The sequence below is a fragment of the Lampris incognitus genome, chromosome 4 (assembly GCF_029633865.1).
Source record: "Lampris incognitus isolate fLamInc1 chromosome 4, fLamInc1.hap2, whole genome shotgun sequence".
NCBI lineage: Eukaryota > Metazoa > Chordata > Actinopteri > Lampriformes > Lampridae > Lampris > Lampris incognitus.
The window spans coordinates 63,889,509-64,033,687 of NC_079214.1; the positions used below are offsets into that span (position 1 = coordinate 63,889,509).

Below are 144,179 nucleotides of genomic sequence, written 5' to 3' on the forward strand. Positions count from 1 at the left end.
GAAGAACACATGCACCTTCCCTCCAACTACACACTGCTGCACTAGACGCATCACAACACCCTGTGTGTATGTACACACACACACACACACACACACACACACACACACACACACACACACACACACACACACACACACACACACAGCAGTTAAAAATATATGATTAAGGACATGCAAGAACTACGGCTTGTGAACATTTTAAAGATATTCTCGTGATTTCAGGTCAGCATGACATCAGCTGTTACCAAACAGCACAGTCACCCAGTTCCAAACTGCAGTTTCTCAAATGAGACCCATATTGTGACGGGGTGCCCCTAATGGGTGTTACCCGTAACAATTAGACCTGTACTGATACTGATTAGGATGGTGAGACCATCTGGCGTCTTTATTAAAAAAATTCCTGCAAATGAGGCTCCATTACATTGGAGCAGATCCCCTTTTTATGGCTGGGAACATGGCTAATTACACAGCGAGGTAAACACAGCTATTCAGGAGGATAAACCGTGGCCCGTTTCAAATGCCAGTGGTCCAAACTGCCCTCAGCCTTCATTCATCAAAACCCTCCTACGATATTCGACGCAGGGCCAAGAGAGAAGGGTCATTTAAGATTTCAGAAAGGGACGAGATCTTTCTCCAAACTATAAGGTCAAGTTTAAGATGAAGATACCTGTATACATTTAAAATATATATACATCTGAAAACTCCAGAGACCCAATTTCAAGTGAGGAGTCAGACTGAAGGCACAACTTAAAAAAAAAAAGTACCTAAAAAATAAGCCACTTATAAGAACAAGTCACACCTAATTGAAAGAGACGGGCATGTAGGGCTACACTGGTCAGTATGTTATTCCTGCGTCCAGAGTAATTACATTTCCATTTATCTGCTGAATAACACCCACTGCAAGAACCCAAATGAGTATTTATGACACGTATCTTATACATGTCTCTTATCTCTGATCGCACTCACGGGTCGGAAAAGACAACATTTTCACTGGAAAACGTCTCTCACATGACAGCTCGTAGAGGGAAACGGGGGAAAACTTTTTTCCAAAACGGAGTAGTTCTTGAATGAAATTGCCCCTAGGTAAGAAATTCAACGGTGTTTCCCTTCACATAAACACGCTGTGGAAACTAATGGCAGGAGCTCCTCTGTGTGTCTGCCAAGTTTCTTGAGAAAGGAGAGAGGCTTCACAGCTTTGGTAGAAGATGTTGATGGTGGACATTTACTGGACCGTCTTCTGAAACGGGTTCGCTTGCTTTATCTCACAGGGCATTAGCTGCAGGACTGGGTCACTCTGATCCAGAAATACAAGAATAGAGGAGTCTCTCTCTCTCTCTGTCTGTCTGTCTCTCTCTCTGTCTGTCTCTATCGCTCTGTCTCTGTCTGTCTCTCTCCCTCTGTCTGTCTGTCTCTCTCGCTCTGTCTGTCTGTCTTTCTCTCTCTCTCAAACCCTCTCAAATTCAAATTGGCATGTCTGTCTCTCTGTCTCTTTCTCTCTGTCTGTCTCACTCTCCGGCTCTCTGTCTGTCTCTCTCTCACTCTCTGTCTGTCTCACTCAAATTCAAATGGCTGTATTGGCATGACGTAACACTGTACATATTTCCAAAGCAAGGGTTTAACGATTGAAAAAGCTAAGCATTAATTGGGAAACATTATTAGAAATGTCGCTCTGTCTGTCCTCTTGAGCCTCCACCCTCCATCACTGCCGTTACAGTGAAACAGAGTGTGGCTGGGCTGGAGACACTTATGAGCACTCTGCTGGACAGACGGCCTCACCTTCCTCAGGCCTCTACGGCAGATCTGCAGCTCATTAGCAGTGCATATGGGCATATACAGGTTTTAACTTGTTGGTACAGTAATATTCATGGAAATTAATAAGAACTAAATTCCAGAAATGGGGAAAAAAATCCTATTCTAACAGATAATTTAAAAAGATTCTGTCTAAACACGTGCCTTTCAGTGTCACTGTAAATACTGTAAATATCGGTGGTTTATGGGTACGATGACCTTTTCTGCAACACTTACCATGACACAGAGTTTGGCGGGCTGTAACTGCAAGTGGATAAACGAGTGTTGTTTTTTAATGATTTAGGTTAAAAGCCGTGTCAGGGCTTGTGTTCTGATGGAGATGTTAAGTAGACCAAACGATCTTTTAAGTTCCTCCAACAGAGCGAGGGAGTAATACAACCCTACACGACTGTCCAAAATGCAGTTGCAACACAACTCTTCCATTGCTTCACATCTCCAGTGATTGATATGGGCAAATGGTCTCAACCTCGCTCACTGTACTCTGGAATGAATGCAAGCTGTCGAAGCCAAACCCATGAGTTGTGTAGACCTTCCCACCCCAAGCCCAGCACAAATGACTTTTTGTTTGATTTTTTTTTTACACTCCTGTTCACCCTCTTCATTCTGCCTCTGGAAGGTTTCTGTCTGTGTCCCCTTCAAAACGGCTGAGTTCTAGATCCAGACTTTTCTCTCACCTGAATCCAAAATGATGGAAGGAACCCTGTCTCCCATTAGAGATACAGACTCATTTCATTCAAGAAAGACCTAAAAACTTTCCTCTTCCAGGCTAACCTTAATCAAAAGATGCTCTCTAAGCATGACTAACATACCAGTTTGTTGCATTGTTCAGGTAATTTGTAATTATTCACATCATCTCATCGCATCTCATCATCAGCCACTTCTCCGGGGTCGGGTTGCAGCGGCAGCAAGCTAAGTAGGGCACTCCAGACGTCCCTCTCCCCAGCAACGCCCTCCAGCCAGGGCCAGATTGGACATGTAGTCCCTCCAGTGAGTTCTGGGTCTACCCCGGGGGCTCCCTCCAGTTGGATGTGCCCGGAGAACCTTCAAAGGAAGGCACCCAGGAGGCATCCTAATCAGATGCCCGAACCACCTCAACTGGCTCCTTTTGACGTGAAGGAGCAGCGGCTCTATTCTGAGCTCCCTCCAGATGGCCGAGCTCCTCTGATTCCCCAAGAAACCCAATAAAATGACAACAGCAGAGCTACAGCACCTCCCTTGGAAAAGGGAAACTGGGGCCCCCTCCTGGAGCCAGACCTGGGAAGGGAGCTTGCCGGTGAGCGTCTGGTGGCCGGGTCTTGGCCCATGAGGCCCGGTCGGGCCCAGCCCGAAAAAACAACATGGAGCCACCACCCCGTGAACCCACCACCTGTGGGGATGAGCATTGGGGTAGGGTGCAATGCAGGCCTGGCAGCAGGCAAAGGCAGGTACCGGGTGTGCCGACTTCCGGCATCGCAGACTGGTCCTCGGGACGTGGAATGTCACCTCTCTGGCAGGGAAGGAGTCTGAGCTGGTGTGGGAGGTGCAGTGGAACTAACTAGATATAGTTGGGCTCACCTCCACACATAGCATGGGCTCTGGTACTAAATTCCTGGAGAGGGGCTGGACTCTTTACTTTATTCACATCAGTGTTACTGATTTACTTTCTGCACACTTAAACACAATACGCTTGACATTACATGCACTCTTGTATTTACTAAAACATCTGTAGGCTGACACATTATCCTGTTTGCTAATTGCCGACTCTCATAAATCAGCTTGGATAAATCCATAATCAGAAAATGTGATTGATATATTTATGGATATTCTCTCTCTAAATCTGACAATGAAAATAACAAGCAAATTTTCATGGCATTTTTTTCTTCCATGTTTGGGTTCATGAAGTACTGAGAACTGTTATAAAAGAAGACCAAGGCGCAAAAAAAAAAACAAAAAACCGTTGTTGTTGTTTCAATGCCGTGTGATTGATGGACAGGTGAATGGTTGCTTAACACAATAATCTTGGCCTGACATTCAGATCAGACACAGAAAGGCCTGTGTGTGCAGTGAGGTCAGCCAAGCCAGCATGTCTTAGTCCATGAATATGCTACTTGTGTGGGAGTGCCTGCGATGAAGGTCAGTAACCCATATTTCCCTTGCAGGCACAAAGAATGTGTCATGCTTTACCCACATGACACAGACACAGACTCATTGGAAAACAAGAGAGGAGGGGCCAAACCACATTTTCCTTCATAAAAAGATGATTTTCATAAGGGGGAACAAATTGATTTTGATCAATCAAGGCGTCCTGACACTTCCAATGATTTATAATTCAATGAAGACACGGGGGGCAGGAACAGGACATCATGCCAATGATATTGGCTAGGTGATGGACTCAGCTTAACTATCAACCTAGATATGGAGACAAAAAGGTCTTCTCAACTGGACATGTCAATGTAACAACCTCAAGTTTATTCTCACTTCTTTTACTTCAACATTCATTCTAAACTAACTAAACACTCAAGAAGGCCCTGTGATGGCCTGGTGGCCTGTCCAGGGTGTCTCCCCAGCTTCTGCCCAATGACTGCTGGGATAGGTTCCAGCATCCCCGTGACCCTGAGAGCAGGATAAGTGCTTTGGATAATGGCTGGATGGATAAACACTTGATTTTAGCTTTTCTCCACCCAAAATGATATTGAAGAAGATTAATTAAAAGGTTGTAAATCAACAGAAAATATGGCCGTGTTGTAAAAGAATATCTCATCCCAGTTTCTCGCAAGTCTACACAGAGAGTTTAGCTGGCTATCGCCAGCGTGTCTCCTTTCTTCTTTCTACTCACCTCATATTTTATTGTCCAACGTGTTGGTTTCAGCCTCTGTCTCTGCAGCCAAGATACTTTTAACAGCCATTTTCAGCCCCTCATTGGACCTCTCTATTGTAGCTGCCTGCTTCAAAATTGCCACGCACCACTCTCATAAAACAAAGGATGACAGGCCTGAAGGACTCTAGATCTGTCGCCTTGACCTCTGTGCAAATGAAGACCATTTAGAGATGAGTGCTAGGTCACCTCAGATTCATCAAAGGCCTCCTGCTGCACCCCCTGCAATTAACTCACACTGCCAAAAGCTAAGCTCTGCACCATCTCCACCATCCTACAGTATCTGTACTACACAGAACCATTTACCAGGATAATAATTGTGGATTTCAGCTCTGCATGAGCTCAAGTGTAACTGCAGCTTTTTCAGGCCAAACTCTCCCAGTTGACTGTACCAGAGTGGTAGCGTGTCACCGTCTTCACGCCATCAAGCACACCATCAAGCTAGCAAGCTCAAATTCACTGATGAGTGGTGCTGCTCATAAACAACAGTGATGTGTCAGCATATCAACTGTGGGTCAGTTGGTTTACTTCCTTGTCTATCCAAAACAACCTAGAGCTTAAAAACACAAGACTTAGGAGCACTGCTCCCCACTTTCCCTCTGTGCTTGCTTGATAGTAATGGTTCAACAAAGTCTGTGAACTGGTCAAGATCAAGCAGGCAAAGTTCTCCCAGGTCTTCATGTGGGCATTTTAGTAAAAAAAGGCCCAGGAGGGGTGTCCGGGTAGCGCAGCAGTCTATTCCATTGTATACCAACACAGGGATAACCAGTTTGAATCCCTGTGTTACCTCCAGATTGGTCAGGCATCCCTACAGACACAATTGGCTGTGTCTGCAGGTGAGAAGCCAAATGTGGGTATGTGCCCTGGTCACTGCACTAGCGCCTCCTCTGGTCGATCAGGGCACCTGTTCGGGGGGGGGGGCTGAGGGGAATAGCGTGATCCTCCCACACGCTATATCCCCCTGTCGAAACTCCTCACTGTCAGGTGAAATGAAGCGGCTAGCGACTCCACATGTATTGCAGGAGGCATGTGGTAGTCTGCAGCCCTCCCTGGATCGGCAGAGGGGGTGAAGCAGCGACCGGCACAGGTTGGAAGAGTGGGATAATTGGCCGGATACAATTGGGGAGAAAAAGGGAGACAAAGTTAAAAAAAAAGGCCCAGGAGAGGATGTACTTCCTAGAGTGTTAATGGAACTTTTAATGTCAAAGACAGCTGTAGTCCACCTCTACATGGATATCAATGACTCCATCTTCACCTCCTCCATAACTGTATGGTTTAAGTCAGCTTCTTCCCAGGACAGAGCGAGACTACAGCACATCATCATCATCATCATCATCTGTTCAGCAGAGAATATCACCAGCTGTAACCTGCCCACCTTACACCTTCTCTATGACCTTACATCATCACCATCACCAACCTCTCCAAACCTGGCCAGACCAACATATATTGCAAGTACTGGAAATCATATCAGTCAATGTCAAATAAAACAAAGAGAAATAGCATAATAAGATTAAGATAAGATCTTTATTCCTGATTAGTGGCCGTCACAATTGATTGTTATAGTGATGTGAGGATCATCAAATACAAATTGTGTCAGTTGTGGCACAGTCATTTATCAAAGGATAGTTCAAATTTTTTTTTACAACCGGGGTCTTATTTTGGTAGTTTTTACCATCATGCAAATTGGCCCACCATTGGACACAGCAGTACAGTGGCATTTTACAGGGTCATGGAAGACAATCCATAAACCTGTCCTTTCCAAAAAAAATTAAAATAAAATAAAATAAAAAAACATAAAAAAATAAAATCCTAGTAAGATGTACCACGGCAAAAACTTTGAAAATAAGAACCAGATTGTAAAAAACGGAATCATCCCTAAGTCTCTCAAAGTGAAGAAATAACTATTTTGTTTACATATTTCTGTTTAATTTCAGTACAGTACAGTCACGCATGATTTAATAAGATTGATCTTGGGAAAAAAAATTTGGCAAACCACGCTTTCTTTCAAGTTAGTTCCCATCGTTTACAGCTGGACAAGATGTGCCGTCTTATTTGTGAAAAGTTTTTCCAAATTGAATCTGATTTTTATCCTATTGAAAGCATATTCTAAACAAACACATTATGTGAGAACACACATGACTATAGGGTCAGCTTCCAGTTTTCTAAAAGGAGGCATGGCTTTTGGAGGCTTAAACAATTGCTCCATTGGACTGTCGACTCCAGAAAGAGGAGCCAGTGAAGTGTTTCTCAACAAAGAAGCCATCAGTGAAGCTTTTTTGGTATGTACGATTCTTAATGTTACCCGGCAATAGTTTAAGGAGGTCTGAGTGGAAAAAATAGTGAACCGGTCCTTCACTACAATAAACAATCAAATCAATAATTGAATAATAAATAACTAACTTTGGTGGTATGAAGGGCTAAGATGGGCACACAGGTAGATACCGTCATTTATAACATCACTTAATGGATATTCTTATATAATGCTCTGTTATACCAACACTGATGAGAATATGATATTATCACTTACATTTATCCTGACCTGAGCGGTCATCTTCCATTTCCAGTCCTGTGTTTTAGGTTTTCTGTTCCTGAGCCGAGGTCCACACAGGACGTCTGCTGGGACACCAGAGTCAAATTCAATTATATTTTCCAGGCTGTGGTATAGCTAGACAACGTCATTAGAGTCCCTTGCTGCTTTTATTACAGGTTATAACAGTATGTCTGTGCACTTTGACCTTCATTCTTCAGTCATTGTTTGGGAGGAATGTGTGGTCATACAAACAAGGCCACAGAGTTTCAAGTGACAACAGAAAGGGGTTATCTTCGACTTTCTGGAAAAAAGCTGGACTGACTGCAAACCAATACTGAACCACACAGCTTGTTCAAAAGCAGAAGACCAAAACAGTGGTTTTGTTAGCGGTCTGTCTTTTAGTTCACAGAAGAAAGAAAGGAGCTTTAAAGAATCAAGATCTGGTGATTCTGATACTGGTGTGGGAAGATGCAGTGTTGGAATTACAGTGAGATGCCCGGTGCCCCCCACCCTCCAAAAAATAACAACAATTTTAAAAATTGGATGAACGGACATGTCACGAATTGAAGTGGCTGATCAGCATAAAAATAACATGTAGCACATATGCCATTATTGTGATGATGATAATAATAATAATAATAATAGAAAAAAGGTTGCAGCTTCTTACGAATATACGACTATAGCTTTATCAGCCATTTCACACAAGGTAATTAGAATTTTTTCTTTTCACATCTCTCCTAGATTCACACACACAAATATAGACCCCCCCCCCTACATGTGTACTTCATCAGAACATTTCATAAAACATAGGGCCTGGCCTCAGAATCAAAGATTTTAGTAAAGCAAGAGTTATTAAAGTCTCGGACACAGTGGCGCCCCCAAGGGGTGGCCACCCTGATACTATCCCTGCCCCCCCCCCCAGCCACGAGTCGCATATGCAGAATATGCTTCTGATTATGCATAATATGCTTCTATATGATATTTTACATTAGGTGCTGTTCATTTAAATCAATAATGTATATTTTTCTTAACTCTCATATTGACAGTTTTCCACTAGCCTATACAGTACACTACAACAGCATCATAGAATTCCCGAAATTCAGTCATGGCTTTTGGTTTTGGTGTGCCACCCCAAGATTTTCAGTGGCCCCATTTGCCCCCCCCCCCTATGAAACATTTCTGGGGGCGCCACTGCTCGGACAGACACAGAACTCGCTTTGCGTTCACTGCATTTCCTTTACAGCCACTAGGGGGCAGCCACACACTGATAATGCCCACCATGTCTAGTTGGTAGGTCCGCTATGGGCTACGCCATATTTCCACAGACAGACCGTTATGCGACAGTTTACGTTTTCGATGACAAATGAAGAACTCGGGTTTACCCTAGAATAAAACAGACCACAATGGCGGCGCTCTGCGGTTGTGGTCCCGTCTTCCACGAATTAGCCGAACGACGGCCAGCCTTGATCCAGGACTTCACGAATGGGACAGGCTCGAATTTGTCCTGCGGAGGCCCCGCTGACGTCCAGGAGTACGGATCTAAAACGTTGTGCTCTCAAGTCGATTGCGGGACTTTTCTGTCTGTGCCGTTAATGGCTGAAAAGCCCCTTTCCCATTCTGCCGCAGGGGGGAGGTAGGTTTTACTTGCAACCACCAGTCTTTTCAGGATGGTCCCTTCTAGGCCCCCCGCAAGTTCCAGTCGCCGGATTCGTCCACTGCCTCTTGTCGGTTCACGCAGCACTTTGGCCAAGTCGTGCAACGCTAACGTTAGACGTTAGCTGCTAACGCTAACGTTAGCTGCCTCGGTTGCTTTGTGGTGGATTACAGCAGGTAGGGTTAACGTTACGCTAGCTTCTGTACGAACGTGCTAGCGCTAGCTAGCTAGCAGCGCCGGTTGTCTCGGCTTCGGCTGGGGATTTTTTTTTGTTTTTTGGTTGTTTAGTAAAACCAAACGTCCCTAGGTCGACTTGCTTTCGCTTTGACACATCCGCTACACGATTTAATAGTGTTGCCGATTTGTGTGGGTAAAGTGAAAAGCAAGCAAAATTGTCAGTTCGCTGCCGTGACGTTATGAATCCATTCCCGCCTATTCGGCAGCGACTAACAAGTGTCTTTGAAAAGACAAAATAACAAGGCGCTTGTTCTGTGCGTTGTTCTGAGCACAGCGCCTCTCTGGCGTGGCTGATAATTACAGCCTGCAGACATGGAGACAAAACCATGCTCGCAAATGTTTTTAACTGGTGCAGATGCGTGAAAAACGTTGTTATCAATATCAACATTAATAGGCCCCCCCCCCCGGCATTTCATTTTTGCTTCCGGTGCGACGGACTTGTTCGGCCCTATTGTAATTCGAACCCTGGGACTTCCCATGGTGAGAATTATATTATATATTACACTATATATACATATATATATATGTATATATACATATATATATCTACTCATATATTTTCGTAATGTGTGTGTGTGTGTTAGTTAGTTAGTTAGTGTAGATAGCGGGAACGAAGACTAAAGCGTTTATGATCCTAATTCTTTTTGGAGGTGGTAGGTATTGTCTCAGAGAGTAAGGGAAAAAATCCCAGAAAATTAAAATTATGCATAATTATGCATAAATATGCAAAATATGCATTTTTCTAAAAATGGCTAAAAACCACTTTTCTCGGCATTTCAGATGATTCTGAGCATCTTCGATTTTTTCACCTATTTCAAATTTTTTTTCTGGGATTTAAATGTTTTGGCATTATGCAAAATATATGCATTTTGGCAAAAATGCACTTATGATCCTAATTTTTTGCGGAGGTGGTAGGTATCGTTCCAGAGAGGACCAGAAAAATAGCAGAACATTCAAATATAATTATAATAATTATGCATAATTATGCAAAATATGCATTTTCTAAAAATGGCTAAAAACCACTTTTCTCGGCATTTCAGATTATTCTGAGAATTTGGGGGGAGAGAGTTGGAGTGGGGGGGGTAAACCACTTTTCTCGGCATTTCAGATGATTCTGAGCATTTGGGGGGAGGGAGTTGGAGTGGGGGGGTTAGGGGCAGGGGGAAGGCGGTTAGCTGGCAGGATGAAGAGAAGGGAGATTTAGACGGGTGGATAGCCAAACCGCTACATTGTAGCGGGGTTCTTCTAGTATATATAATATTGTAACGTGCATGGATAAGTAGATACGCTGGCCGCTGGCTGGCGGGTCTGACCCTTTAGCCGAGCGGTTAGCGATGTCTCCTGCGGTGCAGGCGATACGGGTTCGCTTCCCGACCGCGGCAGTTCCTGTGGTTGCGTTGTCCCCCGAATTCGCTACAATATTATATAAAATATTAATAAAGTACTGGCGGCGTGAATTCACATTTGCAGCGGCCTCACCCAGTACCGGTGTGGGAAGATGGTGGCGTGAACTTATGTTTGCGGCGGCCTCACCCAGTACCGCCCATGCAGTGTTTTTGTCCACGTCTGAGTCTTAAGTTTGTCTTCATTTGGAGAGCTGGTGCTGGATCGGCCGGGAGAGGCTGGTCTGCTGTCCTGTGGGCCCAGGGACCACGGCCCTGCCTAGAACTGCACCCAAAGAGGAAACAACGAGGGCGGTGTGACAGGACGCGGGGCAGGCTAAGCTAACTGCTAGCCCATGCAGACCAGCAGTTCTGATAACACCGAGGGCGGTCTGGCAGCGGCCTCGTCTAATGCTGACTGTGTTTTTGGTGTCATCGTGTGGAGTGTGGGGAGGTGTGTCGGGGGTGTTTGGCTGGGAGAGCTGGTACTGGATTGACTGGGAGAGCCTGGTCTGCTGCATCTGGTGGGCCCAGGGGCCACGGGACTGCCTGCAGCTGCACCCGAGGAGGAGACACCGAGGGCGATGTGACAGGACGCAGAAGCGGGGCAGGCTAAGCTAACTGCTAGCGCATGCAGACCGGCAGTTCCGACAGGCATGCTGGCGTTTGCTCTCTTGGACAGTGTTTTTTTTAATATATATATATATATGTTGGATATATGTATTTTGTAGTTTTTGTAGTTTGGATATGTGTTGTTGTCTTTGTGTTGCACTGCTGTGGGCTGGGGGGACACGATAGTTTCTTTTCATTTCATGTGCGCAGGTGCGTGGAATGAAATGACAATCAATGTTCCCGATCCCGATTCCTGATCTGGTAAAGTGTGTCAAGTGTTCAGCAGCAGGGAACAGAAACCTGCTATTCATCTTCTGTGTGGAAGTTAGCTGAGGGTGCATGTAGTCTGCACATTATCTTAAATCCTTAAAACAACCCACCGTTCGATGCTGCACACAGGTCATGGTTATATTTCAGCACTGATTAACTTGGAGTTCGAGGTAGGACAACAGACATCTTCACAACTAGTTTAAATGTGACACTGTTGTTTTTCTGGGGGGGGGGGTTTGAGTATCTTTTGTTACTTTTAGGTCACATTTGTTAAGTTCTGTAAAACATCACAGCACAAGGATTATGACTAATACTTACAAGTATGATTAATATTACTAATCACTGGCCTGGCTGAACAGACCTGAGTTGATGTTCAAGTCGGACTGAAATTAAATCACTAATATTGATTACTTTAGTCATGACGGATTTTTTTTCTAATGAAAAAATATAAGAATAAAAGGTAGAATTCAGATTTTCTAATTGTCCCTTTTTAAAAGAGCTCCCTCTAGTTAAGCTTCCCTCAGCTAATCTTATCCCATCATCAGTTTAAAGACACTTTGGTCCAAATCAGCTGAAATTTGCATAACCAGTAAACATTAACACCTTATATATCAACTTTGTCCATAAATAATTAAACACATCTTTTATTCATTCATCTGTATTTTTATTTTATTATAAAATAACAGAGAACTGTTTACTCACCCCGGGGACAGGGCCACATCGTGAAACCTCACAGTATTTTGTAATGCAATGGCTGCCACCTCTGAACCCAGTGTGCTAGATGCTGGTAGGACTGGGACGGCACCAGTAAGTCTACTGGTTCTCTAACCTCCCATACGGACAGTTCTGATGGCTAAACAAAAGAAATGAGTGGGGAGGGGAGGAAAAGAGAGCAGACATGAGAGGACATCAGAACCAGAATCTGTTTTTCCACATTCTCATGTTCCAAATCGACTCATCTGCACTTGGACAAAAAGAAAAGCAAACAAATCCAAATGACCCTTTCAAGTGAATTCATTAAGCATGAGCACATGAGGAATCTCTTCTTACTTGACACACCACACTGCACTGGCTGCCCACAGCACCACCGTCGCCCTCTAGGGAAACATCCCGGTACTTCTGCGTCCTCTGTTTGGGACACAGGCAGAGTGTTCACTGCTGCAGCCTCTCAGGCCTTGCAGATATGCAAGCTATATAACATAATATATATAATGATAATTATAATAATGCTGCAACCTGTCAGGCCTTGGCCACATGCAGCTGATAGAACTGCTGCAACCTGTCAGGCCTTGCACACATGCAGCTGATAGAACCGCTGCAACCCGTCAGGCCCTGCACACATGCAGCTGATAGTGCTGCTGCAACCTGTCAGGCCTTGGCCACATGCAGCTGATAGAACTGCTGCAACCTGTCAGGCCCTGCACACATGCAGCTGATAGAACCGCTGCAACCCATCAGGCCATGCACACATGCAGCTGATAGTGCTGCTGCAACCTGTCAGGCCATGCACTCGTGCAGCTGATAGAGCCACTGCAACCCGTCAGGCCTTGCACACATGCAGCTGATAGAACCGCTGCAACCTGTCAGGCCATGCACTCGTGCAGCTGATAGCGCTGCTGCAACCTGTCAGGCCTTGAACACATGCGCTGCTGCAACCAGCAGGAGAATAAATTGCGGCGCAGAGTGTCCCTGTCTGTGTTTAGATGGATCACTGTTCACTGAGGACAGAGGACATGACTGATTCATGAGTCTCCCTTGTGTTGGAAGAGGCCATTTTACTCTAGAGCTAGGTGGCGCTGTGCTCAATGGCTCAACATGCTGGAAAATCACGCTGCACGAAACTACACATCTATTTATTCACCCTAAATTTAGTTTGAATGGGACTATTGTGGTTTAGGTTTCTAAATTAAATGATTGCAAGGAGACAAGAGATGTTGGTGGTTTTAAAAAGGACCAATCTGTGATTTATCGAAGCATATAAAATCGAGGTATATTTCAAAGAGTTTGATTTATAGATTGAAAATAACCACTTAGAGTCTTTCTCGATCGAATGTAATTGGCAAGAGCCTGTTTTAATCCATTGTTTACAACCATTACCGATGTAAACAGACCTTCTACAGAATCAAACCGCATTAAAAGCTCAGATTTAGGTTGTTGTCTAGTGTTAGCCCACATATTAAGAGATTCAGTTTGGGAATTATAGCAGGTTCAAGTCCTGTGTTTTGTATACTGGCAGCGGAGTAATCCTCTTGTTTACATAGAAATTAAGAACTGTGCCTTTAATAACGATAATATAACAACTATGAGTACAACATCTGTGATCTGTGTTGTAGTCAGGGTGTCTACATGATCCTGAGGTGGATCAGATAATGGGTGGCCACGGCAGGCCAGGAACTCCCCACCTCAGACTACTGACCCTGTTGCTTAATCAGCCGGCTCGGCTCAGGGTGTGTTTTAGCTCTTAAGCTGAAGGAGGGAACATCCATTACTGGTGTGTATGGGCATGCTAACACGAGAAGGGGATGTCCACTAAACTAGTTGGATGCGGGCAGGGCGGGAGCTGTGCGGCCAGCAGGTGAGCGGAAACACGTGAAGGAGGACCTCCGTGCCGTACCCGATGTCCCAAACACGCTCGCCACGTCAGGATAGATTAAGGGAAAGGGGTTAGCACATTTGTGCGAGTCTGGAAATCGCCGCTGGTCACGTTAGGCCGCTGGTCCTCAAAGCGTCTGGCCGGGAGGTTAACCTGATCCCACGCACCGCAGCACTCCCCGGAAACTACTGCAACACACACGCAAAGGCGTTTCTAGTCAGCAGACAGACAGCGAGAAAGAGCGAGAGACTTTTTGACTTTTAAAATAACTTATTTACATCACAGTGTAAAAATCCTCCACTCCCATCATGTCAACATCAAACTGGTCAGCTAAAAAGCAAGAGAGAGAGAGCAAGAGAGAGAGAGCAAGAGAGAGAGAGAGAGCAAGAGAGAGAGAGAGAGCAAGAGAGAGAGAGAGAGCAAGAGAGAGAGAGAGAGCAAGAGAGAGAGAGAGAAAGAGCAAGAGAGAGAGAGAGAGCAAGAGAGAGAGAGAGCAAGAGAGAGAGAGAGAGCAAGAGAGAGAGCGAGAGAGAGAGAAAGAGCAAGAGAGAGAGAGAGAGCAAGAGAGAGAAAGAGCAAGAGAGAGAGCAAGAGAGAGAAAGAGCAAGAGAGAGAGAGAGAGAGAGAGAGAGAGCAAGAGAGAGAGAGCAAGAGAGAGAGCGAGCAAGAGAGAGAGAGCAAGAGAGAGAGAGAGAGCAAGAGAGCGAGCAAGAGAGAGAGCAAGAGAGAGAGAGAGCGAGAGAGAGAGAGCGAGAGAGAGCAAGAGAGAGAGCGAGAGAGCGAGCCAGAGAGAGAGAGAGCAAGAGAGAGAGAGAGCGAGAGAGAGAGAGAGAGAGAGAGCGAGCAAGAGAGAGAGAGCAAGAGAGAGCGAGAGAGAGAGAGAGAGCAAGAGAGAGAGAGAGAGAGCGAGAGAGAGAGAGAGCAAGAGAGAGAGAGAGAGAGCGAGAGAGAGAGAGAGAGCAAGAGAGAGAGAGAGCGAGAGAGAGAGAGAGAGAGCAAGAGAGTCAAGTCAGAGAGAGAGGACAAGATTTAAAGTGCCGATACTTTCTCGACTTGCCACTACCTATAAGTTGGGCATTAACAATCTTGGTTTATTGACAAAAAAGAAAAAGTCCCTCTGTCGTCATCCGTCTCTCCTCTCTAGAACCTTCCGTCTTGTTGCACAGTACTGAAGTGCCGCCGTAAACAGGAAGGAAGGCCGCTGCTTAGTTCGACTACGTGAATCGGTGAACTGAAACATCTTATTTGTGTTTCAGATTCTACTTCTTACCCATGACCCCACAGCTCTTTGGCTTGCTGCCACTCCCTCTATCATAAAGTGTGTTTATTTTTCATATTCTATTATTTTTTTGCTTGTTTTATCTCCACAGATCAGAAGTCAGCCCGGTTTGTCTGCCTCTTTTATCTGATGATGACCAGCCCCGACTCGCCCATCTCTTTCGGTATCCCAGTAAAAAGTACCCGATCACTTCCTGACTGTTGTTATCCCCGTGTTCATGGCCACAACCACGGCCACGACCACGGCCACGACCATGACCACGGCCACGACCACGGCCACAACCACGGCCACGACCATGACCACTGCCACGACCAGGGCCACGGCCACGACCAGGGCCACGGCCACGACCAGGGCCATGACCACTGCCACAACCACGGCCACAACCACGGCCACGACCATGACCATGACCATGACCACTGCCACGACCACGACCATGACCATGACCACTGCCACAACCACGGCCACAACCACGGCCACAACCACGGCCACGACCATGACCACTGCCACGACCAGGGCCACGGCCACGACCATGACCACTGCCACGACCACGGCCACAACCACGGCCACGACCACGGCCACGACCACGGCCACGACCATGACCACTGCCACGACCAGGGCCACGGCCACGACCATGACCACTGCCACGACCACGGCCACAACCACGGCCACGACCACGGCCACGACCATGACCACTGCCACGACCAGGGCCACGGCCACGACCAGGGCCATGACCACTGCCACAACCACTGCCACAACCACGGCCACAACCACGGCCACGACCATGACCACTGCCACGACCACGGCCACAACCACGGCCACGACCACGACCACGGCCACGACCATGACCACTGCCACGACCAGGGCCACGGCCACGACCAGGGCCATGACCACTGCCACAACCACGGCCACAACCACGGCCACGACCATGACCATGGCCACGACCACGGCCACGACCACGACCACTGCCACGGCCACGACCATGACCACGACCACGGTCACGGCCACAACCACGGCCACGACCACGGCCACGACCACTGCCACGACCATGACCACGACCACGGTCACGGCCACAACCACGGCCACGACCACGGCCACTGCCACAACCACGGCCACGACTACGACCACGGCCACAACCACGGCCACGACTACGACCACGGCCACGACTACGACTATGACCACAGCCACGACCATGACCACGGCCACTGCCACAACCACGGCCACTGCCACGACTATTACCACAGCCACGACCACAACCATGACCACGGCCACAACCACAGCCACGACTACGACTATGACCACAGCCACAGCCACAACCACTGCCACAACCACTGCCACGAGTACGACCACGGCCACTGCCACGACCACGGCCACAACCACGGCCGGCACTACGACTATGACCATGACCACGGCCACAACCACGGCCACTGCCACGACTACGACCACGGCCACTGCCACAACCACGGCCACTGCCACGACTGCTACCACAGCCACGACCACAACCATGACCACGGCCACAACCACAGCCACGACTACGACTATGACCACAGCCACAGCCACAACCACTGCCACAACCACTGCCACGAGTACGACCACGGCCACTGCCACGACCACGGCCACAACCACGGCCGGCACTACGACTATGACCATGACCACGGCCACAACCACGGCCACTGCCACGACTACGACCACGGCCACTGCCACAACCACGGCCACTGCCACGACTGCTACCACAGCCACGACCACAACCATGACCACGGCCACAACCACAGCCACGACTACGACTATGACCACAGCCACGGCCACTGCCACAACCATGGCCACTGCCACGGCCACAACCACTGCCACAAGTACGACCACGGCCACTGCCACGACCACGGCCACAACCACGGCCGGCACTACGACTATGACCATGACCACGGCCACAACCACAACCACTGCCACAACTACGACCATGGCCACTGCCACGACCACGGCCACAACCATGGCCAGCACTACGACCATGGCCACGGCCACAGCCACGGCCACTGCCACGACTACGACCACGGCCACGACCACGACCACGGCCGGCACTACGATTATGACCATGCCCACGGCCACAACCACGGCCACTACCACGACTACGACCACGGCCACTGCCACGACCACGGCCACAACCATGGCCAGCACTACGACCATGACCACGGCCACAGCCACGGCCACTACCACGACTACGACCACGGCCACTACCACAACTACGACCACGGCCACTACCACGACTACGACCACGGCCACTACCACAACTACGACCACGGCCACTGCCACGACCACGGCCACAACCATGGCCAGCACTACGACCATGACCACGGCCACAGCCACGGCCACTGCCACGACCACGGCCACTGCCACGACCACGGCCACAACCATGGCCGGCACTATGACTATGACCACAGCCACGACCATGACAATGGCCACAACCACGGCCACTGCCACGACTACGACCACGGCCACGACCATGATCACAGCCACAACCACTGCCACGACTATGACAATGGCCACAACCACGGCCACGGCCACGACTATGACAATGGCCACAACCACTGCCACGACTATGACAATGGCCACAACCACGGCCACTGCCACGACTATGACCACAGCCACGACTATGACCATGGCCACGGCCACGACCACGACCACACACACACCCATGACCACACACACACACAAACCAGTGTGTGTGTGTGTGGTTGTGTGTGTGTGTGTGTGTGTGTGTGGTTGTGTGTGTGTGTGTGGTTGTGTGTGGTTGTGTGTGTGTGTGTGGGGGGGCAATGTAAATGAAATGAGCAACAGTATGAGAAGCAAGAGAGAGGAGGAGAGAAAAAGAGACTGACAAGGGTGAGACAGGGAAGGGTGTGTGTGTGTGTGTGTGTGTGTGTGTGTGTGTGTGTTGGGGGGGGGGTCTGGGTAGGTGCTAAACTGCTATAAACTTTGGCCATTGGCTGCAGATTAGATGAGGGCTGGTTTAGCCCCGCCCCTCCCCAGCAGCCTGCCTCTATATATATACACAAGGTTTTACTCCAGCTGTCAGTGTGTCCTGGTTGATCTGGAGTCTGATGTGTGTATGTCTGTGTGCAAGAGAGAAAGGAAAACAGAGCGATAGGGAAAGAGGGGGCAAGAGAGAGACCGGTGGGAAAGGGATAAAGAAGCAGAACAGAGACAAATTTTGCTCACATTTTAGTCGTCTGGGTCCTGGTCCTGCTTCCCCCCTCTTTTTTTTGCAAAGAAGCAAAGAGTGGGACAGACAGACAAGAGACATAAAGGAGAGAAGAGTTTGCCCAGGGACTACAAAACTACAGAGACACCACCGCCCCCCCCCCACCCACCACAGACCTCCAGCCACCCTCACCTCCAGCCCACAGCTCTGCTGCATATGATGGAAGACTATACCCTTCCCTTTTGGATCTACATGGGCGTGCTGACCATGTTGGTTGGGGGGGCCATGAAGAAGCTGCTGGCGTCCCACATTAGCGCTGCCCCGACCCTGGTCGCCTGGCTGGGGGCCACCGTCCTGGTGGAGAGGCTCTGGACGTTCTACGTGCCCTTCTTCCTGGGGCTGGCAGTCATCTTCCTCACTTGCCGCCTCTACTCGACCAGGAACAACCCCGAGCCCCTGCTGCCCGCCGAGGGCAAAGCCGTCCTCATCACAGGTAGGACCAGATGCTACATTTTTTTTCATGAACGTTTCCGAGTGTTACCTGGGAGGCAGGGTGACCGGGGGCCCGGTGGGGGGTGGGGGGGGGGAGAAATGGGGGAGACTGTGAGGGGAAAACCTGCCTTCTGACTGACAGCCGGTCTCATTAGAAGTGAGAGAGTCAGGAAGCGTTTCAAGTCCGCCGGCCGTCTCGTTAAAAGTGAGATAATTAGTTGCTGGGGTCCGTCTGTAAAGCTCATCTCCGGGTTATTCGTCCTCATCCGCTGCAGTTTGTCCCTCCCGGTGTGACGAGAACTGTTCAGCGACGGCGTCCCTACCGCCTTCGCCGCTGATCTGCGTTTGGATTACGGCGCTGCTCTTTTTTGTTAACCGTGCCGGACTCAAGACAATATCTAATTACATTTCGCATAATGCAATCAGCGTGTCCCTTCTGTCGATGGAGACTTAATCGTATTGTGTTGTCCCACAAGCAATTAAACGGCCAATTGGTTTAGGCTCTTTGCTTGATATTTAACAAGATAATCCAATTGGAAGATTAATGTGATTGTGTAATTGCAGCGCAATATACACATGAAACTAGGAGCAGCCGCTTTGTGGAAACCTTGCAATGGTTTTTATAGAAGTCACATTCTGCATGTGTGTGTGTGTGTGTGTGTGTGTGTTTGTTTGCACAGTCTTATCTCACGTATGTGGGTCAGAGAAAACAAAAGTATTTGTGTTTGTGTGTGTGTGTGTGTCTATAAGCTGCTTCGAGCATTGCACGTTTGCAGGTTGCATCACAGTTGCATCACCAAGAGTTGTGTTATAATCTGTGTCCGTGTCCTGTCCACGCATACGCACAAAAACAAAAACAAAAAAAGGGTCAACATCCTCTTTCGCTGTTACATCACCTGCAGTTGTTTTATAGAGTGGCAGTAATTCAGCAGTAATTCGGCAGTAACTCGGTATTAGAGAAGTCCGCCTGGTCACCTGCCAACCCGGCAGGGCAGACAGAGTCTTGCAGCACTCCGCTGGTCGTGGGTGGTAGGTTTCCCACCCGTTCGCAGGCCTGTAGCGGTTGATTTGTGAGCGTGATTCTCCTCCAGGAGACGTGGTCGTCCTTCGGCTCTGAACCCTTACAGTCAACCGAAACCACCGTTTCCGTGCAATTAAATCCCTCCTCGTCCTCTTCGTCCTTCAAACCGGGCTTCAAGGAAGTTGCTCATATTCAAACAAGTGCCGTCAGGCTGCCCGAATATTGGACGACGGTGATGTAGGACACACGTAAGGTTCGGCGTTGCTCCTCCGAGGCCACGGAAGAGTTAATGGCCCACTTGTGGTGTGAAGAAGGAGGCCAGGTGTAAACACAGCTTTGTTGCTCAGACTTTGAACAAAGGTGTGGTCAGCGTTTCCATCGATGACCCACTGTGCAGGAAGGGCTGTTACGCCAAGTCATTGTTTGGTCCCGACTGAGCTGAGGAGGAGGAAACCCGAGTCAAGATGGATAGAGTTTCAGCGTATTTAACGGCTGACATTCAGGTGGATTCGTTTGGCTTCAAAATATATAGAGAATAAAATATGTCTGTCATTCTCCCCAAAATGTCAGTGCCAGTTTGTACTGGCACTAGATTTCACATTAAGGACTGCTGAATTAATTCTCAATTACATTTAATGGCCAACTTCTTTGTTTAGTGTTATGGGAAAACCCAGTCTGGATTTGAGTTAACCTTTAAAATCCAGTAAAGGTCCTGATTCTCACAAATTTGCCCAGTTTGAGGTTAAAAAACATGCCATGGCATGGGGAACGGAAGTTTGATTCTTGACTCAAAAGGTGAATCACAGAATGAACACTGAGCTGGTTGCAAAACCCCGCTAATCCCCAATCAGATCAAGGTATACGGCAGACAAAGCTGTCCATTGGCCGAGTCGTTAGGCATCGGGAGGTCGTCTGGTGTCATGGCAACGACGAGCCCTGTTTTCCCCCATTTTTAGGCCATGGGCACGTTTTATCTCACCTCCCCTGGCATTTAAGCATTTCCTACCCGGGAGTCTTTGTAGAACTGGTGCTGATGTAGGAAAAATTATAACTGAAGAAAAAGAAAACATCCACACACCTTCAGTATGCTGCTGTTTTGGGTCTTTAATTCCATTTAAATTAGGTCGCTTCACTATCTATCTATCTATCTATCTATCTATCTATCTATCTATCTATCTATCTATCTATCTATCTATCTATCTATCTATCTATCTATCTATCTATCTATCTATCTATCTATCTATCTATCTATCTATCTATCTATCTATCTATCCATCCATCCATCTATCTATTGATCTGTTTTTGTTTGTTTGATTGATAATTTATTTATTTACTTATTTATTTGTAATCTCATTTATTTCAAGTTGTTTAGAAATGAGGCTTGGCTTCCATGTAACTGTGTGGGCTCACATCCCAGAGGAGATTTGAAACTGCATGGCCCGGCTCACAGACATCAATCAACAGCCTTGCTTAATTGGCTCCCCTCAAAGCTGTAAGAGGCCAGCGAGAGGTCACTCTGTAAATAAGAGCAGAGAGTGGAAATAAGGCCCCCGATAAACCTCTTAGAAAGCTAATTGAAGTGTCGTACAATGAGGCACATTCCTCGAGGGATGAGGGTTGAAGTCACAGGGCAAGCTGACCAGGCAAGTCTGCAGTTTGGCCTCCTGCCCTCCTTGCTCCAGAGAGGACAGGGGAGTCCTCCGTGTCCATTTGGACTGTGAAAACTCATTAGGAACCATGTACATCCAAAGCGAGGTTTGGAGCTGGGTTGAGGAATAAAGAGGACTAATATGTCATGGACCAGTGGTTCTGAAAGAGGTTCTCTGAGTAACGACAGGACAGACCAATCAGGACCAGGTTTCTACAAAGCAAATGATCAAGATTTTCATTTTTAATGTTCCCAGTGTCGTCAAATCAATCTCATCTGCTGTGGACATTTGTACCTCAAACATTCAGATTAATCGAAAAAATATTTTGAGAGCATTCTGGTTTATTGGAGAAAGAAATCTATGGTGTAGGGCGTCCGGGTGGCGTGGCAGTCTATTCCGCTGCCTACCAACACGGGGATCGCCGGATCGAATCCCCGTTTTACCTCCGGCTTGGTCGGGCATCCCTAAAGACACAGTTGGCCGTGTCTGCGGGTGGGAAGCCGGATGTGGGTATGTGTCCTGGTCGCTGCACTAGCGCCTCCTCTGGTCGGTCGGGGTGCCTGTTCGGGGGGAGGGGGAACTGGGGGGAATAGCGTGATCCTCCCACACGCTACGTCCCCCTGGTGAAACTCCTCACTGTCAGGTGAATAGAAGCGGCTGGCGACTCCACATGTATGGGAGGAGGCATGTGGTAGTCTGCAGCCCTCCCCAGATCGGCAGAGGGGGCGGAGCATTGACTGGGACGGCTCCTAAGAGTGGGGAAATTGGCCAAGTACAAAAGAAATCTATGGTGTTTCATTGATGTATCCAAATGCACTACCTATGTAACCTAAGCCACAAGAGAAACAAAAAATCTCAAGGCACAGAAGCGTTGAAAATGGATCATCAGTCAGTCATCAACAAACTTTCGACAACCACTTAACTAATAAGCATTTATGGGCCTATCAACAAATCAGCAAGCACTAACCTTGAACAACCATCTATGACAAGACTCAAACCAGAAAATGTACCATTATCCTCTGCAAATCACGGTATGTAGATTTTCTCTTGTTCTCTGCAGAGCTGATTCAGTCAACTCCTCTAGAGTTTGTTTGTTTTCTCTCTACAGCACTAGTTCTGTGTGGCATGAACCAATCTTCCTAAATCAATCTCATTACCTCAGAACAAGGGTTGGGTTTCGATAGCTAGTTCTGTATTGAGTCGATAATATATCCGGATTCAGCAAACGCCAACGAATTCCTTGTTTTGGTTTTTTTTCCCCCTCCAAAATCAAGACCTTTGTTCTACCACTGCCATTGGTTGCTGTGGCATAATAAAAGTACATACAGTATTATAGTAAAAAGGTAATCAAAATCCTTACTGTGGATTCAACAGATGAGATGTCACAAGGGTTACTCTATGCCCACACAGGCAGCACACTTCATTTTATTTACTTCGGGCATCACGGTTGAGCAGCAAAAATGGGCCCAAAGATCTTTGAATTAAAAACAATAATTAACTGAGTCCAGGAAGTTGAATCAGTTCATCCAGACACAACGTTTATTGGGAGAAACGTTTCACCGCTCATCTAAGTGCCACAAATTACAAATTTGCCTCAAAGGGCTTTACAGCAACACAACACCCTGCCCTTAGACTGTTTGTCAACACCGTCTTTACTTCTACAGTCACAAGGTCCGTTAAGGCAAATTTGTAATTTGTGATATTGGCTACTCAAACTAAATTGACTTGACTTGACTTGACAAGGCAATGGATGACTGCCTGGCCTCTGTGGATTTTCTAAAACTGAGGAAAAACTTTTAGCAAAGCTCACAACAAAGACTGCTGTGAGCTGACTGTACAGAATAAACAGGAAGCAGAATTTAAATGTGTGATTAGTAAAATGTTTCTTTGGTGTTCACCATCAGCATCCCGTAGGAACTGCAACAGTGACACCTAACGACGCCCTGCAAGTGACACAACTAATGCTTGATGCATGCTCAATAACCCAGGTATAGAAATCCTGGAAACATGTCATAAGTGATGAAACGTCTCTCCCACTAAAGTTTGTGTCCAGATGAACTGATTCAACTTCCTGGGCAAATAACATCTCACAGTTACACTAGCTAGCTAAGGCAGGGAAACAGCAGAGATGCCAAGTGAAGATGTAATCATATTATGTAATCATATCATAAAATGCTGTGTAATATTTATAAAGTATCGCATGTCTCTCTATATTATGAAAACGCTGCTCCCTTGTCCAACAGTAGCATGGCCATCTCCAAACCAGTTTTTATGCCTTTAGCGTAAGAAAGTTTTTGCCCCTTCTCAAAATCGATATCTAGTCAAGTCAGTTAAAATGTATTTATAGAGCACATTTAAAAACGACCCACGCTGACCAAAGTGCTGTACAGACCAGAGCAGGTAGCTACAACACAAATAAAAGAAACATAGACAACAAGGCACATAGTTCGTAGACATGAATAAACAACACATGAACATAGGCACAAGCCAGAATTCAGCCACATCAGGAGGATTCAAATGGTAGAGAACAAAAGTAAGTTTTGAGCCTGGACTTAAAAGGGTCAGTGGAGGGGGCAGATCTTATAGGGAGGGGGATGCTGTTCCACAGTCTAGGGGCTGCAACTGCAAAGGTGCGGATCATCCCTGACTTTAAGGTTAGATTGCAGGACTGCCAGGAGTCCCAAGTCAGCCGACCTGAGGGACCTGGATTAGGAATAGAAGGTTAAAAGGTCTTCGATATAGGGGGGGGGGGGCAGCCCATTTAAGCCTTTATAAACAAACCTTAAAATCAATTCTGAGGCCGCTCTGGTGGCCGAGCGGAATACACCGCCGTTCTTGCAATCCGCTCGTCACGTGGTTGAGAGGTTCGTATCCCAGACTCGCCGTAACCGGTCACGGCCAGAGCGTCCACGGGGTAGGGCATTCATTTGGCCACCCTTACCCGAGGGATAGTGGGTGTAGATCGGTGTAGTGTTCGGGGACTCGTCGTTCTCCAGCGACCCCTCTGGCCCACCCGGGCGCCTGCAGCCAAGCAACTGAAAGCATTCTCCCTACGCCTCCTTTGCGGCCCGAAGGTGATGTAATCCATGCGAGGAGGCTTCAGCGTGTAAAATAGCGAGAGCAGCCGACACGAGTTTGAAGGAAGCTGGTGTTACGCCTATCTCCTTCCTGTGGAAACGTGAGCCAGGGGAGTTATTCAACAAGAGTTCCGGCCATATGCCATTGGGTTAATCAGGTGGGATAAGGGGAAAAACTAGAAATAAATGTAAAAAAAAAAAAAAGTAAAAAAAAATATCAATTCTGAACCGCACAGGCAGCCATTGGAGAGGGGCCAGTATAAGGGTAATATGGTCTCTCTTCTGAGTACCTGTCAGGAGCCTGGGTGCGGTGTTCTGGACCAGTTGCAGGCAGGACAGGAACGACTGACTAATCCCAACACGGTGGTGCAGTAGTCCAAGTGGCAGGGTAGCAAAGTGTGGGTAACTTTCTTGAGCTCTTTAAAAGAGAGAAACAGGTTGATTTTGGCAATAGTATGAAGCTGGAAAAAACGGGTTTTCACTACTGTATTGACTTGCTTGTCAAACTAGAAGGCGGAATCAAATTTCACACCAAGGATCTTGACGTGATGTTTGACAAGGGTGGACAGGTTGCCAAGACTGTTGCTAAATACTGTAATAGAGTCGGGGGGGGGGGGGCAATAGGACAACTTCAGATTTGTCTTCATTCTGCTTTAGGAAGTTTTACATTTCTTCTACTTTTGGAACAGCACTTGTTTTTTTGGGGTTTTTTTTTTGCTGTATAAAAAGTTTTTTTTTCTATTCTTTCAACCATATTGAAAAGCTGGCTACTCCATTTTGAAAAGTTGGAACGGACAAACTTATGGACCTGTAGTTTTGTGGAAGGACATTGGTTTTTCTATTGGGCGGGACACAGTCTACTGCTTTGTTTACCAAAATAAAGCTTTCAGGCAGGAATGTAGGTTTTGAAAGCCAGAAATCTAAAGCACCTTGATCAAGCTATCATTTTGCAACTGGTATACATCGACAACTTTTTCAACCCCCCCCTCCCCCCATGCATGATGGTCAGTTTTTGCTACAGTTAAAATCAGAATTATGCTGATAGGACCTTAAAAGATACATAGGCCCCCATCCAGGAAGCAATCACCAAAGCCAGCATAACTGACGGCTCTTTGCTGAAGTCAAACAAAATACACAACGCTGCAAATGACCCTACATACAATACACGCCCATGTGTCTGACGTGTAACCGAGGACCGTTTTATAATTTACACAATACACTACAGTTTCCTACCAGCTTATGGTGTTATGGATATGAGGGGGAAACAAAGCATCCCTTTTTCCATGCTTTTTTCCTACAGTGCACTAATGTGACCGTAGCCTTTAGCAAGTCAGTCTTCTGACAGTTAAAGAAGGACGTTTGATGACGTCATCACTCTTAAGTCATCAGTTTATCACTCTCAAGTAACTCTTGTTTTGTGGCGATACAGAAAGGGAACTGGCTAAATAGAAAGGAGGACTCCATCTCTGCCTTGCATAACACCAAGAAACACATGTAGGCTCTACTCTCCCCTCCATCGCCGCCAGGAGCCTCATGTGTGACCACTGACCTGAGACCATCCAGGCTGACATGGTCACTACGAGCAGCTGGTCATTTTGAACAAGGTGGAGGTTTTGTGCGTTTTGGTTTTTTTTGGGGGGGGGTGCTCATATATACATATAATCTTTTTTCTTTCATATGTTGTACTTTAGTACAACTTTATTTTTCTTTCTTAATGATGATTAAAAATCATCTTAATCATTAAAAATTTATTATTTTTTAATAATTATTATTATTGAATATTTACTTGCAAATAAAGATTTATTTTAAATATCAATAAATAAATAAAGAACAATAAATAAATTGATTGGTATTTACAATCAACTATTATTGATTATTATAATAATCAATAATACTGATTTTTATAATTATTATTGTTATGATAATGACAATCGTTAAAATTTTTCTTAATGAATTTTCTATACTATAAGATCGTATAGGTCTGCATTGCTTAGTGAAAAACTTTTTTTTTTATCTCATCATTGATTCAATCGTTTTTCTTTAACTTTATACACATGCCAAGTTAAGTGCTTGAGGTCAGATGCCAATATCAAAACACTGTCATTTCTGTTTTGTTTTTGGGCTTTTTTTTGGTCCTTTTTTCATTGCAAGATTTCCCCACCACCTCCTCCCTCACTCTGATGATTACTGTCAATGATAAGCTACAGTGTATGCACATCTATACCTTTATCATGAACTAACTTCAAAATGCATCTTTCCTGCTGTTATATATATATATATATATATAATATGATGAAGGCAATCCATCGTAACTTATAAAAGTGTCCCCATTTGTAATGTGACACGTTTCCAGTAATGTTCTTCTCTCAAAATGATTAATGATAAAATGAAACATAAAAAAAGCTTCATATTACTGGTAAATGATAGTTAAACTCAACAATCTCAAGTATTTTTATGGCCGTTCTCCCCAAGTTTGTCACAGTGACAGCAGCCAAAACGAGCAGGACACTCTCTTCTATAATAAAGTAACAGCTTTCTGAAATAACACTATTACTAAACTAACAAGTGTTTCTCTCTAACGCCACCCTCTACTCTCAAAAGGATAACATGAAGCTAAAACACAGCTTCATATTACAGGTAAATGATAACAAAATTTAATGTCTGGAAGTATTTCTACTTATGTTCAAAAACTCTGAAGCTGGCCAGGGTGTGTGCAGGATGTTGGCACAGTGGAACGGCCGTCCGTAAGAGCAACCTCCGGACCGTTTTCAGCAAGAAATAAAGCGGCAAGCACTTAACAAAGGTAATGCCTAAACAGTTGTTTTTTTTTGTTTTGTTTTTTTTCCCCACGTTTTCCCTTGAAACTGTCAAAATTCTCACATAAAAGGGTGGCTGGATGAGAAAGCTGTTCCCACTGCAAATACAAAGTCACTAATAAAGCACGAGTCTTCTGCCTCTTTTGGCAAAAGTACCAACGAACTCCTTCTTCAAGCCAATGGTTATTGATTTCCCATGTGCCAGTCACCAAATTCCTTGTTCTCTCATGCAGCATTGTGCAACAGAAGGGGGGTGGGACATGTGTCAGAGTGCTCTCACATAATGATTAAGATATGGGGATCACTCATACAGTTACATACAATGCACTGCCGCTTAGGAAAGTTTGTATAAGTCGGCACACAGGTGACAGGTCCACATCGTTTGAGAATTTCATCATTTTCACTATTCAGGACAGGATGTTGTGTTGCTGTAACGCCCCTTGAGGCAAATTTGTAGTTTGTGATAATGGGCTATACAAATAAAACTGACTTGACTTGACTTTAGCACCAGACTATCAGTTGATTCATCAATATCGGCAAGTGGCTGCAACAGTTTCAAGAGGGCTGAATCTAAAGAATGAGGAAGAAGACTAAATGTACTGCTTTTATCAGGTCAGTATTGACAGCTAGGGCTGCAGTGGATAAAATGTCTTAGAAATACTTTTAAAAGCCCTCCTAAACTCTGACTTGGGTGATTAGAAACTCTTAACCAAAACGTAAGACCTAAGCACTTTGTATAATAGTTCTAACACCTATTTTAAGTAAAGCTTAAGTGGCATTCTTAGGTGCTGAGTGCTCAATGAAATTTACAGTACTCTCAGGTGGGGAAAAAAAAATCAGAATCAGAAGAACCAGAAACAGATTTAGTGCCAAGCACAAGAACATACAAGGAATTCGTCTTGGTATGCTGGTGCAAGAGGGTAAAATAACATTAAATAGTAAAGATAAAAGTTAAAAAAGAATAATAAATAAATTATAACAACACAAAATAAAATGGAAAGTGAAAGTAAGGTGCAATTTGGTCCAATTAACACCGGTTCAGAGTTGAACATGAGACCATGTGGCAGCCCCTGACGCACGGCACTGGGGTAGCAGGAGCTACATTTGCGAAAAGTTAAATGAGAATTTTAAGAAGTTATTTGCAGAATAAGAGTCATTTACAGGGTAGTGCAGGTTTTATGCGGGGTGCCCGTATACAGAGCGTACAGTTGGGAAGATAAAAGGGAGCAGCAATGGCAGGCTCTGTGGGTGTCTGGGGGCTTGTTAGAAAGGCCTACGGCTGTAGGGAAGAAGCTGTTCTTGTTGTGTGAGGTTCTGGTTTTTACAGACCATAGCCTCTTGCCAGAGGGGAGTGTTTTTAAGAGACCATAGCCAGGATGGGAAGGGTCAGCCATGATCTTTCCCGCTCGCTTCAGTGTCCTGGAGGCACACCGGTCATGGAGGGATGGCAGGTTGCAGCTAATCCCCCTCTCAGCACAGCGAATGATACGCTGCAGTCCGCCCTTATCCTCGGCAGCAGCGTAGCAGCTAGTGATGGAAGAGGTGAGGATGGACTCAGTGATGGCAGTATAAAAGTGCACCATCATTGGCTTTGGCAGGTTGAACTTTTTCGGCTGCCGCTGGAAACACATCCTCTGCTGTGCCTTCTTGGTGAGGGAGCTGATGTTCAGCTCCCACTTTAGGTCCTGGGTGATGATGGTGCCCAGGAAGCAGAAGGATCCCACAGTGTCAACTGGGGAGCCACACAGGGTGATGGGGGCGGGTGGAGCTGGATACTTTCTGAAGTCCAGCTCCACCTCCATCTGCACCAGGACACCAGACCAAAATAAAAACTTGATGTTACCCCAAAAAAAAAGACCCTTGCAGCCATGAAGTTAATCAGTAATAGGCCTCTATAGTCACTTGCAAATTACCTGTTCCATGTGCTACATAGCTAAGGGCCCATGCTATAGCTTATCTTGAAAATTGATTTCACGAGGTGCAAATCAAATTGGTTCCAAGAGGAGACAACTGCTTTTGCAGAATTGGTGCTTAAATGGAAGTATGTTATAAGGGAAAATTTTAGTCCCATTTTAACTAGTATCAACAAAAAATATGCCTAGAAAGAAATAGTGTAATATATATTGTTATTGAATGATGAGTGAATGATGAGTGTACATAAACTGAGACGGAGAACATTGCTTGTGTCAACTTCAACTAGACTTTTTACTAAGTGTCCCTTGTTCTGTCACATTACAAGTCATTCAACAGGAAAGTAAGTTAACAGCGCCCCCACTTGTTAAGCACTAGTTACTTCCCATCACATCTCCATTCTTTCAAGCAGAACATCAGCATACATATATATATATATATATAAACTTTATTTAAAGAAACACTCAACGGTAGGGAAAGTGCTCAACAAATAAGGAGCAAAATAATCCAGTGAGTCAAGTAAATTCTTTATGAGACAGTACAAGCCTGTTTCATGCCATAAGCAATCAATAAGGATGATTACTTATGGCATGAAACAGGCTTGTACTGTCTCATAAAGAATTTACTCGACTTACTGGATTTGTTTTATATATATACTAGAAGAACCCCGCTACAATGTAGTGGTTTGGTTATCCACCCGTCTAAATCTCCCTCTTCTTCATCCTTCCCCCTGCCCCTAAACCCCCCCCACTCCAACTCCCTCCCCCCAAATGCTCAGAATCATCTGAAATGCCGAGAAAAGTGGTGCCATTTTTAGAAAATGCATATTTTGCATAATTATGCATCATTATATTTTAATGTTCTGCTATTTTTCTGGTCCTCTGGAACAATACCTACCACCTCCAAAAAAAATTAGGATCATAAGTGCATTTTTGCAAAAATGCATATATTTTGCATAATGCCAGAACATTTCTAAGTCCCAGAAAATCTACTCATATATTTTCGGAATGTGTGTGTGTGTGGTGTTAGTGTGTGTGTGTGTGTGTGTGTGTGTGTGTGTGTGTGTGTGTGGTGTTAGTTAGTGTAGATAGTGGGACTGAAAACTAAAGCACTTATGATCCTAATTCTTTTTGGAGGTGGTAGGTATTGTCTCAGAGTACGGGAAAAATCCCAGAAAATTAAAAGTATGCATAATTATGCATAATTATGCAAAATGTGCATTTTTCTAAAAATGGCTAAAAACCACTTTTCTCGGCATTTCAGATGATTCTGAGCGTTTGGGGGGAGGGTGTTGGAGTGGGGGGGGGGGTAAACCACTTTTCTCGGCATTTCAGATGATTCTGAGCATTTGGGGGGAGGGGGGAGGAGTGTGGGGGGGGGGTTAGGGGCAGTGGGAAGGCGGTTAGCTGGCAGGATGAAGAGGAGGGAGATTTAGACGGGTGGAGAACCAAACCGCTACATTGTAGTGGGGTTCTTCTAGTATTATATATAATAGAAGAACCCCGCCACAATGTAGCGGTTTAGTTATCCACCCGTCTAAATCTCCCTCCTCTTCATTCTTCCCCCTGCCCCTAACCCCCCCCACACTCCAACTCCCTCCCCCCAAATGCTCAGAATCATCTGAAATGCCGAGAAAAGTATTTTTTAGCCATTTTTAGAAAATGAATATTTTGCATAATTATGCATAATTATATTTTAATTTTCTGCTATTTTTCTGGTCCTCTCTGGAACAATACCTACCACCTCCAAAAAAAATTAGGATCATAAGTGCGTTTTTGCAAAAATGCATATATTTTGCATAATGCCAAAACATTTCTAAGTCCCAGAATTTTTTTTTTATATAGGTGAAAAAAAATCAAAGATGCTCAGAATCATCTGAAATGCCGAGAAAAGTGGTTTTTAGCCATTTTTAGAAAAATGCATATTTTGCATATTTATGCATGGCTCTAACCAGAGTAGAAAAAGAAGTGGGAGGCCGCGTTGCACAACTGAGCAAGAAGATAAGTACATTAGAGTCTCTAGTTTGAGAAACAGACGCCTCACAGGTCCCCAACTGGCATCTTCATTAAATAGTACCTGTTAGAGCCTGTTTGTGCTGTCCTCTGAAGGGAGTAGTACACACCGGTGTAGGAAATCTTCAATTTCTTAGCAATTTCTCGCATGGAATAGCCTTCATTTCTAAGAACAAGAATAGACTGTCGAGTTTCAGATGAAAGTTCTCTTTTTCTGGCCATTTTGAGCGTTTAATTGACCCCACAAATGTGATGCTCCAGAAACTCAATCTGCTCAAAGAAGTGCCCATCCAACCAATCCAACTTGTGGGAGCTGCTTCTGGAAGCGTGGGGTGCAATTTCTCCAGATTACCTCAACAAATTAACAGCTAGAATGCCAAAGGTCTGCAATGCTGTAATTGCTGCAAATGGAGGATTCTTTGACGAAAGCAAAGTTTGATGTAAAAAAAATCTTATTTCAAATACAAATCATTATTTCTAACCTTGTCAATGTCTTGACTCTATTTTCTATTCATTTCACAACATATGGTGGTGAATAAGTGTGACTTTTCATGGAAAACACGAAATTGTTTGGGTGATCCCAAACTTTTGAACGGTAGTGTAAATATATATATATATATATAAACCATGAAAATAATATATCTTAACAAAAGATAAACTAAACATTGTTAAAGAATTTCCCTTCTTCCACTGAGAGATAGTTAACTCAAACCATTAGCTTTCCGGTCCTCGATTTTGTAACTGGCTTATTTTCTATTCAATATGAACATTTATGCAACACTGCTTTCAACTCAGAGCAAACATTCACAAAGTATGCAAACTAGAATGTAACAATATTAACTCAACGTCATGTTTCTCCACTTACTGTGGTTTGTGGTGAATAATGCTTTAGAGGTTTAATGAGTCTACCAAAGCGTGATGTCTTTACTGGAGCTGCTGTAGTCACTTTAGGTGTTACAGTTTCTTTCATAGGGGAAGGAGCAGGTGTTGGCATCACCAAGGTGGTGTCCGCTGGTTCACTGATAGGTGCCAGGAAGTCTTCCCGACCTGTACTTTTTGGTTCTGGGAAACTGTCCTCGCTGCTCTTCAGCAGGTGTTGCCTGTTTCCCCCCAAAGGTACTTCCTTCAAGTGTTTGGACCACAAAAGACAGTGGCTGAACATGGCTGTTTCACAACAGCTGGCTGCCATATATCGCCTGCTCTGAACCCAACTGTCTCGCCTTTCTGCAGTTTAGGCAGGTCTTGCGCTCCACGATCAAAGTGGTGCTTTTAATCCAGCTGTCTTGTCTTCCTTTGTTCATGCACCTTTCTGTATAACTGAGGCTTTAACAGCTAAACAGTTGCTGGCAGTTTTGCTTTCAGTCTCTGGCCCGACAACAGTTGGGCAGGAGAGAGTTTCAGTCCACCCAAAGGTGCATTTCTGTACTCAAGAAGAGCAAAATATGGGTCTTCTTGGCTCTCTTGTGCCTTCTTGAGCAGGTTGTTTTATTGTCTGGACAGCTCATTCGCTTTGACCATCGGATTGTGGGAATCCTGGGCCTGATGTTGTGTGTTTAAACTCCCACTTTTCTGCAAATTGTCTTAACTCCTCACTGGCAAACTGTGGTCCATCGTCTGTGATGACCTCATCTGGGATCCCATGTCTTGCAAACATGGATTTATGATGCTATGATGACATGGTCACTTATTGCCTGGGGCAGTTTGGCAATTTCCGGATACTTCAAGTAGTGATCTACACACAGTAGACATTCACTTTGATGAAAATGGAAAAGATCCACACCCAGTTTTTCCCATGATCTGTCTGGAATGTCATGGTGCAAACGTGGTTCTTTCACATTGCGCTTTTTGAAAGTGTTACAGGTGGCACACTTCAGCACTATGTCCACAATTTTTTTGGAAATGCCAGGCCAGAACATTTTGGAAATGCCAGGCCAGAACAGTACATCGCTTGCTCTCTCTTTGCATTTGACAATTTCAAGATGGGCTTTATGAATTTTCTGAAATATTTCTGCTCCCATTCTTTGAGGGACAACAAGTTTGGGATTCTTAAAAATGAGCCCTTCTGAGCAACTGAGTTCTTTTCTGGACGTACAGTATTTCTTTATTTCAGCCAGAAATTTGCCAATTTGCACTGGCCACCCTGAATTAAGCGCTTTCATCACCACTTGTAGTTCACTAACCTCTGATGTTGCAGTTTTGAACTGACAGTTTTTCTTTTGTGATTGGAAGATGTGCCGATAGAAGATTTACATCTATTTCCTCCTCCAATAGTTGGTCATTCTGTTCTTGCAGATAAGCTCTGCGGAGTGTATCCACGATGTGCAAGTCTTTTCCTGGTTTGTAGGCTACACACAAGTCAAAAGCCTGCAACCTCATCAGCATCCTCTGCAGTCTGGGAAGAGCTTTATGTAGTCCTTTTTTGAATTCTGACTCGAGTGGTTGATGGTCAGACTCCACCTGTACCTGTTTTCCATACGGATACTGTTTGAATTGTTCACACCCATACACAATAACTAGGAGTTCTTTTTCTAACCGTGTCATTAAGAGACTTTGAGCCATATGTCACAACTTCCTGCATTATTACAGCTCCCAATCCTTCAGAGCTTGCATCCACTGACAATGTGGCTTCCTTGTTTATGTCATAAAACTTGAGCACTGGGGTGTTGGCTACCAGTTTCTTCAACTATTCAAAGCTGTATTGCTGCTGTGCTTCCCAATGCCACATGACATCCCCTTCCAAAAGCTTTTTGAGTGGTGCACTCACATCTGACAGGTCTGGGATGCACTTTGACAGGCACTACCACCATGCCCAAGAACCTCATCAGTGTTGCTTTGTCCTGTGGTTGTAGCATGTCCATTATTGCTCTGACCTTTTCTTGGCTTCAGGCCCTCTGTACTCACTGTGTGTCTGATATATTGTCTATCTCTGTCATTCCAATCTTGTCATTGTTCAGTTTGAGAAAAATGCTTCTTATCTTGTCAAGAAGCTGTCTCAACCTTTTATCATGTTGTTCCTTGTCTGTGCCCCACACCAGAATGTCATCCATGACGTTCACAACTCCTTCCAGGTCCGCGAATCACTGAGCAATGCATTTCTGGAAGACCTCTGGAGCTGATGAGGCACCAAAGTGTAGGCATTTGAATCGGTAGCTATGATGTGTTAAATGTTTATAACTTAGAACTGTCCTCATCTATCTCATATCTGCCAGAACCCACAGTTTGTGTCTAATACCGAAAACAACTGCATTTGGCATCTGCCATAACTTCTACTGTCCGCAGGGGACAATATTCCCTCTTTATAGCCTTGTTGAGGTCTGGGGGGGGAGGGTGGGGGGGTCAATGCAGACTCTTATTTTTTCGTTTGGCTTTTGGACTGTGACCATGCTTTTAACCCAGTCAGTGGGTTCTGTCTGTTTTTCCACCACACCACGTTTCTCCAGCCTGTCCAGGTCACTTTTGATCTTGTCTTTTAGTGCTAAAGGCACCTTTCTGGGTGGGTGAATAACTGGGGCTACTGCCGGATCTATCAGAATGTGATGCTGCCCAGGTGCCCACCCCAACCCTGTGAACACATCTTTGTATTCCCTCAGGATGTGTTTCTTTTTCCCTGTCCACTTTGTGCGCAGGAATCTCCCCCTAAGATAGCTGGGAAGTTGGCTCCTATTATCTGGCACTTCAACTCATGCACTTCAGTTTCGTCCTCACACTTCAGCTTTGCCATGCCCTATGGCACCACCTTGTGGCGGGAATACATCATCAACTTGGGAGCCGGACTCAGTAATTGCGCATCCTTTCCAGCCACTTCTTGAAAGGTTGTAAAAGGTAACACGTTGCAATCTGCACCAGTATCTAGCTTGAATTTGAACATTTGGCTGTTCAATTTGAGTACTTCTTTTCATTCCGCTCTTCTTTGACTCGAGAGCTCCCATGAACATTTCCCTTCCTTCTTCTCATAAAATTTCATTGACACTTCTTCCCATTCATCAAAAGCTTTCCTTCGGTTTCTTTGTTCTGTACCTGCAACAATAGTGGGTTTTTTCGTGAACACACGTTTGGCCATAGACAGGACACTTGTGAGGCTTGTGTTTGTATCCACACTTACTGCATTCACTTTTCCCACTGAGACTGCCGTCTTTGGGCACCTTTTTTAGCTTAATTTTACTTGGCTTGTCCACCGTCACTTCACGTTGTTCATGTAAAGCTTTCAGGTTGTGTAGCTTCATTAGCTCTGCAGACATCAACAGCTTCACTCAGTGATAAGTCGGGTTCTCCGTGCAGTCTGGCTCAGACCTGTGACTCCACACACGACGCGGTCTCCTATCAGCGAGTCTGTGAGCTGCCCAAACTCACAGTCATTGGCTTTATTCTTTAGGTCAGTCACGTGTGCATCAACAGACTGTGCATAACTGTAGTCCACCGACTTCCATCCTCAGCCACATAATTGTGGACATAACTTGATGTGCACAACTTGAAACTTTTCACCCGTCTGCTGGTAGGTGCAGGTGAGCGTTTGTCGACAATTCTGTGCACGTCGTTGACCTTTATCCGTGGTAAACCTGGCAGGCATCGCGAAAAATATGGCGTCGCCAAACGCACAACAAACAGGAAACTGGTATGATCGCTGCGGCAGAAACCGGAAGTCAGTGGGCCCGTTATGCGCGGAAGCCAATTGACTCGCCCTTTCCTTGGACCCGTGTGAAAAAACATGCGTCTCGGGTACGTTATGTTCCTCCTCGGCTCACAATATCGCCGACACTTTTCTTTCAGTACATCCAAGTCATCCACATCATCGTCATCATCGGAATACACAGTATGAAATACCTGTACAGCGTCGTCTCCTGCCACGTGTGGAACAATTGCGCACTTCACCGTTCCGGTTTTTCGGAGACGCCATTCGCCACGCGGTATAGTTTGAACTTCCGGTCCATGAACGCCAGTTTTCAGCCAGATTTCCTTCCAGGCACGCACGCGCGCGCGCGCGCACACACACACGCACACACACACACACTAAGACGGACGCTCTTGTTCTGTCACATTGCAGGTCATTCAACAAGTAAGTACATTAATAGCGCCCCCACTCGGTAGGCACTAGTTACTTCACATCACGCTATGCCAGAAAAGTTGAATCAGTTCATCTGGACCAAAAAGTTTAGCGGGGAAATATTTCATCACTCCTCTAAATGACCTCTCCAGTCTCAGCTGACTGCTGGTATCCCCACCCTTATAAACAATACAGTTGCATAACGACCGAGGCTGGTGATCTAACACAGGGTTCATATCAACATTGCCGTGACCATGAATGAGGGTTACAGTGGCCCTCGGTTTGTGTGTGTGTGTGGGGGGGGGGGGGGGGCCTGGCGGCCTGTCCAGGGTGTCTCCCCGCCTGCCGCCCAGTGACTGCTGGGATAGGCTCCAGCATGCCCGCCACCCTGAGAGCAGGGTAAGGAGTTTGAATAATGGATGGATGGACAATGGCCACGAGTGCAACTCAGAGAAGACTGGGGCATAGCCACAATCACAGCGTTGTAAGATGGCAGCAGATGTGCTTGTAGGGGAATATGTCTACATTATTATTAATGGTCTTGTTATATTAGTCATGGCACCACCTACGACATCCCTAGGAAATTCAGATAAAGCAAATCAATCAGTTTCAGATCTGAACTTGTAAATTCTCGATTGCAGGGATTTCTCTTTGCCTTTCACACACGCACGCGCGCACGCGCACGCGCACACGACTTCCGATAATCGAGACATTTATCAATGGCTAAATGTCTACCAACAATAGAGTACATGAATGGATATACGAATAGATGGGAAGTCAGAATCGCGTTGATTAATCCATTTATCCCATCCAACTGGCAAGCTAGAGCTTATCACTTAATTTGGCGATGGCGTAAAAGGGTACGTGATTTCACAGAAGCTGCGGACGGATTAAACCCTTTCCCAGGCTTGAAACCCAGATCTTGTATTCCTATCTGACGCCAACTCTGATCGAAGACGGTAGACAGGACTCCAGCCTAGTTTAGACGAGGCACCGCTGTAGAGATGGTTTGAGCCGGTAGAGGCCGCTGTCGGCGGTGGTGCGGGCTTACTCCCGACGCGACGCTCATGCGGCAATTAACCCACAGGTGAGTCAAGGTTGCCTGGCAACGACGTCTCGCTTCGGCTGGCTCGTCGCTGATGTCCCGCTACAAGGTGTATGTAGCACACCCCGGGCCACTGCCCGGGTCCCTTAGCAACGACCAGACGCTGATAGGCGAGTCTGGTGGAGTCTCCATGGCAACAGCCCGGAGTGATGGGACCTCTGCTCCGCTTGTCCATTTGAGCAGTAAGCTACTGTACTGACCTGATCCGACTTGGTAGAAATAATCTGCGAGTAATTTCGTTGGCCAGATGGGTAACACTTCCCTTGCGACCACATTAAAAGAAATAAATTACAAAACCGCATCAAACTTGGCTTACCCATCGAGGGGAGATACAGAACTGAGGCTTGTTTCAAAAAGATGTATAAATGATAATAAAGCTGAGTCGAGCATAACTCTGAAATAAAGAAAAAACAAGAATGCCAAGTATAAAAAGAATTGGGGAAAAAACTTAGAAAAGAACTGAACAAAGAAACAGACTTGGCTAGTTAGACCTTGCTCCGGGCCTTCCTCAGGCGGGGCAGACGGTTTTCGCGCCATGCGTGGCGATCCGCCTTCTTCTTGGTATTCATTGCTTGATTTTAGGAGAGTGGGTTATTCAGTTCGGGCGGCACGGTGGCGCAGTGGTTAGTGCGGTCGCCTCACAGCAAGAAGGTCCTGGGTTCGAGCCCCGGGGTAGTCCAACCTTGGGCGGTCGTCCCGGGTCGTCCTCTGTGTGGAGTTTGCATGTTCTCCCCCTGTCTGCTTGGGTTTCCTCCCACAGTCCAAAGACATGTAGGCCAGGTGGATCGGCCGTACTAAATTGTCCCTCGGTGTGAATGTGTGTGAATGTGTGTGTGTGTGTGGGCCCTGTGATGGCCTGGCGGCCTGTCCAGGGTGTCTCCCCGCCTGCCGCCCAATGACTGCTGGGATAGGCTCCAGCATACCCGCCACCCTGAGAGCAGGATAAGCGGTTTGGATGATGGATGGATGGATGGATGCATCTGAATACACACTTACAACCTCGTCAGCGGGGCGGCGCAGGGGTTAGCGCGGTCGCCTCACAGCAAGAAGGTCCTGGGTCCGAACTCCGGGGTTGTCCAACCTTGGGGGTCGTCCCGGGTCGTCCTCCGTGCGGAGTTCGCATGTTCTCCCCGTGTCTGCGTGGGTTTCCTCCGGATGCTCCGGTTTCCTCTCACAGTCCAAAGACATGTAGGCCAGTAGGTCAGTATTAAATTGTCCCTAGGCGTGAATGTGTGTGTGTGGGCCCTGTGATGGCCTGGCGGCCTGTCCAGGGTGTCTCCCCGCCTGCCGCCCAGTGCCTGCCGGGATAGGCTGCAGCATCCCCGCCACCCTGAGAGCAGGAGAAGTGGTTTGGATGATGGGTGGATGGAAGTACATTACAGCATATTGTCCAACACACCAGAAAACACACGATTAACGTCTGCTCGTCTACTGACAGCAGCTATAGAAACTCATCTTGCTAGATCCTTTGGCTAGATATCACTTTGGATCGCTGATTAAGTAACGACTCATTGATTACCATATGATAAAAATACCATCTTATACGAGAAGATTAACTGAATAAAATCAATTAAAATAAAATGAAAGGAAATACTAAAATAAGCACGGATTAACAGCATATGGTTGGACCCGAGAGACCTAACCGCCAATGGTCACTAGATAACAGTATGGTTAGATGGTAGAAATGCAGTTAAAATCTTGAATCGGTATCTCAGCCAATCTAGGCATTATAATTACGGGGCCTAGATCATTGTTCATGAAATTGTTTGCGAATAGTACTGGTTGGGTTACTAGAGGGTTGAACAATTAATTTATATCCATTCAGACATGCACAGAAACAAAGAGAGTTACCCTACAGCTCTCTAAGGAAGGTTTGAATTTATGACCTCAGATAAGATCAACGGCATCTGGCAGATTTCAGAGAGGGGTTATTGAGGGTGTTTATGTGCTTGTGTGTGTGTGTGTGTTCTCCTGGATCGCCCCCTTGCTGTGGTGCAGAAGCTTGCATGTACCAATGATCCCAAGAGCTATGCCGCCCGGAGCTTGACCCCTGGTAGGGTCACCCAAGGCGGAGAGGTCAAGAGGGAGGTTCCACATCCAACAAAGACCTCAACGGTGGCACCGGAGGAAGATGTCTCCAGGTCATGCAATTGGACTCTGGCCACCCCCCTGCCAAGCACCGTGTGGTGGCTGCAGGCGCATCAGCCACTCCACGGAAAAAGCTGTCATGCGCAGGCGTCCTCACATTATGTGGCTCCAGGACTGGCCTCTATGTCCACCTGAGGACCTAGAGGGACCCAGCGGGAGGACGGTCATACTCGACCCCGAGTACCACCATTGATGATGTGTTAGGGAGAGGCAGGGATAGAGAGAGAGAGGGGGGGGGGTGAAACTTGTATTCATTAGTTCAAGTCATGCATAGTCCTGACTAAGAGAAATGTGTTTAGTCTTCAACGCACAACTCCCATCTTCACCAGTGATGATATGAGAAAGTTCTTCCCCGTCTGTGGAAGAGTTCTTGGTGGTGTGGCGATGGGATTAACTCTCCTTCCTGTGATCAAAGGTGAAGATAACCTGGAAAGATCGTTAAGTGCTCTCATGCCTTGCTATAAATTGGATGATTGCGTCAAACACACGACTCCTTTGGGAGGTCCTCTGGTCTGGCTGATGTCAGTTTGGCACCTTTATGTGGGTTGGGTCAAAGGCCACTTTTCAAACTCAGTTAGTATATGAAAGGGCTTTGCTTGCTTATATCTGGTTGAAATTCCAAAAATTCCAAAACGAGGGGAGGGGAGGGGGGACCGAGAAACAGGAAGACGGGGAGACGACAGGGGTACTCGCGACATATTCTTAGCCCTCCTCCTCATTTCAGGGATGCTAATTCCCTCTTCAAGTAGATGGCATCTTTGGTTCTCGCCATCTTTCAGTGCCAATCTCACGCATCTGGATTCAAATTCCAAACCTCTGGGATTGGACATTTTTAACTCACCACTTGTTCTTAGAAAGCCACAGAGAAAAGGTATCAATTTATCTTGAACTTTGAGCCAAGAAAGTTACATAGACATTGATGTTGTTAGCTCTATTTGTGCACTTAAGGGCAAGCTTTGCTAACCTATTCTGAGCTAGCCGTAGCTTTCCTAGGTCCTCCCTCTCTACATCTGATCAAATAACTACATAGTATTCAAGGTGAGATAGAATTAGCACTTGGGTGTGGTGTTATCAAAGGTCGACATCCCTTTTTCCATTTTAGCAGGAATTTTTTTCTGCATGGTTGGACCACAAGAACCTGGTCTCCTTTACCTGCTCAAGTCACCTTACTCACCTCAGCACCATGCTTGGTTGACTGACATCTTGAGGGGGATTAGACACTGAAGTGCCACAGACTCCAATTTTAAAACTCCGCTATAAGAATACCATTTCAAGAGTAGTACTGAATAAAACGACACAGAGATCAGGTTATCGTAATTTCAAAGCCCTTATTAAAAGACTCCAAATGTGGTTTTCACGATATAAAATGAACGAAGGTTTCTCTGCTGGTTGACTTTCATTCATAAGACAATGGGAAGAAAACGTAGCTCAGCCAAGGGAAATGCTTTATTGTAGCTACTGAGATGATTCACATTGGATGGCACTTCTGCGTCTGAGCCCCCTCATGATGTCAGTAGACCAGACGTGGTGCCGAGGTGAAGAAGGCGACTAGCCAGAGGCACAGAATTAACAATGGCTTAGCTTTTAGAAAGTGATTTGAGTCACTTAAGTTTTAATCATCTCATGCAGTACAGAATGTAATTCTTTAAGGCTTACTGAGCTCACCGGCTGTAGTTGACCGTAGATGACTTCGCACAGTGCAGCTATGTTTGCTCTCCGAAAGACGAGCGGTGAATCACCTGTAAAGATAGGGAATGATAATGGCCCGTGATAACTAGCCGAGGCACGCCAAACTATGCATTTCTGATGTTTGAGAAACCTTCATTAAAGAAAACTCCCAGTCCCTTTTGGTCTTTGTAGCTCTCTGTCCATGTGACGAGAGACGGTGTAAATCCATAACAAGTGAACTTTTCCGATGGTAATTTGCTGAAGGAAAACCAACATCACAGACTACAATCTTCTCATTGTTCAACTCCCGGAGGAAGTCATCAGTCAACTGATAAACTGCCGTACGTACTGAGTGTTCCTCTTTATCTGCATGCTGAAACTCTGTGATTAACTTGTTCATACATTTACACTGAGCAGATACGTTTATCCGAGGCAATTAACAAGAGAGTCAGCAATTAGCAGATACGTTTGATACCAACTGGCATCATCGGGCACTTGCACTGTAATCATATTATAGAAAAGAGTGCATGTTATGCCCCCCCCCCTTTTTTCTCCCCAATTGTATCTGGCCAATTACCCCACTCTTCCGAGCCATCCCGGTCTCTGCCGATCCGGAGAGGGCTGCAGACTACCCCATGCCTCCTCCCATACATGTGGAGTCACCAGCCGCTTCTTTTCACCTGACAGTGAGGAGTTTCACCAGGACGACGTAGCGCGTGGGAGGATCACGCTATCCCCCCCGATTAGGTGCTCCGACTGACCAGAGGAGGCGCTAGTGCAGCAACCAGGACACACACCCACATCCGGCTTCCCACCCGCAGACACGACCAATTGTGTTTGTAGAGATGCCCTACCAGGCCAGAGGTAACACGGGGATTCGAACCAGGATCCCCGGGTTGGTAGGTAACGGAATAGACCGCCACGCCACCCGGACGCCCAGAGTGCATGTTACGTTATGTGTAATTGGTGCAAGTGTGCCTTAGATCATCAAGATAGAAGAATCAAGGTACAAAGTATACAAAAATAGCGTTGGATCTGGTCAAAGACGGTCTTCATAAGTTTACTAAGAACCGGTTGTAAACTTTTTGGGCAGCTGGAAGAGGGCACATCATCGTTTTTAGGGCGGGATCACCTCGATCTCTTTTATTGCCTTGAGACGATTAGAACTGGAGACTTCGAAACGGGAACTCTCTCAAAGCAGTCGGAGTGAAGGGGACAGTCTTACTTTCTTCAGACAATTGGGTGTGGACTGTCGCCCCAGGGAGTCATATATGTACCGAACCCAACAGCACAAGGACACCACATGCACACAAAAAAAGCCTGCTTTCCTTCTTTAAAAATGTTTGTGGGCACCCCTTTCTTTTTCATCCTTTCTTTTTTTCCCCTCTCTGCAGAGCCAATTTGTATGCGGCAAAAAAAAACCGCCGTTTCAAACAGCAGTCATTGACTGATCATCTGAACAAAAAGTGAATATGACGTTAGATTAGTGAATGGTAAGCTCACTGACATTTTTCATTTTCAACTGACAATATTGGCACCAAATATGGTAGCCCTGTCGGTTACTAGAATAATACACTGCTTTTGCCAAAAAAGTTGCATAACTCAACGTGATGTTCTGCATTGATCGTGACGATGATGAATGTGACTATTCATCAAAAGCCACAAGCACAGATTCATGCACCAGAACTGTTCTGCATGGACGTATGACAGCGATACCTCCACCTCCAGGCAGATGTGAGTCCTGACCTTAGGCGTCCTTGACCTTCTAACCACGGCCTTCCGCAACCGGCGTAAGGCCCGGTGTTTGTTTCTTCATCTGGCGGCCCCTTGCAGCATGCAGCTGTTGCGTAACACTGTTCCCAGCATAACCACTCCACCTGGCCCTTCGCCTGCACCGTAATAAAAAAAATCAATCTCGCCATGGCTCCTGTGGTGAAAACCCGGCCATGTGTTGGAGGGGAGGTCAGCTTCAACCCAACTCTTTTTTTTCCCCCCTTCAAATTGAGGTTAAGATGCTCCCTCCCAACATCCGTTTGCACTTACAGCCATTCTTGTCTTCTTCGGTTACCCAGTGGACACTCGGGGACAACGTGTCTATCCATATAGGGACAGAGGCATGGACGTCGACAGCTGGCTGGGAGAGACTACATCTCTCTCTCTCTCTCGCTCTCTCTCTCTCTCTCTCTCTCTCGCTCTCTCTCTCTCTCTCTCTCTCTCTCTCGCTCTCTCTCTCTCTCTCTCTCTCTCGCTCTCTGTGCAGTACGTGTGTTTTGCAGGGTTTGGCTGCAGATCAGCCTCAAGGCGAGTGTAACATGAGGCTGTCTCTTGCGTCCCCTCTGGCTTGCTGCGAGGGCCGGTGGTGAACAGTAGAGGGTATGCTCCTAAGTGCTTTGAGTGGCTGTTGCAGCTAGAAAAGTGCTACATAAACTGCAGCTTGATTGACTGATTGACAGAGGGGAGTGGGTGGTCTGCTGTGTTGACAAAGCAAAGCTGGGAAGGAGGCCCAGTAATGACACGAATGAATTTGACTTTGTTCAGCTAAAAGCCTGTCAGCATAAGATCGTCCGCTCAGATTGTGCGTTTTGTGTTTTTTTTTTTTGGTTGGTCTTAATTCCTCATTCTTGCACACAGTGAATGTTGCAGAACGTGCGGTGCAAACGAGGCTACCATAAATTATCCTCCGAGCAACAAGGGACTCTCAATCTCTGATATGACATCATTCCTACCACGCATCCCTTTTCCAGTTACTGCAGACTGGGGGGGGGGTTTGTTTTGTTTTTGTGCTGCGTTTTAATTTAAAAGGATGTACCTACTTACTACCTCCAAAACACTAGTTTTAACGGGGCCGTGAGTGCGTCGACAGTCAGTTCTGCAACGTTCTGGTGGTGGAAGGTGCGAGTAACTGCTTCCAAGCCAAATCATTTGCAGAGGCAGAAGTTGGGATGCCATTTGTTATTTGGGGAGAGAGATTTTGGAGCTTGCGCCAAAGTCAACATTTTTCACTTCAGCAGCGGCAGAGGTACAAGCGGAGCACATTCTGGTACACAAAAAATACATTTTCCACAGATGGACCAGCACAGACCTCCTGGCGTATATAACCGTACTCCTCTAAGAACAAATGGCAGTAAGAAGAGGACCTGCAAGACGGGGTATTGTGCCGTGTTACTGTAGGGCCGCTATTGTGCCAGTGACCATATCTGTACTCCAAAAGGTACAGTTTTGCAGAGCCTTTTCTGAGAGGGGGGGGGGGCACTAGCTGAGGGCTGTTGCTGGCAAAATGACAAACGCTAATAATCAAACCTGCGATGAGAACAGCACTTTGGCTCTTTTGTTCGTTTCACCGTTAGAGGGAAGAGACGCGGAGGTAAAGGAGGAGTAACCGAGTTTGTGTGTCTTGGGATCCGAGGTAAAACTAAACGGGAACTGAGACGACACTGGAAAGAGCAGCACACACACACACATTTGGACACGAATGCTTGCCCAGGCAGGTGCAGAAAGCCCCGTAACCGGGCCGTTTGAGCAGATCTCTGCGGGGGGATTGTCACGTACGGCGGCACCCCAGTTTCCCAGAAGTCCTAGTACCTAAAACCTGATCCGCGTCTCTCCCATGGAATCTGGCACAGGACTCGGTGTCCTGTTTGCTTTGCACCGAGCAGCTTTTGTGCTGTGGAGTCTGAAAAGGCTCTCTGGCACACTGTCAGGGCGTTGGCACGTTGTTTTACTCTGTGTCCTTGGAGGAGCGCCAGACTCGCGTCCTGAGAAGAAAGATACAACAAAGCTACTTCCAGAAATACCCACCGCTACTCGGCGTTACATAAACTGTGACTGCACCTGACTGTACAGTCATATTCACACACCTTGCCGCCAGGCTCTGGGTGCCAGGAGAGGATAATGGGTCACACTGTGTTTCAAAAAGGGACAAGCGGTGGATTTTATAACTGTCCCAAAAAAAGCGTTTGATGCAATACACTGCTGTCTTTAGTCCAAGGATGTGAACTACAACGCTTACGCATCGGGTTAAACGATGCTCTGTCTTATCAGTTATGTTTTGTGACCGAGCCGCTGGTTCTTGTCCGTGCTGACGAGAGGAGAAAATCATGGCAGATTCCCTCATGTCCCATGATGCAGGGGAAGATAGCTAGCGATATACTTTAAACATGACATCTCCTACAGCTGTGAATACACAAAACCACAATGACGGCATTGTGAAATGAGCAGCTCGTCTCATTTTGTGGCCGCTGCCAGAAGTACCACAAATCTTGTATCTCTGCTGAACAGCAGCAGGAACATCTGCAGAGATCTTCCTCCCTTGACCTCAGCTCAAGTGTATCCAAACATCCATCTTCTCTGTCTTTCTGATATCCTGTGACTGGAAATGGATACCCCCCCCTCCCCTTTTCTCCCCAATAGTACCCGGCCGATTACCCCACTCTCCCAAGCCGGTCGCTGCTCCACCCCCTCTGCCGATCCGGGGAGGGCTGCAGACTACCACATGCCTCCTCCCATACATGTGGAGTCACCAGCCGCTTCTTTTCACCTGACAGTGAGGAGTTTCGCCAGGGGGACGGAGCACGTGGGAGGATCACGCTATCCCCCCCAGCCCCCCCCCCCCCCAAACAGGTGCCCCGACCGCTAGTGCAGCAACCGGGACACATAACCACATCCGGCTTCCCACCCGCAGACATGGCCAATTGTGTCTGTAGGGAGGCCCGACCAAGCCGGAGGGGACACGAGGATTCGAACCGGCGATCCCCGTGTTGGTAGGTAGTGGGTGCCGCTACACTACCCGGATGTAGGGACGCCCATTGGAAACGGAACTTTGAGCTGAATTTAGAAAAGGATTCCTCCAAATGAACTTCTCATACCCGCCCCATTGGCAAAATGGTGTCTTCAGTACTTAAAGTGGCGGGTAACTGAGCTCAGATCTGTGTGTTGGGATACCCACACCCCAGGAAAACATACCAGTACCCACCCGGCCAATTCTGTACGATTAAACATGTTGCGAAGGACATAAAACAAAGCTTCAAAAACGTGTAAAAATCTGCAGCGTCCACGGGTTTCAGACTCCGGCGGCGTGGCACCGAAGGGAAGACGGCGACGTCACCAAGGAGGCCGGCCAAAAAAGATCAAGAAAGGCAAACGGGAAAAACACCCCAAAGAACGGTCTAACTCCGCAAATCGGTTCAACACATGGTTCAACACATTTTAACACGTCAACAGCAATACATCTCCCACATTTATAAAGTATTTTGAAGCAAATCTGTCAATTTGGCTACCCTGTGTGTATGTGTGTATGTCGGTCCTGTGTGCTGGCCTCGTGGCCTGTCCAGGGTGTCTCCCCGCCTGCCGCCCAATGACTGCTGGGATAGGCTCCAGCATCTCCGCGACCCGAGAGCAGGATAAGTGGTTTGGATGATGGATGAATGACTAGACTCAATAGCCTGTTGGCTAACGGGTCGGACCCTTTCGCCGACTGGTTAATGTAGTCACCCGCGGTGCGAGCAACCCGGGTTCGGGTGCCGGCTGCCCCCTGAATTCGCTACATTGGTGTCAGAAGTGGGATGGTGAGACTGTGAGGCCACCGGAGGCGAGAGGGAGCTGGTATGCTGGAGTGCGGGGATGTGCTTCACGAAGTGGGGGGGGGGGGTAGTGTAACGATCACGGATGAACAGACTCGCTAGCCCGTCGGCTAATGGGTCGGACCCTTTAGTCGACTGGTTAATGTAGTCGCCTGGGGTGCGGGAGACCCGGGTCCGCATGCCGGCTGCAGCGGCTCCTGGCTGCCCCCCTCAGTTCGCTAACAAGATAAATGAGAAACCTTCTGAGGCCTCGCGGGTTTGGTCTGTTGGATGCTGACAGGACCGAGCCGGGCTGAGTCCAGTTGCACTTCACGAGCGGTTTTCTGCTTTGGGATGAGTTCTGCTGTTATTGGGAGCCTGTCTTGGTTTGGACAGAAATTTCCAGGGCATGATGTTGAGCCGGGCTCAGCTCTATCGAGGGGGTTTCTCATAACAGATGAACTGTAATGATCCTTGTGGGGGGAATCTGATAGGACGAACTGCAGCAACAGCCGGACACCAGCCCGGTGCCATGTTTTGTACTAACGGCGCTCTCCTCTCTGTGTTCTCTTGTTCCACGTGTAGGCTGTGACAGTGGCTTCGGAAAAGCCACGGCGCGCTCCCTGGACGCGTTGGGTTTTGAGGTGTTTGCTACCGTGCTGGACCTGTCCGGAGCGGGAGCCAGGGAGCTCCGGAGTAGCTGTTCCCCTCGCCTCACCCTCCTGCAGGTGGACATCACTCAGCCTCAGCAGATACAACAGGCCCTGCTCGACACCAGGGCCAAATTAGGACTCAGAGGTAAAACGCACGGCGACGACAACTCAAACTCAGGCGCACTTGCACAGATTCCCATACACAAAAGCAGATATATGAGGAGATCAGATGGTGTTTGGGGTCACCTAAGGATACGTTTCTCAGTGTGTGTGTGTGTGTGTGGGGGGGGGGGGCAGTGAACGAGGGCCTCGCTGCACTCGTGTGTTGCCGCCAACCCCAGCAGCAGCCCTATCAGGGGCTTGATAAGAGGAGTCTCGGTAGTACCGCGGGTTTTCGCCAGTTAAATTGAATATCCAGACGGGCTCCACTGCTCCCTAATGCTGTATAAACACACAAAGTAGTCGTACATCACTCAGCGCCGCACCGAAGAAATGCTGCGGGATGGTAAACATCGCCGAGTCCGTTTGAGCGCCAGCCAGCCGAGCTGTCCTGCCTCTCGCTCCATCTTTCGTCATGAGCCGAAAACCTTAAACATCCACGGTTCAAATAACAATGGCTTGTTTACACAGCGGGAGTGTGGGAGATTTACCTAAATGTGTTGGCACTCTGAAATGGTTACATGAGCCACCAAAAACACACGCGCGCACAACGTTGAGCAAGTTCTCTGCAGGTTGTGCATCCGACGCCAGGTCTGCTGCAGCGCCTCGGGCCAGTCGGGCCTCCGCTTGACAAAGCGGTCGGGCTCTGCAAAGTGTGCAGCGTGATTTACGGCACGCAAGCAGACTGTCACGAAGCAGCGCTCGGCAACGCCGCCACCGCCTCGGAGCCGTGTCGAGACGCTCGGCTTTGTGAGGAAACTTGGCCGGGGCCACAGCGGTAACCCCGAACAAGGTGGGGGCGTTGCCCTAATTTACAGCTCCGTCTGCCGTCCCGGCTCCCGGCCGGAGCCTGTTGAGGCGTCGGTCACGTCGGCCTCTGGACACAGCTGTGGACAGCTGTGTGCAGGTTAATGGACTCCTGGCATTTTCAGCTTGCTGTTCTCTTACCGGCCGCCCGGGCCGCACTCCCAACCCGTAGACGTTCGCAGGGGTTTGGTCGGAGCACCGGGGGTGCAGCAGGGTTGCCGAAAATCCGTCTAATAAAACCGGTCTCGTAAACTTATCGACCATTCGTTTTGTAAATAAACCACTAACGCTGATGGATTAACCGAGTCAAGCCTCATCGAGTCAGTCCCATAAAGTCAGTCTCATAAAATATAATAATCAATTAGCAAGTCTGATTAATACTTGCCACCGACATTACCATACCGATAGCTGGCAAAGGGTTAAGGTCTGTGCAGTCCTGAATAGCAGAGGCTGGCGGCGTTCACTCTTGCACAACCTTAAACAGACCGGCTCGTATAATCGGAGCTTTTGTCTAAATTATTGAAAGTAAAAAACAATTTGTAATCTCACTAGGTGTACACAACCCATGCACTAAATGTGTGTGTGTGGGTGGACACGCATGAGAGGCGTGTCACTCCAGTCCAGTTGGTGGTGGTAATGCACCATTAAGCTGGCTTCCCAACCACCAATAAACACTCAAGAAGAAGAAGTCACCCGTTTTATTTGCATAAAGCCCAATATGACAAATGGGCCTCAGGTGGCTTTACAGCAATACAAGGTCCTGCCCTCAGACCTCTGCATCGGATGCTCAGAGTCATGTTTAACGGCCACGTAGGCTCACGTGGAATGTGACTCCGGTTTCGTGGCTCTCAGCGTACCTAACACCGCACAACGACACAACAATCTTCACATATGTACACAAGGATTGACTATACGGGTGCAATAAGAGGTAATCAAGTGCAGTGGTGAAGAGAATATATCAGAGATGCTGAAACGGATGTTAGCAGCTTACTTACACACATGTCTGAGGTAGATGGACACAACAGAGTGTACCTGTATACATACAATCATTGTATGTATACAGGTACACTCTGTATGTATACAGGCATACTCATTATACTCTGTACTGTACAATGTACAGTATATAATGTGTGTACATATATACATATTGCATACCTTGTATATATATGTGTGTGTATATACATACATATACACACACACATATATACACACATATATATATACATACAAACACACACATATATATACATATATACACACACACACACACACACACACACACATATGTGTGTGTGCTAATGCAGCTGAGGAGTGTGCGACGCACAAAACAGGCCTGTACTGCAATGTATTAAAACCCTTTCCCCTGCATCTGTAGATAGTATACAGTATATATGAAAAATGCCGGCGCGAACTCACGTTTGCGGCGGCCTCCCCCAGTTCCGACTCTGCAGTGTCTTTATCCATGTCTACGTCTGCGTCCGAGTTTGTGTCATCGTGTGAAGATTTATGTTTGATGTGCTGGGAGAGGCGGCGTTGGACCGGCTGAGGGAGCTTGGTCTGCTGTGTCCTGTGGGCCGAGGGACCACGGCCCTGCGCCCGAAGAGGAAACACCGAGCAGGCTAAACTAGCTGCTAGCCCATGCAGACCAGCGGTTCCGATAACACCCGAGGGCGGTCTGACAGGACGCGGATGCAGGGCAGGCTAAGCTAGCTGCTAGCCCATGCAGACCGGCGGTTCCGATAACACCTGAGGGCGGTCTGACAGGACGCGGATGCAGGGCAGGCTAAGCTAGCTGCTAGCCCATGCAGACCGGCGGTTCCGATAACACCCGAAGGCGGTCTGACAGGACGCGGATGCAGGGCAGGCTAAGCTAGCTGCTAGCCCATGCAGACCGGCGGTTCCGATAACACCCGAGGGCGGTCTGGCGGCGGCTTCGCCTGGCATCAGCTGTGCAGTGTTTTTGTCTGCGTCTGCATTTGTGTCATCGTTTGGAGTACGGGGGGAAGCATATTAGAGGTGTCTGACTGGGAGAGGTGGTGCTGGATCGGCTGAGGGAGCCTGGTCTGCTGCGTCCGGTGGGCCCAGGGACCACGGCCCCCGCCTGGAGCTGCGCCCGAAGAGGAAACACAATGGGCGGTCTGACTGGACGTGGAAGTGGGGCAGGCTAGGCTAACTAATAGCCCAAGCAGACCGGCGGTTCCCACAGTCATCCTGGCTGGAGTTCGTTCTCTAGACAGCGACATTTTTTGACTGTGTTGCAAATTTACAGACTGGACTGTGTTGTTGAGTGTTTGTGTGTGTGGTTTTTTTTTTGTTTGTTTGTTTTTGGCTTTGTTCTCTCCGTTTGTGTATGTTTTTGGTGGTGTCGTTTTCTTTTGGATATGTGTTTTTTGTCTTTTGTGTAGCACTGCTGTGGGCTGGGAGGCCAGAAGGAGTGACTTTGTGCCTTTGTTGATTTAGAGAAAGTATATGACAGGGTGCCGGGAGAGGAGGTGTGATGGGAGCTGCAGAGAAGTATGTAGGAGTGGTGCAGGATATGTACGAGGGCAGTGTGACAGAGATTAGGTGTGCGGTTGCAATGACAGACGGGTTCAAGGTGGAGGTGGGATTACATCAAGGATCAGCTCTGAGCCCTTTCTTGTTTGCAATGGTGATGGACAGGTTGACGGACAAGATCAGGCAGGACTCTCCATGGACTATGATGTTTGCGGATGACATTGTGATCTGTAGCGAGAGTAGGGAGCAGGTTGAGGAGAGCCTGGAGAGGTGGAGGTATGCACTGGAGAGAAGAGGAATGAAAGTCAGTAGGAGTAAGACGGAATACCTATGCATGAATGAGAGGGAGGACAGTGGAATGGTGAGGATGCAAGGAGTGGAGGTGACAAAGGCGTATGAGTTTAAATACTTGGGGTCAACTGTCCAAAGTAACAGGGAGTGCAGGATAGAGGTGAAGAAGAGAGTGCAGGCAGGGTGGAGTGGGTGGAGAAGAGTGTCAGGAGTGATTTGTGACAGAAGGGTATCAGCAAGAGTTAAAGAGAAGGTTTACAAGATGGTTGTGAGACCAGCTATGTTATATGGTTTGGAGACAGTGGCACTGACGAAAAGACAGGAGGTGGAGCTGGAGGTGGCAGAGATGAAGATGCTAAGACTTGCATTGGGAGTGACGAAGAAGGACAGGATTAGGAACGAGTATATTAGAGGGACAGCTTAGGTTGGACGGTTTGGAGACAAAGCAAGAGAGACTTGATTGAGATGGTTTGGACATGTGTGGAGGAGAGATGCTGGGTATATTGGGAGAAGGATGCTGAATATGGAGCTGCCAGGGAAGAGGAGAAGAGGAAGGCCAAAAAGGAGGTTTATGGATGTGGTGAGGGAGGACATGGAGGTGGCTGGTGTTACAGAGGAAGATGCAGAGGACAGGATGAGACGGAAACGGATGATCAGCTGTGGCGCCCCCTAACGGGAGCAGCCGAAAGTATTATTATTATTAGTAGTAGTAGTAGTAGTAGTAGACTCTAGGTTAGCGATCGCTGACGAGGGACCTTAAGCGCGGGCTCTCGCGTCGCTGCCATAAGAGGACAGTTCGGAGCGGGTATCCGGACTGCGTGCATGGAGACAGTGCTCCAGGGAGCGGTAAGAGAAAAGGCCAGGCTTCAGACTGAAGCGGACTATAGACTAAGTAAGAGTTCGACTATTTGCCGCCATTTATAGATGAACTTTTGTCACCAAACGCAGCACAGCTGTCCAATACATTGTCGGTGCATCGCCGAGGTATTACCCTTGTAGCCGATCATGCTGCAGTAGGTGTGAGGATGGGCGGGAATGTGCCGTTCATCCAGTGCTTTCACAGCCAAGGAGTTGCGAAGGGGCGGAGTATCTTTCCCGCTCAGCAGAGGTGAGTGGGGAGTTATGGGTATTATAGTCTGTGGGCGGGGCAGCCCCTCTGCCTTGCTACCCGTGCTGACAATATCTAAATCATGCGCGTCGCAGCCGCGGGTGTTGCGACACCCGCACTTTCTACAGAAACATGAGTCATGAGTCTACCCCCCCCCCAACACACACACACCCACACTTTTTCCTGAGGTAGTCACTGATGAAACAAAACTGAGTTCACCATACATGAAAACCTATTGGTCAAGTTAGATTGATTGAACGGCGATCCAACCAATCACAGCCATTTGACCGTCACTGTGCTAGCTCAGTCGTTCCAAATGCAAGCGCGGTGGCAAACAAACTTAATAAAGGCTAATGGTAGCTGACATTATTTAGCTAGATAACATTTTCCCCACTAGATAGCAAGTTAAAGTCTGAACGCCCCTCTCTTTTGGGAAATCTCTTGCACCCTCGGTTTACAATGTCGCTTGTCTCAGCAAGCTGCTATTAGTAGGCTACTAGTCTGTAGCAGACCAATATTGGCTAGCTTGATAGTGTAACCGGTTATTTTCTTGCCCGGTGCGGGATTCGATACGGGGTGTACTGCACCACAAGGCGACATCACTAACCGCTCGGCTAAAGGGTCAGACCCGTTAGCTAGGGGCTAACGTGTCTTATTAGTAGTTTACAATAGTATGTGCTAGCGTTAGTGACATGTCTTGAAGCATACTCAATAATCCAGGTAAGAAAATCAAAGAAGGTTGAGTAAGTTCATCTGGATAAAACGTTTAAAGATACGTTGCATCACTCAACTAAAGCCCCTTTCCCACTACATGGTACCGGCTCAACTCGACGAGTGTCGTTTTCCATTACCGTAACAGTAAACCCTCAGTGTAGCTGGTCTGCACTGGTTTTGGTACCCACTCCAGTTTTTTTTTTGGAACCTCGACAAAGGTGGTACCAGAAAAGTGGTAACAGTCACCAAAATGCCGGTACTTTCCAGTAATGGAAAACGAAAAAGTTGAGTTGAGCCGGTACCATGTGGTGGAAAAGGGGCATAAGTGACCTCTTCAGTCTAAACTGACTGCAGGTATGCCCACCCCTATAAACAGCACAGTTGCATAACGACCGAAACCAACGATCAGTTTCATATGCAAATATTGTTGTGAGCATTAACTAGCGTTTCAATGGCCATTTGTACTATTCACAGAGGATTGGGGAATAGTTGCAATCACAGCATTGTAAGACTGCGACAGATGTACTCTTAACCCCCCCCCCACCCGCCTTGGTTCAGAATGTTGACCATCCCTGAACCGAGGAAGGTCCTGAGAGTGCATCTGTCACCATCTTACAATGCTGTGATTGCAACTATTCCCCAATCCTCTGTGAATAACCATTTAAAATAACTAAATAATAACCTTTTTATTATGTGTCTCATAAATTCAATTTCAGGTCCCCATTTGTATGAAGGGTTTTATTGTCCCATTTGCAGGGTGCAGATTTGGTTGTTTTGTGTTGCTGTCTCTCTCAATCTATTTCTTTCTGTGTGTCTCTGGGAGTTTCTGGCTGTCCCCCTTTCTCACTCTCCCTCCATCCTGCATTTTTCTCATGCTTTCCTAATAGTGACATGCAGGGGGTGAGGAATTCGGTTGGTTTTGGCCGTGAGAGAATCAGTTGGGGGCAAACCACACAAACCAAGATATTCAGTCAATAACGTTCTCATCTCACTCCAAGACATCTGTCCTTTGGAGAATAATGTGTGTAATATAAATTATACCCTAGTAGTTAAACTTCACCATTTCAACTACTTCATAACTGTGGAAAGGGACACGTGGCCTGGCGGAGATAAGCAACTCAGAGAACAGGGACGATTGATTCCCATCGATGTCTTCAGAGAAACTGCCTTCTTAACTTTGAACTGGCAGAAGGCCTGCTGTCCCCGCTGTCCTGACATCTAACTCCTCTAAAAACACGTGTCTACGTCTCTGAGGGGGAAATGAAGAAACTACACTGGTTCCATCTGGCGGGATATGGACACCGGGATATGGAGAACCTATGGGATTACATGTGAAACCCATCAAAAATCCTCAATTTCACAATGTGTTCACCAAAATATATTAAACCCATGTAAAACTGGGGGCGTCCGGGTAGCATAGCGGTCTATTCCGTTGCCTACCAACACGGGGATCGCCGGATCGAATCCCTGTGTTACCTCCGGCTTGGTCGGGCGTCCCTACAGACACAATTGGCCGTGTCTGCGGGTGGGAAGCCGGATGTGGGTATGTGTCCTGGTCGTTGCACTAGCGCCTCCCCTGGTCGGTCAGGGAGGGCACCTGTTCGAGGGGGAATAGTGTGATCCTCCCACGTGCTACGTCCCCCTGGCGAAACTCTTCACTGTCAGGTGAAAAGAAGCAGCTGGCAACTCCACATGTATGGGAGGAGGCACGTGGTAGTCTGCGGCCCTCCCCGGATCAGCAGAGGGGGTGGAGCAGCGACCGGGACGGCTCAGAAGAGTGGGGTAATGGGCCGGACACAATCGAGTCTGTGCATATCTGTAGTCCACTGACTTCCGGTTTCTACTGTAGCGGTCATGCCAGTTTCCTGTTTGTCCACAATTATGAGGATGAGCGGATGGACGGACGGAATTGTGGACGTAACTTGACATGTACAACTTGAAACTTTTCCCCCGTTTGCTGGTAGGTGCAGGTGAAAGTTTCTCGACTATTCTGTGCGCGTCGTTGACATTTATCCACGGCAAATCTTGCAGGCATCGCGAAAATTATGCCGTTGTCAACAGCACACGCCAACAAACAGGAAACTGGTATGACCGCTGCAGTAGAAACCGGAAGTCAGTGGACTACAGTTATACACAGAGTCGATTGGGGAGAAAAAGGGGAGGGGGGGGGACATGTAGAATCCATATGCACCCCATGTAAAGCTGTAACTTCACGTGAAATGGTCTTAGAACTGAGTTTCCGTAAAAAATTTAAAGCAATTTCGTCAGCATCACCCAGGACTCCAACTCAGAACCTTCGACACCGCGGGCCAGCCGTGAACTTGCTGAACCATCTGCTGGCGGTATGAAAAGAGGAGGCGGCGCCGCCATGCTGTGGCTGAGGCAGCCGGCAGGGTGCATGATATGAGCTGGCTAGCAGTACAAAGGCAGAATTCAATGCAGTGTCAAACTATTCTCTTCAATTTTGAGAATTTGCCTACTTTATCTCGACAACATCACACATGTGTGTCATTTATTTGTGTTAGTATGGAATGCTGTGTGAGCGAATGACTGACGCTCCGTCTCCCGTCCACTGCAATAAAGGCCGAATTCAAATCCAAATCAAATGTGGCGTGTTTCACCTACCAAGACAGGACAATATCGTTTTCGTGAAGAATGGCCGTCGAGCAAGCGGCAGTTCACCGTGGCGAAACACCGGCGTGTTCTTCTGTGAGGCCCGCGGCCATGTTTCCTGCAAAGTGATACAAATTGAGTTTTATTTGCAATCATTCGATGCAGATGTATTCGCAAAACTGTCCACGGAAACGAGAAAGATGTCCACTAAAAATGTCTACTGGGGGAAACAAAAAGTGGAATTCCCTGAGAATTTACAGCTTGCTGTTTACTTGAATGTGTGTTTGTGTCCGTCGTCTCAGTCCTCTGGGTCGCCTCCAGCAGGCTCCCTGTTTTGGGATTGAAGGAAAATCACAGATTAGGGGAGTGCAAACACCAGTCTGTCCTGTCAAAGTAAAGGTTAATTTCTTTTCTATCTTTCAGGCTTGGTTCTATTACTTTAAGTGATGACTGGTCTATGTTTTCACGGTAGTCAAATATATAAACGAGCACAGATCCTGTGCAGACCCACAGCAGGCCCTCTCGAAGCCATCCAAAACTGGATTCTGCGAATTACACAATCATCAGTGTCTTGGCATATACAGTATAAATAGGTTACCATGTTTCCCTCTCGGCTCGTCTCGTAAAAAACATATGTCTGCATGTCGGCAGCTGCTTGTATAATCTCAACTGAGCCAAATGTAAAAGCCCTGAAAAGGGGAGTAATTTATGGAAGATGCACGGACACAAACTGGAGTGTGTAATGACTGAGTCCTCAAGATAACCACATACATATGCTGTGCTGCTGCAAGTGACACAATATGCACACAGTGAGATATGCACACCGGTGAGAATAAGGCAGGACTGAGAGCTGTTTAGCAGGGGTTTGGGCGGCACAGTGGCACAGTGGTTAGCGCGGTCGCCTCACAGCAAGAAGGTTCTGGGTTCGAGCCCCGGGGTAGTCCAACCTTGAGGGGGTCGTCCCAGGTCGTCCTCTGTGTGGAGTTTGCACATTCTCCCCATGTCTGCGTGGGTTTCCTCCTCCGGGGGCTCCGGTTTCCTCCCACAGTCCAAAGACAACAACAATTGCCCCTAGGTACGAATGTGTGTGTGTGTGTGTCGGCCCTGTTGTGGTCTGGCAGCCTATCCAGGGTGTCTCCCTGCCTGCTGCCCAGTGACTGCTGGGATAGGCTCCAGCATCCCCACGACCCTGAGAGCAGGTTAAGCAGTTCAGATAATGGATGGATGGATGTTTTATCTGTGGCCTCGCCGATGAATCTACTGAGCACATTTTCATCAATACCCACCAAAGGTTCTGGTTGATGGACCAAAAGTTTTGCCCCAAAAACTCAACACACAGATATGGTCTACACCTCCCCTGCCCCTCCACCTTCACTTACAAACCCCCCCCCCCATTATCATACTGACTTCATCCATGATGTCACTTCTTTTTAGATTCTGTGATCCACTCGATTCATGTTTTTGTTTTTCTTTGTGGCTTGTTCCCTATCAGGGCTCTATCTATCAGGGTTCTATCTATCAGGGCTCTATCTATCAGGGCTCTATCGCTCAGGGCTGTATCGATCAGGGTTCTATCTATCAGGGCTCTATCTATCGGGGTTCTATCTATCAGGGATGTATCTATCAGGGCTCTATCTATCAGGGCTCTATCTATCAGGGTTCTATCTATCAGGGCTCTATCTATCAGGGCTCTATCTATCAGGGCTCTATCTATCAGGGTTCTATCTATCAGGGCTCTATCTATCAGGGCTCTATCTATCAGGGCTCTATCTATCAGGGCTCTATCTATCAGGGTTGTATCGATTAGGGTTCTATCTATCAGGGCTCTATCTATCAGGGTTCTATCTATCAGGGCTCTATCTATCAGGGCTGTATCTATCAGGGTTCTATCTATCAGGGCTCTATCTATCAGGGCTGTATCTATCAGGGCTGTATCTATCAGGGCTCTATCTATCAGGGCTCTATCTATCAGGGCTCTATCTATCAGGGTTATATCTATCAGGGTTGTATCGATCAGGGTTGTATCGATTAGGGTTCTATCTATCAGGGCTGTATCCATCAGGGCTCTATCTATCAGGGCTCTATCTATCAGGGTTATATCTATCAGGGTTGTATTGATTAGGGTTCTATCTATCAGGGCTCTATCTATCAGGGTTCTATCTATCAGGGCTCTATCTATCAGGGCTGTATCTATCAGGGCTCAATCTATCAGGGCTGTCTCTCTCAGGGTTCTATCAATCAGGGTTCTATCAATCAGGGTTCTATCTATCAGGGCTGTAACTATCAGGGCTCTATCTATCAGGGTTCTATCTATCAGAGCTGTAACTATCAGGGCTCTATCTATCAGGGTTCTATCTATCAGGGCTCTATCTATCAGGGCTGTATCTATCAGGGTTCTATCTATCAGGGCTCTATCTATCAGGGCTGTATCTATCAGGGCTGTATCTATCAGGGCTCTATCTATCAGGGCTCTATCTATCAGGGCTCTATCTATCAGGGTTATATCTATCAGGGTTGTATCGATCAGGGTTGTATCGATTAGGGTTCTATCTATCAGGGCTGTATCCATCAGGGCTCTATCTATCAGGGCTCTATCTATCAGGGTTATATCTATCAGGGTTGTATTGATTAGGGTTCTATCTATCAGGGCTCTATCTATCAGGGTTCTATCTATCAGGGCTCTATCTATCAGGGCTGTATCTATCAGGGCTCAATCTATCAGGGCTGTCTCTCTCAGGGTTCTATCAATCAGGGTTCTATCAATCAGGGTTCTATCTATCAGGGCTGTAACTATCAGGGCTCTATCTATCAGGGTTCTATCTATCAGAGCTGTAACTATCAGGGCTCTATCTATCAGGGTTATATCTATCAGGGTTCTATCTATCAGGGCTCTATCAATCAGGGTTCTATCTATCAGAGCTGTAACTATCAGGGCTCTATCTATCAGGGTTCTATCTATCAGAGCTGTAACTATCAGGGCTCTATCTATCAGGGTTATATCTATCAGGGCTCTATCTATCAGGGCTCTATCTATCAGGGTTATATCTATCAGGGTTGTATCGATCAGGGTTGTATCGATTAGGGTTCTATCTATCAGGGCTGTATCCATCAGGGCTCTATCTATCAGGGCTCTATCTATCAGGGTTATATCTATCAGGGTTGTATTGATTAGGGTTCTATCTATCAGGGCTCTATCTATCAGGGTTCTATCTATCAGGGCTCTATCTATCAGGGCTGTATCTATCAGGGTTCTATCTATCAGGGCTGTAACTATCAGGGCTGTATTGATCAGGGTTCTATCTATCAGGGCTGTATCGATCAGGGTTCTATTTATCAGGGCTGTATCTATCAGGGCTCAATCTATCAGGGCTGTCTCTCTCAGGGTTCTATCAATCAGGGTTCTATCAATCAGGGTTCTATCTATCAGGGCTGTAACTATCAGGGCTCTATCTATCAGGGTTCTATCTATCAGAGCTGTAACTATCAGGGCTCTATCTATCAGGGTTATATCTATCAGGGTTCTATCTATCAGGGCTCTATCAATCAGGGTTCTATCTATCAGAGCTGTAACTATCAGGGCTCTATCTATCAGGGTTCTATCTATCAGAGCTGTAACTATCAGGGCTCTATCTATCAGGGTTATATCTATCAGGGCTCTATCTATCAGGGTTCTATCTATCAGAGCTGTAACTATCACGGCTCTATCTATCAGGGTTATATCTATCAGGGTTCTATCAATCAGGGTCCTATCTATCAGGGCTCTATCTATCAGGGTTCTATCAAGGGTCCTATCTATCAGGGCTCTATCTATCAGGGTTCTATCTATCAGGGCTCTATCTATCAGGGCTGTATCTATCAGGGTTCTATCTATCAGGGCTGTAACTATCAGGGCTGTATTGATCAGGGTTCTATCTATCAGGGCTGTATCGATCAGGGTTCTATTTATCAGGGCTGTATCTATCAGGGCTCAATCTATCAGGGCTGTCTCTCTCAGGGTTCTATCAATCAGGGTTCTATCAATCAGGGTTCTATCTATCAGGGCTGTAACTATCAGGGCTCTATCTATCAGGGTTCTATCTATCAGAGCTGTAACTATCAGGGCTCTATCTATCAGGGTTATATCTATCAGGGTTCTATCTATCAGGGCTCTATCAATCAGGGTTCTATCTATCAGAGCTGTAACTATCAGGGCTCTATCTATCAGGGTTCTATCTATCAGAGCTGTAACTATCAGGGCTCTATCTATCAGGGTTATATCTATCAGGGCTCTATCTATCAGGGTTCTATCTATCAGAGCTGTAACTATCACGGCTCTATCTATCAGGGTTATATCTATCAGGGTTCTATCAATCAGGGTCCTATCTATCAGGGCTCTATCTATCAGGGTTCTATCAAGGGTCCTATCTATCAGGGCTCTATCTATCAGGGTTCTATCCTATCTCCTAAATGTTTACAGTACTGAAGTACAACAAACACTTAACGGACTGTACTGAAATATTACCACAGCAAATGTACATCAAAACAGCGACCTGAGTGTGTATTCTATCGCTTGGGACTAGCACTTGCATTAACATTTCCAACTTTGAATACCGGTAATAAAATGACGTGTCCGGATAACCGAATCCAGGAATTCAAAAAACAAACTCATGAACTCACCTCATTTCTATAGTACTTTTAACACTGACTTATAAATTTCCACTTCCGGTGTGGGGCGATGGCAGCGTGAATTCGAGCCGGCAGCGGCCTTGTCAGGCCAAGTTGTGTGCGGGCTGCCGGGATGCGTCCGGGTGACGTCATCGCAGTGCGATCGCGACGGCTGGCATTCCTGACGTTCCTCTCTCGCTGTAGTTCGCGGAGTCGTAATGTTGCGGGCAAAAGCAGGTTTCATAGTGTGCTCTTTTTAGCTACATCATGCAACGCATGCGCAGGGGCCACCTTTTGTATTCGACTTGCAATTGTTTATATTAGAATGTCTGACCCTTTAGCCGAGCGGTTAGTGACGTCGCCTTGTGGTGCAGTACACCCCGTATCGAATCCCGCACCGGGCAAGAAAATAACCGGTTACATTGGTGGCAGCGGTGGGATCCGGAAGTGCGCAGATCCTCAGAAGTCTCTTCGGAGCGCGGGAATAACAAAGCGGGAGGGCGCGCTTCCGGGAGAGGGTGACGACTGTGAACTACTAATAAGATACGTTAGCCCCTAGCTAACGGGTCTGACCCTTTAGCGGAGCGGTTAGTGATGTCGCCTTGTGGTGCAGCACACCCCGGATCGAATCCCGCACCGGGCAAGAAAATAACCGGTTACACTAGCTATGTAGCGTGGACGAGATTTTCAATAAAGATGTTCTATCAACCTATTTTCCATTAAAATGAAACGTCCAATATGTGCTACTATATGTTTTTTTGACGTCAATGAAAGGTTAGCTAGGTAGCAAAAAAGGGGTCACGGATGCGAGCTGTCACGCTTGCGTTGCGATTACGTCACCCGGACACATTTCGGCAGCCCGGACACAGTTTGGCCCTGACAGCCTCACCCAGTACCGTTTATGCAGCGTCTTTGTCCACACCGCGTCTAAGGTTTGTCTTCATTTGATGGCTGGGAGAAGCTTGGTCTGCTGCATCCTGTGGGCCCAGGGACCGCGGCCCTTTCCGGAGCTCCTCGGGCGGTCTGACAAGACGCGGAAGCGGGGCAGGCTAAGCTAGCTGCTGGCCTCGCCTGGCATTGACTGTGTTTTTGGTGTCGCCGTGTGGAGTGCGGGGAGGTGTGTCGAAGGTGTCTGGCTGGGAGAGCTGGCGTTGGATCGGCTGAGGGAGCCCGGTCTGCTGCATCCGGTGGGCCCAAGGACCACAGGCCCCTGCCTGGAGCTGCCACCAAAGAGGAAACACAGAGAGCATTCTGACAGGTACTAGGGTGACATTGTCAACATCTCATCTGTCACCATCATCAGCCGCTTCTCGGGGGTCGGGTTGCGGTGGCAGCAAGCTAAGTAGGGCACTCCAGACGTCCTCCCCAGCAATGCCCTCCAGCTCCTCCTGGGGATCCCAAGGCATTCCCAGGCCAGATTGGACACGCAGTCCTTCCAGCGAGTTCTGGATCTTCCCCGGGGTCTCCTCCCAATTGGATGTGGCCAGAAAACCTCCAAAGGAAGGCACCCAGGAGGCATCCTAATCAGACGCCCGAACCACCTCAACGGGCTCCTTTCGATGAGTGTGTACAGCCTTGGGAGTCAAAGAGGCCATCTATGTGAAGAGGGAACGATCATCCCTGAACCAGGGGAGGGCCTAAGAGTACACCTGTCCCCATCTTACAACGCTGTGATTGCAAACATTCCCAAATCCTCCATGAATAGTACACATGGCCATTGAAACTCAGGTTAATGGTCACACCTATTTGCATATGAAACCTTTAGTTGTTTTAGGTTGTTATGCAGTTGTGTTGTTTGTCGGGGTGGGGACACCTGCAGTCAGTTTAGACCGGGGAGGTCCCTTAGATGAGCGATGAAACGTTTCTGTCACTAAACGTTGTGTCCAGATGAACAGATTCAACTTTCTTTGATTTCCCTACCCGGATTAACGAGCATGCATAAAGACATTCTGTGTTAATGTGCACTCCTCAACCCACCGACACCTAGCGGCAAAGGTTGTATTGCAGATTGAGTATCAACCTATGGGAGACACATGGCTAGCTCCCAGAGGCTGTGCTGTGGTTAATAAACCTCTCAGCTAAGGTCAGGAAGCTGTCAGTTTGGTTGACTCTGCTGAGAGGGGCTGCTCTCCATGACTGCTGGCTGGAAACGCACCCCGAACACTGAGGCCAAATAACAGGGGACTGGTTATCTAATGATGACCACATGCACAATAATCCCTTCATGACACTTAAATCTGAATTATTATGAATGTGAAGGAGTTTGTCTTGACGACCAGGAGACACGTTGACGCATAAGCTGCATCACATGGTACCACAGAACACACAGAAGACCTTTTTCCACAGGGAACATTCTCTCTGTGAACTGTCCATACTGGAAACCTCCAGAATGAATGCAGCATGTTCTGTCTCTGTTTCCATCATACTTATAAACACTGTGTTGATGGGGAAAAAAATGGAAGATGACCGTTCAAAATGCAACAGTTAAGCATCAGACACAGTAAGACGCACAACCCCGCACCCTGGACGAGCATCCGTTCACGTCTTGGGGGAGCGAGCCCTCCTCTGCTGCTCTCCCTCCCTGAGGTTTCTTCCTGTTTTTACTCCCTGTTGAAGGGAGTTGTTCCTTATCCGATGTGAGGGTCTAAGGACGGGATGTTGTGTTGCTGTGAAGCCCCCTGAGGCAAGTTTGTAATTTGTGATATTGGGCTATACAAATACATTTGACTTGACTTGACTTCACCCTGTTATAATGAACACTACTGCACTGTAAACACTACTACACTGTACACTAGTATACCACTACTACACTGTACACTAGTATACCACTACTACACTGTACACTAGTATACCACTACTACACTGTACACTAGTATACCACTACTACACTGTACACTAGTATACCACTACTACACTGTACACTAGTATACTACTACTACACTGTACACTAGTATACCACTACTACACTGTACACTAGTATGCTACTACTACACTGTACACTAGTATACCACTACTACACTGTACACTAGTATACCACTACTACACTGTGCACTATAACACTACTACACTGTACACTATAACACTAGTACACTGTGCACTATAACACTGGTACACTGTGCACTATAACACTAGTACACTGTACACTGTAACACTAGTACACTGTGCACTATAACACTAGTACACTGTGCACTATAACACTAGTACACTGTACACTATAACACTAGTACACTGTGCACTATAACACTAGTACACTGTGCACTATAACACTAGTACACTGTACACTATAACACTAGTACACTGTACACTATAACACTAGTTCACTGTACACTATAACACTAGTACACTGTCATGCACGGTGCAACAAACAATGGGGAAAGAAAGAGTACTTATCTTCTGCAGTTTTGTGTGTATGTGTGTGTGTGTGTGTGTGTGTGTGTGTGTGTGTGTGTGTGTGTATGGGGGGGGTTGTGTTTTTTACCAGAATGCAACAGAGGTCTTTCCAGCTTTAAGATCCGATGCATTTCTTGACTACACTGAAGTTTTGGCATTTCGATCTATCTCCATCTACTTGCCATCAATACTTCCCACGACGCCGGTTTGCCTTGTTTGCTTTGTCAGTTTCTCTAACGTATGTCCAGGTGTACATTTCTGAATTTAAAAAAACACATATGCTATTAGAGAGGACACAGCAATCCACATAACCATACAATATTGAACTATTTATATGTATTATATATAAATAAATACATATATATATGTATGTGTGTGTATATACTATATATATATTATTATTATCTATATATCTTGTCCATATATATATATATATATATATATGTTGTCTTGACGCGCCCGCCTCTTCTCTGCAGGGTTGTGGGGACTGGTCAACAACGCCGGGGTGTGTGTGAACTTTGGGGATGCTGAGCTGTCGCTCATGTCCAACTACCGCGGCTGCATGGAGGTCAACTTCTTTGGTACGCTGGCTGTTACCAAGGCCTTCCTGCCTCTCCTCCGCCAGGCCAAAGGTCGCATCACTACCATATCCAGCCCTGCCGGTGGGTCTATCTATCCATCTATCTATCTATCTATCTATCTATCTATCTATCTATCTATCTATCTATCTATCTATCTATCTATCTATCTATCTATCTATCTATCTATCTATCTATCTATCTATCTATCTATCTGTCTGTCTGTCTGTCTGTCTGTCTATCTATCTATCTATCTATCTATCTATCTATCTATCTATCTATCTATCTATCATCCACCCACCCACTGTCCCAATCTATCTTTCTATATAGCTACCTATCATCCACCCACCCGTCATCTATCCATCCACCCACCCATCCATCATCCAGCCATCTCTCTATCTTTCTGCCGAGACATGTAGGTATATGCGTAGTAGCACAGATGTGGTGTGCTCTCCTGTGTTGTGGGTACAGCTCAGTAAACTTTACTCTCACGTTTCCGTTGACGCGTCCAATCACAGAGCGACCCCCAGAGGAGCTGCCGCCTACCTGATGCAGCCAGTGCAAACAAACGCTTTGATTTTACTCTCCCCCGTCGTATATCCGACAACACTTCTCAGCCCTCCTGCCCAAACATGTGGCTCCTTGCAGAACAGCCGCGGCTCACGGCCTCTGACGCGCCGTCCCAAGACTGAGACTTTTGTGTCCCGGCCGGTGCCAAGGTTCGCTGCACCTCGAGTCATATCTGATAGCCGTCTAAAAATAAGTGCGCCTGGATGATCCCCGATCCCAAAACTGTCATATTACGTGGACATCCTTGCATTCAGCCCACACGTTAATCAGCTGACGGTGTCAGGGTTTCAGAGACGCCTCGGCGGACCTCATGTCAATGGACCGGTCAGACCAGACCAGCGCTTCCTGCAGGATTGTGTACTCTTGGATCACTAACACGTCTGTGAATGTCCTCATTCATCCAGGTCACAGTTATCCAAAGGAGTTGAATCGAGTGCAACTGGACTTGGTATAAACCAGATATAGACCAAGTCCAGTTGCACTCGATTCAACTCCTTTGGGTTGGATCACTAAATGTCCCAGTCAGAACCCCCCCCCCCCCCTCAATACACACACACACACACACACATAGTCCACAGCCCTGAAATCTAACCTGCATAATATATAAAATGTAACTCCTTTCTCCACCCCCACCCTATCTTCCTCCTACCGTACCATCTTCAGAGTGATGCTTTGCTCTCTACAAAGCTTTTCTTTCATCAGTCTCGAGGAGTTACCACAGGTTTACTCTCTAATTGACCCCTGCCTGCACACCCGCCCCCAACAAACACACACACACACACACACACACACCTTCCACCCATCCATTAAAAACAGCCGGCTGACTTGGCAGTCTCCTGCCCTCTCATCTCCACATCCTCTGTGGATTAAATGGAGCTGATGCCCGGGGCCCAGAGGGAGGCCGGTGTCTTTCCAGCTGGCACCAGGTCTGGTCTATCAGGCTTCTCTATATCTGTGGTTGGAACACAGAAGCAAGCCCTAAGCCATCCCTGACGAGACAAGGCCATGTCTCATTACCACGCCGTGTTAACATATCGCTCTTCGCTTGGAGAAAGGACCCACTATTTTCTGTATAACCGTTACATTTACTTGTTGCCGCTCCACGGTGGGAAAACAAACATCAACCCAACCTTACTGTAACACAAGGAGCCCTATACCAGGGTGAAAAAAAGACTGAAGTTCAATTAAAACGAGTGGGATTTTCCTAAACAACGTATAGACTCACACAAAAACAGTCCCTCTCAGTCATCACTGACGACCCACTAGACATGTGTGGCGGTGTCTGTATCTGCAGAGACCCTGTCCTCTGCCTGCACTGTCTTGGTTTGCTGTGTACGGGACGTTTCTGGGCGTTACCCTCTGGGCAGTGGGACTCTATAAGAACACAGCGACCAGGTCCCAGATCGAGATGGTAAGCACGCATCCAAGAGGAAGCAACGGCGATGGCGGACACGGCGCCGAAAAGACGCAAATATCACGAGACGAAATGCCAAGCGGACGAAGCTCGTTCCAAAACGAGAGTGAACCTGGGGCTGGCCTTCACCAGCTGGCGAGCCCTGAAGGAGAGGATGTGGATGAAGAGCGACGCGGAGTTGGCCTGTACACTGGGATGCGTTCTGCCAACTGCGGTCAGGGGGCGTGTCCTTCTGGTGTCGTTAGCTGGGGAGGAGGGGCCAACTTTAAATGTTATATTTACAAACCGCAACCCACAAACCCGGCTCATTGTGCCTTCAACACTTGTGAGAGCAGCCTCGTCTTTGTGTCGATCTGGTCATTTACTCATCTGTCTGGACTGTGTATGCTATTACTACAATAATGACAATGATGGGACTAACCACGGTCTTTGTGTTTCCCTGTGATCAGGAGACCAGCCCTTTCCTTGCCTGGCGGCATATGGAGCTTCTAAAGCAGCGCTGAACCTCCTCATAAACACCCTGCGTCATGAGCTGGAGCCCTGGGGCGTCCGAGTCTCCATCATTCTACCCTCTTCCTACAAGACAGGTGAGAGAGGGTGGGAATGGTTCTCTAAAATGTACACTTTGAGGCTGCTGGAAGCCAGTTGGTTTGTTCTCCATCGTCTACAGTTATGTCTGAAAGGATCAGAATGATTAGGTTTGTTGTATCAGGAAAATTCAGATAGTGACTGAGTCATTTTATTTCCCAAATGACAACAATTTTGTGCTGATTTGTCCTGGTTACACTGGTGCAGAAGCATATTCATACCTAAACACATGATACAACAGAGACAACAGGACCCTAAACAGACCAACACAGTACCACAGTATATACTGCTACACATGGTACACAGATAATAGGCCCTGTAACAGACTAACATAGTCCCACAATAGTACATACTGACACACTCTGACCTCTAACAAACTATCATTTGGACTTTGTGATGGAGCGAATTCAGGGGGCAGCCAGGACTCTGCCGCAGCCAGGATGCGAACCTGGGTCTAGAGGGTCCAACCCATTAGCCAAGGGCTAGCAAGTCTACACATCCGTGATCGTTACACTACCTGCCTCCTTCGGGAAGCACGTCCCCGCGAGCAGCATACCAGCTCCCTCACGCCTCTGGGCACACGCTCTTCCGATGGCCTCACGGTCTCACCATCCCACTTCTGACACCAATGTAGTGAATTCAGGGGGCAGCCGGAAATCTGCTGCAGCCGGGACGTGAACCTGGATCGCCTGCACCACGGGCGACTACGTTAACCTGTCGACTAAAGGGTCCGGCCCGTTAGCCAAGGACTAGCGAGTCTAGTCATCTTCGATCGTTACATTATATTATTACAAGTGGTGCACAATGTACCAGCAACACGTATACTTATAGTTCAGACTGATGGGACCAGTAGTGCTAAGGGATGAGTGGGTGATTAACAGTAGCGAGGTGGGTTCTCAATTACACAAAGTATACTGAACTCACTGAATACTTTCATTTTTATGTCACAAACCTAATAAGTCTAAAACAAATAGTCAGGTATTTGCCAAACCTTGCTGCTTCAGATGTGGCTATATGTTGTCTAGGTGAATGCCTGGCCCCACTATCACCATGATAACGCAAAACAGACAGCATTTTGTCTGAGGGTCAGTAGTAAGGCACAAGGCAGTCACAGAAATATTCGATACACTTTGTCAGAGAATTTGTTTAGGAAAATGGTCTACATATTAAATTGAGCAAAAGTTGCTTGACGGTTCCAAGGCAACAGTGAAGCTCGGGCACACAAACATGAAACTCTCCATGTCTTAAAGTCTTTTGTAGTGAGACTCATTGTATTGTGGAAGGCAGTAGCAGGGCCTTCTCTGTTGGCCCTGTCAAAATCAAAATCACGATTTTTTCTTTGATAGCTGAATAGAATTGTGTGCGAAATGTGTCTGAAATCACTTGTTTTCTTGTGGGGCTGAGCAGGGATTTGCTACGTCATTTAAATGCATCACAGCCCCTTGGACTGGACCAGTACTATTGGTATTGCTAGACTTTCCTTAAAGCCCAAAACTGCAAACTGATTACAACTTTGACCGTATCATCAGCCAATCAAATTTGTACATGTAGTGTCGGAATGTTTTGTTCTCGCTATCGCCACTCCCTCTCTTCATTCACTCTCTAGCTCGCTCAACCCATGCTGCTTTCTGCTGCTCCATGCATGTGCAAGGTTGATTTCGATCGGGCTGCGACAGTGCCCATTATGTATTCGGGCATCAGTTCTGAAAGTAAACGAGACGTCGATCGTATTTTGCAAATCAGCAAATAGTTCACCGCTGATCTCAGCACGGAACTGGAGGAACCAAAAATAATTTGCTTTATTCAGCTCGCCACCATGTTTGTTTAACTGACATGAAGGGGATTAGACTTTGCGACAGGCATGGGCACAAGTCCATGAATACTGGGATGGCATCCAAGCGCTTTACCTGTGCCCCCATCCATAGGGTTATTGGTTGTGTCAGGAAGGGCATCCGACGTAAAATTTTGCCAAATCAGTATGCGGATTGACGAGACCATACCATATCGGTCGAGGCTCCATACTGGATTGGTCAAGGCCCGGGTTGACAATAGCCACCGTTGGTGCTGTGCCCTCATAGGGTACCGATGGAAACTGTAAAATCCGCCGTGGTGACCCCTGAGAAACAGGGAACAAGCCGAAAGAAGAAGAAGACAAGGGAGATTAGATGTGGAAGGGCCATAGATTCCAATGTTAAAACTCTGCAACAAAAATACAATTTCAAGAGTAGGATTAATCACATTTCCAGCTTTAAGTCACCTCAGTAGCTACAATAAAACATTTCTTACCGTTGCTTTATTGCTTCAGAATGAATAAAAGTCATTCATCGACATACATTTTATATCATGAAAACCGCGATGGTTAAACACATCTGAAGTCTTTTAATAAGGGCCCATTCTCCATGTCCGAGCACCGGAGAAAAGGAGACATGCCTGGCGGAAATCTGCACTCTTCTAGTTGTTTTTGTGCCATGTGGAGTGCATTTGCAGTCTGGTTGCTGAGTCACAGAAGATTTGATGGGGATGCTGCAATAGCCGCTATAGTGCCCAGTGGTGTGTGTTGTGGTGCTTGAAGATCAGCTGTCTTGTTAGTGTTCACCCAGTAGAGCATATAGTGTGTGGTAGTGTATTTTGTATTTGGCTGTGTTGGCTTTATTGGCACCCATATCAGAATCAGATTTTATTAGATCGTCAGCTAGTTGATGGTTCCCTGCACTGTTGGGGGATGTTCTCCTGTAGTTGGTAATGTCTTTCAAACCTCTCCAGACTGATGCTGGGTCGTTGGCAGAAAACCTGCTTTTCAGTGTAGCACCTTTTTGCCACTCTGATCTTTGTGAGTGTATTTCCGGCTTGGTTGTGCAGGATCTGTAGTAACTTGTATAAAAAACCAGATCCACTTACCTGTATGTCCATTAAGTGGCAGTGGCAGTAAATTGGTTTACCCATTACTACCTAGAACCTTCCACGGATGTATTTCTCATGTGTAATGAATGCCTGCCGAGATGACTGTGTTGTGTTGTGCTCCCGAAGTTTTCATCAATATACAAGTTAACAAGTGTGTTTGTTTCATGTAGTCAAGATACTACAGGATCCTATCTCCACTCCTGTAGGCTTCCTCTTTGCTTGACAAAGCTGCCTGAGTTTTGCTGTGAACCAGGGCTTATTGTTGTTGAAGGTAGAGAAATTACTGGTAGGCACCCACATGTCCCTATAAAAGCTGATGTAAGATGTCACAGTCAAGTCAAGTCAAGTCAAGTCAAGTCAAGTCAAGTCAATTTTATTTGTATAGCAGTGTCAGTAAGTTCGTCCAAGTCTTTAGATGCAGCCTGAAAAACATTCCAATCAGGGCAGTCATGGCAAGGCTGCAGCTCAAGTTTTGACTCATTGGTCCATTTCCTCACAGTTTTAACCACAGGCTTTGAATATTTTAGTTTATGCCTGCAGGTTGGAGGAAGATGAATCAGACAACGATCAAAGCGTTCCGGGGCTGGACGGGGGACAGAGCGATAGGCGCCCTTTAATATTGGGTAGCAATGATCCAGAGTGTTCTTGTCCCTGGTGGGACATTTAACATGCTGTCTGTATTTTGGCAGTTCGTGGCTGAGGTTTGCTCTGTTAAAATCCCCAAGGTTTGTGCGTCGGGAGTCCGGATATTTGCGTCCCATGTTTGTAATTTGGTCAGTTAGGTGTTTTAACGCCCCTTTAACACAAGCCTGTGGTGGGATATAGGCACCGACCAGGATGAATTATTAAAATTCCAGCGGTGAATAAAATGGTTTACAATAAAAAAGAAAAGTCTATAAAGGAGGGCTGCATGATTTCTTCAACACGGTGACATCCATACACCAACCTTCGCGGTCCGCTGGGAGAAGTTGGGACTGCGGCAGATGAAGTGTCCTCTTCAGTCTGTTTTCACAAAGCCAGGTTTCAGTGAGGCACAGAGCGGCAGAGCTGGGGGTGGGGGGGGGGGGTTCCATTTAGGAGTCGTAATTCATCCATCTTGTTGGCCAGAGAGCGGACATTCGCCAGGTGGATTGACGGGAGCGCGGTTCAAAATGCCCGCTGTCGCGGGTTAACGAGCATGCCGGCTCTCTTCCCCCATCAGCGTCTCCGCCGCAGCCCGCACCGAGCACCCCCCCCCCGCCCAAAACTCGGCAATGGTAGTGGTTATGGGGCTACATAACTCCCCTTATTGAGCTGGTAGGAACGTTAGTTTACAGCTGCTGTTTCCTCGGTTCGGGTTTACAGTGACGCACTTCCGCTGCGCGGGTTTTTTGGTTGTCGTTGTAATGGTGGAAGGAATAAATGGTGCACGTTGTGTAGCCGAAAGAGAAAGTTGTCACGACTCCTGCTTGAGCTCCTCTACAGCAAGACTTTTGTTAAAACGTTCAAGTTAAAGTCGGTAAAAAAAGAGGTCTATTCAAGTTTGTCCAGTGGACAGTTGGAGGCTAAAAAGTTCTTTGTGATCAGCCAGTGGGCGCTAGAAACTAAACAAATAAACAAAAACCGAACAAGTACAAGAGAGCACAGAACCGAGGCTACCATCCTTGGCGCCATCTTGTTGTAGAGAAATTGTGTGTGGGGTGGGGGGTGCAGTTCGTTGCTGAAGGCCCCCACGGTATGCTACTGGTGGAAGTATAGGTCTCGACAGGGGGGGAAACTCAATGTCATAGGAAGGAACGTGTCACAGGTTGATCTGCTGAGCCACCAGGTCCTCCAGCTTGTCTGACTGTACTAACTAGACGTGAGTTTTCTGTTATCTGGCGGTGGCTTGCAGAATGTAAGGTTTCTAGAGGCAAACGAGCAGAACAGGTAGGGGCTCTATAGATATAGGTATGCTGCGTTCATGTGGTTTTCGGGAATTTGCGAGGATCGATTCTAATCGAAAAGCTTATATTGCTGCGGCTGCTTTTTGCATTTAAAAGACATTTGCGGCGTCCGGGTAGCGTAGCGGTCTATTCCGTTGCCTACCAACACAGGGATCGCCGGTTCGAATCCCCGTGTTACCTCCGGCTTGGTCGGGCGTCCCTACAGACACAATTGGCCGTGTCTGCGGGTGGGAAGCCGGATGTGGGTATGTGTCCTGGTCGCTGCACTAGCGCCTCCTCTGGTAGGTCGGGGCGCCTGTTCGGAGGGGAGGGGGGAACTGGGGGGAATAGCGTGATCCTCCCACGCGCTACGTCCTCCTGGCGAAATTCCTCACTGTCAGGTGAAAAGAAGCGGCTGGCGACTCCACGTGTATGGGAGGAGGCATGTGGTAGTCTGCAGCCCTCCTCGGGTCGGCAGAGGGAGTGGAGCATGGACCGGGAAGGCTCAGAAGAGTGGGGTAATTGGCCAAGTATTGGGGAGAAAAATCCCCCCCAAAAAACAAAACCCGTTTTTAAAGCTGCTGGAGTTTTGCCGGGTAATGAAGAGAACATAAAACATTTATAGTTTTTTTTTCATGTAATAACTCTGTTTTCTTGCTGTCCACTGCTACAAAGTTATCTTCTGCCATGTTCTTCACTGGTAAAGGGTTTACAATTACATCACGACTCAACCACTCTGGTATCAAAAGTTGCTCAGACTTTACGACATCGTTTGTCCGATTCGTCCAATGTATCCGACATGACAGGGCTGCAGCATCAGATCAGATTAGCGATGACATCTTTTCAACATCAGTTCTTGAAAGAATCGCTTCCTTTACAATCCTGACACAAACCCTAAAATGAGGCCTACCTAATCCAGCCCTTTCCCAGGCTTAACTGATGAAGAGACAAAATACTACAAACATTTGTATTTATCACTTATACTCCCTGGGGGTTAACATGCATTGGATTTTGATTGTCTTTGAAGCCATGTGGGGTACAGAAGATGACTGGTTGAGACAGAAACTAAGTGGGTGTAGTGGAGGGATGCGGACTTTAATTCCAGTACCCATCAAAAGATGTGGTCATCAACGTTGGGCCACATAATGAAGGCCATAAACATGACCACCCCCAGCTGTATTTCAGATTTCCAACTCTTTGACTGGGATCAAGTTCCAGTAACAGTGAAAGCCTTGGACAATGGTTGAAGTGCTAGATCGTTAGTTTTAATGCCATTGAATGCACCCAGAAACATTTCTGTTGCTGCCATGCATCGTGTAATGTGGTTTGGCCTCATCATGTACAAGATGGCAAAAAAAACTCCCAGAAAGGAAATTCTCATAAAATGACTACCATATGTGGGACGACCAGTCTGTCTTTAGTAACAGATTGAGTACAAATTGCTAACTTGTGAATTCACAGCTCTCAGCAGTATGGATCACATTTCAAAGAGAGATTAATAAGAAGAGCACAGAATATCCACAGGTGGCGCTATTAAGAGGCCCAAAAAATCTGTCTATCTATCTATGATTAAAAGAATCATCTAACACATGCTGCATGGACCACTGATGTGCACACACGGTTAGTTATTTATCTTTTTATGTCTTTTACTTTTATTGCTTTTTAGCAATGATGACAGTAAGTTAACTTTCTTGATATTCCAGTTCAGTTTAGCTAACATTTTTCACTGAGCGACGTTAAGGATAAAGGAATGAAGCAAATAGGAATGAAGTATTTAGAAGTAATGCAATGATTAAAAACGAATCAAATAACTTAGGGTCAAAGGAGTAGGCTTAAAAGCCGACCGAGAACAGAAAGGAGAAGTCATCATTCAGAGAGAGAGAAAAGACACGTGAGAGAAGAGAACAGTTTGCAATAGTCAATACTATACTCTAGAGTCTTGTCAGCAGAACAGTGGTTGGTAAATTCATTGAGACAGAAACTGACCCGCCATGCAGTACAGGTTGTGAAGTACTCAATTTAAAGGCAACTAGTTGTAGGTTAAGGCAAAAAAATGACCTTTAAGTTTGGATTTAAAAGATTCAACAGACTCTGATTGTCTGATGGCAGCAGGCAGGTTATTCCACAAGAACGGGGCCGATAGGAAAAGGCCCTGCTGCCACCAGCTGACTTCTTTTTAACTTTGGGTCACACAGGAGCCCTGTATTTTGAGAATGAAGCGCTCGAGATGGAATGTACGGTTTAAGGAGATCAGTCAGGTATGATGGGGCAAGCCCATTTAGGATTTTATAAGTCAGCAGAAGCACCTTGTATTCTGACCTAACATGGATAGGAGGCCAAGAATTGGTGTAATATGGTCAAATTTCCTAGTTTTAGTTAGGATTCTAGCAGCAGCATTCCGAACCATCTGAAGACATTAAGTACTAGCATGTGGCAGACCTGCACAGAACACTACAGTAATCAAGTCTGGATGAGACAAATGCATGTATTAGAGTGTCTGCGTCAGATATGGACAGGAAAGGCCGAATTTGAACTATGTTACCTAAGTGAAAAAGGGTGGTCTTGGTGATTTCTGTAATGTGCTTATCAGAGGAAGGCTGGGATCAAACATAACACCCAGAATTTTGGCTGCCACACTTTGTGAAATCACAGAGTTGTCGATTGTTATCGTTACTTGATCAAACTGGTGTCACAGAATTTTCGCTGACAAAGATTATGAAAATAAAATGCATATTTCTCAGTAGAAATGTTATCAAAATGTACCCCTCCCACCCCCGCTTTTTTCTCCCCAATCTTATCCGGCCAATTACCCTACTCTTCCAAGCCTTATGTCCTGGTTTTGTTTTGCCGTTCAGTTGTAGGAGCTTATTTTGTGTGACAGCACCTTTTTGCTGTTAAGTTGTGAGACTTAATTTATGTGGCATTGTGTTTGGTGTTAGTTGATTATTTGCAATGTCAAATTTGTGGTAAGAGTGAGAGGGACTGACATGTGAACATTCTCCAGTTTTTGATGCGAACCAGTTTTTAATCTTTCAAAACTCCCTCGTCTTCGAACAGAGTTTTGCTGACTGACTGTACAGTTGCTACAAAACGCTCAAACCGGGTTCGCGTCTCGCCTGCGGCAGTTCCCAGGCTGCCCCCTGAATCCCCTACATTGGTGTGAGGAGAGGGATGGTGAGACACTACCCCCCTTCCCGAAGGAAGGGGGGGTAGTGTAACATGCACCGATAAATAGACTTGCTAGCCCTTGGCTAACGGCTCGAACCGTTTAGTTGGCTGGTTAATGTTGTCGCCCGTAGTGCGGGAGATCCGGGTTCGCGCCCTGGCTGCGTCTCTACCGCCGCAACAGGGTGGATCTGCGCATAGCAGAGCAGACATCAAACCAGGACAACACACCATGCACTCACCTGGATGAGCCAGACCACAGTCCAGACCTGAGGGCAAGGCGCACACAACTGAGGCATGAGCAAACTGGGGGTGAGGCTCCTTCCCCACCAAGCTCACCAGCTCCCAGCTCTAACCATACCCCTGCCAGAGCCCACACTTACTATAACCCTACCCCTGCCAGAGCCCACACTTACTATAACCCTACCCCTACCAGAGCCCACACTTACTCTAAGCCTACCCCTTCCAGAGCCCACACTTACTCTCGGTTGGGATGGCTGTGCAAGCCACCGGACAGGCTCAATTCGTAAGCAAGGACTATTCTAAGATGTTGAATTGTTCTCTATATTATGGGACTCTGACTTAGAAAAGAGAGAGAGAGAGAGAGAGAGAGAGAGAGAGAGAGAGAGAGAGAGAGAGAGAGAGAGAGAGAGAGAGAGAGAGAGAAGAAAGAATAGAAAAGTTAGATTGCATTTTAAGGAACAGTTGTTTGGTTATGTTGGTGTTCAGGTTAGAATTGTTATGTCAGAATTTATTTGTATTCCAAGAACTTAATGTGATGTTGTTGCGTTTGCACTTTCTGTTGAAAATGATGGTGTTACGGGTGTTCAGGTGATAAGTAAATATACAAATCCGTGCTTGAAAGATATAAATCAAGATATAAATCAATGCTTGAAAAATGTTGTCCTCTTGTCACTAAGCCAGCTTGAGCAGTGAGTCATTGTCCGCGGCTCACTGATGCTCTGTCTCAGCTTGTTGCCAATGTTTCTTCCCTCGATATTCTTGTTCTACTTTCGGCTGCCCCTGTTAGGGGTCGCCACAGCAGATCTTCCGTTTGCATCTCTTCCTGTCCTCTGCATCTTCCTCTGTCATGCCATTTTTTCTCTCGATATCATTCCCTCCAAAAACGTTCGACTCAGCCAACTCCATTCAAGCTAAAAGATGTGAGGATGCGTTCAGCTGATTATTTTCAGCCGACAGCCATACCAACATGTACCCTGGCTCTGCCAAATGACAGAAACTAAGCAGGTGTGGGCTTGGCTAGTACTTGGATGGGAGACCTCCGGGGAAACTGAGTTGCTGCTGGAAGTGGTTTGGTGGGCCAGTAGGGGGCAGTCTTCCCTCTGGTCCCAATAAAAACAACAAATATCAAATCCCAGTGCAGTGGCGGGGACACTGTGCTGTAGGACATGCCGTCTTTCAGATGAGACGTCAAACCGAGGTCCTGACTCTAAAGATCACGTGGCACTTGTCTCAAAGAATCGTGGGTGTCCTGGCAAATTTCCCAACCTGGCTCTCTCCATCTGGCCACCTAATCATCCCCCCCCATATAATTGGCTCAATGATTCCTCCCTCTCCACCTCAAGCTGATGTGTGGCGAGCGTGCTGGAGCAAAATGGCTGCCGTGCATCACCCAGGTGGTGCTACACATTGGTGGTGGTTGAAGTCTGTTACCCCCTTCAATGTGGAGTGCTTTGGGTGTCTAGAGAAGCGCCACATAAATGTAATGATTATTACGATTATATTTTTCTGTATTCATTTTAACACGTTTTAACACTTTTGTTTGCCTCACAGATATTATACAGGAAATGCGTTCTCTTCTTTTTACTATTATTCTCTCCAAAACTTAGTACAACAAATTTAAGTGTACGACCTTCTTTCAGACATTCAGCTATTTAAGGCGATGTGCAAAAATATTCACTTTTTGGAAAATCTGTAAACTTTTTGAGCTGTTTGACTTTTTATTTTTTTATTTTTAATCTAGCCATTGAAATAAATTGTAGCATGTTTGGCATTTTCTAGAAAGGAGATGTCTGATGTAGAAATTCACTTTACAATGCAAACTTTAACCACTGTAACCAACACTTTGAACCAGCTCACATATTTTCTCCAGGAAACGTACTTTCTAGTATGACTTTTTTGACTGCCCAGATCACTGCCCAACACATGGCACATTGCTAATCTAGGACAGGGCGCAAGCCTACTGATACAAAGCTGTAGTGGTATGAAGGGTAAGAGGCTCTACGCTTAACACTGAACTCTGGTTCCACTGTTCTCAGGTCAGGCCAGTAACCCCGCCTACTGGGAGCAGCAGTACAAGCACACTCTACAGAACCTGCCTCCGGGTCTGCTAGAGGAGTACGGGGAAGAGTACATGAACGAGACAAAGGAACTGTTCCAGAACCACAGCAAGACTGCCAACGAAGACCTCAGCCCTGTGATCGACGCCATCGTCCAGGCACTGCTGTCTCCGCAGCCCCTGGTGCGTTACTACGCCGGGCCCAGGGTCAGTTTAATGTACTTCATCTTCAGCTACCTCCCCTCCAGCATCAGTGACAAGTTCCTCCAGAAACTCTTTGTTAAAAAGAAGCTGATGCCACGTGCCCTGAGGAAGCAGTCCGCGCTGGGCATCAACCTCCATCACCATAACAACAACAATGAGGAAAAACTAGACAAATAGCCTGTTAGCAAAGTAAAACAATGATGGTATTATTCTATGAAGCTAGAGGACCACTTCTGTAATGCTCATTTTCTTGTAATTTTGTGCCGCATTTTATTTGGTTTTTGTATATTGTATATTTTGCAATTGTTGGAGGGATCATAAAATTGCACCAAAACAGTTTTTCCCCCCCTTTAATTTTGGCTTCATGACATCCATCCAGCAGAAACTGAGGAAACACAGCGAGGTCAAGGGTCAGGATGACTGAATGACTAACAACACGAGTGCAGGTTCATCTGCAAAAGCTGAGCCTTCTGATTCTGATTACCTCTGTCAACTTAATCCTGCCTCAGCGCTGGTCTGAGACCAGCCGACTTCATGCTTCTGTAGGTGCTAGAGATGCAAACAAACATAAGCGCTCATCTATAGAGAGAGAGTGAGAGAGAGAGAGAGACAATGAGGGAGGAATAATTTATGTGCCTTGCTGACAAACTCAAAGGCAAGAAAATTAACGAAGACATAAAATGAGATGGAGCAGGAAAGGTGAAAGATTCTGGAGGGATCTGAGACCATGGTTCCATTTTTTGTATCCGTATATTCACCCCTCATTTGCCAATTTTATAAAATTACATGTGTGAAACATTTTGAAAAATATACACAAGGACAACATGTACATATGTTTTGCTAATAAAAACACATGCAAAAAGTTACCAGAAATAGTCAAACGTATGTTAATATAGTCCTGATATATCTTTAAATATAGATATGTCAAAAAATGTGAAAAAAAAACCCCAACCCAGTCCGAACAGATTTTTTGGAAGATTTGCAATGTAAACGTGTTATTGTGTTATTTTATGCATATGTGGTTTTTGCACACACACACGTTAGCCAATCGTTCACCTTTCAAAAGCCAAATACCCTCCTGTTATCTGAATGGACCGGATATGATCATTGGCACAGTTTTTGTTCGTTTGTTTCTAATCCCACCTTTTTTTTTATTCAGATTGTCTATGACCATTTATACTTTACCCATCACTTAAACTGTGAATTTTTATATCAAAATCTGAAAACTTTATGTAAATGTTCACTTAGTTCAGTCTTTGATAGCATTAAAGCTGACTTTTTTTAAACTCGGCCTCTTGTGTTTTCTTTTCTTTTTTTGTGCGTTAGGGGGGCAACGCAGTGAAGGGTTTCCCTATTTTCTTTATTTATGACTTTTTATTTTTATCTACTCATGACTTCTTAATTTTCATTTATTTATTTTTATCTATGTCATTTTTGTTTATGACTTTTTCAAATCACATTTAATAACGTATATAATAAATATTCATTTATTTTTCAAATCATATATCTATTTTTATTTATTTATTTATTCTATTCTGATTTATTTATGACTTTTTCAAATCAGCAACTGGCATCCAGTGAGGATGTGAGTTGCCACTTAGTCGTTGTTGTTGTTGTTGCTCAGCCATGATGTTCATCTAGCAAAGCCTGACGACTACAGCGGGACGCATGACGTCATCCCAGCGGGCTCTCATCAGACGCTTCCCTCTCTAAAAGTCATTCCCGCTCGTCATCAAAGCACCTGACAGAAAGACATTTATGGGATGCTGTATAACCATGTCAATATTCGAGGTAGACTTTACAGAAGGAGAGAACAGAATACTCTTTATTGGTCCTTTTGTACATCTTGGCTGCGGCGGCGGTTCCCGGCTGCCCCCCTGAATTCGCTACAATACGTAGAAAGGGCCTTTACTCTCTGCATTTAACCATCCTAGCTGTGTAACTAGGAACAGTAGGCAGCTGCAGCGCCCGGGGACCAACTCCAGTTCTCCTTTCCATTGCCTTGCTCAGGGGCACAGGTAGGAAGGAGTAGTAACCCTAACATGCATGTCTTTTTGACGGTGGAAGGAAACCGGAGCACCCGGAGGAAACCCACGCAGACAAGGGGAGAACATGCAAACTCCCCCACAGATACGACCTGGGACGGCCTGGGGTTCGAACCCAGGACCTTCTTGCTGTGAGGCAAAATCGCTAACCACTGGGCCATTCCTTTGCGATGCTCATTCGTACAAGCATCTCATTCTCTGAATGAGTCAATAATCATCAAGATGGACGCTCAGCTGTTTGTGAGCCATCAACAGTCCTCTATTGTTGATTAATAAGCAGCAGATATCTCGAGGGTGCTTTGAGAAATCGATGCTTTGCTTTTCCAGCTGAGTGCAGCATTTGAGCTGGCAACCGTCCAGGTACAAGCGTCCTCCTTTAAGCGGTGAACTATTGCCCCCCCCCCCCCCCCATTTCACTGATGACATACTTACTAGTCTATGAATGATAACATAGACTAGTAGTAGATGGAACACGCAAAAAACCCATGGCCTGGTTTTGTTACTCTCTCCAGCTGCATGTTTGTCTTATAGAAGCACATTCAGACTAGAGGACGATCAGTCTGAAAAGTATACTCGTCTGAGAACAACCCAAACATCATAGCCAACGACAGAGCTCTGGCCCCTGCTTCTTCAGAGAACTGACCACCCACGAGATAACAGGGAAACAGGAACAGACCCACCGACCGACTGACATGCTAATCTAAGATCATGTGTGCAATGCCATGAAGCAGTCAGCTAATGGGAAATTGTTTCCATCATTTTCCCTTTAACAAGATAAACCAAGACCCCCTTGAAGTGATTTTGTGGAAAAGCCAAGCATTTCCCATTCCTTGTTTCCTTTTTTTCTTCTCCCCAGTTGTACTTGGCCACTTAGCCCACTCCACCGAGCTGTCCCGGTTGCTGCTCCACCCCCTCTGCCGATCCGGGGAGGGCTGCACACTACCACGTCTCCTCCGACACATGTGGAGTCACCAGCCGCTTCTTTTCAACTGATAGTGAGGAGTTTCGCCAGGGGGGATGTAGTGCGTGGGAGGATCACGCTATTCCCCCAGTTCCCCTCCCCCCCCGAGCAGACGGCCCGACCGACCACAGGGGGCGCTAGTGCAGCGACCAGGACACATAACCACATCTGGCTTCCCACCCGCGGACACGGCCAATTGTGTCTGCTGGGTCGCCCGACCAAGCCGGAGGTAACATGGGGATTCGAACTGCCGATCCCCGTGTTGGTAGGCAACGGAATAGACCGCCACGCCACCCGGACGCCCAGCATTTCTCATTCTGAGTATTCCTCCATCATAGTGAAGCGTTTTCTTTCTGTACGGGCTAGCAGAGCCAGCCCATTCCACGAAGAAGAAGTAAACACGCGAGGCTCTATTTGCATAGCGCAGTTCTCCCTTGTCTTTGGCCCATACATTCTCAAGTTGCTGTCATTACGGGAGCTAACACAGACACTCCTTTCCAACAGTAGGTTCCATTGTCAGACGCAGTATAGCCCACAATGTAAGCTGTTCGTCTTGTGTTGTTGTTGGGATATGAATAGAGGCAAGGAGGGTGCCAATCTGAATAAGCATGGAGACAAGGTGGTCTTCTGTCTCACCTACCTTAAGTTCATTTCAAAAAGACCCCATTTCTGTCTCTATAGGCAAGAGGATTAAATTAACTGATCAACCTATTTTATTTCATCTCAAACTTTGCCTTATCCTGTCTTAGCTCATCTCTCTCTCTCTCTCTCATCTCAGCCGATCCTATCTTCAACTTCATCTCTTTGCATCTCAGAGGATCATTCACTCCAGGCCAACTCCTGTCTCAGAATGACTACAACACCTACTTCATTTACTCAGTCAAACAAAGCAATGAAACTACAACCATCTTGAATTACAGGCAGGAACTGTATTTCCATCAAGCTATCTACGTGCTACACATGTTTTGAAACCGCATCCATCCATTACCCAAACCGCTTATCCTCCTCTCACAGTCGTGGGGATGCTGGAGCTTATCCCAGCAGTCACTGGGCGGTAGGCGGACCCTGGACAGGCCGCCAGACCATCACAGGGCCGACGCAGACACAGGGAGAACATACAAACTCCACACAGAGGACCCGGGACGACCCCCAAAGTTAGACTGACCCGGGGCTCGAACCCAGGACCTTCTTGCTGTGAGGCGACCACAGTAATCAATGTGCCACTATGCCGCAATATATGAATACCAAATATCAACTTAAAACTCAGTTTTGCTAATGTGGGGTGGAAAAGTTAACCTGTTGAGAATCAGACACGTGGTCACATCATGGGACGAAGAGCAATGGAATACGACTGGAATTGGACTAATGGTTGACAAGACTTACTTGTCAACCATTAGTCCAATTCCAGTCGTGGTTTTCTTCTAGACGTTTTTGATGGGTCACAGTAGTCATGCACACAAGGAGACTGATTACTTAAAAACAGTTAAGGGAAATGATATTGCTTTTTCACGTGTTTATTCAGAAAGGTCAAACCGGAACTACAAGCAGACTCTAGAGGACAGTACAGCGCATTAGCGACACCCATTGTCAAATTACTGTATTACAACACTAAATTATATTACTAAGAGCCGTGCTCTCCTTCACAAATAATGTCAAGATACTAAATCTTTGACCTGGAAAAAAAACGGGCAAGATTCCTTTTCTTACTCCTTTTACCTTGCTTACAGCTTTCTTACCATGTTCAACAGACAAACAGCGCCTATTACAGTAAACAGAATTGCATAGGGAAAAGCCCAATCTCTCTCCTAAGATATTCAAACTTCTGTTTAGTCAGTGGCTTGGTCAAGATGTCTGCCTTCATGTCATTTGTTGGGCAATATTGCAGTTCTATTTGCCCATTCTGCACACATTCACGGATGTAGTGGTAGCGAATGTCTAGGTGTTTAGTCCTTGAGTGATCCACTGGATTCTTGGCGATTGCAATGGCTCCTTGGTTGTCCTCCAGGATCACTGTGGGCGTAGCATCCATTCCGAGATCATTCAGTAATCGTCTCAGCCAGGTACCCTCTTGAGCAGCTTGACTGAGTGCGACGTACTCGGCTTCTGCTGTTGAAAGTGCAACTGTTGCCTGTTTCTTGCTGAGCCAGCTCACTGCTCCTCCACTCAGTAAGAATATGTTGCCGGTTGTTGAGCGGCGGTCATCCTGATCACCAGCCCAGTCAGCATCTGAGAGGCCGATCAAAGTTCCAGACTCTGACCTCTCATACTTGAGAGCAATGTTCACTGTACCTTTCAAGTATGGAAGTATGCTCTTCACAGCAGTCAGATGTGCAGCATCTGGATTTGCGTTTAACTTTGACACAGCACTCACTGCTTGAGCTATGTGTGGTCGTGTGGCCATCGCAGCATACAGCAGACTTCCTACCATGGATTGATAGGTACTTTGGTTCACAGGCTTACTGACACCATCACTTTTTTTCAATTTGACGTTGGCATCAGCAGGAGTTGCAACAGGATTTGCATTATCCATCCCATATTTCTGAAGAGTGGCTTCAATGTAATGCTTCCGATGAAGTAAGACACAGTTCTTTTCTTTGTCTTGGACAACAGAGATGCCCAGGATATAGGACAGCTCACCCATGTCCTTCATCTTGTAGCGCTTCTTGAGAGCCATTTTCAACTCGTTCATGCTTGCAATCGACTCCATAATCAGAATCAGATCATCCACATAAACAGCGAGTATCTCAAGCTCTTGTCTTGATCTCACAAACACACAGGGGTCTGATGTGCTCTGTTTAAATCCAATTTTCATCATGAACTCCGTGAAAGCTTTGCTCCAGCAGCGAGGAGACTGCTTCAGTCCATAGATTGATTTCTTCAGTTTACACACCAGGTGTTCCTGCCCTGGTTTGATGTATCCCTCTGGTTGCTCCATGTAGATTTCTTCTTCCAGATGTCCATTAAAGAATGCAGTTACTACCTCCATCTGGTGCATATGTAGATTGTTCTGGATGTCAAAGGACAGTGATGTACGAATTGAGCTGAATCGCACCACGGGTGAAAAAGTTTCATCATAGTCAGCACCGTACAACTGTGAGTAGCCCTTGGCGACGAGTCTGCAATTGTATCTCTCCACTCGTCCATCACTATGATGCTTGACTTTGAACACCCATCTTGATCCTATGGCCTTTCTATCCCTTGGTAAATCCACTAAGTCCCACGCCGCATTTTCCAGCAGTGACTCATATTCCAAGTCAGCCGCCTCCTGCCATTCCTTTGCATTAGTACTCGTCATTGCTTCTTTCAATGTGCTTGGCTCTATGACACGACACACATTGACATAATGATCAACAGTCACTATATCAGCAAACTCATCACATCCATATCTCCTTGGAGCCCTTCTGATTCTGCTGCCTTCTCTATCAGCTTCATCGACAGTGACCTCGTCATCTGGTGTTCCACTCTCATCTGTGTTTATGGTTACCTCGTTCTCTGAGCAGGTCACTTCCACTTTCTGCTTCCAGTCGAAATCTGATTCATTAAAGATGACATCACGACGAATTATAATCATTTTCTCTTCATCAAACAGGCGATAGCCTTTGGCATTGTTTGCATATCCCATGAAACGATGCTTCACAGCCTTCCTGTCCAGTTTTCTTCTCTCTATGTCTGGGATATGTGCATAAGCAACACAGCCAAACACTCTCATGTGACTCATGTCCGGCTTTTTGCCACCATCTCTCGTAGGGTGTCTCTTGCTTCAGGGGAGATGTGGGCAGCCTGTTCTGTATGTAAGCTGCGGTTGCTACAGCCTCTGCCAAGTACATCTTTGGCAACTTAGCATGAAACAGCATACTTCTAGCTGCTTCAATTAATGTCCTATTTGTTCTTTCTGCAACACCATTTTGCTGTGGTGAGTGAGGTACAGTCATCTCATGGTGGATACCTTGAGCCTTCAAATATTCTTGAAACTCCTTTGATGTGTACTCACCACCATTGTCTGTTCTCAGTCTCGTGACGTTCTGCCCACACTCATTGGAGAATGTTTTCTCAAATTCCTCGAATTTGCTAAGGACTTCACTCTTCTGTTTCAGAAAGTATACCTTGCAGCATCTAGAGCAATCATCGATAAAAGTCACAAAATATTTTGCTCCACCTGTAGATTCAGTCTGCATGGGACCACAGACATCACTATGGATCAGCTGCCACTTGCGTTTGGAACGGGTTTCTCCAACTGGCTTGTATGGCTTTCTAGACAGCTTGCCTTCCACACATCCTTCACAGGAAGGAACCCCTTTCTCTGCAGAGAAGTCCACTCCGTTCACCAGATCTTTTAGTTCCTTCAGCTTGGTGGTGTGACCCAGATGCTGGTGCCACCGGCTGGCTGCTACTGATGCACTAGATGCACCATGATAGACAGATGAACTTCCTTAGACGTCCAGCTGATACAGCCCGTCAGATCTTTTGTGTTCCCATTCCTTGAAGAGTTCCATCTTTCCCACGTATGTAGCAGCGAGACTTCTTAAACTGCACCGTATTTCCTTTTCTGGCAGCAGCTCCGACTGAGAATAGATTCCCAGATAGCTCTGGAACATACAGCACGTCATACACTGTGACATTTTTTACATCACTTACTTTGAAAGTCATTCTCATTTTGACATTGCCAAGTCCTAGGGCGTCAATCACCCTGCCATCACCGAGTTTCACAGACTGTGCTTTTGAGAATTGCTGGTAGTCTTGAAGAATTTCTTTATCACATAACATGTGCTTTGATGCTCCTGAATCAATCAACCATTCGGCCTGTTGTGGCCTCTCAGTCGGGTTTGTCTCTTTAGCGACAAAGGCACTTTCAGACGAGTCTTCTGCATCTTCACACATCATGCTTTCGGCCTTGTGGGTTTTCTTCTTCTTTTTCCAACTTGGAAAGTCGCGCTTTATATGTCCTTCTTTCCCACATTCGTAACATCTCCACATGCTTGGTCTTTCAGCTCCCACTGCCTTGGAGTTAGCCTGCATATCTCCACGAAATTGTGATGACATGGCTGATGCACCACCTGATGTAGCACCACTGGAGTTATCATTAGCATTCACTCGCTTTTGCTCTTCATTTATTAATGCTTGATGAACAAACTGCAGTGTCAAATTGTCAATCTTTGTTTCTAGCGCAGTGACAATTGTACCATAGCTTGGTGGCAAACTACCCAAGAGTGGTATAATTTGGTTTTCCTCTTCAATCACAGAACCTATTGCTCCTACTTGATCAGTCAGTTCCTTCATTCGTTTTAAATTTTCATTTAAACGTTCTCCTTCCTTCATTTCACATCTGAAATATCTTTTCTTCAGGAATAGTTTATTTGCCAAAGTATCTCTCTCAAAATGTCCTTTCAGCGTGTTCCACGCCTCTTTTAGAGGCTGCCAGCTTGTTATCAGGTACAGCTGGGGTGTACTTACATTCAGCACTAACACAGAGAATGCCTTCTCTCTCCGTTTCATGAATTCAGCTTGTGCGCGTGCATTAGCATCTGCGGCTAGGATATCCCTCTCCATTAGCAGGCCCCATAGTCCTTTCACTTTCAGCAAGCGTTCCATCTGAAATTTCCCCGTTGCCCAGTTCTCTGGTCCGCTCAGCTTGTCAATTAACAGCTTATCTTCCATTGAGAATTCCACAACACCGTTTATCTCACACAAAACTCCGTGTAAAACAGCCTTATAGCGGCGCTCTGGGCCCATAACCTATTGCTTTTTACATGTTTATTCAGAAAGGCCAAACCGGAACTACAAGCAGACACTAGAGCAGTGGTTCTCAACCTTTTTGGGGTCCTGGACCCCCTGCATATTTTTGATCTACCCTGAGGACCCCTCCACCTGATCATGGGGGAGGGGGGTTGCAATTTGATAGAAACAGTAGAAACTGCATTTTAAATTGCATTATAGCATTTGTTCACTCTTTGGGGCAAAAATAAGAGCTTTCAGTTGTAACTTAGATATAGTTAACAAAACAGAATTCTTATGCAGTAACTTTCAGATATATGTAACAAAACAGAATTCTTATGCAGTAACTTTCAGATATATGTAACAATACAGAATATGTATTCAGTAACTTTCAGATATACGTAACAACAGAATTCTTATGCAGTAACGTTCAGATATATGTAACAACAGAATTTTTATGCAGTAACTTTTAACAATGCAAACGGGAGTGAGATCTCTTATTAAAATACAATAAATTACACTTGTGAAACAGATGTAATTAGAAAAAAAAAGTCCTGTTACCCTTTATAGTTTAGGTAGATAAAGGTCTCAGTCACATTTGAGTAAAATAATCCTATTTCTATAAATGTCATAGGATCTTTTTTTTAAAGATATTTTATTTTCACGGACCCCTTGCAATTACACCACGGACCACTAGGGGTCCGCGGACCCCCGGTTGAGAAACACTGCACTAGCGGACAGTACAGCGTATTAGCGACACCCATTGTCAAATTACTGTATTACAACAAATGAAGCCGACTTGCATTTGAACTTAGAAGTTTGCTACAAAATGACCTCACATTAGGATGAGTACATGGCTTCTTCTAATTCAGTTCAGTTTACACTGTGGCTGGGTGGGGTACTGGATGATGCTGAATACTCTCCTCGGGCAGGCATTTGCAAGTGATATTCTCTATAGCTGGTATAGTATATGAGGGGCAATAACGTTTTGGACCATAATATCAACCTGCTATACGGTATTTCAAGACGGAGCAGCTACAACATCATACTAATGCATTTGGTCAGGATGCTCCCAATTGTACAGTAGCACAAGTTGGAAAGGTTGTGATACTGTTAATGCACAATATGTACTCAATCTTAATAAACTTTTATTCCAAATGGATACTCTAAATCTAAAATTTAAATCTCTACATGGCATCTTCAGTCTATGGGCTCTAGTTTCCGGACGGCACAAGGCCGGCGGTTGCGCTGACGCAGACATAGTGACAATCTCATTGGGCACAAAATGGCCTTTCTCTCACCTGTGCGTGTTTGCTAGTTTCCGGTCTCGCCATTACATCACTTGCTCCGAAATGGGCGTGGGGGCGCAGAAGAGGGTGTGCCAGTCAAAATCAGGTGGCGCAGTGCTAGTTTGGTGTCCAATCGGTCTTTGACAGTTACGTATGTTTGTTGATTGTGACGTCTCCCAGCCGCCCTTTTCCTGGTGTTACCAGTGGTGTAGAAATAGCTAACAGCAAATAAAATCACTTTTAAAGTAGCCATGGAGAAGCATAAAAAAAGCAGAGAGGATACCATACCGAGACAAATTTAGCAAGGATGCCGGGAACCGTTATTTGGAGAAATTGTCGTCAATCAACAACATTGATCCATACGACCTGCCCGTAAAACAGCGGACTGCAGTGGCGCCCCCAGAAATGTTTCATAGGGGTGGCCAAATGGGGCCACTGAAAATCTTGGGGTGGCACACCAAAACCAAAAGCCATGACTGAATTTCGGGAATTCTATGATGCTGTTGTAGTATACTGTATAGGCTAGTTGAAAACTGTAAATATGAGAGTTAAGAAAAATACACATTATTGATTTAAATGAACAGCACCTAATGTAAAATATCAGATAGAAGCATATTATGCATAATCAGAAGCATATTCTGCATATGCGACGGGGCCAGGGATAGTATCAGGGTGGCCGTGGCCACCCCTGGCCACCCCTTGGGAGCGCCACTGACTGCTGATCCCGCATTGCTGCCTCCAACCTCGTACCTTGATATCACCAACTATCTTGTTTATGGTATAAGTGTTTATACCTGTGAACAGTTCCGAAATTACAAATCCCTTGAGGCCCACGGACATTTCACCAATGGCCGGGTGTAGGAATTGTTTATATTTCGATGGGATCACTGCGACAACACATTCCTGACAGCAAAGGTAAGCTAACGTTAGCTCTAAATCAAGGAAATTTGTGTTTAGCATGGTAGCCTTAACTTCCATTTTCTTCCTATTATAAGTAATATATTACAAACGTATTGTAACGAGCATGGATAAGTAGACACGTTGGTCCTTGACTAACGGGTCGGACCCTTTAGTCGACTGGTTAACGCTGTCTCCCGCGGTGCGGGAAATACGGGTTCGCGTCCCGGCCGCGGCAGTTCCTGTGGTTGCCTCCTGAATTCGCTACATTGGTGTCAGAAGTGGGATGGTGAGACCGTGAGGTCATCGGAAGCGCGTGCGCCTAGATGCGTGAGGGAGCTGATATGCTGAAGCGCGGGGACGCGATTCCCGAAGTGGGGTAGTGTAACGTGCATGGATAAGTACACACGTTGGTCCTTGACTAACGGATCAGACCCTTTAGTCGACTGGTTAACGTTGTCGCTTGCGGAGCAGGAGACACGGGTTCGCGTCCCGGCTGTGGCGGTTCCCGGACTGCCCCCCGAATTCGCTACAGTATTACACATTTAGAGTGTTATCAAGGGCGAAACTTGAGGGAGGGTCATTATCTTACTTTTTGAGAACATTTTTGGGCTCGTCCGGGGCTGCCGAGGACCACATTCACTAGCTAGCTAACGTTACCGGCTGGCTAACTTACCTTTAAAATAAGGTCCGCTACCATTAGCTTGCATTAACTTCGTCTACCAGATGGCTAGCATTTTCGATGATTGAGGTAACGTTAGCTAGCTAGCTATTTGTGCAAAATAGCTAGCACAACCACTGACTAAGTTAGGATTTTCAGACTGTAAAAAGTGGGGGGAGAAGGGGGACGCACATGGCTGTAATAATGATGATATAGTCATGTTATACTGTCTTCGCGGCCTGATTATGTTTTGTTTGTTTTGTTTATTTTGAACATGGACAAATGTTAAACAGGAGGTAAAAATTAGCTAATCCTGTTGTCCTCTGTCTACCTGTCTTGTCTACAGGTTTTTCACTCACAACACCCAAGTGACACACCACCCAAGCCATGGGCCATCGTCAACTCATCCGAGGCTATAACATCGGGTCACTGTACATGTATGGCTGGCATAGCCGAGACATGCACACATGTGGCAGCTATGCTGTTCAAGTTGGAGGCGGTAGTCAGATGCAGGGAGCCCAAAACAGTGACTGGCCAACCTGCATACTGGATAATAGCGAGCAACATCACAAAGGTGGGAGCAGAGGCAGGACACAGAATTGACTTCACCTCTGCTAAAGCGAAAAGAGAGTCTCTGAATCGACTCCTGGATGGTGAGGTAGAGAGCACGCCTGCTCTAAGGACTTCATCAAACACCTGCAAGTTCGGCATTGCTACACAGGAGCAGTGGGCGTCATATCTTGCACAATTGCAGAAAGTATCCCCGAAAGCTGCAATTCTGTCAAATTTGCCCGGTTATTGTAACACATTTGCAGACCCTGTGCAGCCATTCTCAACACCAGATTCGCTGCGCTGCCTCCGTGATGAGAAAATGGATGGCAGGGAACTCTATCTTGAGCCTGCACTGCAAAACCTTGGCAAGTAAAGTATACGTTTCACCTGAGCAGGCACACTTCATTGAAAGACAGACCAGAAGGCAGCACCAATCCTCATCTTGGCATCACTTCCGCACTGTAAGGATAACTGCATCAAATATGAATTCAGTCTGCGTGCCTGACTTGGACAAGCCTGCACTGTCTACATTGAAAGCAGTTTGTTATCCCAACAGCAGTCCTCTGAACAAATGTGCTGCTACTGCATGGGGAAGACAAAATGAGGAGAATGCAAGAACACAGTATAGAGTGCTGGCTGAGAAACATCACTGTGATGTAGAGATGACTGAGTGTGGCTTCATCATAAACCCCAAGTTTCCTCAGGTTGGGGCATCGCCAGACGGGATGGTGCAGTGCACCTGCTGTGGAAGAGGCTGCATTGAGATAAAGTGCCCATACAAGCACCGTGAGAGCACTGTCAAGGAGGCATGCAGTGACAGACACTTCTGTTTGGAAGTAGTGGATGGAGAGCTACAGCTTAAGAAGGGTAGTCCATACTACAAGCAGGTCCAAACACAAATCTTTGTGGCTGATCTAGAGTACTGTGACTTTGTTTTGTGGACTTCGAAAAGACTGCGCTGTATTGCGTGTTGCGCCTGACCCACAGCTCTGGAGTGCTCTTTTGAGAAAGACACAGCACTTCTTTGAGCATGTGTGTCTCCCTGAACTTGTAGGCTGTTACTTCACTCAGGGTGCAAGACAGATGCCATTTCAAGGGATTTCTATTCCTGCAGGGAATCAGAAAAGAACACGCCAAACATCCGACACAGAAGTTTAGGGTTACTTGTGTCTCTTCTTTTATCTGAATCGCTGTATTATTTTGTGTTATTTAGATATGGACTAGCCTTCTGTTGCAAGTTGACTGACCAAAGAAGACATGCTTTCTTTTACTTCTGTCTCTCTTACACACACATCTGCTGATACGTACAGGACAAAAGATGCTTAGATGTTTAGAAAAACCTTTTTACGTTGCTTATGTTACAGAAGCATGTACTTATTTGTTTGTATTGTGCAGATGAACTTCAGATACTTATAAATACATAATTAAATGAACCCCAATGCATGCACTTTGGATAACACTTGGCTTCCTTACGTCATTTGGCTGTGAAAATGTTGATAACAACATTCAAGAACACATTTATGAAGAGTCAACTTATTCAACTTTATTGTCGGTGACAGTGGCGCAAGTATTCAGATCCTTTACTTGAGTATGTACATGTTTGATTGATATTACAGCTGCATTTATTTGAATGGTGCCGTTAAAGGCTGAGCTTAACATCAGCACACATCACATTTTCAAACTACAGCTGGACATTGGTTTGTCAGCGCACAACAGATGGTGACAAATCTTATCTAAAAATGTGACTGCCTCACCTTCGCATGGAAGTATCATGTTGATGGGTATGGTTCCTGTTAAGACTTCTTTTGACCCTTTCAACGCGGATTCTCGGATGTGTGTGTCTGTTGTGCGTCTTCTTTTATGACCATTTTAGCGATAAAAAAGAAAGCGAATGAAAGGAAAATGCTCCGAGTAAGAGCACAGCGTTTACCACAGAAATACCAGAAACATGGCGGCTGACTCAGAGCGCGCCTGTGTGTGACGTCATCGGTCAGCGACCTCGTCTCATCTCGTCTTCAGCCGCTTCTCCGGGGTCGCGTCGCGGTGATATAAAACCAAACATTACCCCTGCGCCTCTGCCTGGTCAGACCACGTGTCTTAACGCAGACGTTGTGTGGGAGTTTCCGGGCTTTAGGTGATTATCCAAAATCACACATGCCACCTTGGTGTATGCTCTGTTGGCCTACTTCATGAATAATTTAACTATGAATAATTTAACTATTGATTGTTGGCCTAATCCATCCGTTAGCTGAACCGCTTATCCCGTTCTCGGGGCCGCTGGAGCCTATCCCGGCAGTCATTGGGCGGCAGGTGGGGAGACACCCTGGACAGGCCGCCAGGCCATCACAGGGCCGAGACACACACTTTGCTTGCTGGTTGTCCATCGTGCCCGATGATGACCATCTTCTTCTATTTGTGGGTCCTTTGAGGACTCAGATAGCAGAAGATACCTGCGCAGAGATGGTTTTTAAAGTGGCATGGGGGGGCGCTTCTCCCAACGCCACATGACTTGATTGTAGAGGAGATGGTTCCGATGGCAAGGGGGATCCCTAGACGACCGGCACCTCCACACAACTGCAGGGGGCTGCCGGAAATCCGGTTTTTCGGAAACCGCCTCGAAGCGTGCCGCCACAGCTTGCTTTTCTGTTGGGGTCTGTTTCTGTCTTCCAGACTCACCCACAAGGCAGCGGGGCAGTGGTTGATAGGTGCCAGGGCCTGCACACCGTATCTCTGGGGCCCACTGCTGCTCCGAGATCCCCTGCCAAGTTAGCCTGGGGCCGCAAGACCCCAGTTACCATGTGTGGCCACGGGGAGGCCTGGCAGGAGTCTTGGTGAAGGAGAGGCTATGTACTGGCAAGGGAAGGCTTACACGCTAGGATGCTTCCCTATTCGCCACAAAGGCTAGCTAGCGGCAGCAAGCTAAGGGCAGGAAGGACACAAGCGGGTTGGAAGAACACATGCACCTTCCCTCCAACTACACACTGCTGCACTAGACGCATCACAACACCCTGTGTGTATGTACACACACACAGCCGAGACACACACACACACACACACACACACACACACACACACACAGAGAGAACCTCATGCTGCCTCACGGAATGGCGGCCATCGCGTTTCTACCGCTCTCTCGCCTCCGTGAGGCCAGCTAGCTAGCAGGCTACAGTCGAGCAACATTGTAATGGTTAGCCGAACTGGAACCACTCGCTAAAATTACTCTTGACGCAGATATTCTCCTCTCCGGGTGCTCCATATAGCATAGAAAACACATACACCACATGGTCCAACATATTACAGCCTCGGTTCTGACCTGTAAGGGGGAACACGAAGGGCATGGACACAGGGAGGGACGACGCCGCTGCCTCCGGTCCAAGGGAGGTAGTGAAGGAGCCGAAGCGACACGTTTCCCTCGCGCGCAGAGCTAGGCATGAGCAATCGAAAACACATCAGTGGATTACGGGCTGAGAGTCGAACTCGGGGAAATAAGTGTAAACTACTAATAAGACACGTTAGCCCCTAGCTGACGAGTCTGACCCTTTAGCCGAGCGGTTAGTGACGTCGCCTTGTGGTGCAGTACACCCCGTATCGAATCCCGCACCGGGCGAGAAAATAACCGGTTACATAAGGAAACACTGTAAAACGTCACTTCAACTACATTTCCCCAAAACATCGCGAAGGCGGCTGGATGAGCATCCAAGCGTTAGTCTAGCGCATAGATGTCGTCTAGGTCGCTGAAAGTGATACGTTACCTTTCTGGAGAGTTTTGTTTTGGAAGAGCAAGCCTGCACGACGTCACTATCGAAGGGTGTAAGGGGCTGGTAGTTAAACACGTGACGGATACCCCTCCCCCCCACTCCGGGTGTGACTCGCGAGGGAGGACGCTGTCCCGCTTTGCTACGGTAGGAGGCCAGAAAGCAGAAGACACGCCTGCGTGTTCTCTGCGCTGTACAAGACGTTTGGTGAGAAGTTTGCCCTGCCAGCCATCACACATCTCTGACGTGCCACCTCTGCTGTTGTCTGGGTAACCGCTGCACCATACGTTAACACTGATATCCACACTAACCTCTGCACCACACGTTAACACTGATATCCACACGCGCGCGCGCGCGCGCACTGGAAGGGACGTTGCACCGCTGTGCATCCCGTGCATACACCCGCACACGAGCACACATCAGCGCCCAGTGAACTGAACTGAACGGGACTGTACAGCAACGGCGCTGGTACACACGCACACGCGAAACACACACACACCACTGTCACAGCCTCTCGCTCTTGACATCAAAGCGATCGCCCTTGACACCTGCTACGCCAGCTGACACCTGCTTCACCCCGGCAATCGCCCTCACCCTTAAAAGGCCTCCACTATAGACCAGTCTTCGCTGGAACGTCGCCATTCATGGACTTCTGCCTGCCTGCCTACCTGCCACAGAGCCACCTCCTGCTCTGCCCCCGAGATCGGTCACTTCAATAAAGACTTGATTTCTTCCTTACCTGGTTGTCCCGTCTGCTTTTGGGTTCTTTCCCGATACGTGACACACCACACTATTAACGGAGCAACATGGTCATTCATACTGGCGCAGCAGACGTGTTCAGCCATTGCTGAATAATGGTTTAATCAGAAAGAAGTGTTTTACTTACACTACCGTTCAAAAGTTTGGGATCACATTGAAATGCCCATATTTTTGAAGGAAAAGCACTGTACTGTTCAATGAAGATAACTTTAAACTAGTCTTAACTTTAAAGAAATACACTCTATACATTGCTAATGTGGTAAATGACTATTCTAGCTGCAAATGTCTGGTTTTTGGTGCAATATCTACATAGGTGTATAGAGGCCCATTTCAAGCAACTATCACTCCAGTGTTCTAATGGTACAATGTGTTTGCTCATTGGCTCAGAAGGCTAATTGATGATTAGAAAACCCTTGTGCAATCATGTTCACACATCTGAAAACAGTTAAGCTTGTTACAGAAGCTACAAAACTGACCTTCCTTTGAGCAGATTGAGTTTCTGGAGCATCACATTTGTGGGGTCAATTAAACGCTCAAAATGGCCAGAAAAAGAGAACTTTCATCTGAAACTCGACAGTCTATTCTTGTTCTTAGAAATGAAGGCTATTCCATGCGAGAAATTGCTAAGAAATTGAAGATTTCCTACACCGGTGTGTACTACTCCCTTCAGAGGACAGCACAAACAGGCTCTAACCAGAGTAGAAAAAGAAGTGGGAGGCCGCGTTGCACAACTGAGCAAGAAGATAAGTACATTAGAGTCTCTAGTTTGAGAAACAGACGCCTCACAGGTCCCCAACTGGCATCTTCATTAAATAGTACCCGCAAAACACCAGTGTCAACATCTACAGTGAAGAGGCGGCTGCAGGATTCTGGGCTTCAGGGCAGAGTGGCAAAGAAAAAGCCATATCTGAGACTGACCAATAAAAGAAAAAGATTAAGATGGGCAAAAGAACACAGACATTGGACAGAGGAAGACTGGAAAAAAGTGTTGTGGATGGATGAATCCAAGTTTGAGGTGTTTGGATCACAAAGAAGAACGTTTGTGAGACGCAGAACAAATGAAAAGATGCTGGAAGAATGCCTGACGCCATCTGTTAAGCATGGTGGAGGTAATGTGATGGTCTGGGGTTGCTTTGGTGCTGGTAAGTGGGAGATTTGTACAGGGTAAAAGGGATTCTGAATAAGGAAGGCTATCACTCCATTTTGCAACGCCATGCCATACCCAGTGGACAGCGCTTGATTGGAGCCAATTTCATCCTACAACAGGACAATGACCCTAAACACACCTCCAAATTGTGCAAGAACTATTTAGAGCAGAAGCAGGCAGCTGGTATTCTATCGGTAATGGAGTGGCCAGCGCAGTCACCAGATCTGAACCCCATTGAGCTGTTGTGGGAGCAGCTTGACCGTATGGTACGCAAGAAGTGCCCATCCAACCAATCCAACTTGTGGGAGCTGCTTCTGGAAGCGTGGGGTGCAATTTCTCCAGATTACCTCAACAAATTAACAGCTAGAATGCCAAAGGTCTGCAATGCTGTAATTGCTGCAAATGGAGGATTCTTTGACGAAAGCAAAGTTTGATGTAAAAAAAATCGTATTTCAAATACAAATCATTATTTCTAACCTTGTCAATGTCTTGACTCTATTTTCTATTCATTTCACAACATATGGTTGTGAATAAGTGTGACTTTTCATGGAAAACACAAAATTGTTTGGGTGATCCCAAACTTTTGAACGGTAGTGTACCTGTTATTGCTGAAGCCAAATGCTTAGCGTGACATCATCCTTTATGGACACCGTGATTTTGAGTGACTTGTCATTTGAATGTTAAATGCCTGTCTCGATATAATCTGTATTCTAAAGTAAGTTTCCTCTGGCCTGTTTAAAAGGAGCCATTTCAGTTGTCATAACAGGGCTACATTATGGGATGTTTGTTTCTCACGTTTAAATGTGAATGTTAAATGGAAAGGGTATGGTTCATTAATGGCCAATGGTAAGGGTACTGTATGGATTTCATTCATGGGTTTTCGTATTAGTGGCCAAGTGTTTAAATGAAGTCATACTGTTACCAAGTTTTATTTTAATCATTTTCCTAAACGCCCTGTGTTTATTATAAAGTAAACATCAGAGAGAAAAGGCTGCCATCTTTCTACTGAATTTACCAGTGTATTGGGATACTTACTTCTGGGGGTAGGGGCGCTTCACCTGTTTAGCTAGATCTTTGTAAAGTAGGGGGGTGGTATCGGGTCAGTTCGGTACTTACCTTGCACACACTGCACACACTTCAGTCGGCCCCTTAGGACTCTATAAGTACCCTGGAGCCTACTTTACACAGTCTAAGAAGCTACCGTTGGTCCAGGCTGCTAAACAGCGTACCACTTGTTCACTCACCTGAATATTGAAGCCATAAGCATTGGGTGTGGAGGACCTAGATCCTGTCCCACTCAGTCCTCCCCAAATTAAGCACTTTGTTACCCCTACAAGGCGGCGGCAATAATTCCGACTGTCACAAGTGGCGTCACGAACAGGATAGAATAAGCAAAAGTTTTAAATGGAAACAATGGCCAATTTAGAGAAACTGGAGAAACAGTTTGAGCAGATGAAGGCAAAATTCAACGACCAGGCTGAGGCCCTGCTTGATGATGACCTGATTCAAATTGTCAGGTCATCATCAAGCTCTGCAGAAGCCTGATAACAACCCTATCATTTGAATCCGGTGCGTTGGAAGAGGGAAACATCTAAAACATGCAGGACAGCGAGTCCTCAGGACCAGGGGGAGAACCACTGTTCTAGAGGACCAATCATCAAGTAAATGCAATCACATTTTCTCAACCATTTTTTCAAACAGGCTGAGGAAGGGCTCTATCTTGGCCTCACTCTCCTCATGGCGCTTCTGCTCCCGCTCACTCTCTGCCTTCAAAAAATCCAATATGGGGTTTCCTGATGGCCGACCACCCAGAACATCGTGCATGTCCTGGTAGTACTGCCAGGTAGCTGCTGTCTCCTCCCCACAGTCGGTGCCTGACCCAGTTTTGGGATTTTTCAGTTCCTGCAACACACACAAACACAAAGAAGAGAGGATGAATGTATGGCAGGGAGAGAGAGAGAGAGGAGAAGAGAGGGAGAGAAGAGAGAAAACAATAGAAGAGAGGAAACGAAAAAATGGGGAGGATGGAATAAGGGATTTTCACATTACCTTGTACCTTGTTTTAAGGTTTTCCCACTTCTTGCCAGCCTGTTGGGGTTCCGCTCTCCCCACCAAGCCAGCCTCTGTGAAAAATTGCCTGTGTAATAACAAGAAATAAGTGTAAGGTTATGACAGAATGGTGAAAAATATGTATGATCGTAATCAAAACAGAATGCTTTGTCACTAGGGCAGCAGTATCTTCCGATTATGAACAGTTCACAAGCCACAAACTACTCACTCCCGTAGTTTCTTTGGAGCGTGCTTGCTCCGTAGAAACTTCTCCTCATTGGAGGCCCTGAAATGAATACCACAATATTCAGCGGAAAGTCAGCGCATAACAGGGCCTTTTGTTAACGTTAAAGCGAAACAACAGCTGAACTATCGTTAGATACTGTAACCGGTTATTTTCTTGCCCGGTGCGGGATTAGATACGAAGTGTACTGCACCACAAGGCGACATCACTAACCGCTCGGCTAAAGGGTCAGAGCCGTTAGCTAGGGACTAACGGGTCTTATTAGTAGTTTACAATATCAATCTCTACGGCTACAGCTCGGTCATCTTATACAAATGTCGGTGCCAACATTTCATGAAGGTTGTATGTTGATAAAACAACTTAATAGCTACATTAACACCGAGAAACGTGACTTCTGTAACACGAGGATAGCGATATATCGCCTGTCCGCACCCGGCACGGATATCGTAAAAATAAAAATAAATGTTATGCTACACAGAGGTATATAACCCATAAAATGACATTAAACTAAGATAATACGGTGGTTTTCGTAATTTTTAGATCTCTATTAACAAAGAAAATACTCACATTTATAGCTCGCCTTCTTGCCGGGTGTGCGCCGCCATCTTGCTTTGAATGTTGATACGCAAGGCATTGTGGGATATATACTTACTGCCGAGGGCGGTGCTGGAAAATCTTGTCCCTCAATTTAACGCTCTGAGTATTGGGACGGCACTGGCGCTTCGCGGGAGCGCGCATTTTTGAGGCTGAGGGTTAAGATAGGAATTGGGACTCACCATTGACTGCACCTTTAAGACACATGAACGCGCACGGAGAAACGAAAGGCGCGAGAGAGAGGGAGAGTACGAGCAGCGTGGACGGAGCGCTCATGGCGGATGAGCTCTACTGCCGTGCAGAACGGATTAATGTTAAAACCTCATCAAGTGGTCATAGGCGGTGACACTTTGGACACCAGTAACGTGATGACGTAGGTGGTTTCGTTTTCTTTGCTAGTGCGAGTATTGCATCGAAATACTGTGAACTTTTGCTATTAGCTGGAGCTGCGTGGCGACGCACGGATAGGCTGGACACGGAGGAAGACGCTGTATGAGCATCCACGTGTTAGTCTAGTGCAGTGTTTCTCAACCCAGTCCTCAAGGACCCCCCCCTATCCTGCAGATTTTCAATGTAACCCTGCATAGGTAGCCCTGCTTGTACTTACTCGACCAATGACCTCATAGCACTTAATTATGCAAGGTGTGCAAACTCGTGACATTCATTGCTGATTGGTTGAATAACTACAAACAGGTACCTATTCAGGGTTGCAAAGAAAATATGCAGGACAGGGGGTTCTTGAGGACTGGGTTGAGAAATACTCTAGTGCAGTGGTTCTCAACCTTTTTGGGGTCCTGGAGCCCCTGCGTATTTTTGATCTACCCTGAGGACCCCTCCACCTGATCTTGGGGGAGGGGGGTTGCAATTTGATAGAAACAGTAGAAACTGCATTTTAAATTGCATTATAGCATTTATTCACTCTTTGGGGGCAAAAATAAGAGCTTTCAGTTGTAACTTAGATATAGTTAACAAAACAGAATTCTTATGCAGTAACTTTCAAATATATGTAACAAAACAGAATATGTATTCAGTAACTTTCAAATATATGTAACAACACACAATATGTATTCAGTAACTTTCAGATATATGTAACAACAGAATTGTTATGCAGTAACTTTTAACAATGCAAACGGGAGCGAGATCTCTTATTAAAATACAAGAAATTACACTTGTGAAACAGGTGTAATTAGAGAAAAAAGTCCTGTTACCCTTTATAGTTTAGGTAGATAAAGGTCTCCGTCACATTTGAGTAAAATAATCCTATTTCTATAAACGTCATAGGATCTTTTTTTTAAAGATATTTTATTTTCACGGACCCCTTGCAATTACACCACGGACCACTAGGGGTCCGCGGACCCCCGGTTGAGAAACACTGCTCTAGTGCATAGATGTCGTCTAGGTCGCTGAAAGTGATACGTTAACTTCTGGAGAGTTGTGTTTTGGAAGAGCAAGCCTGCACGTCGTCACTGTGGAAGAGTGTACGGGGCTGGTAGTTAAACACGTCAGAGAAAGCAGTTCAGACGGTCTCTGTTTAGCCTCTTTTACCTGGACAGCAAGAGCAATGGATTACACATCTCAGATGCAAATTAACTGCCGGCTAGCTCCGGTGCAATTGTAAAACTGTGCATTGCCCCCCCCCCCCAATACGAAAGCAATGGATTACAGATAATCCGATTAGCAGCTCAGAGTGCATTTCCAACTCTATCTTTTTGTAAAGCAACGAGTTACAGCCGTTTTAACCCAACCAGTGCACATCTAGTGGAGGTTTTAAACCCACCTTTTCCCAGTCAGTGCACTTAGTAGAGGTTTTCATATCCATTACACGCGCCTCTTCAACACAGACGTCGTCCCGCCAGCTACATCGACTTGTCAGGCGCACGTGGTGCTATTGGGTCAACCTCGCAGCGGTTCGTACATGTAAGCCAGGGGTCCCCAATTACTTTTCATAGCGGGGCCACTTTTAGGGCCACTTTTAAAACCACGGGCCACTCAACCTCCAGCAGCATGTTGTTCGTTAGTTTGTTTTGGTCTCGATATGTTGCAGGTATTATAATTTAAACATAGATTTTTCATCTATTTTTCGATATATTACTAGTCTTACTTTTACTAAGAAATTAATTTTTTTTTTTGGTAGGGACATAAAAAAATTCTTCCTTCTGGCATTTCTCCAAAAATTCTCGCGGACCACAAATCAACCCGTCACGGGCCGGACGTGGCCCGCGGGCCGCCTATTGGGGACCCCTGATGTAAGCACTGCTTCGTCCAAAGCCCATGTATGGAGCGTGTGTGTCGGTCAGCACTCAGCCGCTTCAACCCTCCATGAATGTACAGAGTGGGTTTGTGTATGCATGTGAGCACTCAGTCCTCCACAGTCCACGAGTGTATAGAGAGCGTGTGTGTGTGTGTGTATGTGTATGTGTTAGCACTCGGCTTGTCCAGAAGTCCATGAGTGTATGATGGATGTGTGTGGTTGCTCTTCATTCAGTACCCACGGTACAACAGCAGGCTGGTGGTTGAAGTGCTGTACCAGAGTCATCCTTGCCCCTGTTGCTCGCATCGTTCCACGGGGCACTGGTGGGTACCAGTACACGGTGTTACTTGGGAGTCCAGTCTGTAACAACTGGGGTTGCCCAGCTGGTCATACATGAAAACCATCGGAGCTCGTCTCTCCCTCGCCGGTCGCTGGTATCATTGTTCGTTCCCATTGCTGTCTTCACTTTGAACTGGGGACAATGGTACTGGAATTCCCTCTTCCGGGGCAAGCGCCCCTTGAACTGTCACCTCCTCTTGGCCTGATGTGTCCTCTGTCAACGTGTCTCCCCTGTTCTGATCCAGCTGAGGAATGTCTTGTTGCTGAGGCTCGGCATGCTTGTGAGGGTTCTGCGGTTTCCCTGTCGGCATCCTCCCTGCCTGTATTTACCTGAGGCTGGATCACAGGCAGAGGACCCCTGGGCATACAGTACCCACAGTCATCATCATTATCTTCTTCTTGACGTGGTCGTTCCCTGTCCCTACTCCCCCGAGCCGTGATTTGTCTCTTTGATTTCAGAGGGTTTAACCGAACCTCGAGGGGCACGTGGTCACGTGGCAACAGGAGGTAAAGGTGCAGAATTCTACTCCCGCTCCCTCTGCCTTGCTCTGGTATTACTTCACATATGGGCACATCTTCCCCCACCTGACGGATGAATTTGTGGACGCGACAGGCTCGGTGTCTTTCAGCGATACGCTAAGTTGCAGTTTTTCTATGCAGCCGATATCGTCACCTGCTCTCGAAAAGGAGGCAGACTCCTCTCTCTGCATCTTGTGAACCATCTCTGGCTCACTGAGGTGGGTCGGATCCACAGGCGGATCCCAAACATCGCCAGTCGTTTGATTCTTTTTAACTCCGATGTGATTGGTCGTAGCTGGAGGGTGGAGGGCGGGATCCCTGTAGCATGGGAGGCTGGGTAGACTGCCTGGATATACTAGACAGTCCCTATCACAGTTCCCCCTGCTAACACTATATCATGGTCTGTGGGCTTCTGCACACTTAAGATGGCTTGGCCCCTTTAGGCACTTTTACGAGCGTGTCACACAATTCCTGTCCCTCGGTCCAGTTGGGGGTTCACATCAGGCTCGAAGATTAGTGTGGTCTCCTCCTGCGGCGAGTGCACATTCACGTGGCACTCAACTTGGACTGACACGTGTTTGGATATGTTGATCCTGTCTTCTTTTTTTGTCTTCACAACACACTCGTCCGTTTGCTCAACGCCTACTTGTTCTACAAAGGCTTTGGTTTGGCCCGGGAAGGCCGCTCTCACCGCATCCCCCCCAGCTGTTCCCTGTCAGTGATGTTGGATGGCAAGATGAGCTGGAGTTGGTCTCGCTGCTCCCAGCTACACACCTACAATAGGTTAAATGCCGAGCAGAATTTCCACACGGGGATTAATAACATGTATCAAACTCAAAAAAAGAGAAAAAATCCAAAAAGAAAAGACATTAGTCACAAATCGGAGTACTGTATAACATTGAAACAGGATAAACAAAATCATATGGATTTATAAGATTCTGTAGCGAATTCGGAGGGGCGGGGGGAACTGCAGAAACCGCCGCAGCCGGTACGCGAACCCGTACCTCCCGCACCGCGGGAGACATCGCTGACCGCTCGACCATAGAATCATCCTTTACTTATCCATGCACCTTAAGGACTGGATGTTGTAGTTCTGTGAAGCCCACTGAGGCAGATTTGTAATTTGTGATATCGGGCTGTACAAATAAAATTGACTTGACTTGGACTGTTTCAATTCACTGTCTACATGAGCCCAATGACATTAGAACCAATAATGGGTCGAACAAGTTTACTACCCTTCATTACAAGTGTGGGGACAGTAACTTGTGTGGTAGGTGCTCCCCCTGGGGCTACTCTGAAAGTTATCTCTACCCAGCCGGCATGTGGCATGCCCCCCCCCCCATTTGCTGCCACTGTGTCCAGAGTCTCTGTTATGTCCTGAATTTCTGAAATGTCTCTTAGGCTTGTGTCTGGTAGGTGCACCTCTTTCCATAGCTCATCAATTATTGGCACTTGGGAACCTGAGTCCCACAACGCACGGACACGTTGACCCTGGATGAAAATCCGTCAGGTACCTTCCCCTACTAGTGGAGCCGTGTTAGCTTATTCAGTGCACGTCTAGTGGGCGTTTCTGACACCCCATCTTCTCCCATTCACTGCATTTAGGAGACACTCTCATATCCATTACGCCATCCCACTCCTGACACCAACGTAGCGAATTCAGGGGGCAGCCCGGGAACCGCCGCAGCCGGGACGCGAACCCGGGTCGCCCGTGGTGCGGGAGACCCGGGTTCGCGTCCCGGCTGCGGCGGTTCCCGGGCTGCCCCCTGAATTCTCTACGTTGGTGTCAGAATTGGGATGGCGATGGCATGAGGCGATCGGAAGCACGTGCGCCCAGAGGCGTGAGGGAACTGGTATGCTGAAGCGCGGGGACACGCTTCCCAAAACAGGGGGTTAGTGTAACGACCACAGATGTGAACACTCGCCAGCCTTTAGCTAACGGGTCGGACCCTTTAGTCAGCTGGTTAGCGCAGTCGTCCGTGGTGCGGGAGACCCGGGTTCGCGTCCCGGGCTGCCCCTGAATTCACCACACACACGTAATTTAGTAGGGCCGAGTCACCTGACCTACATGTCTTTGGACTGTGGGAGGAAACCCACGCAGACACGGGGAGAACATGCAAACTCCACACAGAGGACGACCCCCAATGTTGGACCACCCGGGGGCTCGAACCCAGGACCTTCTTGCTGTGAGGCGACCGTGCTGACCACTGCGCCGCCTGCCTGAAGTATTTTAACTGTAAATGTAGGTAGTAATTTAGATAGCAATTTAAAGAGCTGAAGCCAATGTAAAAAGGGGTCCATTTTTTCCCACTGTTCTGACCCCAGCTAGGTGTTGCATCACTGTACTGAATACATGCTCTTTTGTATGTTAACTAGTTGCTCTTCCAGGTGAGAGATGCACAAAAACAAACAAACAACACGCAACTTGGAACAAGACTCCTTCCTGCTCTCCAACTGCATGAGAACTGAAGACGACAGAACTGCCCATGCTTTGTTATGATGTTATGTCTTACAGTGCTGCCCTCTATTGGTGGTTTTAGGTACTGCTAGTTTCCCCTGCTGAGAGTCCAGTTTGTTTATCTTCCGTTTAGCTCGTTGTGAAGCAGCAAGCAGTGTGTGTGTGTGTGTGTGTGCGTGTGTGTGTGTGAAATGCGGTCTGTTTTTCTTCGTTTGAACCTTGGAGCAGATATGTCTATGAGTATTGGCACTTAATGTTAGCTTGGAAACGTAATTTTGTAAGTTAAGTTGCATATTACCAGAAGACGTTTCTTGTTGTCTTGATGTTGCTAGCTAACATATTTTAGCTAACTCAGAAGCGCATTCAAGCTGACTGCTCCCTAGCTAGCATCTGACTAGCTGACATACGTTCTCATGTTTGCTAAGTTCTTATGCTAGTTTATTGTTTGGCTGTCTATATCTGGATAACTGTAAAGAAATGAATGTCAGTGTTAATTGTGACATGTTATAGTTCATGTAAGCCGTATGTGTTTAGTAATCTGCACCCCTTTGTTTGTATTTTCAGTTTTACAATGTTGACACCAGTAAAGCCACACTCTGTTGAAGACGGGTCTATTCAGCATTCTTTTTGTTAGCTATCTGTCTAGCCTTGCTCAGACACAATGGCGAGGACAGGATATCATCCATCTGCAGTCCTGTGAGCCGTCAGCCCTGACCAAGACATTTACCGCAGTGCTGCTGCTGCTGCTGCTGCTGAGCCCTGACCTCTGACACCTGCTGTAGAAGGTGTTTCGGAGGAAGAGGAGGGACGATGGTGAGTGGACCGTGTTATGTTTCCATGACTGGAAGGATAAGAAATCTGGAACCGCTTTTCCCACCACAAGCCCTCCTGCACGCCAAAAAACATTCATCACTGTCTGACCGCTAATTGAGGAAAAACTTGTACTCCATCTGGAAGGACTCTGAAACTGTTTAAATAGTATAATGTTTTCTTCAAATCTGCCCTCTCATTAGAAGTCAAAACACAAAACAGAGGACTTTGTGTCTGTAAATCTGATGCTTTTCAGGCTTACAACTGACAGACAGGCCTCACAGTTATTGTGTGTGAGGTGAGATGTTCCTCAGGATGTATAACTATTGTCATGTTTTCATTTAATGGTTTATCTGCACAACTTGTTGTTGAAAGTGATCAAATTGGGGGGATCGTGAGGACAATTTATATATGATGTTTGCTTACTTTTAATCTTTGACCATGTATGATGTATAGCATGTTTAACTTGAGTCTATATTGCTTAGATAGATGCTTAAAGTTGCTGTGTAACAGGACAAAGGTAGTGTTACAAAGTGTCTTCTCCATGCTAACAAATAAAGTTCATATGTAACAGCACAAAGGTAGTGTTACAAAGTGTCTTCTCCATGCGAACAAATAACAGTTCATATGTAACAGAACAAAGGTAGTGTTACAAAGTGTCTTCTCCATGCGAACAAGTAAAGTTAATATGTAACAGAACAAAGGTAGTGTTACAAAGTGTCTTCTCCATGCTAACAAATAAAGTTCATATGTAACAGAACAAAGGTAGTGTTATAAAGTGTCTTCTCCATGCGAACAAATAAAGTTAATATGTAACAGAACAAAGGTAGTGTTACAAAGTGTCTTCTCCATGCGAACAAATAAAGTTCATATGTAACAGAACAAAGGTAGTGTTGCCTCTGGCTTGGTCGGGCATCCCTACAGACAAAATTGGCCGTGTCTGCGGGTGGGAAGCCGGATGTGGGTATGTGTCCTGGTCGCTGCACTAGCGCCTCCTCTGCTCGGTCGGGACGCCTGCTCGGGGGGAGGGGGAAAGTGTGATCCGCCCACGCGCTACGTCCCCCTGGTGAAACACCTCCCTCTCAGGTGAAAAGAAGCGGCTGGCGACACCACATGTATCGGAGGAGGCACGTGCTGGTCTGCAGCCCTCCCCGGATCAGCAGAGGGGGCGGAGCAGCGACCGGGACGGCTTGGAAAATGGGGTAATTGACCAGGTTTATTGAGGGAGAAAGGGGGGGGGGGCCCAAAAAAGAGTTTGGTGGGTGATGTCGTTGAGGTGTCTCCACTACATACAATAATAACATGGTGATTGACATGTACATGACTACCTATGTGTTGTGCGCATGTGTTAATGTACATACGTGTACATTAACATGTACATACATATTATTGCCTGCTTTACAGCGCTTGAACACATCAAAACATTTTAATATATCGTGACAGCAGCATTGGTCGGGTATTGGTTGAGAGGCAGGCAGAAGTAAAAAATGGATTTCAAACACCAGCATACAATTTCAAGTTAATTTGGGATTTGTAAGGGGACAGAGTGTAGCATTTGGTGCGTGAAAGATTTTATAAATCAGATTATTTTTGACCATGTGTTGTTTTCTTGTTAGAAGTAGGGAGCTGCCGTTAGTCTGCAGCCATCTATCACACAATTTCCCACCTCCACAGTGTTGAGAGTTCTCATAAGGGCGTAAGAACCACAGACGAAACACGAAGCTCAACTCCGCCCAAAATGAAGAATGAGTCGTCGCCGTAGTTGCAGAAACCCTTACTGGTGACTCCTTCACAACGACACGGAGGGAAAACTGCAGGATAATAAAGATACAGACAGGAAAATGTACTAAGTCTTGTGTTGTTTTTTTTGCAAACTTAGAGTTGTACTGGGATTAGCATTGCAAAGGCATGAACTACCTTGTATGTACGTTTTTAAATCTTAACTTATTAAACACATTTTCATCAAGTAACCCTTAATATATGAACTTCAACAGGTAAATAATGATATACAACAACTTACGACACTGATTCATCAGTCACACAGTGTGTAGATGCGAATGGATCCATATACTGACTAACGCGTGTGGCTTTCCCTGCGTTTCCTGGACTGACCGGAAGTGATGTGCTGACTGACCGGAAGTGATGTGCCGACTAACAGGAAGTGATGTGCCTGAAAAGAAAGCGAGAAAAGAATGGGACCAAGGCTTGAACCCTGCGGAACTCAAGAGTATAGGGACAGTTGAGGGTACAAAGTTGTCTATGTCAACCTGAAACTTCCTGTTAGACGGTTAGGGCGAGAATAAATTGAGAGCAGAGCCCGAGGTACCAACCCATTCAAGCAGGATAGAATGTAGGCTTCCCAAGCCAGTCAATGGCTGTAAACAGGAATCTTGTGTTTATTTGTCACTAATTAGTCCTGCAAAGTAGGCAACTCTCGCCTCTTTGGGGTTTTGGTTGAGCAATGACAGCAGTTCTTCGGGTGGAGATGGGCCCCGAGTTTGGATTTCTTCCACGTATGCTCCAATGTCTTGACCTCCCTTTTTTGATGACGAATCCGGGGGCAAGAGTAAGCTGAAGAAAATGACCTGGTAGTGTAAAGAGCTGCGATATCTAGTGCAGAAGCACACTGATCTTTGAACCAGGGTACAAGATCATTAACGTTGGAGGAGTCAGGTGGTGATGGTGGTGCTGATGGTTGGGGTGGGGGGGTATAAGAATCAGACACAGGATGAAAAAGTAGCAAGAATGTAATGTGTGCTTCTGCGGTGGAGCAGAAGACTGAAGAATGTCAAAAACAATACACTGGTCTGAGACAACAAAAAAAGTCAAACAGAGGTCAAAATCAGAGCGAGGCTAAAAATAAAGTCAAGACACATGTTGAAAGAAGTTAAAAGACTTGGTAATATTTAAAAAGTTGTCTGCAAATGAATCTGAGAGGGTGTCAGTGTGCACATTAAAATCCCCAGCCATAATAGCTATCATATTTGAGAACCACTGAAGTGGTTTATTAAAAATACCAAAAAAACATATATATATATTAGGTTTGGGTGGCCGGTAAGCGACATACTGGGATTTTGCAATCACTTTTAAGAGACAGTAATTCAAAGTTATTGAAGGTACCCTATGTATTCCGATTACAATTAAGATTATTCTGAAAGACAACTGCAATACCCCACCACAACCAGTGAACCCAGCGAGATTGAGGGTCTGGTAATTGAAAGGACAGGGCCCCATTATAGGGCAGCAGTCCCCGGGTTTAAGCCAAGTCTCAATTCAAAGAAAGAAATAAGAGATAAAATGAGGTTGTTAAAAGTCTTGTTTAACAGGGATCTTATGTTACAAACACAAACAGCGTTGTAGTGAAAGGCTTGACAGCGAACTGTTGATGGAGATCTGAGAAGGGTTGTTTGTGTTAACAGCAGACTGACAGCTTGACACGTTTCGGTGGTCTATTATAACAGATAGGATGGACTGGAAGAGGACCAGGCTCAGCCAGAAAAATACTGTGCTGTATTCTGACAGAGGGAGATTTGTTGCATGATGTGTGCATGCAGCTAAACATCAGGCTGAAAAAGCCATACAGTGGATGAGGTTAGATGTCAGTTGCTTAACTCCCTCACTGTTTGGGTGAATACCGTCGTTTTTGTAAAATTCCCTGCCAGAATGAGTCAGAATTGTTAATGAAACCATGGCCTGCAGCAGTACAGACTGAAGAGGTGGCTAAAGCGCTCTGAGCCCTTACCTAGGGATGGAATGGGGCCAGAAATGATTACAGACTTTGCCCACGTGCTCTAAGGTTAGGGTGGGGAACTCAGTCAGACTGTTGCTTTAATGACTGCCTTGATATGACGTCACTGGTTCCATTGTGCACGATAACAGTTGGAGTGCAATCAGGCATGGCTGGAATGTGTATAGAGACGTCGAAAACTTTACATCCTTTACACCAGTAACATCAAATAAATGTTCCTGATTCAGAGAAACAGTAAGTTATGCCACAAGGGAGTTTGACGAACCTGGAGATGGAATCGCAAATCACAAGGATTTCAGGTTGACCGTGGAAGCATCCTCTGTCATAGATCTTCAGCTTTCGACGACAAAGGTCATCTGTATCAGTGGGCACACCCACCACGGCAGGGAACTCTGGTAGTGGTGGAGGGAGAGGGCTCCTCGCTGTGGGCGGGAGAGTATAGGTGGACAAGTGTAGTCTCTGATGTGGCTGATGATGATGTAGCTATTGTAGAGGATTTGTATCCTGTGCCAGAAATTTGCTCATTAAATTAAAATTTCATTAAATTAACAATGGGCTTCAATTGCTTATACGCTGCGCTGACCACCACCCAGTCATGATGAACACACTATGCCAAATGAAGGATAACCTCAAGACCTCATGACAGCACCTACGCCCCAAGCACCTACTGGACTATGTAATATTATACTGGTGTGACCAAAAGGAGGTTCTCTCCACCAGAGCCGTGAGTAGACCTGCTGGAAGGGCCACCACATGATCAAATCAAATGTCTATTTAGAAAATGCAAAACAAAAAAAATTACCACTGTTACAGCCGCCCCCGCGCCCTCCCAGGACTCACCTTCATCCCAGTCTTCCTAATTGTCTCCTTTATCTTCACCACTCCCCCTGTCCTAGTTTCTCTCTCCTGTTTGTGTGTGTATATATGTGTCTTCAGAATTGGAGGCGAGTGTGCAGCAGGCAGAGCAGAGGTCCACCACCTGCATCTCATCTATGGCAATCGACCCTACTCCTTCTATACCCAGTCTTGGCAGATCATAGTGCCTGGTCAGTTCAGACTATGCTTTCAGCCTTTATGTTACCTGTTTCCTCGTGCAAGCGACTGAATTCCTGTCCTCTTTTGACCTCAAACGTGTCCCCACCCCTCCCACACCCAAAGCAGGCAATACTCTTGATCTGGTTTTGACTCGGCACCGCTCCACAGCAAATCTGTCACCTCCCTACATCTGCTAGACCACTTCTTTATTCAAGTCACGGTCTCCTTCCGTCAAAACATCTGGTTCCTTACACTGACCCAGCTTTCCAGTGAGGTCTTGGCTTCCACGCCTCTTCATAATGAATTCTCTTCACTCCCTGTCAATGAGACAAGAGACATATTCTGTTGCTCACTAGCCTCCTACCTCCTCTCTTAGCAATCTCTGCCCTCTAGCATTCAAGCCTGCTTCTAATGCCCCACCTAGTCCATGGGCCACTGAGGTCATCAGAGAGCAAAGGGCGGGGCTCAGAGTGGCAGAGAGACAATGGCGTAAAACCAGAGAGCCCAGTGACTATCAGTGTGTCCTAGCATCATTCTCCTCCAGCTTAAAAACAGCCAAGACCACTTACTATCAGAACAAGAGCTGTGGTGCCACTGATGCTCAAAAAATGCTCGTTTGTTTTTTGTTTTTTTGCTTTTAACTCACTTCTCAATCCGCCTCCGATCTCCACTCCAGACATATTCACCTCATACTTTACTGATAAGGTTCCTGCCACCAGTACCCAGTTCTCTGAGCTTGACCAACTCTGTCTGCCGCTGCCAGCTAACGGTGCCTCACTCACCTCATTCTGCCCCTTGACCAAGGAGGAAGTTGCCAAGCTTCTGTTGGACTCTCATCCCACTGTCTGTTTGTCCGCTGGACATGATACCGTCCAACCTCCTATAGACCATTTCCCCAACACTGAACCCTGCAGTCACACACATCATCAACTCCTCACTTACAATGAGTGTTTTCCCCGCTGCATTTAAGCAAGCTTGGGTCACCCCACTGCTCAAAAAAACCTACACGGCCCAGCCCAGGTTGAAAAGTACAGACTGGTTTCATTCCTACCCTTTCTATCAAAAATACTTGAGTGCACGGTCTTTAATCCAGTCTCTGAATTCCTTTCTGAGAACAATCTGTGCAATCCGACTTAGTCTGGCTTTAAGCGGGTTTCATTCTACCGAGACTGCACTCCTGTCGGTAATGGAATCACTGCGTTTGGCTAGAGCTGCTGGTCGGTCCTCAGCTATATTGCTGCTAGATCCGTCAGCTGCCTTTGACATAGTTAACCACCAAATCCTCCTCCTCTCCACACTCAATGAGCTTGGTGTCTCAGGATCTGCCCTCCGCTGGTTCACGTCCTACCTCTCGGGGAAATCTTTTAGAGTATCTTGGAGGGGACGCGTCCAAACCGCACGGCTTATCCACAGGGGCGCCTCAAGGGTCAGTGCACAGTACCGTCCTCTTCTCAATATTGCACCACCTAACTTGGTGCAATCATCCGCTCCCGTGGTTTCTCATACCATTGCTATGCTGACGATACCCAGCTCTTCCTATCATCCCCGCCAGATGACCTCAGTCTCAGCACGGATATCGTCATGACTTGCTTTGGGTGTCTAGATAAATGTAAATGTAATGTATTATTATTGAGTAGTCTGGTACCTGAGACTCTACTGCTACATTTTCCTTACACATCACACGTGTGAGATTGGTCTATAACTTGTAAAACAAGCTGTAAGGTTGAATCCAGGTTCTTTTTCTTAAGAGGAAGGCACATGACCGTAGTTTTAAAAGTGTTGAGAGAATGGTTAAGCACTACAGCCGGTCACAGGCAGACGTTCATAGATGTGGATGAAGAACGCAGTTGAAATAAACGAGCTGCTTCTTCACAGCTTTGCATAATAAACCTTCATCAGCAGGACCACGGCGTTGTACTGCTACGTCCCACTGGATCTACAGGAGCCCCCACACTTTAGTTTGGAGGTGAAGCACCTGTGGTGCCACTTGTTTTATCTCTGAACCAAAAAGCAAACTTATCACACTTTTACAGAGTAATTTAGGATTGACAACTTAATGCAAAGGTGGCATCCTCTGACAGTACCACGCTTGAATCCACTGAGCTCTTCATGGCTAGCTGCTGGATTTTATACACCTGCAGCAATGGGTCTGAATGAAACACCTGAACTCAATGATCAAGAAGTGTATCCCAATACTTTTGTCCATATAGTGTGTGTGTATATATATATATATATATATATATATATATATATATATATATATATATATATATATATATATATATATATTCCCTTTTCCTTCAACCCCCAAGGTTGGACTACCCCGGCGCTGGAACCCAGGACCTTCTTGCTGTGAGGCCACCGTGCCTGGGCGGCCCAGTGGCGCAGTGGTTAGCACTGTCGCCTCACAACAAGAAGGTCCGAGGTTGTCCAACCTTTTGGGTCATCGCAGGTCGTCCCCTGTGTGGAGGTTGCATGTTCTCCTCTTGTCTGCGTTGGGATTTCTCTGGGTGCTCCGGTTTCTTGCCACCATCAAAAAGACATGCATGTTAGGGTTGATACGCCTGTCTGTGCCCCTGAGCAAGGCATGGCAAGACGAACTGGCGGCTGCCCACGGCTCCTAGCTACACGGCTGGGACGGGTTAAATGCAGAGAGGAATTCCCGCACAGGGATTAACAGAGTATATCAAAATCACTGTGCCGCCCCTTTCTCTTCAGCTGCTGTACAAACACTTCTGTGTTCTCTGATTTTTTAAAAATTATTATTTCGATATACTTTACTGATCCCCGGGGGGGACTTCTTCTCTGCATTTAACCCGTCCCAGCTGTGTAGCTAGGAGCAGTGGGCAGCCGCCGTGCAGCGCCCGGGGACCAACTCCGGTTGGTCTTGCCATGCCTTGCTCAGGGGCGTAGACAGGAGTACTAACCCTAACATGCATGTCTTTTTGATGGTGGCACCCGGAGAAACCCCACCGCAGACACGGGGGAGAACATGCAACCTCCACGCAGAGGACGACCTGGGATGACCCCCCCCCCCCCCCGTGGCTGGACAACCCTGGGGTGCATCTTCCACAGCGATGGAAAAGTGTGTGCTGGTGGGGGGGCTGTATTTATGGCTCGTCGTGTTCCTTCGCCAGATCATCTGCAAGGAGGTCGACGCAATCTGTAAGTTGCACGGTGGAAGACGGTAAGGCCTTAGTGGCGTAGCCACTCCTTTCACACAACTTGTTGAACATGACAAGTAGAAGCACAGTTTTTGTTTCACTTGCCTTTGCTGAAGTAGAGAACGGGTGAGGAATACGGTTAGCCTTTTGGAGGCCCTCACCCATTACCGTAGCTGTAGCTGATTACAGGATTCGAACTCGCTGCAGGGTGTCCAGTAAGAGGCAGGGAGATGGAGTTGAAGTTTAGAAGGTCATACTGGAGCTCTTCACCACACACAGTTCTCCCACACACACCCACCGGTAGTTTCCAAAGTGCAGTAATTGTGACCTACATTGCAGCCTACAATGATAAAATAATGTGTCTCTCTTTCTTACTCACGGTTGACTCAGAGTTGAGTGAACTAACTGTTACCCAGATAGCAAAACTGCCGTGGCCCGGACCCGTCCCACACGACACTTTCATCCGGTCCACATACCACGTGGAATGATGGCACCTGGGCGGTCCGCTCCTGTTTGCCAGATCTGGGCCAGAACCAAGCCACCGCAATGCCGCATGTGCCGCATGTTTGCCAAAGGTGGCCCATATTTGTTTTGTGATATTTGGGCCATATTCACCATTTACCACACGGGGCCACTTCAGGGTCACATCCAGATCACATGTTGCCCACCGCATCTTTGCCAAAAAAGGCCCACATTTGATTTGGCATATTTGGGCCGTATTTGCTATTATACAGGTGGGCCCCTTCAGGCTCACGTCCATTTTGTCAGGGCCAGAAGAAGGCCGCCAGTGCCGCATCGTTGCCTGAAGCGGCTCACATCCAGATGCTATATGGGCTTCCACACACCCACTAGTCGTTTCCAAAGTGCAATAATTGCAACCTACATTGTAACCCAGTATGATGAAATAATGTGGCTCTCTTTCTTACTCAGGGGTAATGGAGATGATTGAACTAATTGTTCTCATTTGTTGTGAAACCAAAACTCTTCAGCTTGCCAGCTCAGAGTTCAGGTTTATACTCAAAAGTCTGTTAAACATGCTTTCTGAGACAGGCCCCAGATCATACTCTTCGTCCTTCTACCGGCATTTCATGGTCTTCTGCCCTAGTGGCTTCTCTTATTGCCCCCCCCCCCAAATAGCCCACTAACTTATAGCATGATTTGTGCAGTTTCTTTTCATTCAGTTTAAATGCTTCTAGCTTTCTCTTGGAAGCGGCATTCCACTCAGCAGCTGCATCTGTCAGTACTGTGAGTGTCTGGTGGTTTATTTTCAGCACATCTTAACATTTATCCTGTCTGTCCGTCCACTTTGTCCAACTTGTTTCTTTCAGTTAAATTGTTCCTACGAACATGTTGTTGTCGCTCGCTGGGTCACGTTCTGTTCCTCGTATGGCCCATCGGTTCTCCGTCTGTGCATGGCTCTGGCACATGTTTGCATAATGGTTCTCTTGGTGACAAGAGTTAGAAGTTTGGCCCTACGCAGGACAGTTTCTTGGCTCATGTTTGCGCCCGCATCTTCCACAGTCTGCTTATGGTTTCCCTTTCTTTGATACGAGTTGTGGTGGTCTCTCCTCTTTTTTTTTTCATTCGCTCTCGTCATGCTCGGAGAGTATAAACCGGGTAGGGCTCTAAGATCCGTGGACTCAGGTCAGTTAGTTCAGCCCACAGTCCAGACAAAACACACTGTTTTGCATGCAGCATAACAGCTAAATGCATGCAACTGGAACCAACTACCAGAAGATCTTAGATGTGCCCCAAATATAGTAACTTTTAAACGTAGGTAAAAACATTTCTGTTTCCTTGTGCCTGTGATTGAGCATTAAAACTTGCACCTCATTCCTGCTGCACTTTACTTCTGAAGCACATCTCCCGTCACTCCCGGCAGGGAAGTGATTATGTTTTTATTCTATTTTCTTTTTATACTTTGTATTTTCTTCTTATAGTACCCGTCTGTTAATTATATTACTTTTTAAATTACCATTTCAAAGTAAGTACATTTACTTTGTGCTCTTTTAATTATATTTCATATATGATTGTTCCTATTTGTTTTTATTTATTCTCTTTTAATCAAATTCTGTATGGTTGTTCCTTTTCTGTGTTTATTTGCGTACAGCACACTGAGCTGCCCTGTGTATGAAACGTGCTGTATGAATAAACTTCTGCTTGCTTGTATTTTCTGAGCTGGCACTTCAGTTTCTTCGTGTCACTTCTTTAAGCTAGCTTTGGCTAACTTTGCTGTTATGGCAAATGCCTACTGCTCTTTGAAGCATTACATCCGGCTCTCTTATCTGTCTGCCTCGGATCTGATCATTTGTTATGTCTGTTATCATTTGATAAGAGACATAACATCTGTCTCCTATCAGTGACTTGGTTAAGTCTCCAAACTCACAGTCTTTAGCGTTATTGTTAACAGCAGTTATGTACCCAGATAGCATCTGGATGTGGGCCACTTCAGGCAATGATGCAGCACTGGTGGCCTTCTTCTGGCCCTGATAAAACGGATGTGAGCCTGAAGGGGCCCACATGTATACTACATGTATACTAGTAAATAGGGCCAAAATAGCCCAAATCAAATGTGGGCCTTTTTTTTGGCAAAGATGCGGTGCTCTGGGCAACATGTGATCTGGATGTGACCCTGAAGTGGCCCCGTGTGGTAAATGGTGAATATGGCCCAAATATCACAAAACAAATATGGGCCACCTTTGGCAAACATGTGGCACTGCTATGGCTTGGTTCTGGCCCAAATCTGGCAAACAGGAGCGGACCGCCCAAGTGCCATCATTCCACGCGGTATGTGGGCCAGATGAAGCGTCAGGTGTGGGACGGGCCCGGGCCACAGCAGTTTTGCTATCTGGGTGTGATCGGTGGACTCTGCATACCTTAGCACTCACATGAAAAACAAATCTCTAGGGTGAGTCAGGTTGTTTCGAGGTTCACAGTAGTTTTTGAACGGTTCTTTTAATGCTTCTGGGTCGTCAACATCATTGTCAAACTGTAAAGGGTTGGATGCCTTAATGGCATTGTCTCCGGTGACATGGAGAAAAGTGACACGTTTTACTTTCCCCAACCTCTCCGCGATTCCACTCGCAACGAGAAATATCTTGAACTTTTGAATCCACACTCACAAGTTTTTGGCCAGATTACCTTCTAGGCTCAGTCTTCCTGGAGGTTTTTGCTACTCCACGATTCCTTTATATGGGGTTCCTTTTGTCTCTCACAACTTATCCCACTTCTGACACCATGTAGTTTATGGCACCAGCAGACTGAGCAACGTTTACTTGTGCAACAGCAGCATCCAGAGCAGCATAGGCAATGTTACAGCGCCACTTATTGGTAACTCCAGCACTACAGCACAACACGTGTTGCGACCCACGTGAATCCACTGTGCATAAGCGTAGTCCACCGACTTCCGGTTTGTATTGCAGCGGTCATACCAGTTTCCTGTTTGTTGGCGCGTGCTATTGACAATGGCATATTTTTCGCGGTGCCTGCAAGATTTACCATGGATAAATGTCAACGGCACGCGCAGAACTGTCGACAAACCTTCACCTGCACCTACCAGCAAACGGGTCCGTCCATCCGCACCATCCTCATAATGGAGGACGTAACTGGACATGTACAACTTGAAACTTTTCACCCGTTTGCTGGTAGGTGCAGGTGAAGGTTTGTCGACAGTTCTGCGCATGTCGTTGCCAGTTATCCATAGTAAATCCCGCAGGCAAACAGGAAACTGGCATCACCGCTGCAGTAGAAACCGGAAGCCAGTGGACTACAGTTATGCACAGAGCCGATTCGGTACTCACCAAGTTCACTAGTAGATTGCCCAAAACAAAAAAAATCTCCGGTATTGAGTTCTTTGTTTCCCAACAGATAATGGTGAAATTCAGACTTTTTGAAAGTTGGGAATCCAAGGCTGCAGTAGCCGCTATCTTAGCCTCATCCCTCTGTTCCGTCCCGGAGCATTTCTGGAGGGGATTTGGGTGTCAGGTCTTCATGGTTTTGTATTGTAGCGAATTCGGGGGGACAACGCAACCACAGTAAGTGCCGCGGCCGGGACGCGAACCCGTATCGCCCGCACCGCAGGAGGCATCGCTAACCGCTCGACTAAAGGGTCAGACCCGGGAGCCAGCGGGTCTTGTTATCCGTGCACGTTACACTACCCCCCTCCTTCGGGAAGCGCGTCCCCGCGCTTAAGCGTATCAGTTCCTTCACGACTCAGGGCGCATGCGCTTCCGACGGCCTTACGGTCGCTCCATCCCACTTCTGACACCAATGTAGCGAATTCGGGGGGACAACGCAACCACAGGAAGTGCCGCGGCCGGGGCGCGAACCCGTATCGCCCGCACCGCAGGAGGCATCGCTAACCGCTCGACTAAAATGCCAGACCATGCGCGTTACAGTATTTACTATAACTATTTATTTTCATCCATTTGTTTACGTCTGGATGTTATGCTCGAACAAGTACACGGGTCCTGATGTGTGCTCTTGGGCAAGGCACCCAGTTCCACTCGTCTGTTGGTTAGGAAGCGCGTGCTGTCTGTCTGTCTGTCCGTCTGCAGTCTTGCCAGTCTTTCTATGCGCTGCTCAGGGCGGTTCACTTGCAAGCGCCGATTGCACTTGGCTTTATGTTGTGCGCATGTCAGCAGATCAGAGGGAGCTGTTTACGGCACTGTGTCTTCTCCGAATGGAAACAGCACAATTACTATTGGTGATAATTTAGCGGCTCAATCAGAAGTGCAAATTAAGGCGTTACGGTGTAAGGTGAAAGGTCAAGTATGGGACAGGTTGACCCATGGTGGCACAACTTCCTCCCAACATTCGTTTCCCGGAGCCACTTCAGTTCTTGTTCCCTGACCCAGTCGACCATGGTCGGGGGACATTGCTTAATGGCTTCCCTTGTATCCAGTAATTAAGAGATTTTTTAATGAGGACTGCGGAGGGTCAGCCAAACGGTGATGATGACAGCACAGAAAACATGCAGTCATCATTTATCTGAGAATACGCCACAGGTTTAATGGTGCGTTCCTACGGAAGACTTCTTTTTTTTGGGGGGGGGGGGGTCTATGATAAACCCCACAGAGAAAAATCTAGATGCTTGACTATCAACAAGTACATGTAGATATTTTTTAACGGTGTTTGATAAACTGATATGCAAATACAAATGGAATGATTCGGAGGGGTTTGTTTTCATAAATATTTTAAAAATATGCGCAAAAAGTATGAGTTCCCATTAATGCATATGTGACCTATATTTAACCACCTGATATTGGGCTTCACTATACATTTATGACTTCTCCGGCGTTTTGTCAGGGTTATTTAAAAAAAAACCATTGTGTGTTCATCCTTCCTCCTTTGAATTTTAAGCAGACTGGACCCAAAAGGGCTCACTGCTGACCTCAAGTGGTCAAAGGTGAAATAGTCTCTGCAGCAACGGTCTGAACCTGCAGGCGTTTGTCTTTTTCAGCCCTTCTTCTGATGCACCTCTTATTCTGGAGTGCAGTACGTCTCACAATTTCCTATATTAACGTATTTGATTCTTCCATTAAATTGTTAACTAATCAGGACTGGGCTACTTTTTAACTCCTCTTAACCCTATATCCAGGCTTTTCACTTTATAAGTACATTTTTTCCTTTGAGACATTTTTTTTTGGGAACAGTCTTTATTTATTGTTTAAGCAGTCTTTTACATCATCAATACTTCAGTCTATACAGTCAAAACAGTGGAGTTACAGCTTATGATGAGAGTCATTACAAGGTACAGAAATTATATCCCCACTGAACACTTTCTTCATTGTCAGTCAAGCGTGGCATCACCACTGACAGAGAGGTCGACATGCTAACATGCACTATATGGAGCTGTATCTGTTTCAGGGGAGGTAAGGCTGGTGATCATACTCATGCACATCGTTTCTCGGAGTTGTCTGATCACCTGTCGTACCTCTTTGCGTTTCTTCTGGACTTCCGGGGTGTAGTCCTGGTCGAAAAACAATCATGTCCCCTTGCATGGCCGGCGCCAGGATTTTTTCTCTCCTGGTGCTAAAGGTGGGCTAGACCAGTGGTTCTCAACCTTTTTGGGGTCCTGGACCCCCTGCGTATTTTTGATCTACCCTGAAGACCCCTCCACCTGATCTTGGGGGAGGGGGGTTGCAATTTGATAGAAACAGTAGAAACTGCATTTTAAATTGCATTATAGCATTTATTCACTCTTTGGGGCAAAAATAAGAGCTTTCAGTTGTAACTTAGATATAGTTAACAAAACAGAATTCTTATGCAGTAACTTTCAGATATATGTAACAAAACAGAATATGTATTCAGTAACTTTCAGATATATGTAACAACACAGAATATGTATTCAGTAACTTTCAGATATATGTAACAAAACAGAATATGTATTCAGTAACTTTCAGATATATGTAACAAAACAGAACTCTTATGCAGTAACTTTCAGATATATGTAACAAAACAGAATATGTATTCAGTAACTTTCAGATATATGTAACAAAACAGAATTTTGATGCGGTAACTTTTAACAATGCAAACGGGAGCGAGATCTCTTATTAAAATACAATAAATGACACTTGTGAAACAGATGTAATTAGAGAAAAAAGTCCTGTTACCCTTTATAGTTTAGGTAGATAAAGGTCTCAGTCACATTTGAGTAAAATAATCCTATTTCTATAAATGTCATAGGATCTTTTTTTTAAAAGATATTTTATTTTCACGGACCCCTTGCGATTACACCACGGACCACTAGGGGTCCACGGACCCCCGGTTGAGAAACACTGGACTAGTTAACGTTGTCGCCTGGGGCGTGGGAGACACGGGTTCGCGTCCCAACTGCAGCGGACCCCGGGTCGCCCCCCCCTCCTGTATGGCTGCCCCCCCCCGAATTCGCTACATTGGTGTCAGAAGTGGGATGGTGAGGTCGTCCCGGCCTGTAGTTTAACGAATAAGTAGACTCGCTAGCCCCTTGGCTAATGAGTCAGACCCTTTAGTCGACTGGTTAACGTCGTCTCCCGTGGTGCGGGAGACCTGGGTTCGCGTCCCGGCTGCGGCGTATCCCTGCTCGCCCCCACCTATGGCTGCCCCCCCCCCCCGAATTCGCTACAGTATTATCTTCTCCCTCGGACTCCATGTCTGTGTCGGATTTTTCTCCCTGGCAACTTTCTCAGTTGACTCAGTCGTGTGTTTGTCTTTGACATCGTTATGATTCTTTCGTCCCATTTTTACCTGGCCTTTTAATTTGGTTGGTATTTCGATTATTGTCTTGATAGTATTGTTTTCCTGGCTAGTCTTTACGTGATTTTCCGAGTGCGCAATGTAACTATGCTGTTGCTTTCTAAACCCAAAAACACCTATATGCATAAATTCACAGGATTCATGTAATCATATACCCAAAAGCTTACGTTATGTTGAGTGTGCTTATTTTAAATTTGCTATAGGTAGGAGACTGCCCTTCTCCGGGCAGTCTTCCTGTAGTGGCCACAGTATTTCAGAATCAGGATCAGGCTCAGAATCAGATTTATTTTCTATAAATGTATTTCTGATTTTTCCCTTTTTCTCCCACTTTAGTGGCCAATCGATCCCTATTTTAGTTCAAACTCCCACCCTCGTACTGCATTGCGTTCGCCAACTGCATCTCTCCGGCCGGCAGTCTGGAATTCGCCTCGCCACTTCCGTGACAAGGCGACTCCAGGCCGAACCGCTGCTTTTTCCGACACGCAGTCACGTGACGCACACAAACCGACTCCGCCCCCCTCCCGAAGACAGCGTTGCCAATGATTGCTGCTTCATCGAATCCGGCCATAGTCGGATCTGACGAGACCGGGGCGCGAACCCCGGTCCCCAGTGGGCAACTGCATCCACACAAAGCCGATGCTTAGACCGCTACACCACCGCGGACCCTTGAATCAGATTTATTAACCATGTAAGTTTGCACACATGGAATTTGGCTCTCTGTTTACTTCATTTAACATAGATTAATTACACAACAACACAACAATCTTCAGATATATATACAAAGCTTGACATGAGAATTAACAGGCAATAAAGTGCAATAGTGCAGAGAATATATCAGAAATGCTGAAATAAAGGTTAGCAGGTTACTTGCATACACGCCTGAGGTAGATGCACATGACAGAGTGTAGCAGTTGATGTACAATGTACAGTATATATGAAATAGCAGGATTTATTGAGCGTTATTTAAGCGGTCACTGAATGACAGCCTGCAGAAAGAAACTGTTTTTATATCCGTTTTGGCTGTTTCGGTGTACAGTGTTCTGTAGCACCTACCAGAGGGGTGGAGTGGGAACAGGTTGTGACCAGGGTGTGATGGGTCTGCAGTAATTTTGCCTGCCCATTTCCTGACTCTGGAGATGTATTAGTCCTGAGTGGAGGGCAGGTTGACACCAATGATGTTCTCTGCAGACTTAACCGCCCATTGTATTCTGTCCCTGTCCTATTTGGTGGCTGATCCAAACCAGACAGTGATGGATGGGCAGAGGACGGACTGGATTATTGCAGAACTGAATCAGCAGTTCCTGAGGCAGGTTGACTTTCTTGAGCTAGCGGAGAAAGTACATCCTCTGCTGGGCCTTTTTGATGATTGTGTCTATGTTGGATGCCCACCTTAAGGTCCTGGGAGATTGTGGAGCCCAGAAATCTGCAGGTTTTTGTCACAGACACCGTGCTGTTGAGTATGGTGGGGGAGGGGGGACAGTGTTGGGGGCCTCCTCCTGAATCCACTGTCATCTCCACAGTTTTGAGCGTGTTCAGCTCCAGGTTGTTATGGCTGCACCACAGGGCCAGCTGTTCAACGTCCCGTCTATATGCACACTTGTCAACATCCCAGATAAGGCCAATGATGGTTGTGTCATCTGCTAATTTCAGTAGTCTAACAGACGGGTCTCCCGAAGTGCAGTCATTTGTGTAGAGGGAGAAGAGTACAGGGGAGAGCACACATCCCTGGGGGGCACCAGTGCCGATTGTCTGGGTGCTGGAGGTAATTTTTTCTCCAGCCTCACCAACTGCGTCCCGTCGGTCAGGAAGTGTTTAATCCACGGGCAGATGGGGGCTGGTACAGTGAGCAGGGTGAGTTTGGAGTGGAGGACATCTGGGATGATGGTGTTGAATGCTGAGCTGAAGTCCACAAACAGGATCCTTGCACGTGTCCCTGGGGAGTCGAGGTGTTGGAAGATGTAATGCAATCCCATGTTGACTGCATTCTCCACTGACCTGTTTGCTCATTAGTCAAACCGCAGGGGGTCAAGCAGGGGGCCTGTGATTTCCTTCAGGTGGGTCAACACCAGTTTCTTGAAGGATTTCATGACTACAGATGTTACAGCAATGAGTGTGTAGTCATTTAATCTTGTGATACAGAGTTTCTTGGGGACCGGGATGATAGTGGCGCTCTTAAACCAGAAGGGGACTTCACACAGTTCTAGCGATCTGTAAAAGATCAGTGTGAAAATTGGAGCCAGCTGTTCAGCAATGACAGGAGGGCGACAGGCATCTGGGCCCAGTGCCTTCCTGGCCTTCTGTCTCTGGAGGAGCTGGTGCATGTCCTCAACACAGAACCTGAATGCAGTATGGGGGTCGGTGGGGAGGGGAAAGGGGCTGACAGGGGATGCAGTTGGTTGTGTTGTTGTGGCAGTAAAACCCATTTAGATCATCAGCCAGCTGATGGTTCCCTGCAGTGTGGGTGACGGTCTGCTGTAGTTGGTAATGCCTTTCAAACCTCTCCAGACTGATGATGGGTCGTTGACCGAAAACCTGTTTTTCAACTTTTCAGAGTAGCACCTTTTTGCCACTCTGATCTCCTTTGTGAGCATATTTTTGGCTTGGTTGAACTGGATCCTATCTCCACTCGCTCTCTCCACTCCTGAAGGCTTCCTCTTGGCCAGACGAAGCTGCCTGAGTTTTGCTGTGAACCTGGGCTTATTGTTGTTGAAGGCAGATAAAGTATTGGCGGGCACACAAATGCCCTCACAAAAGTTGATGTAAGATGTCACAGTGTCAGTAAGTTCGTCCAGGTCTGTAGATGCAGCCTCAAAAATAGTCCAGTCAAGTGCAGTCAAGGCAGGCCTGGAGATCCAGTTTTGACTCATTGGTCCATTTCCTCACAGTTTTAACCACAGGCTTTGCAGATTTTAGTTTCTGGCTGTAGGTTGGGAGAAGATGAATCAGACAGTGATCAGAGAGGCCCATGGCTGCACGGGAGACAGAGCAATAGGCGCCCTTTAATATTGTGTAGCAATGATCCAGAGTGTTCTTGTCCCTGGTGGGACATTTAACATGCTGTCTGTATTTTGGCAGTTCGTGGCTGATTTGCTCTGTTAAAATCCCCAAAGATAGTAAGAAGGGAGTCTGGATATTTGCGCTCCATGTTTGTAATCTGATCAGCTTGGTGTTTTAACTCCTCTTTAATACAAGCCTGGGGTGGGATATAGACACTAACCAGAATCATCTTCTTCTTTCAGCTTATTGCCTGTTTGTCAGAGGTCACCACAGCAGATTTTACAGTTTCCATCGGTACCCTGTGAGGGCACAGCGCCAATGGCAGCCGTTGGTAACACGGGCCTTGACCGACCCGGTATGGAGCCTCGACCAATCTGGTATGGTCTTGTCAATCTGCATATTGATTTGGCAAAAGTTTACATTGGATGCCCTTCCTGACACAACCAATAACTCTATGGATGGGGGCACGGGTAAAACGCTGGATGCCATCCCAGTATTCAAGACACTGACCAGAATAAATGAAAATTCCCACGGTGAATAGAATGGTTTACAGTCAATGCAAAAGGTATCTAAGTAGCATCCGGGTAGCATAGCAGCAATGTGCGAAGTATACCATGGCTTTCGGGGAGGGGGGGGGCATTTGCGCATGCCCCAAAGAAAGGGCTGACTGTGGCTCTTGTTGCAAAGAAACATTTATAGCTGCAAGCATGTAGGCCTACTTGCTTTACGTCAGCACATCTGATATGTAGGGAATGTGAAGGTACGTCATCCGTGTTGTATGTGGTGATGGGGGCTCTGGTAGATATGTAAAAACATGTAAACAAGAGCCTTAACAAAGCAATTTATGAGCAATCGGTTCATTGAAAACACTCGAAATAAATGTATTTTGACTCATATAATGTGGCCTGGCTTTATTGTCTTGTAGTTCCATATCATCTGGATCAGGCGAACCATGAATTCAACAACAGCAACATAATATAACATAATCCGTTAATAATAATAATAATGATAAATCAAACTTATATAGCGCTTTTCTAGAATGACCACATCAAACCTCCAAAACCAAACACAGTATGCTAAAACACGGCTAACTAAAGCAGGGCACAGTATACTCTGCACAGATTCTTGGCACAAGCAAGACACGGATAGTTCAAATAGCAAAACAGCCTACAAACACACAACTGTATCAGGCTCACAAGGACGAAGGACCCACAAAGCAGACTGGGAGTAAAAGTTCCAAAAACGTTCAATCAGGCAAAAACGTCGGTACAGAGGAATCAGTCAGATCAGGCAGAGATATCAAAAACGGCAGGCAAAAGGTAGAGTCACAACAAAACAGGCAATGGTCAAATCACTCACTGGGAAGACAAGAAAACAATGCTGGACTGCTCACATGGGGGGGAAAGACATACTGGAGAGAAGGTGCTGCCTTGCAGCTTGAAGGCCTGCATCACCGCATGCTGGTGCTCGCAGGGAGCACCACTGATGCCATCTGGACAGGCGCATGTGCCCATAGACACATTCACCAGGTACATGGCGTCTGTTGATGCACTGGGAACGGTATAGTTTGTCTCATCTTCCTACAATATGAAAAAAGAGAAGAATGTTGAAGGTGGTATTACAAACATTGCTTGTTGTGAACGATACGACATGAGCCGATATGCATTGAGAATACACACCTTGACAGTTTTATCCGCACTCATGACGCCTGTGAATTTGGGCTGCTGCTTCGTGGTCCTGTTGATTGCCACATCCATCAATCTTCTCACGTAATGTGCCTCCAGTCTGATTCTGATGAAGTCTACCAGTTGTGTGACATCGTAGGCCTTCAGCCTGTAAAAGATCTTGTCCTTCAGGACCCTCATTGCACTTTCCACAGAGTTGTTTGTGTTGTTACCTCGTGTTGGAAGGTCTGACCGTAGGCAGATAGCCCAAACCTCACGCCTCTCAAAAACTGAAGCCAGATGGTCTTTGTACTTCGAGTGTTGGTTTACTGTGGGGTCCTGGACTGCCTGATGGTATGACGCCTCCAGATCCAGTGGTGACTTGGCGTAGATGAGACGTTTGAAAATTTCAAGGAGATGCTGCCGATCATTTTTTGGCACCCATGGTGAGCGTCCTATATCCGTCTCCACATCGCTTGGAACATGGGGAAGACACAGAGGATGGGGTTGGTTTGAGGGTACACATCTTTTACTGCCTGTCACAGAGCTTTACAGTCATCAGTCATTACAACCTGTGGGCCAAGCTCTCCCCTTCCATAAAAGGCTTCCTCGGGAAGAATGGTCTTCAGCAACTTGAGTCCTGCACTGATAGTATTGTGTGACTCAGTGGTAGTGATCTCCACTCCAAGTGGCAGCCCACCTGCAGCTGAATGTGTCAGAAGGAAAGTCCTGCTGTTCATTCAATGGCAGTTTCCTGACGAATCAACGAACATCATCTCTCCACTGTGCTTTTCATGTTGGTGCACTCTTTTCATTACAGGACTGCAGACAGCAATGATGGTTTGACTGTCATCTGTGCACATCTTAGCATATATCTCGCCTTCTTCGTTGTTGTAGGCATTGAGATGTCCCTGTAGGTTGCACAACATGCCATCCCCAGAATATGCACCATAAACCCCCTCAAAGGTGGTGTAGTATAATCTGGTGCTGATTTTTATTGGTCACATGGAACAAAAACCCCTCTTGATTGTGGCAATAACCAGATCTACAACAAATGGAACTGAAACATGAGCATGCTACCTCGATTAAACAGTATGCAATCTCAAAATTATTGATATAGTATTATGATTTGATTATTACTACTGGACTTTCTGTTTTGACTGAAAGTATTTTTTTCAGGACAAGGTAGAGCCCAGCTGGACAGAATGTGTTCTTTTTTGTAGATGACGAATGCCGTGTTGTGATGGCATCTTAAGTCAACCTTAGAACATAGAAATGCTGCATTACATTTTTTGACTATTTAAACAATCATAAAACAAAGAACATTCATTTATCACGAATGCTCCTACTCTGTACTTTGATATTTGATATACTTTATTGATCCCCATGGGGAAATTCTTCTATGCATTTAACCCATCCTAGCTTTGTAGCTAGGAGCAGTGGGCAGCCGCCATGCAACACCCGGGGACCAACTCCAGTTGGTCTTGCCATGCCTCGGTCAGGGGCACAGACAGGAGTTGTCTTGTACTTGTGGCGAGCAGAATCCTCAGTAGCAGGATAGGTTTTGCCACCCTCCAGGTAATCTAGGATGACCTTTCAAAGGCCTCAAGCCATCTCTGGACCTCCCCCTGAATACTTAATTGTAGTTTCAAGGAGGAACGTGAACCCCCCCCCCCAGTGGCTCGTGAGAACACACATTGTGTTCGTACTACCCCTCAGGGGAAAGTTGCTGTTTAAACAGATTAAATATAATTTTAGTAAATCAACGTTATTTCAAAATTGAACCCTAACTGTCTTAACACAAATTTACAATGAACTATTTATAATAGCTGTCTATTTCACTAGCTTTGAATAGCTGTCTATTTTAGTAGAACAAAGTAGAGTGTATACATAGTCAGTTCAGTCCTATGAGTCTAGTCCCATGCACCTGAGAGAAAATTGGGAAATGTACTTTATTTTCCTTATAAAATCATACCTCAATCCAAAAACGGCTAACGCATGGTCAGACTGTAACTATAATTATAATAACTTGTGTTTAACAGTGAGTTACTCTGAGCCACCTAACCTCAAGATGCTCCAGTATCTCCACATCGTCTTGTTTCTCACAAATATGGCACCACTTAATTGGCACAGCTTCCTCCCCTCTCTCTCTCTTCTTCTTCTTCCTCTCTCACCTCTCCTTCCTTCAGTGGTCTACCTTTATTGATGTGAAGGTATAAATGTTAGACATGGTATTAGTTGGTCCGAACTCTCTATACCAGATGAAGGTAACGTATGAATGGACTTGGCTCAATCGGTACTCTAGTCACGCCAACATGGTTGGACGAGCATTCACGAGAGCTAGCATAGCTAGCATAGCTCGTCCAACCATGTTGGCATGACTACAGTACCGGTAGGAGCTAGAACTGACTGTGTTGGTAATAGCTGATGTAGAACATATGTCTGCTCTATTCGTCTTACGTTATACAACCACATATCCATATAACGTTATCAGTTCATAAACATTAATGTCTTAACGCTTTCAAAATTCATATCCGTATAACTATCTATTAACTATTAACGCTTGCTTACCTCACGCTCGTCTCCTCAGGATGTCTTGACAGGAGCAACGCAAATGTCAGAGCGAGCGGCAACGTTTCACCGGCCAATCAGGCAGCGCTTCATTATGAATATTCATGAACTTTGCGCCACTCACCGGCCAATCAGGTAGCATTTCCTTTATGAATATTAATAAGCCTCCCCTTACCACCCTGCAGAGTCTTGGCCTGCCTGTTAAAGGAACGGCGCACATCCCCTTCTGCTGACTCTCAGTGGGAAAAAACCCTAAGTAAATAACAATGACCGGTATAACAATGCAATTAATAAAATATTAACATTACACATTCCAGCTGGCAACATATAAGCGGGACAATCCATTCCAAGGTGTGAGCTGAGGGATCTTAACGTGCGTTACGAGGCTAAGCCACGCCCAACGCGAATCCATTGGCTGAAGCGCCGACGTTCCAAAAACGAACGTCGTGACATCATCGTGTGCGGCGCCTTCGGCTATATAAGCAGAGCCGCCGTTCGATTTCTCATTCCGTCCGTTGGCTTTGTGGTGAGAACACGTGGACAGAAGCGGGCTGGAGTTTGATTTACGATAAATTAGCTAGTAATACAACGAGTAATATTAAGTGACCGAAAGACGCGCAGGGTAAGTTTTCATTTTATATTATCATTCTTGTCATAACCTTGTATAGAAAAAAGAGAAATTATTTTTCTGTACACTTGTCATTAGTTTCACGTACAACCAATGGTAATGATTTGGGGTGATTTACCACACTAGTACCCGTTCAGGTGGCTTCTCCTCGCCGACTATAATGTGGGTTATGCACAGCAATTAAGGACATAGTACACCTATTTTTCCAGCTTCTATGTATGTGTGTGTGTGTGTGTGTGTGTGTGTGTGTGTGTGTGTGTGTGTGTATGTATGTGTGTGTGTGTATGTATGGATGTGTGTGTGTGTATGTGTGTGTATGTGTGTATGTATATGTGTATGTGTGTGTGTATGTGTGTATGTATGTATGTATGTATGTATGTATGTATGTATGTGTATGTATGTATGTATGTATGTATGTGTGTATGTATGTATGTATGTATGTATGTATGTATGTATGTATGTATGTATGTATGTATGTATATGTGTGTATGTGTGTATATGTATGCGTGTATGTATGTATGTGTGTGTGTGTATGTGTGTGTGTGTGTGTGTGTGTGTGTGTGTGTATGTATGTGTGTGTGTGTGTACGTGTATGTGTGTGTATGTATGTATGTGTGTGTCTATCGATTTTCTCAACAACCGCTCAACCGAACAACTTCGCGCTCGACACTGCACTTCCGTTGGCCCTCGGCAAAACACCCGCCAAGTGTGAAGTCGATCGGTGCGACGACAACTTCCTTAACCTTAACGTGTCAAAACTAAGGGCCTTGTTGAGTTTAGGGGAAACAGTGATAAGCCCAGAGCTAGCGCTGTACACGGCGAGGATCTTCTGATTGCGGACACTTATAAGTACTTGGGAACCGTGTTCGAGTCCCAACTCAAGTTCGGTGTGTATACATTGGATTGTCAAGCGTGGACAACCGAGAGTTCCCTTGCTGCGGACGCTTCACTATTGGAAGTCTTTTAACTTTTCCCTTTAATTGTTGGTTTACTGTGAAGCGAACTCGGGGGACAACGCAACCACAGTAACTGCCGCGGCCGGGACGCGAACCCGTATCGCCCGCACCGCAGGAGGCATCGCTAACCGCTCGGCTAAAGGGTCAGACCCGCGGGTCAGCGGCCAGCGTGTCTTCTTATCCATGCACGTTACAACTGGTTATCCAGGGCAGAGTAATGGTCTAAACTCGATGTTTGATTATTGCCAACGTGTGTGGGTACAGACGCACCGTGACACCCACCGACGCGTTGCAGGACTTGCAGGCGTTGGACGGCGGCCATTTTTAATTGTTTGAAAAATAGAATCAAAGTTGTTAAAATGTTAATTTTGGTGTCAGTTTCATAACAGACACACTAACATATGTGTAATGCATTAATATCTTAACTGGTTATTTATCTTGGCAGAATATAGAGTTTAAAAACCGGCGGTCATTTTGACCAGTCATGGTCGTTTTAGGTAGGAGTGTTAGATCATCGCAGTCCAGCAGAGAGACTTGTGCTGCCTCTGGGAGAAACGTGTGGCCCTGAAAGCAAAAGGAATTATTAGCCAATCTGACCACGTCCTGTCCAGTGACTTCACTGTAATGCCCCCAGGCCGGCGCTATAGCGCCCCCTAGGCAACATCGCTTTTCTAAGTCTTTCATTCCTTCTGCTATCAGGCTGTTAAATGCCGAGAGCAGTCATTGTAGCCTGGCGAAATGAAACCGGCACAGGACACACAAATATCTTTTTGGGGTCTTTATTCTGAACGGTAAAATGTGGTATTCGGTTCAAATAATACAGGAAAAAAGCATCGATAACCATGAAAAACCAAACTAAAACACCCCACTACAAAACAGTGCAAAAACAACTGTAGTGGCTCATCCTTGTAACACAAAGAGCACACAAATTCACAATTAACAATCACACATTCACAGGTCTTGTGATGTTACAATGAGCTTGAATGCAGACTAACCTGTGCATCTGTCCAGGAGCACAGACAGAGTGATGGCAGCACAATACACAAGTCACACTGTCTGCACACCTGTCAACACACAACGAATACAGACACATGATGTCTCACAATCTGTAGGCATTCGTTACCTTTAAAGGTTGGTCACTTAACATGTCTTGCCAACCAGCCACATTTTCCAAGATATTTACCTTCAGAAACCTACAGATTCCTTCCTTTATGGTACGATATAACAGGATTTGAAAAGTTCCCTGAAACGTGAAGGGATGTGTTAAAAAACACAACACAAAGGCTGGTACAGCATCCCAGTGCTGAGTTTGTTGTTTCTGCTATACAACACACAAACATGGAAAATATTAAGTCTTCGTCATATGATTTGTTCAAAGGTGTATGTTGTTGAAGTTGTTATGTTTTATGACACAAGACGCTAACCCTGTATGTTGTGTATATCCACCCTTTCCTGTGTTCAGATGGGTACTCCAAAGAAAGAGGACTCTCCACCACCAGAGTCCTTCCAGATTCAAACAGGTGATGTGCTGTGTGGCACCTCCAGCAACTATCTGGTGCAGGACTTCATCGGAGAAGGCGGCTTCAGCAAGGTCGCCAAGTGTGTGCAGTCACGCAGCGGCAAAACCGTGGCTGTGAAAATCATAAAGAAGGGCCCCGGTATGATCGGACTGGCAAAGGAAGAGGTAAAGCAGGAGACTTTTTACTCAAGTTTGTGTACCAGAGTATCTTCCTTAACTTGCTCTTAAAAGCTGTGTTTTTGCTCACCATATTCATAGATAGCCATACTCACCAGGCTGAGGGCCCGGGATGCAGATAAATGCAACTTTGTGCGGTGGAGCGGCTGGTTCATCCACCTGGACTACATCTGTCTGGAGTTTGAACACATGGACCTGACCCTTAAGAAGCTCATTGTACTCAGACAGCACAAACCTCTGCCTTTGAAGGAGATCAGCGGCATTCTGCATCAGGTCAGCTGATCTTTGCTTTTCTCCTGCTAACACATGGAGCCATTGAAAGAACCTCTAAACTTTGGTTTATCCCCAAGAAAAACCTTTAGAAAAATGTAACATCTTGTTCTGGAGAGCATAGTAAATATTGCATTCAAGAATAAAATGTCTGCAGCGTTATAAATAACTAGTGCAGTGCCCATTCAACTTGCTCCTGCTGTGGGACTGTGTAATCAGTTGAGCTGCAGTATTTATACCCGTGACGTCATATCACGTGCAGGACGTCATCACATCTGTATCGTGCACGTGACCTCACCACGTCTGTGCGTTTGGCACAAATGTATAGCATGCTAACCTTAGACTAAGCTAATTAGAGAACTGCTCACCTGAACAACTTGACACTGCATTTCCGTGGGTCCTCAGCAAATCACCCGCCAAGTGTGAAGTCTATCGGATGAACAGTTGTCGCGAGCATCCGAAGACAGACATACATACTACATACATACAGAGTTTCTTCCATCTTATGTGATTACTGATAAATATATAAAGAGGGATAACCAAATCAATGTCCTGTAAAACATTTTGATTCATTTACTGAATGTGAATTTCTCATAACTTCTCAGCTGGCCACAGCAGTTCATCACCTGAACGACATGGGACTCATTCATGGTGACCTGAAAACGGAAAATGTGATGGTGGCGGATCACACACAGAGGCCTCTGAGGGTCAAAGTGATTGACTTTGGCCTATCTATTCACATCTCAGAGATAGCGGAGATAGCAAGTATTGGTACCCGACAGTACAAGTGAGTGACAGACAACATGAAGGAGTAGTTTAGAGGGTCCGCAGTGGTGTAGCGGTCTAAGCATCGGCTTTGTTTGGATGCAGTTGCCCACCGGGGACCGGGGTTCGCGCCCCGGTCTCGTCAGATCCGACTATGGCCGGACTCGATGAAGCAGCAATAACTGGCAAGGCTGTCTTCGGGAGGGGGGCGGAGTCGGCTTGTGTTCGTCACATGAATACGTCTCTGGGTGTGTCAGAAAAAGCAGTAGTTCGGCCTGGAGTCGCCTCGTCACGGCGACTCCTTCCAGACTGCCGGCCGGAGAGATGCAGTTGGCGAACGCATGCAATACGAGGGTGGGTGTTTGAATTAAAATAGGGATCGATTGGCCACTAAATTGGGAGAAAAAGGGAAAAATCAGAAATAAATTTATAAAAAGAAGGAGTAGTTTAGTGTAGTTGGGAGTAGTTGTGGTAGTGGGTGGAGTTTTCATGACTGATGTGATGGTGTTTGTCTCTTCTCAGAGCTCCAGAGATGTTCCTCGGGCTCCCCTTGACTCAGGCGATTGATGTCTGGGCTCTTGGGTGTGTGGCTGCCGAAATGACCATCAGCTTGTATCTGTACCCTGGGCAGAACAGTTATGAAATGGTAAGTACTTCAATCTAACACTTTTCAGTTATTGTTTTGTGTTTCTAATGAAGCACAAATCTCCAAGTAGTTAAGAGGTGGTTTTACTTTTTTCCAGTGAAGGTGTAATTGTTTTAGATATTTTAAAAACAAAGTGACAACACCATGAAATTGGAGAAGTCACCCAGTTTACCAGATTAGCAACATCCTGTTGCCATTTCACTCCATATACATCAAACAGAAATGACCTTTGTTTTGTTTGTAAGGCTTTTTGTTTGTATGGTTGAGCTGTATTTTTCTCTTATGCATCTATTGTTTTTATTGATAATCAATAAGACAAGGCCCTCTCAATACATCCTGATTTCTAGCACAGTATATGTGGTTTGCTTATGGAAAGTATTTTAGCTGTTAATGTGTCCCGTATAAGACCTCACTATGTCTTGTCAACATAACTTACTGTACAAAGGCTGAGAGAGATGTTTGCTGGTCAGTTTTTCTCTAGAGGTGACTGAGGAAATGTAGAGGTCACACCCTTTATCTGGGCCTATGTCATAATATGATGTATTTTGTGTGTAGATGAGATACATGGTGGAGACACAGGGACAGCCAGCAGACCATCTCCTCGAAGCAGGAGAGAACACATTCCGTTATTTCAAGGAGGTTTCCCCCAAGTCCTCCAAGCCAGGGTGGAGACTCAAGGTACTATAATTCACCTTCCTGCTCAAATGGAGCTGGTCTTAGAGGCTCACATGTCAGTCCCATTGTCTATTGGTCTGCTTGGTTCACTGTAGTTATGATAGTAATGTCATGATGAATGTTCTTCTCTTTGTAGACGCCAAAGGAATATGAAGCGGAAAGCGGGGTCCGGACAAGGAGCAGAAAATATGACTTGACGCTTGATGAAATTCAGCGTGTAAGTGATCTCTTTTCATCCTTCACCATTTAGGATTGGGACATGAGGACATTTCACAACAGGATGTTACAATCGAAAAACACCTCAAGTACTTTCCATTATGTCATGTTATTGCCGTGACCCAGAAGAGTGATTCAAAATAATGTTGACCCTTGTTGTCTGATAAACTTCCAGTTCTTGCCATGTAAATATTGGGACAAGGAGGGAGACACGTTTGTAGACCTGGTGAAGCAAATGCTGCAGATGGATGCCAGCCAGAGAATAACACCCCATGACATTCTGCAGCATCCGTTCATCACCACAGACTACTCTGAGAATAACGTCTCCTACAACTTCAAGTAAGTGTGCATTACACAGCTCTTTCTGTGGACCCATATGGGTGGATAGAGTTGGTTGTTCATGTTATGAATATAATGTATATTATTTATGAATGCAATGTAATGTACCCGGGGCACTCTGTGGTGGGTACTGTGGGATAATGGGGTACCAGGGCAGTTGCTACAAGCCATCTGGTCCTTGTATAAACAAAGTAAAAGCTTTGTCCGCATCCTCGGCACAAAGTCAGACACGTTTTCGGTGGGCATAAGACTCCACCAAGGTTGTCCCTTGTCTCCGATTCTGTTTGTGATATTCAAGGAAGATCTCAAGGCGCAGCCAAGGTGAGGAGTGTATCCATTTTGGGAACCTCAGAATTACACCTCTGCTCTTCACAAATGATGTGGTTTGGTTGGCTTCATCAGAATGCGACCTCCACTGTGCACTGGGGCAGTTTGCAGCTGAGTGTGAAATGGCCGGGTTGAAAGTCAGTACCTCCAAGTCTGAGGCCATGGTTCTCTACCGGAAAATGGTGGATTGCTGCCTCCGGGGATGAGTTGTTTCCTCAAGTGAAGGATTTCAAGTATCTCGGGGTCTTGTTCATGAGTGAGGGTAGGGTGGAGCGGGAGATTGACAGGCGGATTGGTTTAGCATCAGCAGTAATGTGGGTGTTGTACCGGACCATTGTGGTGAAGAAGGAGCTGAACCGGAAGGAAAAGCTCTCAATTTACCAGTCAATCTTCGTTCCAACCCTCACCTATGGTCATGAGCTTTAGGTAGTGACTGAAAGCGTGAGATCGAGGATACAAGCGGCTGAAATGAGTTTCCTCCGTAGGGTGTCTGGGCTCAGCCTTAGAGGTAGGGTGAGGAGCTAAGATATCCAGAGGGAACTCGGAGTAGAGTCGCTGCTCCTTTGTGTCGAAAGGAGCCAGTTGAGGTAGTTCGGGCGTCTGATCTGGGCGCCTTCGTTTGGAGGTTTCCCAGGAAAGGCCAACTGGGAGGAGAGCCCAGGGTAGACCCAGAACTTGCCGGAGGGACTACATGTCCAATCTGGCGTGGGAACACCTTGGGATCCCCCAGGAGATGCTGGGGAGGGCGTTGCTGGGGAGAGGCAGGTCTGGAGTGCCCTACTTGGCTTGCTGCCACCGCGACCCAACCCCAGAGAAGCAGCTGATGATGAGATGAGAGATGAGATGTGTTGGTTGTTCATTTAGCAATTGTCTTTCTGTATGAAGTCCATTAGTCGAAAGCTGAGTCTGTCTTTCAGTACCCCCAACAGACATCCCTGTACCAGCCAAGCTCCCTTTAAACAAAAGAGGCTTTGCATTAAGACTACAGACAATGGTGGTGTGTGTGTTTTATGGTATCATATATTTACTCACCTACTTAAATTTCTTTGATTTCCTCTTCACCGCGGACAGAAGTTCTTCCACAGCGGAGAGCTCTATGGATGGCAATACAGATGACGGAGACTGATATGATCCCTGTGCAACTAGTGGTAGATGGAAGAAACTGCACATTATAGACAAGTATGCAACTTTTCCGTGTGTGTCGGTGAAATGGATCAAATACGTTTGCTGTAATGTCAGACAATCAGTGTACAGCAGTAGGACACGTATTATAGTGTATCAACAGTAGAATGATGAGAGTTTTGTTCTTTACAGAGTTTCATCTAAGACCTCCTCCTGTCAGGGAAAGGACTCCTTCAAGCAGAAAGAGGAGGAGAACAAAGAAGAAGCATCCTCCCCTGATCAGAATGAACAGGAGGCCAAGGCAGGGCCACCCTCCCCTGATCAAGATGGGAGGGAGGCCAATAGAGGAACCGAGCATAAGGTCAAAGGCAAGAAGGGCCGTCTCCGACGCCTCCTTGGGAAGCTGATGAAGATCTTTCGCCACTGATGTTCCCCGTTTGACCAAAATCTTCTGCCCCAAATGCCCCAAAGAATAAGAAGGCAATGTCTTGTGAAGCCGCTGAAAAACTATCGCAAAAAAGAAGCAAACAAGTACCGAGATTATGAGTTCATGTCAGAAAACAAAGTGGCATCTTCTCATACAAAACATGGCCTCCCATTAAGACCTGTCTTCACTGCCTCCAAAAGCTGAGCTCATTATCACGCTCACTCGTGGGACGAAGCCCACCAACAAGATCCCTGCCACACTTCTCCACAGAGACGTCAGGCGTCTGGTTGTCCTGCTTCCAGTCGAGGAGCCACAAAGAGTAGACTCGGCAGTCTCGGGGAAATAGTGACGCGACCTCCTTGGGTTCAATAAGCAGAAGCTCAAGTGGGAGGTGTGCTTATTTCCCTCTTCTTTCTTCATTGACTTTATTAACAACAAGTTGTACGCATGTCACATTTTTACAACACGAATGACTACAGTACAAACAAACATGCCGGGGGGTAGGCCAGATAGAAATATAAAAAGAAAAAAAAGGAAAAAGAAAACGTCACAACAACGAACAGCCTCTCTTCCGGGTGGCTAGCTTCACGGAGTGCAACGCTTACGCAACACAGAGGGCAGAGTCGAAACGGGTCTGTAGCAAGGGCTCTGTAAGGTTTGTCCCATGTGTGTGAAATAAAGAGCATAATGAAATAATTTTGAGTGCGGATTAAATTAAACTGTTGTACCCGGTTATGTTCTTGCCCGATGCGGGATTCGATATGGGGTGTGCTGCACCACAAGGCGACGTCACTAACCGCTCGGCTAAAGGGTCAGACCCGTTAGCTAGCGGCTAACGTGTCTTATTGGTAGCTTACACTGTTGTTTTTGTGTTCATGTTATCTTCAACTTGCTGTGAATAACGTGTGTAAACTTCAATACAAAAGTTTGTTGGGTTGTGCTCTCTAGCCTAGCTAACGTTATCTGTGTTGGAGCCCAGTCCAACAGTGGGACACTCAGCTCAAACCGGTCTCGAGGCCTAATATGCCTATGTCCCCGTCTCGAGACATTTCTCTCGAGACATTTGCAGGGCTCTCAAGTTGTGAACTGAGTTCAGAGTGAGATTTTGGGGGCGGCGGTGGCGGTGGGGGTTTGGTTGGGGTGGGGACGGGGGTCTGATCTGATAAATGACACATAAATTCATCCAAATAAAAATATTTGGTAACACTTTAGTATGGGGAACGTAGTCACCATTAATTAGGTACTTATTAGCATGCAAATTAGCAACATATTGGCTCTTAATTGGTCATTATTACGTACTCATTAATGCCTTATTCTGCATGGCCTTACTATACAACCAGTAAGCCATTAACTATGAGTTTTCCCTCTATAACCTCAGAAGTATTGCTTATTAGTAGCACCACCTCAATATGCTTTGCTTAGTATGGACTTTATAAGGTGGTAGCACCACAAGAAGAGTTATTCTCCCTTACTAACACTTAATGAATATGGTCTGTTCTTACATAACAAAAAACAAAACTACAAGTGTTCATAGTGTTAAATTGCTGTAAATTAAGTTTTTGTTACTTAGAATATGTTCCCCATACTAAAGTGACATCTTGATCATTACTAATTCACTAGTAAGTAAGTTTTTTTATGTTCCCCATACTAAAGTGTTACCCAAATTTTTATTTAATTCATCATTTTTTAGTGCAGGTAGAACTGGTGACCTGAACGAGAACGGGAGATTGTCACTTAATATGCGCATTAAGCCCGTATACATGTTCACTATGAATACATATGACAGGGTTGATGTCAGGTTACAATCTGTCTTACAGAGCTCATCAATCTCACTTTTTTGAATATTCCAAATGTGTTTCCATGGAAATGGAGAGCTCATAACAACCAGAAAAAACAACAGTAAATTATATGAAGTGAAAATGTATATATCCCACCATGTACTTATCTCAGATTGTGTTATTATAAGCTAATTTCCACAGCAAGTGGGAATGAGAGAATGAGGCCGTTAACTTCAAAGAAAGACACAGCTCTGTGTGTGTGTGTGAGAGAGAGAGAGAGAGAGAGAGAGAGAGAGAGAGAGAGAGAGAGAGAGAGAGAGAGAGAGAGAGAGAGAGAGAGAGAGAGAGAGAGAGAGAGAGAGAGAGAGAGATAATATTAGTGTTGTTAATTGTAGGTGGCATGTTTTGAGGCCTTCAGCACAGGGGTGGGTGGCTCCCATCTGAAGCACTGTGGTTCCAGGCCAGCTAGTTTAACTGCCATGATGGATGACAGAGTTCCATCGAGTGCCAAGCTGTTCCTCGTTTTGCTCTTGTTTAGACCAACCATGGAGAAAACCCTCTCAGCGTCTGCATTTGAATGAGGGAGCACTAAAACTAATGCAGCTATCTTGGAAAGCCTCCCAAACTGGCTCAAACCGGTCACCTTCGAAAAAAGGAACCAAGGGCCTCTATTACTCAAATGCTTTGCTTTTATTATTTCAAATAATTATGTCTATGTCACGTGGTGCCAAATATTTCTTACCATGCTCTTTGTTGAGGACATACTTCCCCAAAACTCCTCGACATTAAAGGGGGTGGGATCTTGGGGCATGGGGATATCCATGAGTTGGTACTCCAGGAGCTCCTCACTCACCTTGTCCTGTTCCTGTGGCCCATGGAAAGGGAGTAGTTCCTGAAATCTAAAAAGAGCACCATGTGTAAATAACTGATTAAGGATTTGTTTTGTGACCATGATCAAAATTACACTTAACAAAGTATTCAATATGTTGAAATTCTGTGCTGCTCAGGCTGCTGCTGACAGGATTTTCAGAATAAAATGATGCCTGATAGTCAAACAAATCAGTTGGACAAGCTGTGACTAGTTTAGCTTATAAATAATACTCATGTCTTACTACAATACAAGTAGCAGCACATTAATGTCACATATACTGTAATAACTCTGCTCTTGAGCCACTAATGGAAAAGGAAGGGTTGGCATTAAATAGTAAAAAACTCTCACACTAATTTCAAAGATCAATATTTGGATTAATTACAGAACATTCTCAGTTAATCACGTGTAAACAGTTACTGACACTTTGGTTCATCTTTAAAAAGGACCAGATGTCTTCGTTTGCTTTTGAGAGGAATTTTCACCAACATTAAAGTTGTTTAATTATCAACATGTCTGAGCAACAGTCGCAAATGAGCTAACATCACCTAACGCCAGAAATTAATATAATATCAATAACTTAGTTCAGTTTCAGGGGAAGTCGTTTTAAATTCTGTGACGTTTGAAATGTTTAAACTCAACTGACGTCTGGATAATGTGATGCCGGGTGCCACAACAATGTATCTTGTACACCATTGTTTATTTTGGGGATAACAGGCGCATGTGTTTGATTAGTGTAACCGGTTATTTTCTTGCCCGGTGCGGGATTCGATACGGGGTGTGCTGCACCACAAGGCGACATCACTAACCGCTCGGCTAAAGCGTCAGACCCGTTAGCCAGGGGGTTAACGTGACTTATTAGTAGTTTACAATCGTCAGCCTCTCCCTGAAGCGCGCCCTCGCGCTTTGTTATTCCCGCGCTCCGAAGAGACTTCTGAGGATCTGCACACTTCCGGATCCCACCGCTGCCACCAATGTAACCGGTTATTTTCTTGCCCGGTGCGGGATTCGATACGGATGTACTGCACCACAAGGCGAAATCGCTAACCGCTCGGCTAAAGGGTCGGACCCGTTAGCCTACCTCTTCTGTGAACCTAACCAGGTATCTATTTTCTACAAAGCCTATCCCACATAGCCTGAGTCTAGCCCACCATTAATCTCCCACTACACAACGGCAACCATGCTCATTTGTACCTGTAATAAAATGTCTCCCACAAATCCGCTCATGACTGGATGGTTTCCATCATCCTCCCAGTTCAGCACCAGCAAGCCCTCCTGGCAATGTCACTAACTTTGTAACGTTAGCGGTGCTCTTCGTCCGTTTTACCCTCTGTACCCACAGACTTCGCTCGGTAGATTTAGATTTATCTGATGGGAAACGGAAAAAGCCTAAAAACTTGTTTTGCCGGGGTACATTTGGCATTACAGCCCCCCCCACACACAGCGGCACGACTTCGGCATTTTGAAAATGTCTGTTCAACTAGTGCTATCTAACCGTTATATACTCTAGCGAATTCGGGGGACAACGCAACCACATGAAGTGCCGCGTCCGGGAAGCGAACCCGTGTCGCCCGCACCGCAGAGAGCATCGCTAACCGCTCGACTACAGGGTCAGACCCGCCAGCCAGCGGCCAGCGTGTCTTCTTATCCACGCACGGTACACTACGTGTATACTGATTTGCGTGCTCAGTTAGGGCAAGGAGCCTACAGAGGAGGCTATTCCGTGCACACGTGGAGGAGGCAGGGGCAGAACACACAGACCTGTTGCTGCACACGGATGTAAGAGCCAGTCAGAAAGGCACGAACCGAGGGAGCCTCTTGGATGAGAGGCGAAACGTCTTCACGGATATATACCAAGTCCAGTTGCACTCGATTCAACTCCTTTGGATAACCACGACCTGGATGAATGAGAGCGTTCACAGACACGATGGGGATAGCGGGAACAGAAGGAGAGGGAGAGAGGATGGAAAGCAACAGGAAGGCCCCTCCGCTTTCTCAGGGGACCCTTGGTCGACGGGTAAAATTTAAGTGAGACGACATGATGTTACACTCTTGGACAGCAGGTGGCGGTATGCGCCTTAAAGTCGTTCACGAGCTGTCAGAAAACAGAGGAGGAAGAAGAAGAAGCACGGACCAATCGGAGTTGTCCCGTATCGTTACCAAGGGAACAGCGTAGCGGCGGCGCTGAGGGAAGACGGAGGCTGAGGAGCTAACGCTAGCTCGATTACGACAATAAACGGACACAGCAGTTAAAATCGTTTCGCTTGCCTCGTTTACCGTAAGGTTTTTTTTTACGTTATTTAAAAAAAAACCAATATATGTATTTATTTTTTCCCCTCTCTAGGCCATTTCGGCCTCGCCGATATTGTAGGTACCGAAGCCTGTCTGGTAATGTTGGTTCTCCGCGTTCGTTCTAACAGGGCTAAATGAGCGCTAATGTTTCTGCCCTTCCCCACCGGCTTAATGTTTGCAGTTTCCCCCCGAAATCGTTGTTTAAACAAGCCGTCAACGCTCCATCCTCCGTCCAGCTTTTACGCTGCTCGTCTGAAACCTTAAGCCTTTTATTCACAGAACATGGCTAACGCTGTGTTCTGACGACCGAGTTAACGCCAGGGCTAGCGGGCTGTTCTCAAATCAAGCTATTAAATAAGGACACGTTAAGCCACCCTTTAACCTGTCATCCTTTCGCTGATGACACATTTTAACATCGTCCTGAAATGTCAACCCTTTTTTTTATATAACTGAACAGCCCACAGCCAGCTAACTGCTCCAGGTTTTTGTTTTTTTGTTTTTGTTTTTTTCACCTGGAATGGCTGAAACGGTGAAACTCATAGAGATTGTGTTGGGAGTCTATTATCATCAGGTGGAGTCTGTTCTCGTAGCCGAGCAGATGTTTCTTGATGACAACGTTGCAAGAAGACCACATGGCCAGTGTTGGCATCACTCATAGATGAGATGCTCTGGAACAAAAGACCGTTTCACGTCCATAACACTTTTAAGGTGAAAGAGTGACCTGCCTGTTTTCTAGTTTCGTCAGCACGATTGACAGTTTTGATTAACAGCAACATTCAGTCTGCGAATGTTCTCGTTCATCCAGGTCATGGTTATCCGAAGGAGTTGAATCAAGTGCAACTGGACTTGGTATATAGCCGTGAAACATTAAGTAAGTAAGTAACATTGAGTAACGTTCAGGTTCTTTTATAATTTTGTTTCAACGTATCGACTTTGATTAATAGTTGCGATCTTTGTTGTTTAATAAGAAGGCAAACACATATTCATTCACAAGTAACTTATCACCACAAAATAATCACCAGGACAACTCTCTCATGGCAGCTGTGTTTGTCATTTGCTAATGACTGTGCTCCTTGCCTGAGAGAACTTCCCCGTGTGTTGGTGTAGCCTGTTACAATGACCAGCCTGTAAATGTCTAACTTGGCAGAAGGCGACCCCTCCTCAATGGATGTGTGCACCAAGAACTCAAACCGTACAGCTCCGGTAAGCGAGGGTGGTGTGCACAGAGCTGACCTGCCTCTTTGCTCTCGAACCAATGGTTGGAGTTGGCCTCCTCATCCGTTCCAGCTCCTGGCTTGGCTTCTATACCTCTACTTTGCTGTGTCTGCCTTTGGAGTCTTCATCCCCCTGCTTCCAGTACACTGGATTCCAGCTGGCTACATTGTATCCTTGAGACAAGCTAAGCATGCATTGTTTATGGTAATTATATAGATGTATAATAATCTGTGGTTTAGGCTTGCAGAACTCTACCATATTGCAGAGTCCCTCCATTCCCCTATCAGAATAATTAAATTTGTCATTGTAGTCTCCCAGCTGAAACTTACATCTTGTATGGCATCTCATATAACATTATTGTATCAGCGATTAGATTGTCAGTTGTTCTGCCTCAAATGAATGGGTTTTTCCAGCCATTTAAAACACGTGTCTATTAGTACTGAGCTGTCTCCCAGTGTACAGGCATCGTGTTTGTATGTCATCTGTTTGTCCACCTGATGGCGGTCTCTGTGGACCCAGCAGACTACAACGTGCGAGCCAAGAGCTCCAAGGGGCCGGTTCCTGTCTTTGACCGCTCCAAACATGCCCATGTCATCGAGAACTGCCACTGCTATCTCTGCCAGGTGGATGTGTGAGTAATGTCATGGATCAGAGCCATATTTTCCAGTACTAACTGACATAAAGAGTGAACCAGCCACAAAAAAAGTCCACTCTCAGTCCATCCTGTTTTCCAAAGCTCAGTGGTTGCACTTCTTTCCAAGGAGTTCATGTTCCTCTAAACTGAAAACACGTTTTATTATGTTCCTTTGGGATGCTGTAAGAACAGCTGGAAACAACAGGCTGTATGGCCAGTTGAACATTGATTTAGACAAATATTTCAGAATATCAAATGGATTCTGCTTATTTACCCAAGTTTTCCAATAGAAGGAATTTGATGAGTTGCTCACTGGGACACTTTAGAGTCATACATATTTAAAGACAGAAGTTTACAATTTCTTTGTATATGAAAATCTATTTTCATATATAGTAACTACTAATTATTATATAAGTAAAGTCAATGTGTATAAGAACTAGTATGGCAAGTTTACAAAAGCAAATGAATGTCAGGTGGTCCTAAAGTGTAAACAAAAGGAATTCCCCATGGAAGAAACATGATTTGATACAAACTGTTTTGACAGGGTGGCATGGTGGCACAGTAGGTAGTGCGGTTGCCTCACAGCAAGAAGGTCCTGGGTTCGAGCCCCGGGGTAGTCCGACCTTGGGGGTTGTCCCAGGTCGTCCTCTGTGTGGATGTTCTCACCATGTCTGCATGGGTTTCGGTTTCCTCCCACAGTCCAAAGACATGTGGGTCAGGTGAATCGGCCATACTAAATTGTCCCTGTGTGTGTGTGTGTGTGTGTGTGTGTGTGTGTGTGTGTGTGTGTGTGTGTGTGTGTGTGTGTGTGTGTGTGTGTGTGTGTGTGTGTGTGTGTGTGTGTGATGGCCTGTCCAGGGTGTCTGCCGCCCAATGACTGCTGGGATAGGCTCTAGCATCCCCGCGACCCTGAGAGCAGGATAAGCAGTTTGGATAATGGATGGATGGATGTTTTGACAGTAGAGGTGGACCTTTGATGTTCTCGGTTTTACAGCAGCCAGGAAAAAACGAGGCCAGTTAATAGTGGTGGGGTGTTGTTGGCTGTTCCTAGGGCTTTATGGGTAATGTGGTGAGATGGTAGGTTTTGACTGACTAGAAAAAAGTATCGGAAAACATGGGAAGAGTAGGATGACAGGATGGTCATCCTACTCTATCGAGTAACAGCCTGCTGCTGGATGGATTGGTAGCTTTGTTCTGCTCAGGCAGGAATATTGGTTAAAAAAAGAAGAGGTGGGTGAGAAGAAGATGAAACGATGTCTGTAGAGGACAGAACGAACGTTTCCTTTCTATATCTGCTTTTTGTTAACTAAAAAAGGGAAAACGTTGACTTTCATACTTTTTGAGTCTAAGCAAACAATTCAGTTATTTCATTCGAAAATATCACTAAAATTTGTAATGTTGATGGGCCTTGTCTGTTTCACCTGATCATTAGTAGGCCATGATTGAAGACTGAAAAGGGAATACTGTATTGACGAACAATGTAGAATTGTTAATTATCTTGCTTTTTGATAGGTAAGGATAATTATTTGCTTATTTACTGCACAAAATATCTGGTGGGTCCTACACAAAAGGGTATCTGCACAGATGGGTCACATCACGAAAAAGATGGAGAACCTCTGGTGTAAGTAATCCGATATGGGCATATTTGGTTCATGTGTGTGTCCTCTGCAATATTTGGTTCCACAACAGTTTGGAGTATTAAAGCTGCTCTGTAATGTTTGGCTTTTAGCCTTAATCAATGTTGTCTGCAATCATTGAAGATGGGACAACACGTACTAATACTGCTGTCATGTTGCAGGGGGCCCAAGTCTAAACACTGCAGTGCCTGTAACAAGTGTGTTGCCAACTTCGACCATCATTGTAGATGGCTCAACAACTGTGTTGGAAGTAGGAATTACAAGTGAGTAAGCATACTTCTTTTTCTCTGTCTTAGTCTCTCCCAGTCTGAGTTTAGCCTTTAGTGAAAGTTTGGATTTATTCAAAGACAATTCAACAAAAAGTATCAAATAAAAAGTAAAACACCAGTTTTTTTCTGCAAGAGATCTAGATGCCGAACTCAACTCTGAACTCTTAATTACCAAATGTAATTTTGATCCAAATGAACTAATGAAAAGAAGTTGGGACCTCGACTGAACTGATTATAAGGATTGTATATTTAGTGACTGTATATTACTAACTTTATTTGCTACTCACTCACTAAAAAGACAACTAATGTTGACTTTTTAGCACACTCAGTTTTCATTATCTACATTTTAATTGTTTGATATGGATTGTTTTGTTTCTATTATAATGTTGTCTTAATCTATATAATGTTGTAATAGAGCCAGGTCATCAGTGGTTGCAACTCGTGATCCCTCCTTAATCAGCTCATCATGATTGATTCCCTTGTATGTCACAGGTGTGTGTTGGTTTGAGAACTGAAGATGCTGTAAACTGAAACACTTTCCTAAACACTTTCTTTA

At 46.2% G+C, this 144,179-nt stretch overlaps 2 protein-coding genes across 3 annotated transcripts in view; both read left to right on the plus strand.

Annotated features, from left to right (window-relative positions):
• Positions 1–18,303: 18,303 nt before the first annotated feature.
• On the plus strand, positions 18,304–78,859 carry hsd11b2 (hydroxysteroid (11-beta) dehydrogenase 2). Of its 2 annotated transcripts, XM_056278528.1 has the most exons (5): positions 18,304–18,903; positions 47,494–47,706; positions 64,260–64,445; positions 66,795–66,932; positions 77,183–78,859. In XM_056278528.1, exons 1-5 carry the CDS (start codon positions 18,627–18,629, stop codon positions 77,581–77,583), a joined length of 1,215 nt encoding a protein of 404 aa, XP_056134503.1. In that variant the 5' UTR covers positions 18,304–18,626; the 3' UTR covers positions 77,584–78,859. The 2 variants fall into 2 exon arrangements, with proteins under 2 accessions (XP_056134503.1, XP_056134504.1); XM_056278529.1 differs by lacking the exon at positions 47,494–47,706.
• Positions 78,860–139,696: 60,837 nt separating this feature from the next.
• Positions 139,697–144,179, plus strand: part of zdhhc1 (zinc finger DHHC-type containing 1) — a 47,324-nt gene continuing 42,841 nt past the window's right edge. The window contains exons 1-5 of the mRNA XM_056278875.1: positions 139,697–140,576; positions 140,674–140,739; positions 141,016–141,251; positions 141,539–141,714; positions 143,516–143,617. Of these exons, the coding sequence (XP_056134850.1) occupies positions 141,033–141,251; positions 141,539–141,714; positions 143,516–143,617 (497 nt within the window). The 5' untranslated portion in view covers positions 139,697–140,576; positions 140,674–140,739; positions 141,016–141,032. The remainder of the gene's footprint in view (positions 140,577–140,673; positions 140,740–141,015; positions 141,252–141,538; positions 141,715–143,515; positions 143,618–144,179) is intronic.

What these genes read in the sequence shown, in the direction of transcription:
- hsd11b2 (XM_056278528.1), top strand. Translation starts at nt 18,627, where the DNA reads ATGATGGAAGACTATACCCTTCCCTTTTGGATCTACATGGGCGTGCTG. An exon ending in TACCATATCCAGCCCTGCCG is followed by an intron (nt 64,446 to 66,794) that starts GTGGGTCTATCT and finishes CCCTGTGATCAG; the next exon opens with GAGACCAGCCCTTTCCTTGC. An exon ending in ACCCTCTTCCTACAAGACAG is followed by an intron (nt 66,933 to 77,182) that starts GTGAGAGAGGGT and finishes CACTGTTCTCAG; the next exon opens with GTCAGGCCAGTAACCCCGCC.